This window comes from Neovison vison, chromosome 8 (assembly GCF_020171115.1).
Source record: "Neovison vison isolate M4711 chromosome 8, ASM_NN_V1, whole genome shotgun sequence".
Classification (NCBI taxonomy): Eukaryota; Metazoa; Chordata; class Mammalia; order Carnivora; family Mustelidae; genus Neogale; species Neogale vison.
Window position 1 is genome coordinate 113,076,438 of NC_058098.1, and position 144,179 is coordinate 113,220,616.

Genomic DNA, 144,179 nt, shown 5'->3' on the forward strand with positions numbered 1-144,179 from the left:
ATAAAATCTTAAAAAAAAATTTTCAGTCCAAAAGCGCTTCAACCAATTGTTGACAACTGGTCATTTGCATTTTTAAGCCTTCTATCTGTACTGCACAAAGACTTTGGAAGCTAACTTCAAATTTAACTCAAATTACCCCTTTTAAAGTAATGAGACTGGGGCAAATTCCTTCTCTTCTTCCCCCTCGCCCTTTAGTCTCCCAGATAAAGAATCATTTCCAGCATAGGCTGATGTGAATCACTGATTTACAACAGACTGAGCCCAGCCCACTCCCTAATGCAGGTTTACAGAAAGACCCTCTCCTATAGTCCACCCTCAACAAGTTCAGATGGTGCCATTTCCTTTCCCCTGGCAACCCCTACCCTTGTCCCCCTGGTGCCTCCCTCAGACCAGTTAATGTCCCTTCTTTTACATTTTCTAGTTTTCTTCCTCTCTTCCCCTTCCCTCTCCCTCCATCTCCTTCCTAATATCTGCACCCCCCCAACCGGAAACCGTCATACACACACACACACAAACACACAAAACCCTTTCCTCTGCCAAGTGTAAAACTGCTTATTCGAGGGCTCCTGGGTGGCTCAGTGGGTTAGGCCGCTGCCTTCAGCTCGGGTCATGATCTCAGGGTCCTGGGATTGGGCTCTCTGCTCAGCAGGGAGCCCGCTTCCCTCTCTCTCTCTCTCTCTCTCTCTGCCTGCCTCTCCATCTACTTGTGATCTCTCTCTGTCAAATACATAAATAAAATATTTTTTAAAAACTGCTTATTCTAGATTTTGGAGTACATTTTCATTTTAGCAAGACATATTGTTTTAAGTAATCTCTACACCCGATTTGGGATTTGAATTCATGACCCTGAGATCAAGAATTGAATGCTCTGAGGCACCTGGGTGACTCAGTCTGTTAACCTCTTCCTTTGGTTCAGGTCATGGTGTTGGAGTCCTGGGATCAAGCCCCAAATCAGCTCTCTGCTGGGCAGGGAGCCTACTTCCCACTTCCCCCTTCTCCCTCTGGCTACTGCTCTCCCTGTTTGTGACCTCTGTCTCTCTGTGTCAAATAAATGAAATCTTAAAAAAAAAAAATTTCATGCTCTGCTCTCCAACTGAGTCAGCCAGGTGTCCCAGCAAGAAGCATTTGTTTAAAGAAAATTTCTTAATTTCCCTGAAGAAAATCAGGAGTTAAAAAAGTTGTCAATAGTTTTACCACCTTATCATGATACAAAGATAAACCTGCCCTGCCCTGGACAGACTATCACAATTTTCAATTCACAGTTTTGCATCATAATAGTAAAAAAGAATATACTTAACATAAAAAAAAAGGTAGAAAATGAGTAGGGGTGGGGTAGTAATTTGCTGACTCTATTTCATGCAAGGTAAGGTCAGAAAAAAATTACTGGTCATTTTTTTTTAAAGATTTTATTTATTTGACAGGGATCACAAGTAGGGAGAGATGCAGGCAGAGAGAGAAGGGGAAGCAGGCTCCCCACTGAGCAGAGAGCCCAATGCGGGGCTTAATCCCAGGACTTCGAGATCATGACCTGAGCCCAAGGCAGTGGCTCAACCCACTGAGCCACCCAGGCATCCCATAACGGGTCATTTTGACCGAAGATTTTTTTTTTTTAATGTTGTTTTTTTTCATTCATTCAACAAGTAGAACCCACTAAAAGTGTCAGTTCTTTATTTCTGCATTTATTCATCAAGCATACATTGGGTACCTACCCATGCTACACTTTGTTAACAGCTAGGAATTCAAAAGCTAATTTTAAAAATGTCTTGCCTCTGGGAAATTGATAATGTCAACTTTTACCTTGCAATTGGTAAAACATGGTTCCCATGTCTCTCTGTACTTGTAAACAAGTAAGCTATCATTCTACCTAAGGTGGTAATACACGGGAAGGGTTGGGGAACGGGTTCTTAGAAAAGCTTCTTAAAGAGGTAGCCCTTGAACTTGATTATAAGTAATGAACCAACCACAAAAAATTCTGTGTTTATGGAACAGAAAACCTAATCAAAGGAGGTGTAGGTTGGAGTGAAAAGCAGTGGGCAGGAAGTTTTACCAGCCTTGGCTTCGTTTGGTTAAATCTGTAGCATTCTGGTAAATTGGTTTTCCTGGAAGAAGGAGTCTTGATTTGTACCATTTGCTGATTTCTACATAAATATTCCCACTGTGGTTGATTTCAGAGTACGAATGATTTAATGACAGGCTCAAGAAATCCCTGAATATTTAACAATGGGCTCTTTTACGACAGTTTAAACTGGTTCCCGCACACCACTGTGTTCCTACCGGCTTCCTGACTTTGGATGTCATTAGCCCTCTTAGATTTCACTTTCTGCATTTATAAATGAAAATGTAAGATTAGATGACATAACATGCTGTCAGCAACAAATGTTCATGACTAAGCCATACAGTCACTGAGAAGCACTGTAAACCCTCTAAGGGCAGGGGCTATGTCTGTTTTATTTACTACCATATATCCCACCTCTACCACAGTGCCTGGCATGTAGTAGGTGCTCAATTTGAACTGAATTTTCATTTCTTAGGCAGTTATATATCCCCTAATATGTGCCAGGCACTACTTTCAGATATTAACTCATTTTGAGTGAATAACTATACCAAAGAGATTGGAAAAAAATTGAGTAATGGAATAACGTGATTAAATCAGTATATTAGAAAGGATGCAGAGAACTAAGAGGTGGAGAAAACAGGGAAGTACAGAGTATATATATACAGCATGAAACTTTATGTAAAATGTAGCCTCTCTATCCAAACAAACCAGTGATATCAGGACAAAAAAAATTCCAGAAACACTTTCCAAATGGAAATAGGATTTAGGGAGGCAGTGTCTCTAAATTCATTAGTTATCTGCTCTGCCCAGTGCTGCCCAGGCCTGCCTAAAGGGGAGATTTTTACAACCTCAGAAAAGCTGATTTCCCTAGCAGTAAGGTGAAGCAGAGTTGTTTTCCCTGGATGAAAACACTTTGAACAGACTTTGTGAACTCTAAAGCACTAAACCCATGTCAGGCATGAAGGTTTAGCAAACTACTTCTATAATCATTGCTTTTCAGATATGCTCAACTAATATCTTTATACTGGCTAAAAATCAGTGCCATTGTTTTCATTGAGTTCCTCTTAGTCAATGACATAATCAGTCTAAGCGGTATGAATATACATGTTTCACATAGATTTTGTTTTGAAAAAAACTAAAGTGGGGTTAACTATTTTTATTTTTCCCTGGAATTTCCTTGGAAAAACAAAAGATGTTGACTACCGAGCTCCTAAAAATTGGTGCAGCAGCCCAGACAGGAAGGAGCTCAATAGTCAACATATATATTTATATAATATATATTAATAATAATGTATAATTATAAACACATATAATTTATATAAATTATAAATATGTTTATATATAAAATATATATTTATATGATATTTTACTTATAATAAATTATATAATATATAATTATATATTATATATCATAATTATATGTAATAAATATTTTATTTATTTATATAATTTTTTAAAAATTATTAAAATACAAAATTATATATAAAATATATTATATATATATATATATAATATATATATACACACATATATAATGTCCAGACAGGACATAATAAAGTCCTAGCCTAAGCTGATGGCAGTGGAAATGAAAAAGGAGGAGAAAAAAGGAGTGGAATTGACAAATATCTCAAAGGAAAAATCAACAGGATTTAGTGATTGACTGGACTGGAGCAAGGGCATGTTGAGATCCTTTAACAGAGCTTCTCTCTGTTCTTTTCTTCATTCATAACCCCCTCTTCCTCTTTGTTTTTTCAGGATCTCAAGCCTCCAAGTAGTTATTATATTTTCTAAATTAGATAAGAAATTTCTTTCTAGAATAAAAAAATGCTTCAATAACACTTTATTTGTGTTTATGGCACAGGAAGGTCACAGTGAGGTCTCTCCTCTGTGCTCTTACAAACTAACTCTACATGTTAAGTAAAATGGATGTGATTCAATCTGTGATTCATTTGTACAAAGAGAACATCTATAATCTGGATTACCAGAGAATGTGAGGATGACCAAAATTCCAAGCTAAGCGACTGGTTGTATTCTCTGGACGCAGGACTGGAATGGGATTTTCTAGTAGTAAATAGAAGCTTTAATGTATGATACCATATTAGGTACATTCAGCACCCCAGGGTTGGCAGCAGAAGACATGGAAGAAAAAAGGTCAGTTAGCCAAATATTGGGAGGTATTTCTCAGAGACCCTGGATCTGCAAGGCGGGGACTTTCCAGAGATAGATACATATTGTAGGGAACGGATGCTTCATCATGACCCACCCTGGCCCCGAATAGACATTCCTAAACCTATCTACCTCCTATTCCAATTCCATGCTCACCATGCTGCCTGTACTCCTCCATGCTGATTTTCTAGGTAGAGTGTTTATCAGGAGAGGTGATTCTTGACAGGAAAACTTGAGCACTTTCTAGTCAATAGAAAGGAATAGACCAGAAATCACAAACCATGGATCATATCAGGACATGCAGACGGTTTTATATCTGCACAGTTTAAATTTTTTTTAATATATATTTTTTTAATTTGAAAGCTTTTAGGTTTCCTCTCTCTTCTTCACAACTAGTTTCAACCACTTTTATTATTTTATGTTTGGCTGCTTAAATTGTTTACATCAGTTGCCTGATCCCACAGGAAATTGAGTTTGCAACTCTGAAATGGACCCTACTATAAATAAACAATTAGCAGGGTAAAGCGTACCTTAATCTCTTGTGAGTTTGCCTGGTAAGAATCAGCCCCGATGTGTCTAGTCAACCCTTGGGCCAGTGAAGTGTCGGAAAGCTGGGCTTTGGGTAGCAACTTCACCAAGGAAATGCCAATTGCAAGATTTCCTCCTGGATCCCCATAGTCTTCTGCAGACAATTCCTTGGTCTCATTGTCACCTTGCTGCTTTTTCCACAGTGCCCTTCCTATACCGTTTTGTAGCATCTTGTTATTTATTGAGGCAGTTGTATGTATTGAGGCAGTTACTGTAGGTTGAGTCATTTAACAGTCCTTTCCCACAACCTCCTAATGAGGCTGGAAAGCTACCACTCAATCTTCACCTTCCCTTACAGGTAGAAGTGGCCCCATGAATATTCCTGGCCAGTAAGATCTACAAGGAAATTCCTGGGAAGGCTGTCTCTTCCGAAACAAAAAGACAAAGGGTCCTAAGAAAGAGAAAGCCTTTTTTCTTCCTTAACCATTCCTCCTCCAGCCTGCCTAGCTTGGACATAAGGCCTGGAGATGAGGTAGTCTCTTTGCACTGAGTAAGGAGACCTGCACAACAAGGCCAGCATGGCATGCAGAAAAATAAAAGAGCCATACCAGACCTGGGCTACCTGCCTTCAGATTTCTTGTGTTTGAGACAGACTCCTACCTATTTAAGCAACCGTTTTAAGCTTAAACTCCAGATAGTATCTGTTTTAAGCTCCAGATAGTAGGCATTCCACATACATTTACTTAACCAGGTAATAAAATTGCTCTTCATTGGAAGAAGCTGGGACAAAGCACAAAACTAATTTAGCCAGGAGTTACTTCTCTCATAAGTGACCAAGATCAACAAAGAACAGAAAAAGCAAATTAAACAGGTCAAATTACAGATTGGCAAAGAAGTATGAGGAAGGCATCTTTGCTTTTTCTAAGAAAGTGATTTAAGTCCTCTGCACTGAGTAACAATGTATTCTTATTATTACTACTAGTAATAGTGGTAGTAGGAACAGCACATGTGTATTAACTCAAATATTAACTAACACAAAAAAACATGGAAGAGGAACTATTAACGCTGCTTTAGAGCCAGGGACACTGAGGCCCAGAGGCCCAGGAGCACGTGACTAGCTAGTACCCAAGCAAGGATACTCATCCAGGCAACCAGTCCAGAGCCCTCTTCGCCATCATACTAATTAAATAAAGTGGAGGAAACCTTAAGCACAGTTGTTCACCTGAAAGTCTATTTTTAGTTAACGAGGACCGTGCTTTTCCAAGCAAGCATTTTTAAATCTGAAATACTAGCTCCTCATTGTGCTCCAGTTTTGATCGCTTGGACACCCAAAGCTTTGAAAATAATGTTTCACTCATTTTAGCAAACCAGACTTCCCCAGCAAGGTCTGTTTCTGAGGGTGACTTCCCAAGGGAGGATGCATTAAGCCAGATTTAATGGCATGGAAATTAAATGGTCTAGGTACGGATTTTAACCACCCCCCCCAAGGCAGGTAAAGCAATACCCCATGCCTCCAGCTGCTGTTTACTCTTAGATTAGCCCACTAACAATGGCAACTGGATAGACCCGCAGCATTTAATTATGTTGTACCCTACCCTTTGGGAGGGTAACTAAGGGGGGGCCCAGTAAGTAACTCAAGTCTCCCTCCATAGGCCTAACCTGTTTTTTCCTACCCAGTGAATCTATCCTCCCTGCTTCCTCCGATTGTCTTCAAAGGGTTTGCCTATGTGTGTGTGTGTGAAGGGGGTGAGGCTTGTTCTTCTCTACCCTGTGGCAAACTATATATCCATAGTTGAGCTTCCTAGTAAAAAAGGTAAAATAAACTACAACAGGTAAAAGGCAAAACAGACATGGGGGGAAATATCTTCTCTGTTATAAAAAGCCAATAAAAATTGCTATGAAGGGCGCGCCTGGGTGGCTCAGTGGGTTAAGCCGCTGCCTTCGGCTCAGGTCATGATCTCAGGGTCCTGGGATCGAGTCCAGCATCGGGCTCTCTGCTCAGCAAGGAGCCTGCTTCCCTCTCTCTCTCTCTGCCTGCCTCTCCATCTACTTGTGATTTCTCTCTGTCAAATAAATAAATAAAATCTTTAAAATGCAAACTATTTAAAAAAAATTGCTATGAAGAGGGAAAAACATTCATAGACTGCTGTTCGGGGCACCATTGTTCTGAAATGTCAGTAAGACCTTAAATATTTTCTTTCTTTTAACAGTGAAAACATTTATAGGGCACTGAGATTCCTGGTGTAGCTACTTTTCCTATTTTATTTGCAAGTTGTATACATTATCAAGTGAGATGTTAAAACATATTTTTTGAGTTTTTGAAAATGTTATCTAACATAATTGAAAAATCCATAATGTATAAGAGAGAGTATATTTCATAATATACAGTTGACCCTTGAACAACATGGGTTTGAACTGAGAGGATTAACTTATACATGGATTTTTGTTTTGCTATGGTACAATACTATAAACATATTTTCTTTTATGATTTTCTTGACCTTTTTTCTCTAGCTTCCTTTATTATAAGAACGTAAGTATGTAATACATGCAACATACAAAAATATGTCAATCAACTGTTATTGATAAGGCTTCTGGTCAACAGTAGACTATTAGTGGTTAAGTTTTGGGGGAGTAAGGAGTTATATTCATATTTTTGACTGCGTGGGGGCCAGCACCCATAATCTCCGTGTTGTTCAAGGGTCAACTGTACATCATTTGCCTTTTCTTTTTCAAGAATGTGCATGACTCCAATTGCCAGTCTAAGACATTCCATTTTATAGATAAGGAGAAGGAAAGAGGGAAAAGTAATGGCCAATTCCTTCCTTAATTGTTACTGATCAGATTCTTAGCAGCTGCCTCTTCTTGGATTTCTTCCACAAAGAGATGATTTTTCTGTTAATTACCTTGCCGATTGCAGATACTCCACTTATAATAAACAAAACCACACTTTGTGTCAAAACCGTCACTTTTCTTTGGCTATTTGTTCAAGAGCTATGTGAGCCCTGAACTGTAATCGGGCTTCCATGGAATAGTCTTTGTAGTTTTTTATGTTGTCTAGGTTTTTTGTTGCACTGTCATAATCTCCTTTTAGATAGTGAAGAATTCCTAGTTCATAATAAGCATACGGCACTAAGTAGTGGTCATATTTTAACAATTTCTCCTTCTGAATGACACGATGAAAGTACTGTTCAGCTGTCGAATATCTGCCTAAGTGTTTCAGGCATAGACCTTTCAGTAAATTTAACAAACTGATGTCATCTGTGCCATACTCTTTATTTGGATTTTCTCGTAGAAGGTCTTGTCCTCTATTAATTATCGAGAGCCAGCTTGATATAAGGTCTAATTTTTTGCTCATGACATGGAAACCACTCCAGATGTAAATGAATTCCAGGATGGGCTGGACTGTGAACCAGCCCGTGGTAGTGCCGTAGCGCTGACCCTTGTCAGAAGCAAACTTTTCTATTGGCACAGAAGTTCCCAAGATTTTGATTCTCAGGCTATCCACTTTTAAGAAGAGAGAGTTTATGTCCTCACTCCCTGATCTGACAGACTCCGAAGGAAGCAGAGCATGTAGCATAGCTTTACTGTACATGTATATTGCCTTGGACCACTTGCTGTTATGATATAGTAGATCAGCATAGCGGTAAGCCTGCTTCCAATTCCGCAGAAAAATGTGGCACCACATGAGTTCCCAGTAACACAGGTGATGAACCTGCTTCCATTCGTTTTGAATCAAAATGCACTCCTCTAATACTAACTGTGCGTTTCCAAAGTTTCCTTTCAGCATACTAAAACGCGCATGAAAAAATTTAAGTATGACACAGTTTGGAAATTTCTGGAGGTAGATTAGGAAGAGGTCCTCCACAGCAGAATTCTGACCCTTTTCAACACCAACAGCTGTATAGATATAACTGTAGTAAAAGAAGAGAGTCAAAACACTTAAGATATTATTGATATGGGATCCGGATGCACTCTCATGAAGTAAAGTCAGTCCTACCTCCTTATCACCAGAATATCCAGCAATATTGAGCAGTTTAAGGGTCTTTGGTGGCACAAGCGATAAGATCAGGTTGAATGCTCCAAATCCGAATTTTACTCCTCCAACCAGGTGTTGGTAGGTTTTGCTGTGGTTGTAAGGTATCTGTGTTAATACTTGTTGACAGTCTTTGTATATTTGATAGCTTAACCCAATGTTGATTGCACTTTTAAGAAGACCAAACATACTGTCATCCTGTATAAATGTGATGGTGGCTCTCAGAATCAAACACTCAGCATAGCAGACTTCCGCATGCAATTCCTCCTCTTTGATAGCCTTTATTCCCTGTTTACTCATGAGATGAGAAAAACTTGTCATCCTAGATTTTCTTCGGAAACTGTTACAGGTTTTCAAAGCCTCCTTTGTGGCAGTCATTCCAGTCTGTAGATCCAGGGGATCAACAGTCAAGATGGCCTTGACAACCATAAGGATGTTATAAATCAGGGCATGGTAGATGCTGTTTTTCGACCACGGATGAATGAGATCTATGGCCTCTGAGAATCTGTTATTCAGGAATAAATACAATCCAGTTGTGCATTCTTCCAGGGAAGAGGTTAGAGTCATTGTTGTTGCCACGGGGATAACTTCATAGGCGTCTTCAAACTTGTCCTCCTCACTTTCTGCCTTACTTAGAGTGAATGATGTAAAGTTACTCCCCTTATCCTTTTCTCTTTTACTGAGAGTAAATGACATATTTGCTTCCCTGCTTTAGAGATGGGCAGTATCTGAAGGGGAGTGACGCAGCCACAGTGAGGCTCTCCGGACGGGGCTCCCTTCTACAGCCTGAGGCGTCGCTGTAACAGTGGAGGCAGACAGACTAACAGTGTGGGTGCAGCATTACGATATCCTCATCTATACCAGACAAAGGGGGAGGGCGAGAAAGATCATTTTATTTACCTAAGAGGTATTTCTGAGTTCAAATCATCTGTAATACATAGGAAACATGTGAAGTAAGTCCTTTATAAACAAAAAAGTCTTGTGTCGATCATATATGTTTTCAGAAATGTTGATGGGGGGAGGGCGCCTGGGTAGCTCAGTGGGTTAAGCCTCTGCCTTCAGCTCAGGTCATGATCCCAGCGTCCTGGGATCGAGCCCCGGATTAAGTCCCACATCGGTCTCTCTGCTCAAGCGGAGCCTGCTTCCCCCTCTCTCCCTGCCTGACTCTCTGCCTACTTATGATCTCTCTGTCAGATAAATAAATAAAATCTTTAAAAAAAAATGTTGATGGGGAAGGCTTATTCTGTCTTAAAAGTTTTATTGAGATAAAATTGACAAATTATAAGATATTTAAAATCTATAATGATGGTTTGGGGGGGATGAGAACATTTTTCTACTCTCAGCAGATTTCAGTTATATAATGTGGTATAATCAACTATAGTCACCATGTTATATAGTAGATCCTCAGACCTTATTCATCTTATAACTGAAAATGTGTATTCTTTTACCAACCTCTCCCAACCCCCTCCCCGACAAGTGTCCTTGTTCTTAATGTTCCCATAAGGGGACTTTTCTGCTGAGAGCTGATAAAAGAACCTGGAAGAATGTTGCTCTGTGCCTTCTGAATTCCTCCTTTTGGAGTTGGCTGTTCAAAGTTTGAAACCAAAAACCAGGTAGAGTTTTCTACTCTCTACCTGTGCCTGGGACCAGGTGGGTAAATGTTTAATTAGGGGATAAAGCATCAGTGAGCCCCCTTGACAGCACATCACACGTGAAATCACAGTAACTATCTACTTAATAAAAAAGGTCATGTTTTGGTGTCCTTCTGCCTCTTGCATCTATTGCCTGTGGGTTCTGAACTCAGGCAGGAAAAGGCATGTTATTTATTGACCCCTAAGGCCATCTCCTTCTCTTCCAACTCTTTATTCCCTCTTTAGATGATTGGTACCATCATCCACACTAGATCTCTCCTCCCATATCCATCAGTAACCAAACCCTGTCAGATCTACTTTGCTGAAGGCAGTACCTCTCTGTTGTCCTCCAAATCACCCTGGATATTCCTAACAAGGTTATAATATGGTAAAATGGTATAATATGATAAAATGCACAGACTGTGAAGTTAGACTGTTTAGGTTTGAACCTGATTCTCTACTTGCTTGATTTTACTGTGTCTCTGTTTCTCAACTGCAAATAGGGACTAATAGTACTGCTACCGAAGAGTGGTTGAGAGAATTAGGTAAATTAATATATGTAAAGCGGTCAAGATAGTACCTGGCATCCATAGTAAATACTCAATACATTATTCTATACACATCCTCCCATAGCCTGACATAGAGCAGGTGCACACTGAATTGTTCTAAATGAGGTTTGGGATGCAGGCTGCTGTGTGCAGGAGTCCCACAGCTTTTGGTGATGGCAGTGGAGTCATTCTATCATTCTCTTGCTTAAAATGTCTTCTTTACCTCTCTCTGCTTATCTACTTTTAAAAAGTTCAATCTAGCAAGGTGCCTGGCTGGTTCCATTGATAAGGCATGCCACTCTTGATCTCAGAGTTGTAAGTTCAAGCCCCACGTTGGGTGTAGAGGTTACTTAAAAATATAATCTTAAAAAAAAAAGGATCAGTCTAGTGAGAAGGGATTAGGGAACACTAATATCGAGCTGGGAAGATCAGTCAAGCAGGGGAGTAAAAGAGAGAGGGAGAGTTGAAGGTTCAGAAAGGAATATTCAATGAAGAAGAGGCAGAAAGGGAAGCACAGAGGCAGGGAGGAAAATCCTTGGATAAGAAGAAAAGTCTCTTGCTCTGACAGAGAAGAGCCTTCTTTTCTGTCCTTCATTTACTACAAATTGAATTGAGCTCCTTCAAGATACTGAGCACTGTTCTCGGTGCTGGGGATATAGCAGTGAACAAAACAAAAACCTGAATCCCATGTAACTGATTTTCTTAGGGGAAGGGCATTCTGGCAGGGAGAGGGATGCTTTGATGGGGAGGAAGACATTAAATAAATGAATAATATGTCAGCAGTTGATATATCACTATGAAGAGGAGAAGACAGCGTAAGACAGAGTTGGGAATTTTTTTTTAAGATTTTATTTATTTATTTGGCAGAGAGAGATCACAAGCAGGCAGAGAGGCAGGTAGAGAGAGAGAGAAGGAAGCAGGCTCCCAGCTGAGCAGAGAGCCCGATGCGGGGCTCGATCCCAGGACCCTGGGATCATGACCTGAGCCGAAGGCAGCGGCTCAACCCACTGAGCCACCCAGGCGCCCCAGAGTTGGGAATTTTAAGAGTGATGGGATGTGTGGTACTTGGTATTTTATGTAGGGTAGTCAGGGCAAGCCTCCCCAGTAAGGTGACATTTGAGCAGAGATGTAGAAGATGTGAGAATCTCTTGATCTCTTCTTTCAGTCTAAGATAAGCGATCATCTGTGTGTTCCCATGATGCCTTGTACTTACCTCTATCCCAGCACTTGCCATATCTATATATCCATATTTATAGATATATAGATATATATATCTATATATATCCATATTTATAGATATATAGATATACATAATATCTTCTTTCAGCATCTTTTATATCTATCTTCATCACCAAGTACCATGACTGGCACTTAGTCATTAAATTACCATTTATTGAATGACTAATAACAGTTTCCAATTTATATATACTAAGATAAATTCAAGATGAAGTAATCATTTAACTGTTAAAACTATGAGATTCAGAAAAATGTACCAGTGAATACTAAAAAGAGTTGATGTCCTTAATATAGTAAGATATCCTAAAAATCGCTAAGCTAGAAAAAACACCCCAACAGAAAAATTGACAAAGGACATAGACAAACTGCCAGTAAGCACAATGTTGAATCTCACTGTAAATTTAAAAATGCAAATTAAAAAAAATAACATATCCATCTTAAAAGTGAAATTTGGCAGATTAAAAAAAAATGATCCAGTGTTAACAAAGGTGCAGAAAACCAGGTACCTTTGTGGACTGGTTGATGGGTATATAAGTGGCTGCAACCATTTTGGAGAGGTATTTGGCAACAAGTTTTAAAAGTTGTTATATTTTTTATTATTTATTTATTAAAGATTTTATTTATTTTTTTGACAGAGAGAGATCACAAGTAGGCAGAGAGGCAGGCAGAGGGAGAGAAGGAAGCAGGCTCCCTATTGAGCAGAGAGCCCAATGCAGGGCTCGATCTCAGGACCCAGAGATCATGACCTGAGCCTAAGGCAAAGGCTTAACCCACTGAGCCACCCAGGTGCCCCAGCTTTTACCTTTTTTAAAAAAGATTTATTTATTTTAGGAGGGTTGGGGGGGGGTGGGGAAGGGCAGAAGGAGAGGGTGAGAATCCCAAAGCTGACTCCCCACTGAGCATGAAGTCTTACAGGGGCTTGCCCATGGGGCTTGTCATGGGGCTTGGTCCCACAACTCTGAAATCAAGAATCAGTCGCTTAACTGACTGAGCCACCTTGGTACCTGAGCTTTTACTTTTTTTTTTTTTTACACTCTTTGACCCAGTAATTGCACTTATGGAATTAGTCTAAGGACACAATCAGGGATATACATAAATATCTATAGAAGGTATATACACTTCAGCATTATAATACAAATAATGAAAAGCATGTAAATTTCTTACAGTAGTGGATACTAATGAAATGGAATACTATTGCAAACATTATAATGTTGTAGAATATTTAAGGACTTGGGAAATTGTTTTCAGTGTAATACACTGTATTAGTCCGCGTTCTCCAGAGAATCATAACCAATGCCAGATACATACAAAATAATATATAAAATAAGGAATTGGCTCATGTAATTCTGGAGGCTGAGAAGTCTCCAGATCTGTAATTGACTAGTTGAAAGACCCAAGAGCCAATGGTATAGATTCTATCTGAAAGGCAACAGGCTCAAAACCTGCAGAGCCAATATTTCAGTTATAGCCCTAAGGCAGGAAGAGACTGATGTCCAGGCTCAAGCCATCACAGAGGAGGAATTGACTCTGGCTCAGCCTTTTGTTCTATTCTATTCAGGTCTTCAATTGATTGGACGCGGCCCACCCATAACAGGGGAGGCAATCTGCTTTACTCAGTCTACTGATTCAAATGCTAATCTCATCCAAACACCCTTGCAGACACACTCAGAATAATATTTGGCCAAATGTCTGGTCCTGTGAAGCAATCATGTTGAGTCATAAAATTAACCATCACATATACTAAGTAAAAAACAGAAGATTTTTATGAAACTATGTGATACAATTTTTTCCAAAGTGATATATGCATAGATAAAAATTAGAGCTATACATTTCAGATTATCAATAATGGTTATATCTGAGTGGCGGGATTAAGAATAGCATTTATATCTTTATTTAACAACATTCAATAGCTATTAAGCACCTACTGTATGATACCAACTATGCTAGGAACTAGGTATACCATAGTTAATGAGATGGATTTGGACCCTGCCCTCACAAAATTCACAGCCTGGTATTTGTGCTATTATATAATTTCCACAATCAACCTGATTCTTGTAATCATGAAAAAAAGCCTATAATTTTTCAGTCTTATATCATATACTTCTCACAACTGGATGAAGTGGGTATTATTGTCATTTCTCTTACATATGGGGAAACTGAATCCCAGTGAAGTTAAGTGACTTGCCCAAAATTATAGTTGGTGTGTGTAGGGAGAATAGGATTCAAACCCAGGTGGTTGGACTGCAGAGCTCACAGTCCTAGTCAACAGTACAGCATGGGCTAACTTATTTGTTTGTTTAATTTTATTTAATTTTTTTTAAAGATTTTGTTTATTTATTTATTTGACAGACAGAGATCACAAGTAGGCAGAGAGGCAGGCAGAGAGAGAGGAGGAAGCGGGCTCTCTGCTGAGCAGAGAGCCCGATGTGGGGCTCAATCCCAGGACTCTGGGATCATGACCTGAGCCAAAGGCAGAGGCTTTAACCCACTGAGCCACCCAGGTGCCCCAATTTTATTTAATTTTTTTAAAAAATTATTTAATCCCTGCACCCCATGTGGGGCTCGAACTCACAACCCAAAGATGAGGAGTCACATGCTTTTCTGACTGAACCAGTCAAGCACCCCAAACTTCTTCTTTTTTAAGATTTTATTTATTTGAGAAAGAGAGATCATGAGCAGTGGGGAAGGGTAGAGGGAGAAGCAGACTCTCTGCTGAACAAGGAGCCCTGTGCAGGACTCAATCCCAGGACCTTGGCATCATGACCTGAACCAAAGGCAAATGCTTATCTGACTGAGCCACCTGGGCTGCCCCCCAAAAGTTAAGCATCTGCCTTTGGCTCTCGTAGGGCTCCCTGTTCAGTGAGAAGCCTGCTTCTTGCTCTGCCTCTCCCCCTGCTTATGTTCTCTCTCTCTCTCTGTCAGATAAGTAAATAAAATCTTAAAAAATAAACAAGTCATTTGGCAATTATTTCTTGAACATCTACTTTGTACCTGGCACTGTTCTAAGATGCTTGGTCTACAGCAGTGAACAAGACAAATATTTTACTGGGAAAGTTAAACCATGTAGGCTTATTGTTTTTTTTTTTTTTCATTTTGCTTTTCTATATTTTCCATTTTCTGTAGCAAAAGTAAATTATTTTTTATAATTTAAGAAAGTTTTTACATTCTCAATTTAATATTACATGGATAATTAATAATCTTTTTTAAAGGATTTTATTTATTTGAGAGAGAGAGCACACAGAGGGAAAGGTAGGAGACTCCCCACTGAGCAAAGAGGCCAACACAAGGCCCAATCCCAGGACCCCGAGATCATGACCTGAGCCAAATGAAGGCAGATGCTTAACTGACTGAGCCAACCAGGCACCCCTGGATAATGAATAATCTTATCCATATAACCCAATGGAATAATTGAGCTAAGTACAGAAGAGCATACAACACTGCTATCCAAAATAACTCAAAATTTTGAATTGTATTATGATTATTAGCTTTGAATCATTTTTCAAAGTATGCTTGAACGTATATTACATCAATGAATACAAATGAGACAGCAAATGTCTAAAACACTTGAGTGATTTTTCTAAAACCAAGTAGTAAATTGCAGAGACCGGATTCAATTGCAAGTCTTCTAAGTCCCAGGTCATTGCTCTTTTCATTAACTCAGACTATATTCATCAAAGAGGTAGCTGGATGGCCTTGGGCAAATAATTTAATTTCTCTGGTTCTAGGAAGTAATACACTTAAGCTAAGTTTTTAAGTATGAGTAGGACTATCATAGGTAGAACTAGACTGGCCATAGAAACAATGAAGAAATATTAATATTATAAGGATAATGGCATAAGGGAAGGGGCAGAGGTTTGTTCAGAAGTGAGCAGTTTGCTTTTATTTATAAAGTGAAAAAAAAGAATTAACATATGTAAAACACAAAGTATAATGTCTGGCACATAGTAAATACTCAGTGAATACCAACATTTAGTAAGATCATTGGGAGCTAGAGCCCTCTTTTGATATGAGAGAAAAATGAGGCCCAGAAAGTTTGTACACATCTAAGATAATATGATTAGTTGATAATAAAGATGAGAACAAGAACAACAAAAAAGATGAGAACATATGTTGCCTGTCTTCCCAACTCAATACTTTTTCCAATTCATATTCATGCTGGAATTTGGCTATAAACACAGGCTGAGACAGTGATCATGGACTGTGGGGAATCATACTCCACACCAATGAGGTGCAAATTGCTGGGGACCGTTTTGCCAAAGAAAGATCAGTCACACAGGCGACCATACTCTGTACTATATCAAAATTATATAGTAATTGGGATGCCTGACTGGCCCTTTGGTAGAGCATGTGATTCTTAATCTCAGGGTCATGAATTCAAGTTTCATGCTGGGCATGGAGCCTTGTTGAAATAAAAAAAAATTTTAAATTTTATGCTAATTATAAATGTTCTATCTGAATTAGTAAAAAGTTAAAGGATATTTTGGAAGAATTAAATTTTATATATTCTAAAGTGTGTGGGGGGGGTATATAGGCTACAAAAGTGCTTCGTAAAAGAAGGAAACAACATAGTGCAAAGTTGACCCTCAAATATATGGTATTATTTCACATTCCCATTACTGTGTATAAGTGCCAATTTCACTGTACTCCTGAAAAAAATAGCATGTTGTCTTAATTTGCATTTTTAGTAAGGATAGACATTTTTTTTTTTTTTTGTGGTTCTTCTTGTCTGTTTCTGTGAGGTTTTTTTCCTATTTTTTTACTGGGTGGAGTCATTCTTCTTTTTTTTAAAAGTAAGCTCTGTGCCCACGGTGGGGCTTGAAGTCAAGACCCTGAGATCAAGAGTTACATCCTCTACTGACTGAGCCAGCCCGGAACCCTGTCATACTTTGTTCTTAACTAGAGATTCCAGACTTGGATTTTGGCAACTAGGTAGATCTGAAAAACTTTTTTCTTTCTTTCTCTTTCTTCTTTCCTTCTTTCCTTACTGCCTTCCTTCTTTTTCTTCTTTCTTTCTTCCTCTGAAGATTTCATTTATTCATTTGGCAGAAAGCATGAGCAGGAGTAGCAGCAGGCAGAGAAAGAGAAGCACGCTTCCTGCTGAGCCGGGAGCCAGACGTGTGGCTCTATCTCAGGGTCCTGGGATCATGACCTGAGTCAAAGGCAGACACCAAACCAACTGAGCTACCCAGGCACCACCACAAACTTTTCTCCACGAAGAAACCATGAAGAGGAGTGCCAGGCTGGCTCAGTCAGAGGAGCATACTGACTCTTGATCTCAGGGTTGTAAGCTTGAGCCCCAAGTTGTCTGTAGAGATTACTAAAAATAAACAAACTTAAAGGAAGAAAAAGAAATATAAGATTTAGGAAAAAAAAAACAAAACCTCTTAGCATCCTTTCATTAAAAAGGGGGGGGGCGCCTGGGTGGCTCAGTGGGTTAAGCCACTGCCTTCGGCTCAGGTCATTATCTCAGGGTCCTGGGATCGAGTCCCACATCAGGCTCTCTGCTCAGCAGGGGGCCTGCTTCCCTTCCCCTCTATCTGCCTGCTTCTCTGCCTACTTGTGATCTCTGTCAAATAAATAAATAAAATCTTTAAAAAAAAGGGGGGGATGGGGTGCCTGGGTATCTTATATGGTTAAGCTTCTGTCTTGGGCTCAGGTCATGATCTCCAGGTCCTAGGATTGAGCCCCATACTGGGCTCCCAGCTGGGCAGAGTCTGCTTCTTCCTGTCTCTCCACCTTTCCCCCTGCTTGTGCTCTCTGTCACTCTCTCTCTCTCAAATGAATAAATAAATTTTAAAAGGGGGAGAAGAACACTTAAAAAATAAGACATATTCACAGAATAAAAGATGGTTCTTCCCAAGAGTTATTGGCAATCATTCCTAGTTTTCTGAAACTGGAGATATTTTTATCAAAGTTCTGATAGTCCTCGTGGCAAGATTTGAGAACCACTGTATTCACTGTGTTATAATTCTAGGTCTTAGTCTCATTTGAAAAATGAGGTGGTTAGATTAATGATTCAATAAAATTCTTCGTTTCCTGGGGCACCTGAGTGGCTCAGTGGGTTAAGCCTTTGCCTTCGGTTCAGGTCATGATCCCAAGGTCCTGTGGTCGAGCCCCGCATTGGGCTCTCTGCTCAGTGGGGAGCCTGCTTCCTCCCCTCTCTCTCTGCCTGCCTGCTTGTGATCTCTGTCAAATAAATAAATAAAATCTTTAAAAAAAATTCCTCGTTTCCCTATGTGTTTCAAACCACTTCTCTTTTTAAAAAAAGATTTTGTGTGTGAGAGAGAGAATACGAGCTGGGCAGGGGGAGAGGGAGAAGCAGACTCCCCATTGAGCAGGGAGCCTGACCAGGGGCTTGATCCCAGGACCCTGAGATCAGGGCCCCACCCAAAGGCAGATGTTCAACTGACTGCGCCATGTAGGTACCCCTCAAACTGCTTCTTTTTTTTTTTTTTTTTTTTTAAAGATTTTATTTATTTATTTGAGAGAGAGAGACAGTGAGAGAGAGCACGAGCGAGGAGAAGGTCAGAGAGCGAAGCAGACTCCCCATGGAGCTGGGAGCCTGATGTGGGACTCGATCCCGGGACTCCAGGATCACGCCCTGAGCCGAAGGCAGTCGTCCAACCAACTGAGCCACCCAGGCGTCCCACCTCAAACTGCTTCTTAGTTATCTCTTTGGGTCATGGTCAATTTGTCAATTTGTCATTGACTTGGGAATAACTTTTCTATTTTCTTTAAAGAAAAAAAAAGGTACGGGCGCCTGGGTGGCTCAGGGGTTAAGGCCTCTGCCTTCAGCTCAGGTCATGGTTCAGGGGCCCTGGGATCCAGCCCCGCATTGGGCTCTCTGCTCAGCAGGGAGCCTGCATCCCCCCCTCCCCCCGCCGCCCCCGCTGCCTATCTGCCTACTTGTGATCTCTGTCTGTCAAGTAAATAAATGAAAAAAAAAAAAAGGTATGCTTACTCTTATAGAAATTAGCTTCAAGGGGGTACCTGGATGGCTCAGTTGGTTAGGTGTGTGACCCAGTTTCCAGTCAGGTCATGATCTCAGGGTCATGTGATTGAGCCCTGAGTTGGGCTCCAAGTTGGGCATGGAGCCTGCTTAAGATTCTCTCCCTCACCTTCTGTCCCTCTCTCCCTCTTTCTCTCTCTCAAAAAAAAAAAAAAAATAGCTTCAAAGACTTTGTAATAAAAAGCAACAACTTCCCCATTGTTCGTGAACATGTGTCTCTACGTTCCATAGACAAATGCCTTTGTATAGAACCTTTAGGATTTGATTTTAGGATTCCTGTAGATTTACTTTTCATAAAGAAAACTTTTTCTGCCTTGTTGCTTTTTATAAGTATCAGATTGTTTTTGTCTGTGTGGATAGGGTCAAAGAAGAAGAGTGACAATTTCACTTTGAAGTCAATGAGTGAAGAGCCAAAGATGTCTGAGGAGTGGCCACTTAAGGCTGGTCACTGTGTTTCAGGGTCTAGACCCCAGCTTTGCAGAAACAAAACTTCATTTTTGTCAATGTACCCAGGTCATGTCAAATTTTTAGCAACTGACAAAGGTTAGTCAAACCACGCCTACTCCTGCTCCTCTTCATTCTCCTAACAGCTAACATTTATTGAGTACTCAGAATGTGCTAGACACTGGGCAATGTTAATTGCTTGATTTACCTCACCTAATCCTAACAACAACTCCATTTTGCAGATGAGGAAGCTGCAGTACCAGGAGATTAACAACTTGGTCAAGTGTAGGCAGCTATTAAATCGTGGAGCCAAGCTTAAACCCAAATGTCACACTCCATGAGCTTATGCTCTTAATCATTACACTACACCCATCTACCTAAATCATTATACTATGTTATACTATATTATATTATACCTACCTAAAAGTATATTACCCCTGGTTTTTTTTTTCTATAAAGATTTTATTTATTTATTTGACAGACACATAAGTAGGCAGAGAGGCAGAGAGAGAGAGAGGAGGAACCAGGCTCCCAGGGAGATCCCAGAACCCTGGGATCATGACCTGAGCCAAAGGCAGAGGCTTTAACCTACTGAGCCACCCAGGCGCCCCTATTACACCTGTTTTAAGGAAAGAATTCATGAGCAAAAATCATTCTTATTAACTTACAGTACATGATATTCATTTCCAGGGATTAAAAGATCAGCATCAAAACATCAAATAAGAGAAGTCAATGGTCTTGAGCAGTAATCTTTAAGTATAGCTGAGGGATGGCTAATAACATAGGTTCTCTCCTGAGATAGTGCTGAATGAACAGCTCAACTCCATCCAAGTCAGTCTAGCTCTCTCTAGTTAAGACAACAACAAGCTGACCAAGTCCCTTTCCTTAATACTTTCTTTAGATAAGGAACAACATAATTGAACAGGGTTTGATGGTTCTACAGTTTCATACTTTTTAATACAATCAGGCATTCTTCAGAAAGCCTCATTCTGCCTAGACTGTTTTATACACTTCAGACACCTATTTAGGAAATACTGGTATCAGTGGATCACTCTTGCTTCACATTTTCGTTCTTCGTGGTTTCACTCATTGAGGTTGGTTAAGGCACTGGCATTCTTTAGCTGTTGCTCCCCCACCCCCATCTCCATACTTCAGTACTGATCACAGTCCAGTACTTGGCTAACGAAAAGTTAATTTCTTTATACACTAAGAAAGAATTATAAACATGATTCTCAGAATTGTAAGAGCATTGTAGAGGGAACTGAAGATTATGAAAGGTTGAAAAAAGAAAAGCAAATTGTAGTTGAATATAGCTGTTGGGACTGACCCACAAGACATATATATATACAGCACATAATAAGTACCTATTAAAAGACTAGTGTTTAGATGTACAGACTATTTCTCTACATTAAAAATAGATACATGTGCAAAAGGCTCTAAATTTTTTTTGTTTTAAGGTATTCATATCCAAGCTTAAAATAGTGACAGTGATTTAAAAAGTGAAACTAAAATGGAGAAGAAAATAAGAGTGAACTTTTTCTTTAATGCTTCTCTAGAAAAACTAAATCTAGGAAATGCAGATAAATTTTGGAAGCTGCTGTAAAAGGATTAAGAATTAACTCACCCTCTCCTAAACTAATAATATAATAAATTTTTAACAACAGTAAGAATTACTTAGTATTTCATATTAGAAAAATCTTAGAATATTTGTTGAATTAAACAGCATTTATATTCTATTTGAATCTGGGAACATGATCTTAATTTAGCTCACAATGCTATGGGTAGAAGTTTATGTGGCTGAAACTGATTTCAAAAGAATCAGTGGGAATTAAAGTACTCTGTAAAATAATATCTTCCTGATTTGGATTCACATTTAGTGAAAAGAACTGGTTATGTTTTCTTAGAGAAAGAGTGCTCAGTAGAATAGTGTATGAAAATACTATGCAGAACTACTGTTTTTTCAAGGTACCTAGAATAGCAAAGCCCTGCCTAGAATCGGTCCTCTTCTAATAGAGATAAATAACCTATAATTAGAGTTACCAAAGCACCTGTTTCTAGAGAGAAAGGCAAGCCTGTCAAGGTTTACCCGTTTTCTTTTAATGTGCTTGAAAGCAGTTTGTTACAAGTTGTAAAACTGCTTCTTTTCATATTTTTTACAGTATTACATCTTCAAAATTCTCTTTAGTGGGGCGCCTGGGTGGCTCAGAGGGTTAAGCCTCTGCCTTCAGCTCAGGTCATGATCTCAGGGTCCTGGAATGGAGCCCCGCATTGGGCTCTCTGCTCAGCAGGGAACCTGTTTCCCCCTCTCTCGCTCTGCCTACTTGTGATCTCTGTCAAATAAATAAATAAATAAATAAATAAATAAATAAATAAAATCTTAGAAAAAAGAGTTCTCTTTAGTACAATAGACTTTGTATTCAGAAACAAAAAATATTTATTGTAGTCTAATAGTACTATCTTTCATTCATATTGTAGCCTAAGTACTATCTTTGAATAAGTTACCTATGCTTTCTTTGTGCAACAGCACTTTTCATAAGTTCCTTTTTTTTTTCCTTTGAGAGGGAGGTGGGAGGGATAGAGGGAGAGAGAGAATCTTAAGCAGGCTTCTCACCCAGCTTGGAGATTGAGGTGGGGTTGATCTCACAACTCTGAGATCATGACCTGAGGCGAAATCAAGAGTTAGTTGCTTAACAGACTGAGCCACCCAGGCATCCCCATAATTTCTTAATAGAAGAAAGTCAAATTAGTGAGCCTTTATAGAATTGATACTCTGTCTTCCAGGAAGTATATAAAAAGATCTTTATCATTTAATCCTTTGAGAAGAACCCAGTTAAGTGGTAAACAAAAATCAATAAAACTAAAGGAGAACTGGGGTGCCTGGGTGGCTCAGCCAGTTAAGTGTCTGTATTCAGCTCCAGCCATGATCCTAGAGTCCTGGGATCAAGTCCCGCATCCGGCTCAGCTCTCCCTCTGCCTGTGGCTCCCCCTGCTTGTGCTGACAAATATATAAATAAAATCTTAAAAAAAAAAAAAGAAAAAATGAGAATATAACATATTCTATATAACTTCAATTTTCTGACAGAATTTTTTTTGCAATGTATATATTCTTTCCATAATTTGATAAATCTGAAAAAAAGTGTATGAATTTGTAGCATGGTCAAGAGAGGATCCATACCTCATTCAACTACTAAATTTCCTTTCTCTTGTACTCTGTATCATATATGTATATACATCATGTGAAGTTACAGATGAGAAACATAGAGATACAAATATCTAAGGATTTCATCTTTCATGTGCAGCAATTCCAGCTCATATATTCCACGTATTTATGGTGTAATGTCTTTTTTGTGTGTGACTGGTGAAAAAGAAGTTAAATCTGTATTTGTAGACTTGGTATCTGGCAAATACATTGTAAAATCAAAACTGAAAAGTATAGCATAGGAAATATAGTCAATAATATTGCAGTAATGTTGTATGGGTGACAGATGGTGACTACACTTACCGCAAACATCAAGTAAAGAATTATTGAAACACTACGCTGTACTAGTGAAACTAATCTAACATTGTCAACTAAGCTTAATAAAAATTAAAAAATCAAAACTGAATTTTAATTGATTTTCTCTAAAGATTTATCTAAAGATATCTAAAGTTTACATTTATTTTATATAGAGAGTGGCTGAGCAGCAAGGCTGTTACTCAAAGACAGCTTCAAGTCCCACTCGTCAGGATATCAGTATTACTGGATGAGATGTGTTACCACAGTACAAAGCAGGAAGAACTAGAAAGGAAGCACAAGTTTAACTCTGTGCTTCAAATGCAAATAATTTCGTAATTGCCACTAGCTAGAATGCTTTAAGGATTTAGGGTTACATTATAACCAGCAAACGAAACAATTCTATTTCTTTGTCTCCCAGACTCCTAAGAATTCGTAGAGTGTTGGTGAAAATTGGTTCTGAAGGGGTTGGAGGGTCGGTGCAGTCCCTGGGGGGGGGGTCACTCCTTTTGAGGCCCAGGGTGCAGTGACCATTAGTCAGAATGGCGGGGTTCATGGAGTTCTCACCCTGGCCAAACTCCCGATTACCTCCGATGAGCCCCAAAGATGACTGTGTAACCGTCCAGGCCAGGTCCCCCAGCAGAAAGGCGGCGGTAGCTGCAACATCAGCGGTTAAATTTTACAGCCTTTCATAAAGCCGGTCTAAGTACCTGTAGTAAGATTACTAGAGTGGGGGGTCCCTAGACTGGGGGGAATGAAAGGAGGGAGGGAAAAGGGAAGGAAAATGGGGAAGGTAAGGAAAAAGGGGAGGGGAAGGGGCGGGACGCCGTGGTGAAGTCCACAGGTTTACAGGCGCGGTCTGACGTTCCCATGGAAACGTATCCCTCCGCCCGTTCCCAGCGTCTTAGCCTCCTTAGTTCCCTCCGCGCCGCTTCTCCACTGTTTCCGCCCAGCTCCTTTGTGCCGCGCAGAACGTCGAAATGACGCATGCGCAGAGAGACGCAGCCGCCGCATATATAAACGCGAACCCAGACTCTTCCTCGTAGTGCCGCCGGGACCGTTGGCCACTGTCGGGGTTTTGCAGCTTTTGTATTCCTTGCTCCCTGGGCACTGCGAGCTGAAAGAGCCGAGCTCGCGGGCCCGTTATCATGTCGCGTTACGGACGGTATGGAGGAGGTAAGAGGCCAGGGACCGGTAAGGGACGTTGCTGTGGACGTAGTGAGTATTGCGAGGCTGTGGGGTTGGCGCGGCGGTTGGGAGACGGTTATTCCGCGTGCGTAATGGCGGCTTCGGCGCACACCATACGAAGCCGGAGGCCGCGGGGGCGGGGTATGGAAGTCAGCCCGGGGATGGCGGGTGCAGGTCTGTGGTGCGTTCCGTATTAATTCTTGGGCGATTTCATCTCCCACCACAGCTCGAGGCAGGCCGACGATCCCGTTTCCCTGTTGCCCTTCTTCGAGCTGCCCGCCTGCTCCCCCACCCCCCCGCTCTCGGCTGCCATTTTGCGCACATTGACGACCGTGGTGGCGCATTTCCTTGGTGCTTTCCCGCCACTTTAGCAGACAGATCTGGTCGCAGCCGTAAAATCGGGTGAATTTGAGACTGAACAAAAAGTGTGGCAGCTTCGAGCTGCGTATCTCGTCAGACAATCGGTCGAATTGAGGCGTGGGAAGGGAGACCTAATCTTTTCGTCTGGCGGCTGGTTTCTTTTCTCTTTTAGCTTTTTCGAGCGCGGTTTATGGCCCTGGGGCGGGGAGCTGGAGTCTGGGCGAGCCTGCGCCTGGGGCGGTTGCCGCGGAGGACGAGAGCCGGCGCAGCCCCGCTCTCCCGGTCCGGCCCCTGCCGGGGCCCGCCCGCTGCCGACGCTGCCGGCCCGCGCGCTCCCCGCGCGCCCGGGGCTGCCGGGACTCGGGGGCGGGGCCGGGGCGGAGCCCGCCCCACGCCTCGGAATATCCTACCACGTGTCTGTGCTTCTGTTTTGGAGGTTATTTCCCTGTTAGAATGTAAAGATCTTTGTCATACGCCTAGCTTTTCAAAATATAGTGGGTTTTGCTGGTTTTAAGGCTAAATTAAATCTTTGATAAAGCGTTAAATGAGCTATGCACAGTCTTAAGGCTGGCCTCTTTGGGGCTCTGGATTCACTCAAGCTTAGACAAAATTTTGCATAACATGCATTGTTCTATTTGCGTTTTTAAACAGAAACCAAGGTGTATGTTGGTAATCTGGGAACCGGTGCCGGCAAAGGAGAGTTAGAAAGGGCTTTCAGTTATTATGGTCCCTTAAGAACTGTGTGGATTGCGAGAAATCCTCCAGGATTTGCCTTTGTGGAATTTGAAGATCCTAGAGATGCAGAAGATGCAGTGCGAGGCCTGGATGGGAAGTAAGTAAGATGGTTATGAAATTGATGTTTATTAGAATATTCCTCTGGTCTGGGTATTGAGCTAGGTGATAAGCTTGGATTCTTTTTTTTTTTTTTTTTAAGATTTTATTTATTTATTTGACAGAGAGAAAGATCACAGGTAGGCAGAGAGGCAGGCAGAGAGAGGGGGGGAAGCAGGCTCCCTGCTGAGCAGAGAGCCTGATGCAGGGCTCTATCCCAGGACCCTGAGATCATGACCTGAGCCGAAAGCAGAGGCTTAACCCACTGAGCCACCCAGGCGCCCCGATAAGCTTGGATTCTGTAGTCTGGAGGAGACTCCGTAGCTAATCATGATTCTGTATGTTTTTAAGATATATGAAGAGGGCACAGAGGTGGAGTTGGATGGGTTTATAAAGATAGCTGAAGTCTGTGAAGGATAAGAGTGGTTGGAAAGTTCTAAATCTAGAAGTGATGTGTATTCTTTTGCATTAGAATTTTGTTGATTTCTTTCATAGGGTGATTTGTGGTTCCCGAGTGAGAGTTGAATTATCAACAGGCATGCCTCGGAGATCTCGTTTTGATAGACCACCCGCCCGACGTCCCTTTGATCCTAATGATAGATGCTATGAGTGTGGCGAAAAGGGACATTATGCTTATGATTGTCATCGTTATAGCCGCCGGCGGCGAAGCAGGTATTTATTTTAATAGAGGAATGGTTGGTATATTAGTTAATCAAGTAATTTTTTTATTAGCAAGGCACAAATTAGTATTTTTCTATAAACTTGAATGTTAATTGTACAGGTGTATTTTACAGTTTTTGTTTAATTAAACAAATGTTAATATATTAATAATCAACCTGGTCAAAACCTTTCAGGTTTCTTCGTTTGAGTCAGTCGCCTTGATTCAGAATGTCACGAGCCTTATGATATCATGCTGAGGCGCCTTGCAAATCCGACAATTAAGATCCTCCTAGACCTTGAGGTGATCAGCATAAGAGGCCAGATCCCCTCGAGTCATCTACACCTAGCTTCACCTTATTCTTTAAAGGGCAGAAAATTTGAGACGGTGATCGCCGTAACAGTAAATTTGGCTTACATTGGGGCCCCCTCCGGTTTAGAAAGAGGAACACCAGATTGACCACATTCCCAACTAGAAAAATCTTCTTGCGTCAATCAAGCCTCACCTGGCTCATTTGGCTGTCAGTTTGATCGTCGTTAGATTGAAGAAAACATCTAGATGCAGCGATCGGCTATAGATACTTCTAGATCGTCTAGATCTACTAGACCATGGGCCAAAGAGGGTCGACCTGCAAACTTGCAAGGTTTATTTTAAATACAAATTACAGTGTTTTATATTATGTAATTCTAAAATGTAATTCAGCTTTTAACAAATCTTTTTTTAGGTAGTTTAAAAAAAAAAAAAAACTAATAGGCCCAGAGTTTATTTCCAAATGAGACCTAAATTTAAATAGTTTTGAGATTTGATTTCAGCAGAGGCACACAAACTCTAAAAACGAGTTACCATCTAACATTTTGTTATTTTCTAACTTAAAAATTAGGTCACGGTCTAGATCACATTCGAGATCCAGAGGTAGGCGATACTCTCGCTCGCGAAGCAGGAGCAGGGGAAGGAGGTGAGGAAAAATTACTTAATTTAAGTTTACCAGATGAAAAAATTTTAATTGGACATAAGACTTAATAAACTTTGATTTATTTTTTAGGTCAAGATCAGCATCTCCACGACGATCAAGATCTGTGTCTCTTCGTAGATCAAGATCAGCTTCACTCAGACGATCTAGGTCTGGTTCTATAAAAGGATCGAGGTATTTCCAGTATGTAACATTTTTTTTCCCTTATTTATATTCAGATTGTCACGTCTTAATGACTGAACTTTAAGACAGTGAGTGTCTTAAAGACCTAATGAAATGGATTGCTCCAGAAGATACTTTGAGACCTAAAAGTTGGATTTATACATGACCTGTAAATGGATGTTACCGTAATTGTACAGATAAAAGCCCAATCAGATTTTTAAAGGGTTGTTGGAGAGGTCTTGGTAGAGGATGGTCCAGAGCACAAATCCTCAAGTCCTTCAGTGAACACTCTGGGTAGATACGTTGCTGAACTTTAGAGTCAGATTATGTCTGTCTAGATAATGATGCTACCTCTCAAAGGTGATAGTTGCTTGATCTCTGATAAGGAGGCCCAATAGAATGGGGAGGAGACTTAGAAGCAGTTGAAACATAAATTTTCTTCTTTTTGGAGTGATGGGGGGTGAATTTGAGCCATGGGAAGTTGTTTAGTAGTATGCATGTGAGCAGATGTGGCCTGTTTTTGACCAGAGACTTAGACCGAAATGTAAGAAGATAAAAAGCAAACTAAGAACGTTAGTTTAGTTTTGTTTTTATTCCATTTGTGGAAGTCCTTTAAAGGTGATAGAAGTGGTTAAGATTCTAGAAAATGAGAAGTGGACCGTACTACAGTTGAGTCACTAGTAGGGAATGCCACTGGGAGTTAACTGTTAAATAATAGCACAAAATCTTTAAATGTAGGCGTTATAAACTTTTAGTTCACTTGAGAAAACTGGACTCATAAATGTGCTTAATTTGATTGCAGGACCCCAGTGTGTGTATTTTAGAGCCAGATTTAGTTTGTTTGACAAATTGGCGGTCCTGAGCTATGAAAGCTTGATGATCTAAGGATAAAGTCTTAAGAACCAGTTATGACTTTATACTGAGCTTATCATCAGAAGGATTGAAGTCTCTGTTTAGGGGTCTGTTTGATGTTGGTTTGATTCTTTCAAGATAGAATTAAACCAAACTCTTAAATGAAAACCCATTTTTAATTTCTCTTTGATATTGTATATTCTGTAAGAAATGTACCTTTGTATAGGAACTGTGATAATCAGCCCAGCTCACTGAGTATGGTAGAACCAAATATTTGAAGTGGTGATTCTTTATTTTGACATCAGAGCTTATTGAAAGTGTTACTCGTTTAGTTTTAGGATGATAGAAGGAAAGAGTGTGTCTTGCTTGGTTTTATTTTTTTTAATACCTTGTTTAAAAAAACACATAAGGTAACCTTTACACCCAGCTTGGGCTCTAACTCCCAACCCCTGAGATTGAGTCGCATACCCAACCCACTGTGTCAGCCAGATGCCCTGTGCCTTGCTTAATTTTAGTTTCTCTATTCTTAGTTTACCTCATAAAGTGCTCAGTAGTGTTTAAAGATTGTCCCTATGAACTAATGGGTATAATTTGTTATTCTTTTTATTAAGATCACGGTCGAGGTCAAGATCAAGATCCAGGTCTCTTTCACGACCAAGAAGCAGGTAGGGGAAAAATCTGATTAATGCTCTTCTAGTTATATGGCACCAATATCCAAAGAGTTCAAAGTGTTTTGTTGAAATTTCAGATGTTAACTTTAAGCCTAGGTGTTGGTGGGACACAGAACCTTATTAGCAAACTGAACTTGAGAACTGCACTTCTGGCCTATTGTGGCTGACTTCCTGGACAAGGAAATGTAAAGCTATAGTGAGGAAGTTTCTGGCTCTGGGGTTACATGAAGAGGCCTGCTTAGAACTGATGGACACATGGAGAAGCATTCTGAGATAATTGTGCTTAAAGCAGAATGTAAAGATTAATTGTGATACAGTGAAGCAGTTTGCTCATTGTATGAACAGTTATTGCAAGATTGGCTTCTGTTTGCAGAACTGGTAGGTTCTTTTTCAGTTTAACTATACAGCCTGACCTTTTAATTTTAAGCTCAGGGCAACTTGGGGGTTCATTTCATGATACTGTGATTTTAAGAAAGGGATTGGTTGGTATTTTTTCTTAATAGCATTTCTCATGTTTTGACAGCCGATCAAAGTCCAGATCTCCATCTCCAAAAAGAAGGTAAGCTAAATAATTTGTTGCCAAATCTTAACTGTCAAGTGTGGCCTCTGTGGAATTTGTTTTGCTTACTGCTTACTTTTGCAGGCTTTGAGCTCTTTGGAGAATTGGTGCTATATATATTACTAGATACTAAGTTTCTTAGGTGATTGCTTTCCCACTTCAACTTTAGCTTGTATTTTTGATGGATATTTAGTCATGAAATGTTAGGATAATTATTAAGATGTTTAGTGCTGTGAATCTTTAACTGTGTATAACTTCATGTTAAGAAACCTGCTTTTTCCTCCACATGGGATGATAGGTATATGAACACAGGAAGGAAAAATGTTTATGTTGAAATCTTACAGCTAAAATATTACCTTGCTAATTAGTTGCTACTTAATGATCAGAACCTCCCAGAGTTCAAATTGCAGTTGTAGCAAGGAGGCTGTTAAGCCTAATCTTAAACAGGGACAAAGGATTTGTATGTAAATCTTTTGGTTTTTCATTTTCTGCTATATAGTGCCCTTGGCCACCTTTGAGTTTATTGAAATTGAGTTTTGCCCTAACATGTACATGAGAAGAGTAAATTTCAGTAAATACTAATCAGTGCCGAACTTAATGTTTTTCTTTTTAGTCGTTCCCCATCAGGAAGTCCGCGAAGAAGTGCAAGTCCTGAAAGAGTGGACTGAAGTTCTCAAGTTCACCTTTTAGGGAAAAGTTATTTTGTTTACATTATTATAAGGGATTTGTGGTGTCAAAAGTGTAACCTAGGAAGGGTATTTCAACAATCTAATCAAAATGGATTTGGATTATTACTCTGTAAATTTCACAGCAGTAAGATAATATAAATTTTTGTTGAATGTATTAACATCCTATGGTCTGAAAATGTGGGTTTTTATTTGGCACATTTAAATAAAATGTTTCTAACTAGATTTTTGATTTGTGTTCAATATTAATACTCAGTTTGTTAAGCTTCAGGGGTAAACCCTGATATTAACCATATTCATACAGATCTCCATTTCAAAGTTTAATGGTGTTACTTGAGTCATGAACATCATTAGCTGTAGTATGCATACACTTTGAAAATCCCTTTTTATCCCTAGCGCTTTGGGTAAGATAAGAATTCAGACTCCCTTGATAGCATAAGTGTATTCTGACAAGTCCCTACATTAATCTCTTGGAGTTGGTGTTATTAGATAATCAAGCTCTAATGATCTCGGTGTGTCAATCTAGAGGGACCACTGATTCCGAAGGCCATTTAGTTTAGTAAGTGAGGTTTTCAGGCTGTTAGATGAGATGGTGTCAAATTAGAACTCCTGATTTTAGTAAGTTCTACTCATTGTTTTTTTGTTTTCAACACTAATTTTATACCACAACTTTTGCATGTTTGAGGAATTGTCTGAATTTGGGACAAAAGATCTTCATGTAAACCAGCTTTGCAAAATTCTCCAGTCCAAACAATCTATCTCTTGAAATGGATTGCCTTATTCTGAGCAGAGATCTGTTAATTCCCAATCTAGGTTTTTCAGTTCCTGACTACCAACATCTTATTTTGCCAGGCTGGTGTGAAAGTATTTAAAGATGTCAATCAGAAATGTTAATGAGACTAAAGCAGTTTTGTAAATCTCACCTACATTTAGCAATACCTTATGTAGTTATTTTCGTAGCATCTGGTAGATTTAGAATATAGCCAGTAGATTCTTTCATTGAGACTTTTTATCTTTAGTAGGGCAGTAGTAGTTCATTTTGAGTTTTTTGGTCAAGCTTTTACCGGGTATTCACTAGCATTGGTGCAAAAAGGGAATACTGGTCTGCATCAAATTTATTTGGTCTGATAATTAGTGCGTTGAAAGATTGGATGCTTTGTTTTCAGAATTTTGACAACTGGCTGAATTAAAATGGTATAAAGCTTTGTGTATAATTGGCAGGTTTATTTGTTGCACTTGGTCAGCTTTAATTGTTCTGTATCATATAAAGATAAGTTCACTTAATAAATCTGCAGAGAACAAACAATCCTGATATCAATTTTTGAAAATGGGAGTTTTGAGCCAAGAGTAGGGATCACCGGTAGCTTTGGGATGGATTACTAGCAGCATCCTAGAGATCAGTGCAAAAGGATGAAAAGAATATGGAGGAGGGGTAGGGGCAAAAATGGGTTTAAGAAACAAGCACAGAAAAGTTTTACCCTTAATGGGAAAGGGAATGCTGGGTGTCTAGGCTAGTACCTTTTACGTGCTTGACAGCAACCATTTCTAGAATTAGTATACATCTTAAATAACACTTGGATGCAGTGTACTTTTGTTTACAGTTCCAGGTGTTAGGAATGCTAAATTTATGTGACTGACTTGATAAGTGCTAGTCTAGGCTAGTTCCTTCTAAATTTTAAGCCTGGCAACTTGGTAGCTAATTGAATACACCAGACACAGTACGTTGGGCATAGAATCTTATTTTTCCTTTCAGCTACAGAGAAGTGTTGAGAGGTAGGTAATGCATACCTTTGACTTCACAGTGGTAGTTTTCCTTTGGACTTGGAGCTAGGCTAAGTATCAAGTGAAAGCTCCTACCACCTTGCCATGTCCCTCCTGAGGTGAAGGAAATCAATCAGGGAGTTGGGAAACACCATCACTTTTGAGACTTGGTTGAATAAATGATGGTGTAGGATTGTGATTCTCATCTTTGTGTAGCCTATCTTGAAGCCTAAAAGAGCACAGTGACTTCAAGGTAATAAAAGGAAGTAGAAGCTCTAAAACAGTTTGGCAAAGAGCAGTTAGAGTGAAGAGCAATAGTGAAGAATTCATTAGATCTGGCTCTTCTTGAGTGACCATTGTTTGGAGGCTTTTGGAAGGGAGGGCTATACAACCTAGAAGATGTAACTGCATAGCTGGAAAGACATGAAGTAAAGGTCAAAGTAACATACTAGGGCCCTGGCTGGTCTTGGAGTTTTTGGAGGGTGGTGAATACCGGTGACAAGCCAAAAAAATGGGGTGAAGGTGCCTAGGTTTAAAGTTCTATCTTAAGGGAGGGTGGCAGGGAAGCACCAGTAGGCAGCTTTAAAGCCTGACAGGTTATTTTTTCCACACCTTATAGGTTTCCTGTTACCATTTTAGTAAAAATACGAAAGGACATTCTGTCAATTCCCACAACAACAGTGCTGCTAACCTCATCTTGCAGAAGAGGAAATGGGTTCAGAAAGATTGCTAATACTTACATTATCCTATTAGGAGGTAGGAAACATTTGAATCCTACATACCATTTCAAAACCTTTACTTTTCTAGTCATTAAAGCATTTACTGCTCCTTTAAAACAAAACCATATGGAAAAATGAGGAAATACAACCTATGATTCTACCCATTGTAGATTATACCATTGCTAATAACTTGGCTAATTTCTTTCCAGACTCAATGAGGAAAAGATACTGGATAGAAGGATAACAAGCATGTGGAATGCAGTAGCCAATTAACTGTTAAACACCCTCAAGGCCAGTTCTCAGGCTCTAGTGCTTTTTCCTTCTTCCATAGGCCACTGGCCCAACTTCTCCATTTTATTTCATTTTTTGACTAGGTAATACATATTCAAGGTATATACAGTAAGAAGGCTCCCTACCCCTGACTCAGCACAGTTCTCTCCCCAAAGGTAACCACTGTTAGCAATTACATAGCCTGAGCAAATATACATAGTATTTTATTTTTCCTTTTAGCATAAAATAGATACACCTTGTTTTTCTCACTTAACATTTTGGAGTTTTTTCATGTAGGTAAAAATAGTGCTTCCTCATTTTTTATGTTGCATACTATTTACTTCCTGGACATTGCATTATTTATGCACTTAACTTCTGTGCCCCTTCAATGTGCCAGGTACTGCTAGCCTTGGAAAACAGGTGAACAAGGTCTGTCTTCATGGAGCTTAAGTTCTGGAGAGACAACAAACAGGTGGGTAATAATGTATATGTACAACCATGAAGCTGGGGGGAGAGAGGGTAATGTTCGGTGTTGGGTAAAGGTGGTCTAAGGGAGGCCTCTGATGGTGACATTTGTGCCAGGAAGCGGAATAAGGTACATCAGCTTTGGGCAGAGGGCACAGTAAGCATGAAGGCCCTGAAGTGTTTTGAGTTGGGTAAGGAGGCCACTATGAAGTCAACAGAGGGGAGAACGGGAAGAGTTGGCACAGGAAGGGAGAGGGCTATAGATCATACAGGATCTTGTACACTTTGGAGAGGACTTGCTTTTTTTCCACGGAGTGCTTTTGGGCAAAGAGTAACAGGAATTGAATCAGTTCTCTGTCACCTGATATGAGGGTTCTCTCTCTCTCTCTCTCTCCCTCTCTCTCTCTCTTTCTCTTATTTATTTATTTTATTTGACAGCACAAGTAGGCAGAGTAGCAGGCAGAGGGAGAGGCAGACTCCCCACCTAGCTGGGAGCCTTATGTCCCGGGACTCTGGGATTGTGACCTGAGCAGAAGGCAGCGGCTTAACTGAGTGAGCCAACCAGGTGCCCCGAGGGTGGGTTCTAATTACTATAACAATGCTGTAGTGAATCACCTTGTACAATACATTGCATGTGACCCTGCATATCTTGGATAATCCCTAGAAGTTCAGTTGCTGGGTCAAAGGAGATGTGCATTTATATTTTTGCTAGGTATTGTTTGCCCTGGTGACTAGGTATGTTAGTGTCTGATTCTCTGTAGGATTGCCTACATAGTATACTTTATGTAACCATATGGTGGGCTGTCATTTTGTTAATTTTACCAATCTTGTGTTGGGAAATGGTAATGGTGTCTCAGCATAGTTCTTGTTTTTTGTTTTAATTGTGCCAAAATGCATATTTTTCTCCTATTCTGGAAAGTTTGCACATATTCAGAAGTTTGGTTTACATTCCCTTGCTCTCAACACCATGAGCTTCTACAGTCGGATTCCTGTTCACACGGTAATTGCCTATTCTCTGCAGGTATGCTGCCAAAAGTCTAATTGCGGCAGCATGTACCAAGCCTTACTCCATTTCCTCATTGCCTGTACTTAAATATTTGATGAAGGAAAAGTTAGTTAATGGATGAATGAATGAATTCTAATCTGTTAAACCAAGCATATAAAATTGGAACCTCCTTTCTTGTCTGAGACCTTTATAATCACCATTTCAATTAAACGTTCACATTTCCTTTTAGCCACCTCTAAGACTAACTCTGTCTCCTGTCTGGATCTGCCTGCAGAGGATCTGGATCCATAGGCCTCTGTTTACAATGTCCAGCTCCACTCTGCAACTTTAGGGAAGGTTTTTTTCTCATTTGGGTTTAAGCTCCAACAAGAGTACGCTCAGAAAGGGTGTGGAAAATTTCTGTGCAGCAAGTTCTCTGCAGAGAGGGATGGAGACTTACCTGCCACTCCCAAGAGCTGGTGAGCCCAGGTGAATCGCCTATCCCATGCAAGAAATGTAATGTCACTGGACCAACAGCAGCCATTTTGTATGACTGTCAGCTGCCTAAGGTTACCTGTTGTAATCCTGACCAGTTCTGCAGATTCCCAGGGTGGTTCTCGGTAACCAAAGCTTGCAGGTGCCTGAATGTGATCCTATAGGAAGACCCTGTTCGTTTTTATTTTGGGTTGTAACATATCAGGAAATCTGGATTCATAAAATGAATCTGTTCAATGCTAAGAATAAAAAACCTGGCTGTAAAGAAAATATATATGGCAGAGGTAAAGGTAGATGGGCTAGTTTATTTTGGTTATTGTCAAAACGACCATCACCAGAGTTCCTGGGCTCCTATAAGAACAACGTACTGCTTTCTTAAACTAAGGAGGCTATACTATGCTTTAATGTTTATATTCTTTCAGAGTACAGGCTATTTATTTAGATCAGGATTTAGGAAATTACAGCCGACAGGCCAGATCTGGCCTGCTGCTGTTTTCATACAGCTAATGAGCTAAGATAGTTTCTACATTTTTATGTACCTGAAAAAAGTGTAATAATACTTAATGACATGAAAATTATGTAAAATTCAAATTGCAGCATTCATAAAGTTTTATTGGAATGCAGCCAAGGCTCATTTGTTTACCTGTCGTCTCTTGACTTTTTCTGTGTTACAATGGCAGCTTGAGTAATTGTGACAGATTATAAGTCACAAAACCATTTACAGAAAGTGCCATTCCTAGTTTAGACATTTATCTTCAACTGTTCACAGTCTTCCATATAATTACTTCTGAAGATCTTAGGTGCCATTATTGGTGGGGTTGCAGCAGCCTTACCAAGACATACTTTTGGTCTGGGAAGATTGTTTCTCTGTGACTCATTCTTGAGGAAATGCTTGATGAAGCCAGGGGGCAAATCCTAGCTAAACACTTACGCACTTAAATATGAGTGAAAGCTTTTACTCTAGGGCAGTGGTTCTCACCCCTGCTTACATATTAGGATTACCCAGAAGCCTTAGAAACATTCCAGTGAAGTAAAAAATTGCTGAGGATGGTGATAGCTGAGCATTAGTGTTCTAAAAACCTTCCTGGTGATTCTAATATATAACCAGAATAGGAAACTATTGCTATTGGGGCTAATGATGGCCCCCTTCTAGTTCACTAGTTACTGGACAGTTTGGCTTGACTTACTGCTGCTGCTATTATTATTATTATTTTTTATTTTTTTTTTTTTAAATAGAGAGGCAGAGAGGCAGGCAGCGGGGGGGTGTGAAGCAGGCTCCTCGCCAAGCAGAGAGCCCGATGCGGGGCTTGATCCCAGGACCCTGAGATCATGACCTGAGCTGAAGGCAGAGGCTTTAACCCACTGAGCCACCCAGGTGCCCTTCAGTTTGGTAATTTCTATTGATTATCTTCCAGTTCACTTTATTTTTTCTCCTGTCCTCTTGTATCTATTTCTTAGCTTCTCTAGTGAACTTCTCATTTGTTACTGTACATTTCAACCCTATAATTTTCACTTGGTCCTTTTTTATAACCTATCTCTATTAAACTTCTTGGTTATTTTTAAGAACATTCTTGAGTTTATTTTTAAGCTTAGCTTTCTAGGGGGTTGCCCTTTGTCTGCATAGCTTAGTGGTTGTCCAGTCGCTAGACAGAGGTTTTTCTCAGATACCCCAGTCAGTCCAATTTCTCCCCTTTGCTGATGGTTCTGTTTTAGATGGGGAGTGAATTCAGTGTTTGGGCAGTTTTCAAGTGTGTCCTGGCTTTTACTTTTTGCTTAACCCCATTTAATTTCCCGTGCACATGCATGTAGCCTCAGAGTTGGCCAGGAGTATATAGCTTGGACTCTTGTCTGGTCTCTGCTACGCATGTGTGCAGCCTCTGATTATCCAGAAGTCTGCGTTTTCCAACCAAATTGCATCGTCAGAGCCATCAGCTGTCCCTGTTTGCATAGCAATGAGTTTACTGATAAAACTGTTGGGTATTGGGGCACCTGGGTGGGTCAGTGGGTTAAGCCTCTGCCTTCAGCTCAGCTCATGGTCTCAGGGTCCTGATGGAGCCCCATGTCAGGCTCTGCTCAGCGGAAGGTCTGCTTCCCTCTCTCTCTCTGCCTGCCTCTCTGCCTACTTGTGATCTATCTCTCTGTTAAATGAATCTTAAAAAACAAAAAACAAAAAACTTGGGTATTGGTACTACCTGCTGCTCCAAACTGATTACACCCCCTTTAACCACAGCAACCTGCCAGGCCACATGTTCTGTTTTGCCCCAGCAGAACCTTCTCAGTCACTGAGTTGGGGGAGGAGGGGAGTGGGAGCAGCTCTAGGCTAGAATGCCATAGTCTCCCACTGTTCCTATACAAAGTCTGCAGTTTTCCAAACATAAACACATCTCAGATTGTTGTATGCTTTTGGCCAGTTTCTAGAGCAGCAAAGTTGTTTGGTCAATTTTTTTTTTCAGCGTTATAGTTGTTTTTTGAGCAGAGGATTTGCTCACCTCCTTGGCTATAGCTGGAAGTGCCACCCAAAGCATCTGAGACTTGAATTATGATTTGAGTAATTGGAGAAGTTGAAACTTGGAAAAGATAAATACCTCCATTGGAAAAGGATTGCATTCCTACCGAAACTGTCTAAATAGCCCACTGCAAACTGGTGATCCAGTTGTCTAAAATGGTTAGGACTGATAATGGGAACTGGCTAGGGAACAGATAGACGCCAAGTTTCCCTTCTGTCTTCTGCTGGTAGTCCTGTATTTTTTCCACGTGCTACTTTTCACAAATCATCCCTATATAACTGACACTAACTTCCTTTAGTCCTTCGAGATTGGTCGGTCACTGGTTACCTAACAGGCACAGCTGTTCAACTTCCGCAGTATGCCGTCTTGTTTTAGCCTTCACAGCGGCGTTTGTGCAGTTGTTCCGTATTCTATCTTACTGGTTAGGCAAAATGTTTGGGAATTGGAAGATGAAAATCCCACAGCTAATGATAAGAACTTACATTCTAAGAATTTGAAACAGGAATCCATAGATCATTGAACTAAAATCAGTGATAGGCTTAACTGTGAAGGGTCAGAACTCAGAATTTCTAATAGCAGCAGTCTGGTTGTGGGGAGGGGGCGGTAGAGAAGGCATGGACTCCTGGAGGCCTAGAGTCTTATTCTTGAGGGGTGGGGTAGGTTGTGTTGCATTTTAGTGGATATTTGCATTTTCAACAAGGCTTTAATAAATCTGTGGTTGTGTGGTGTTTTTCATACTGATACCATGTTTATTTTCACCGTCTCTTAAGAACTAAAAGTGTCCTGTTATTAGACTGTAAAGTTTTGTTTCTTCAGTGAGTTCGTCATAAAATGATAGAAGCTCACATGTTGTCATACACTACATGTAGTGTCCTGTATACAGAAGGTCTTTTCTCAGGCAAATCAAAGTTCTCTTTTATGTGTGTTTTTTATTAAAAGTGATAGATTGGTCACTACCACAAAAGATCAATTTTTCTAAAATTTTACTCATCAGATTTGTTGCTTAACGTAGCCTTTTTATTGTCTTTCATACACACAATTACCAGTATCTTCCTTCAGCTGTTCTAAAGATGCATATCCTAACTGGGGCTAAGTAACTCTTTATTTACTTATTTGTGTTTAAGATTTATTTATTTACTTATAGAGAGAGAGCGCACGCACACTGGGGGAGGAGCAGGAAAGGGATAAGCAGACTTCGTCCTAAGTGAGGAGCCTGATGTGGGGCTTGATCCCACGATCATGACCTGAGCTGAAATGGAGAGTCAGATGCATAACTGGCTGAGCCACCCGGGTGCCCTCTTTATTTTTAATTTATATATTGTTATTTATTAATGAGTGGAATATGTTACTTTATTTTTTCTTTGTAATTATTTTTAAAGATTTTCTTCATTTGACAGAGAGCACAAGCAGGGGGAGCAACAGAGGGAAAGGAAGAAACAGACTCCCCGCTGAGCAGGGAGCCCAATGTGGGGCTCGATCCCAGGACTCTGGGATGACGACCTGAACTGAAAGCAGGTGCTTAACAGACTGAGCCACCAAAACGCCCCTATTTTATTTATTTTTAGAGAGAATTCTTTAGAGCAGAGGAAAACAAAATAATTGACCTTTGAACACATTGGTTTGAACTGCACAGGTCCACGTATATGTGGGTTTTTTACAGTCCAGTACTGTGTATGTATTTTTCTCTTATGATTCTCTGAATAACATTTTTCTTTTCTCTAGGTTATTTTATTGTAAGAATACAATATGTAATACATGTCACATGCAAAATATGTGTTAATTAACTGTTTGTATGTTATTGGTAAGGCTTTTGGTCAGCAGTGGGCTATTTAGTCGTTAAGTTTTGGGGGAGTCACAAGTTATATGTGGATTTTTGACTGCATGGGGGTGATGCTCTGAACCCCTGCATTCCTTAGGGGTCAAATGTACGTGGATAATAAATGTAATCTCAAACTTGGAAGCCACTAAATTGGGAACTAATTTGTAGTTATGTTTCCTTGTGAATAAGAAAATACTCTTTTTCTTTCTTCTCTAGGGTTTCCTGAATGATTTCTGGCATCTAGAATGTTACAGCCCTGCATTGAACAATTAAACTAGTAGATAGGTTGCAGTCAGCTTAATATTTCATCTCTGAGGCCTCTTGGCGAAAGTATGTATTGGTAGCTTTAGAGTGAAGAAACCTGGCAACCTTACCCAGATGAACAAAGTTAACCTCATTGGTGAGGGGCCACACCTGGAACTTGGCATCACCTGAGAGGCTGCAGCGTGCAGAATGGCACTGTTTCAGGGATACTCCTCCGAAAGATCTATGACGCCAGTCAGACCGGGAAGAAACACCACAGACAGATCCCAGTGGAGGCACACTGTATAAAATAACTTTCCTGCAGTCCTCAAAAATACGAAGATTGTAAAGGTCAAGGCAAGGGAGGACCGAGGAATTGTGCTGGGTTCAAGGGAACAAGAAACTTAAATACAGTTTGTGCTCCTGGTTTGGACCCTTCTGCCAGGAAAGATGTTGAGACAGGTGGTGAAACTTGAATGGGATCTCTGAGTGAGGGGTGTACGGAAATTTTTTGTACTATTATTGCAACTTTTCTGTAAGTTGGAAATACTTTTTTTTTTTAGAATGTATCTTCCTGGGTTCCTGGGTGTCTCCATTGTTAAGCCTCTACCTCAGCTGAGGTCATGATCCCAGGGTCCTGGGATGGAGCCCTGCATCAGGCTCCCAACCTCTCCCACTCCCCCTGCTTCTGTTCCCTCTCTTGCTGTGTCTGTCTGTGTCAAAAAAATAAAATCTTTAAAATAAAATAAAAATTAAAATGTGTCCCCCCTCCACCATTTTGCAGACTTAAACTTTTAATTGCAAAAGGAAGATGCTTTGGCATTTCAAACAGTACCAGTAAAGTAAAAAAGTGAAAGTCCTTATCTCCTCTTAGAAATTCTATTGCCAGAGAACACAATTATTAACTTAATTAGCCCTCCTAGCCTTTACAAATATTTGTAAATTTTTGTTTTATTTTACAAAAGCAGGATAGTGTGTAATTTGATCTTACCTCTTTTAATGGTCTTTTAATAGTATTTCATTGCATGGATTATCATTTATCCATTCTTGTATTGATGGTGCTAGGTAGTTTTCAGTTTTTCATTATTGCCAGTTAGATTGCAATGAACACCCTTGTCTCAGTGTTTGTGTTTACAGATTTGTGCATACTAGTATTTCCATAGAAAAGTTTTTTATTTTTTTATTTTTTAATTTGACAGAGAGGGAACACAAACAGGGGGAGTGGGAGAGGGAAAGGGAGAAGCAGGCTTCCCGCTGAGCAGAGAGCCCAATGTGGGGCTTAATCCCAGGACTCTGGGATCATGACCTGAACCAAAGGCAGATGCTTAACAACTGAGCCACCCAGGTGCCCCATAGTAAAGATTTCTAAAAGAAGAATTGCTACATCAGGAGTTTTGCAAGTTTGCCAATATTGATAGATTCTGCCAATTCCCCTCCAAAAATGTTCTTAATTTATATTGCTACTAATGGTGATGGAGTAAAATTCTTCACTTACCAATATTGTATGTTATCGATGTTCGATTCTTCCCTCTAAAAGGAAAAACTGAGGACTTTTTTTGGAGTGTAGGGCCACTGGAACATATGTTGGGCTGTTTTTGTTCTTTATTAACGTTGGGTTTCTTATTGAAGAGCTTGTGTTCTAGATATGCCACTTCCTGGCACTATTAATTTCTCCAGCTATTGACCTCTTGTTTTTGTTTTGCTTTTTAAGATTTGGTTTATTTGAGAGAACAAGCAAGCAAGCAGGGGTAACAATAGAGGGAGAGGGAGAAGCAGGCTCCCCACCAAGCAGGGAACCCAAGGCAGGGCTCCATTCTAGAACCCTGGGATCATGACCTGAGCGGAAGGCAGAGGCTTTAACCCACTGAGCCACCCAGGCGCCCTGACCTCTTGTTTGTTTGGTTTGTTTTTTTTATTAACATATAATGTATTATTTGCCCCAGGGGCTGACCTCTTGTTTTTAATGAGGCTTTTGCTATCTCATTACAGGTTCTAAGGGTCAGATGAAATAATATCTTCAGTCATACTTCTGGGAATCAAAATGAAGACAAACCATTAAGGAGACTGCTGGCAAGAATGTGACTGTGTAAGAATTGTCCAGAGGGGGGCGCCTGGGTGGCTCAGTAGGTGAAGCGTCTGCCTTAGGCTTGGGTCTTGATCTCAAGGTTTTGGGATCAAGCTCTGCATTGGGCCCCTTGCTTGCCGGGGAGCTTGCTTCTCCCTCCCCCTCTGCTTCTGTGATCTCTCTCTCAAATAAATAAAATCTTAAAAAAAAAAAAAAAAGTTGTCCAGAGTCTCCTTCCACTGTCTGCTCAGACCCAACCGGGAAGAGAAACGGGACCACAGCTCCTGGCCCTCCGTGTCTTTTGCTCAGTGCTCTGGCTGGCTTAGGCATTTGTCGTCCACTTTGTCAGATCTTTCTGTCACAGGCACGGGGAGGGCCTGTGGAAAAAGAATTTGACTAGTGGCCAGTTTTCATTCTAGCCCTGCAGAGATAGATTTTACCTTCCAGATATTTCAAGCGTAATTCCTTTGCCTCACAGGTGAGAAAAATAGAGGCCGAGAGGCTGAGTGAAATTAGATTGCCCATGTAATAAATGCCATTAGCAAAGTTGGCGCTCAGGGTTGGGTCTGTCGTGGTGCAATTCTACATATCTTTCTGTCACTATTAGTCTTCCCCGGAGAGACACTGTATTTTAGACATTACTTCTGAATTCCTTAAAAGACTCAGCAGAGAACTGTGGACATAATAGGTATCCAGAAAATCCATAATGAAATGAATTAAAAAATGAACACTATTTTTGGTTTATCATTGCTAAGAAAGAGGGAGTATAGGAAGCTCAAGAGGCTGCCAGTTAGGTGGCTTTCTTCTAGGAAGATGCTGGCGCTTATACTGGAGAGCACAGTGGAATCCAGAACACACCATTTCCCAAAGGTCCATGTCCAACAGCTTTAAAAATGAGTGAGGAGATGGGGAGTCTTCTGAAGATGCAGCTTTTTGTTTTATTTCAACTGGTTGCTAGTGTACAAAAGTATAAGGTACATTTCTTTAAAAACCGTAAACCAACCACCAACCCAAACCCATAGCTGGTAATTCAATGGCTCAGGAAAGGGGGGAGCCCAGCCTCATCTACATAACACGACTTCTCGCTCCAGGTGCAATGTGCCGTCCTCGGGCACCGGCTCCACACTAATGCGGCTCTTGTCTCCAGTGGCTTGTTGGCTGCCCTCGCCTTGGCTGAGCTGGACTTTCTCAATCCCAAAGGCAGAGAATCAAAATTACAGACTCTCTCTGGGTATTTGGATCTGGCCCTTTAAGGGACATCTTTAAGAAACCTAAACTCAGACTCAGACTCATGCTTCTTAAAAAGGTGAATCTGGGAAGAAAGCCTGGCCCAAAGAGAGGAAGGTCAGACCCCCCCTTTGCCCCTCCGTGACCCCAAGAATGCCCTGGCAAGCTGAAATGGAGCAAAGAAGGGGACTTGAATGTGCATGATCTGATGTCAAGTTCTGACTAAAATCGTTCCCAGCCTTGTGAGGTTTTTTCGTTTTTGTTTTTGTTTTTTTTGTTTTTTAAATTTGACAAATCACAAGTAGGCAGAGAGGCAGGCAGAGAGAGAGCTGGGAAGGGAAGCAGGCTCCCTACTGAGCAGAGAGCCTGATGTGGGGCTTGATCCCAGGGTCCTGGGATCATGACCTGAGCTGAAGGCAGAGGCTTAACCCACTGAGCCACCCAGGCGCCCCCCAGCCTTGTGTTTTTTTCCGAGGGCCGTTTACCCTCCCGCAGCCCCAGCTCCCTCCCTCTCAGGCATCTCCAGCCTTCCCAGGGCAGACAGGCCCCTCTGCCAGCATGGTACAGGAGCTCAGAGACCGAAAAGGCCACAGTACTGCATGGGAGGGAGGTGGTTTGAGGAGGCAGAGGAGGAGGACAAGAGGAAAGGGTAGGATCAAAGAAAGGGTAAAAAGCAGAAGGTGGCAACAGGGTGGAGAGACAGAGCCAACCCAGTACAAGGGGTGCGGGTACCTCTTCTGGGCTAGGGCTGGGGCTCAAGAGATGACCTTAATGGGTGGGTCCTCTTAACCACACAGAGGAGAGAGCTGCTCCTTAGCCCCGACCTGGAGCCAGTCACCGGTAAAGGAAATCAATACTCAGACTCATTACTATGAAGCTACCCTTTACATGGTTTTAATTCGCAGGATCACTTTGAAAGCCTCTAAGTCTTCATCTCCTCTCTGGGCAGGAGACAGGCTGCTGAAGGGGCTCCCGGCCTGGCCCTGGAAGAGGTCATGTCTTTATGCTTAAGCCACAGAAAACTTGAACCAAGTGGTGTGGTCATACTCCTCCCCGGGCCTCAGCAGCACAGGAGGGAAGTGGGGCTGTGAAGGAAACAACAGGGCAGGTTAGCTTTCCAGCCAGCTGCACCCTTCACCGTTCAGGACAGCTCTGGACTGGTCTGTCGAACCAGCTGCCCACGTAACAACTGTTTACCATGGGTTTGCAGCGAGATAGAGAACCGGAGGCCCATCACTGAGCACGCTGTTAGAGCAGGACTCTCCCGATGAAGGAGGCCATGTGTCAGTTTAAGTTCTGGAGCGAGCTGTCGGACAGCTGCTTTGAGGGGCACCACTCCAGGTAGCAGCCAGAAAAAGAAGTCACCAGTAAGCAAATAGGGAGAAGATGGGACCATTTTAAAACTGTGGTTGCACAGAGTCTTGGGTGGCTCAGTCAGGCATCTGACTCCCGATTTAAGCTCAGGTCATGGTCCCAGGCTGTGACATCGAGCCCTGTGTCAGGCTCCGTGCTAGGTGTGGAGCCTGCTTAGGATTCTCTTTCTCCTCCCCCCACCCCCCCAACCGCCGCCCAAAAAAGTGTCATTGCAGAAGATGAGCAGGTGTGGACAAGGAGCAACATTAAACGGAATAAAGGCTTTGAAGGCACAAAACAGATTAAATACATAAAAATGCTATGTTGGTAACTTGGCTAAAGGTCTCCTTATCATGACTGGGAGAAGAGAAGCTCCGTGGACCTTTGAATCACACAGGCCTGAGTGCTGTGACCTCTGTCATACAGTGTGACGTTGGGGCACAACACTCCTGAGAAGCCGAGCGGGAGCTTTACCTGGTTGACAGCATCAGGCCAGTTCTGGGTCTCCAGGCAGAAACCAGAGTGCTTGGGATAGACGGCTCCCCTCTTGCCCTGCAGCGTGCCGTCCAGGAAGCTGCCCGTGTAGAACTGGACCCCAGGCTGGGTGGTGTACACCTCCAGCACCCGCCCGCTGCCGGCATGGCGGACCCTGGGGGTAAGGCAGACCACACAGGATGCAGAAGCTCGCAGGGACAGGGAGAAGCGGGGAAGCACCCTCGGAGCCGGCAGTCAGACCCGGCCGCAGAGCAGGGACACAGAGACAAAGGTGAGAAGAGCATGATGGGAAATTCCCGCAGCCTCTGGGGTGAGGCATGAGCAGGTGGTTCTGAGGATCCTTGGCGACTTCTCACTGTGATCTTGGCTTCTCTGAGGAAGGCTCACCCTGGCCAGATAGAGGATGTGTGTGTGTGTGTGTGTGTGTGTGTCTGTGTCGGGGGCAGCCAGGTTGAAGAGAAGCAGTTTTTAGGTTCAGGAGCGGCTGAGATTCTTTCTCATGAAGAGCTGGCGCTCTCTGCTTGGCCTGGCAAAGCAACCAGCCATGTCTTAAAAGAGAAGAGATGCTTTTCTAAATTAAAACATCCCCCTTTCCTGGGGCTCCAGCAGGCTGTGCTTTTTAGTCAGATCTCCCCTGAGAACAGATGTACTATCCGTTTTTGCTAGATTCACTGTTTTCTTTTTAAAAAACAACAACAACAACAAAAGACAAAACAAAACAAAAAAACAAAGAACAACAACAAAAACCAGGCCTCTACAGAGCTGAGAGTAACTACCCAGTCCCGTACTTGGTGTTGAAGGGATATGGACAAAGAAAAGCCTCAGTCTTACCCTCTTACTGAGAGGTAAAACATCCCAGCAAAGTATGGTCAATGAAGACGTTCAGGGACAGATGTCTGGGAAAGGGAGGGCCAGGATTTGAACAGTGGAGCAAAGGCAGAGAGTCTCCTTGAGGTGGGGGCAGTAGAGAGAGAAGTTTGAGCATTAGTTACCAGGAGAAGAGCAGACTCCAGCCGGAAGAACGCAGGGACGCGGGCTCTAAGGGAGAGAAGGCTTTTGACGTTTCCATGGAGTCTAAGTCGTTTCCTCTGCTTTATTTCAAATCCATTTGTTCTACCGACATGATTTGCTGATGCCAAGCATGGTGTCAGGCACTAGGGCAGAGGTGGGGGCTCACAGAGACGAGATGGTGTGAGCAGCTCAGAATTTAGTGAGGAGGAGGGAGAGTGCACACAGAGGCCCACCCTACGCCGCTGCTGGTGAGTGCCCCACGAGAAGTGCAGTCTCTGACTTTCCAAGGAAGTAGACCGGGCACGAATCCCGTGTGAACAACGTACAAAGCACTCCAGAAGTTCAAGGAAAGCAGAGGTGACCTCAGTCAGGAGGAATTGGGCTTTGTCCCAAAAATGTGCTTTAAAGAACAGGCACAGATGGGGAGAGAGGGAGCAAAGAGAGACAGGCTACCAGGTGGCTGCCCTGGGCTAATGGCCTAGTGGGGAAGGGGGGAGACCAGGAGCTTTGAAAAGACAGGGGACGTGGTATTTAGTCCCTGCAGCATAGAAAATGCTACTGATGCTCCTCATATAGGAGGTGGGATCTCTTCTTCCCCACAGAGGCAATAAGTGACAAGAACCTACCGTGCACAAAAGTGCTTTTCTTTAGAGCCCTTCAGACAGAAATTGTGGTCAAAGCCATTGATACGGAACTCCTGCAGGTGTTTTCCAAGCTCCACTGGCTTCCTCAGGTCAAAGGCAGTTCCTTGCACTGGAGCAACTTCTCCTGGTGGGAAGAGGCAGGGAAAAAGGCAGCAGGCTGGAGTACTCTGGCCAGGCTTTCTCGAAAGTGGAGAGGGACTCTATTTCCAGAGCCTGACACCGTGATCCGGTTTAGTTTCTGTCTTTATTTTTAAAAACTTTCTTAAAAAATTTAAGCATAGTTAACACACAATATTGCATTCGTTTCAGGTGTGCAACATAGTGACTCGGCTTCTCTCTACATTATGCTGTGCTCGCCATGAGGGTGGCCACCGACAGTCACCCCCCAACGCTATTACAATACCAGGGACTATGTTTCTTATGCTCTGCCTTTTATTCCTGTGACTTATTCATTCTATAACTGGAAGCCCAGTTTGGTTTCTTTAAAAGTCTTCCTTTGTTCTAGAATAGTATCACATATGTAAAGGTGAATACAAATGCTAGTTAGTTAACGTACTCTTTTAGGGTAAGAAACTACCTTCCTTTCATGTGGTCACGTGGAGATACTGTAGGAACTCAGCTTCTATGCTATTTTTAGAGAATAGAGAGGTAGCACGCAAAGTGGGTCTGAAATCTTAGGAGGCTAAGAACAATCAGGAACTTGTACCCTACCACTAAAAGATTTAAACAAGTAAAAGGAGAACCAGCTTTAGCTGTTCAAAACATTTGGCTCTGCTTTTGTGTGTTCCTAAATACTAACATGAAACACGAATCTCTTATCTTTGAGCAAAACAGAGCAACCTTTTCTTAAACTCGGAGCTGCTGTTCAGAAACAGGGTCCTTCTGGAATGTGAGGCCTGCAGTCTGTGAGCTCACAGAGAGCTTCCAGGACGCCTGGGATCCCAACGACTCAAGGGAGGCCCAGAGGCCTGGCTCACACCATCCTAGCATCTGATGTCCATTATTCGACCAAGAGAGTTTGGGAAGCACACAGAAGAATCCTTCTCCTAACCAGAGTCAGCTTTAGGCGAAACGAAGTAGCATTCTTTTTGAAAACACCCCCTTAAAACCATCTATTTCCTTCGCCTTGGTTCTGCTTGCATGAAAAAGAATTTTTGAATGGGTAGTATTTGCACATGTAATCAATTTATTTATTTATTTTAAAAAGATTTTATTTGAGAGGGAGAGAGAGAGTAAGAGAAAGAGAGCATGAGAGGGGCGAGGGTCAGAGGGAGAGGCAGACTCCCCCACTGAGTGGGGAGCCCAATGCAGGACTTGATCCTTGGATTCTGGGACCATGACCTGAGCCAAAGGCTCAACGGACTGAGCCACCCAGGCACGCACAAGTCATCAATTTAAAAGGTAACAAATGTAAAAGATACAAAATACTACATAATCAAAACAATCTCTCTCATCTTTGTTCCCCACAGATCCAGTTCCCTTCCACAGAAGTAACTGCTGTTGCTTGCTCGTGGCGCATGGATCCAGAGACCTTACAAGGATATCCAAGTATGTGAGTGCGGAGCCATGCACACACACACACACAAAGATAGAGCCTGTTTCCACCTTGACCTTTTCATTCTGTTTGTCTTCAGGTTGTTGTTAAATTTATTCCTATGTATTTCATTGGACAATTCTATATGTATTCATATTTCTATTTTTTTCTGTGATAATCTGTCCATTTAAAATTTCTTTTCTGGCGTTATAATTGCAAATTTATATTTTTCTCAAAACATATGCATTCCATCTATATTACTCTCATTTATTTGTAGAGTCGAGGAAGACAGTAACTTATGATCCTTTCAATTTCATCTGTCTGTGGTTATTGGCCTGTGCTCATTTCTAACTTTGTGCATTGAATAGGTTAGCTAATGCTTTATCTATTTTATTTTTTCCCCCTCCAATGAAGCAGCTCTTGGATTTATGTACTAGTACTACATTTTTCTTCCTCTTTTCAAAATCATAATTTCTGATTTTATTTGTATTAATTTTTCTTTTGTTCTCTTTGGGTTTATTTTGTTATTTTTCAAATATCTTGCATTAGATGCCTAATTAATTTATTTTCACTTTTTGGATTCATATAAGTATTTAGTGCCACAATGTTTTTCTGAGCAACAGACTTTATACCACATATAGGAATTTCCATTATATATAACATCATATCTCCATTTATTATATATTCCAATATGTGCCATGTATATTATTTCCATTATATATAATAATGATATATTATTTACTTATTTTCTGGGTAGTACTAGCTTAGGGGCTGGAATTCCCTTTTTACTCAAGAACTATTAAGAATTAAAACATTTCTGGGCATTTTTGCCTGTATTACTCCTATTTTGTGAAACTACCTGAGATTTTCTTTATGGTGTCAGATATGGTGGACTCTCATTGTAAACTGCATCCTTTATAATTACAAGGTGCCTTCCTTTATGTAATTTAATGCTTTCTGTCCTGAAATCAGCCTTTACTGATACCGAGATTAAGACTCTTGCCACTTTGGCTTTCATTTGCTTGGTTTGCTTTGAAATCTCCTATTTTTAATGTTTCTGTATGACTTGGTTACACACAGCATTCTGATGGGTTTTGCTTTGTGATTCAGTCTGAGAGACTTTGTTTAATAGAGACATTTTATGGCATTACTATGATATATATATGTTCTAATTATTCTTAGTTCTGTCATTACATTTTTTGTTGTGCTTTCTGTGTTTATGAATTTTTGTTGTTGCTTGCTTTTTATTTTTTTTTTAAGAGTTTATTTATTTGACAGACAGGGATCACAAGTAGGCAGAGAGGCAGGCAGGCAGAGAGAGAGGGAAGCAGGCTCCCTGCTGAGCAGAAAGCCCGATGCAGGGCTCGATCCCAGGACCCTGAGATCATGACCTGAGCCAAAGGCAGAGGCTTTAACCCACTGAACCACCCAGGTGCCCCTGTTGCTTGCTTTTTTAAATCTTCTACTATATGTTCTGTGTGTGTGTGTGTGTGTCTTGTATGTTCGTAAGTTTGTAATTTTGTTTTAGTGGTTATATCTATAAATAAGTAACTTCAAAATAATATACTTAATTTTCTGTTTCTTAGAATCCACTAAGCTTTTCTTTTCTCACCCTTTCTCTTTGCTACCTGACTTGGGTTTCTGATGCTTCAATGGTTAAGAATCCTAATAAAGTCACTTCTGTTTCCCAGTAGATGGTGCTAGAGACACAATATAAAGACCTTGCTTTTCAGAGTCAGCCTTTAAACTATGATCAGTTTTGGGAGAATAGTTGAACTTTTTGGTTCAAAAAGTTCAGGCCAAAGGCCAAATCCTGGGTGGTAATGACTCACTCACCTGGGTGCTACTGTCTTGTGAAGTCTGGGTGACCAACCACCTCCCACACTGATTTTTAAAAAGGTTAAATTTTCCTTATGAGACAATTAGTCTGCGAAAAAGCAGGAGCTGTTAGTCGTACCAACCCATAGTCTAAGTATTAACTTGTGTTATGCTTTCTTCCCTGACCTTATATGGTATTCACAGTATTTAGTTCTTTTAACTCGTGCCTGACTCAGAATCTAATCCTTATGACAGTCTCTGTGTAACACTGCACAAGTCGGTCAAGAGTACTTAATTCTCTTGACTTTAAGATGACAAGAAAGCCCAGCAGTTTTCCTGAAGGAGGGAGCGAGGGTGTATTTCAGGTCTGTTTACCTGATACTGAGCCATCCACAAATGAGTGCTTATGTTAACTTTTCTCTTTGTAAAATGAAGCTATTCTCTGCTGCGTTATACATTACAGGAAATATTTGATAAATGATCAATGGTTTCAGGGGGATGGCATAAATAAACGGGCCAAATTTCAGGACACCATATGTAACACAAAGGAGAGCCTAGAGGGGTTAAGACTTCAGAATGGCAGAGAAGCCCTGACTTAAAAATGAGAACCTTGGGATAATTCCAAAATGAGATTTTTGCTAAATGAGAAGAAAAAAAGAGAGAGGATTCCAATTTCCCTTTTGCCAGCCTCATCCCCTGACACATGTACCTAATCATTGGGCATATGGAAAACTTGGAATTTGTCCCCCAGAGTCGGGGGCCTTTGGGCCCTTTCTCGTAACTGGAATGTCCTCTCCGAGCCTACCTCCCCACACCCTGGCAAAGTTGCTTAAGAATGCTTACTCTCCCACACCACTTCCTCTGTGAAAGATTGCGGCCTCCACAGCTAGAACTAATGTCCTTTATTACTTGGTTCCTATCATACTTTGAACATACTTTCTTCAAAACACTGATCATGTTGGGCATAATCGTAGGATTTTATCAAGTTCCTAGAGGGCAGGGATTGTGTCCTTTTTATCTTTATACCTTCTGAGCACGAAGCGAGCCTTTACTTGATTGAAAAATTGATAAATGAATGAAGTAGAGGCAGAAAAAACAGGGACAATTGTGAATGTTGTATCATCCCACGGCCAAGTCAGAATGAAAGATCTACAGGAAGGGCCTTAGGAATTACCTCATCCAGTCCCCTTGCTTTGCAAATGATTAAGACTGGGACCCAGACAGCTAAAGGGACTTGCCCAAGGTGACACATCTCCATAGTGTCAAAGTCTCCAGGCTCCTCACCCCGGAGTGACTTGGTTACCCCTCCCACCCAACCCCCTAAGTGTTCTTGATTCTTCAAAGAATTTGGAAAAATCAATGTGCTATTCTTCTAATTTTGGTCTATCTGCATATGTGACTTTGTGCTTTGGTGCTAAGAATAGAAGATGTCAGAATAGCTCTCTCAGCAATGCTGAGTGTACAGAAAATGAGGCGGAAATGGAAAGGGTGCCCTCAGAGGGGATGTCACCTCACCAGCCTTCAGTTTTGAAGTTACCAGAAAGCCGGGGTGTCAGCAGAGAGAAGCTGTTTTCTGAAGGGGGTTTCTTAATGCTCCTGCAGGCTGGCTGGGTGTGCGCGGAGGTCTGAGCAGCGATGCTCAGTGCCTGGCAGATGGCGGGCTCTGACCCAAAGAGCTGGGGTCACAGCTCTGGGGGCAGGCGAGCAGCCCAAGGTGCCATTTCCACTTCCCCATTCCAAGGAAAGCCTGACTGCTGGTCCCACTGCAGACTCCCCGGAGGTTACTGTCGTGAATTTAGGGTGAGACCGGTCCCTGCGTGGTGGTAGCTGTGGAGGGTGTGGCGGGTGGGGTCTGTTAGAATATACGGGAGAGGGAGGGGGCTGAGGGAGTGGAGAGCATATGCGAAGGGGTGAGTCTAATGACGAAGTTCTGATTTAAATAGGCGGGAGGCAGCTCTTGTGCAGGCAAGGGGTAGGGAAAGGATGGTAGGAACAAGGGACTAGAGGTTCGTGTGGCATCAAAGCATTGCTGGGGCTGAAAGAGACATCTTAAATAGAGACTGTCGATGGCTACAATAAGAGGTGATGACAAAGTCAAGGATATGACCCAAAGACCATGGGACTGACTAACTAAGAAGGTTGGGGAACAAGATCATTGGAAGAGAGGATGTCAGGAAGAAGCTGAGAGTCAGCATCACCAATATGGACAATGACATAATTAGGGGCTATGACAAGACTCGTGTTGGGAGGACAGTGAGCCAGGAACGAGCTGATGTCCACAGGCGACCTCAACTGATGGAGTCGCTCTGGCAACTATAGCTGCCCCATCCTTGCGAGAAGATGATGTCGACCAATTAATTGGAAACAGGACTCTCTAACATTCCAGATCTCCCTCACAAGGTGTTAAGTCTTCCTTTTCCTACTTGCATTCCTGACAGAGTTACAATCACCTGCCTTCTGGCAGCAAAGAAAAAACTCACTGCCTTCATGCAACCCGTGTGCCTTCATTCCTATCTCTTTTCTCACATGAAGGGTTCTTTTTTTTTTTTTTTTTTAAGATTTTATTTATTTATTTGTCAGAGACAGAGGGAGAGAGCGCGAGCAAGCACAGGCAGACAGAGAGGCAGGCAGAGGCAGAGGGAGAAGCAGGCTCCCCGCCGAGCAAGGAGCCCGATGTGGGACTCGATCCCAGGACTCTGGGATCATGACCCGAGCTGAAGGCAGCTGCTTAACCAACTGAGCCACCCAGGCGTCCCAACATGAAGGGTTCTTATATGTATTCTATTATATGGACTTCGGCCTTTTCCCCCTGATAGCGTGGGGCAGATTTCACTTTTCAAAGACAGCCACACCAGTATGTATCCCATTCCACAGGCTCTACTTACAACCTGATGTTGCTATTCCTTCACTGAGGGGTTAAGTCTTTTCCCTACCTTAAACCAGGAAGGACCCTTTTATTTTTTTTTTTTTTTTTTTTTTTTTTTTTTTTTCCCCAATTTATTTATTTTCAGAAAAACAGTATTCATTATTTTTTCACCACACCCAGTGCTCCATGCAAGCTGTGCCCTCTATAATACCCACCACCTGGTACCCCAACCTCCCACCCCCCCGCCACTTCAAACCCCTCAGACTGTTTTTCAGAGTCCATAGTCTCTCATGGTTCACCTCCCAGGAAGGACCCTTTTAACTGCTTTAAGCAACGGACTACATACAGCACAGATGATGCTATGCGATTTCTGAGGTCAGGTTATAAATACAAAGTGGTTTGGCTTGGCCCTTGCTCTCCAGGTTATTTGCCCTTGGAAGCCAGCTGTCATATTGTAAGGAAGCTCAAGTCACACTGAAAGGTCATCTGTGGGATATTCTGGCTGAGAGCCTTAGCTAGGCCCCTAGCCTCTAGCCAGCATGCGAATGAATGAGCCCCAGACATCACATACAGACACAAGCTATGCCTTGTCTAAATCCCTGACCACAGAAACCACCACAAATCATACAGGAAGTGTGGAATAATTTATTATATAGCAATAGATAACTAGTATACTGCCTCAGGATGTTTTCACCCCTTGGCACCTGACTAGTCTTGATAAGAGGTTAATGCCCCCCTCTCCTCCTTTTATTACACGGTCAGAAGGGTTTTTCATTGGTTCTACCTTTTTTTTTTTTTTTTAAAGATTTTATTTATTTATTTGGCAGAGAGAAATCACAAACAGGCAGAGAGGCAGGCAGAGAGAGAGAAGGAAGCAGGCTCCCTGCTGAGCAGAGAGCCTGATGCGGGCCTCGATCCCAGGACCCTGAGATCATGACCTGAGCCGAAGGCAGCGGTTTAACCCACTGAGCCACCCAGGCGCCCCTCATTGGTTCTACCTTAACACTAATCCTCATAATTACTTTTGGGGGAGGGGGGACAAACCCAAAGTTGTTAGCTCACGTATTTTTGAGTAGCTTTCAGGTACCAGATGTGGAAACTGACCTCAGAGAGCGTACAATCTGGTGAAGGAGACAGATAAAAAAATTAACACTGACAGGAGAGTGTGACCAAGGGAGTGAGAATGGCAACCAGTGGGCTCTCGTGGAGCAGGGAGAAGCAGCCCCCAGTGCAGCTGTGGGGGTCAGGAAAGGCCTTCCAGAGGTGGTAACAGGAGCTTACCTTTTTTTTTTTTAAGATTTTATTTATTTATTTGATAGGCAGAGATCACAAGAAGGCAGAGAGGCAGGCAGAGAGAGAGAGGAGGAAGCAGACTCCTTGCTGAGCAGAGAGCCCGATGCAGGGCTCGATCCCAAGATCCTGAGGTCATGACCTGAGCTGAAGGCAGAGGCTTAACCCACTGAGCCACCCAGGCGCCCGGCCAGGAGCTTATCTTGAGGGATAAGTCAGGACTGGCTCAGTGGACAGGGTGCAGGACAGAACAAGCATAGGAATGGACTCCTGTCCCTGTGAAGTTGTATCTAGACTGTAGGCAAGATGCATTTATATTACACAAATCCTAGAGACTCCGAGCTCTGACTTAATTTGGAGGGTAAACGATTTAAGAAACGGAGTAGAAGGTGAATTTAGTCCTTTGAACTCCTGATCAAACACTGACTCAAGTGAAATGGTTTTTTGTAACATCTGGGCATGAACACTCTCTCGCTGTCTGACTGAGAAAATCCACCTGGGGTGAATTTTAATTTAATGCTTTTAATTTCTCATCATCAGAAACAGCTCTTTGCTCTGCCTGGTGCCCCTGCCTGACTCTCTGAGAAGATGAACAGATGGTCATTGCAAGAGTCACTGTGTCTCCACATTCATTCATTTTTAGCCCCTTCCTGGCTGGTCACCTTTCTCTCTCATCTTCACACAATCCAGTGACACAAGGGCAGCCATAAAACCATAGTCCCACCGGACATTCCTTCAGCAAAGTCTTATTTATAATAACAATTAAAAACTATTTTGGGAAGAGAGGAATAAAAACAGAGAGAAAAGAAAATCTGGCATAGAATTTTAAAAAAATCTGGGCGAGAGGAGAAAATTTTTTCCATTTTTTCCTCCATTAAAAAATCTTAAGGGGCGCCTGGGTGGCTCAGTGGGTTAAAGCCTCTGCCTTCGGCTCAGGTCATGATCCCAGGGTCCTGGGATCGAGCCCCGCATTGGGCTCTCTGCTCCGCAGGGAACCTGCTTCCCTTCCTCTCTCTCTGCCTGCCTCTCTGCCTACTTCTGATCTCTGTCTGTCAAATAAATGAAAAAAATCTTTAAAAAAAAAATCTTAAAAGAAATATTTTAAAAATTAAGTATACTATTTGAAAATTATCTTCTATGATTTGTCCTATGTTTTGATTTATAGATGTAAGACATCTTAGGATTTGGACAGACTGACTGACCTTGGGTGAGTTTCTATGCCTCTGTAAGATTCAATTTCTTTATTTATAAAATAGAACTATATTGGTGTCTGCCTAAAACAGACATTGTGCGTTGATTAAGAGAATGATATGAAGGAATCTATCTCTAGGTTAGGACCTGGCACAAAGTGCTGTCTCTCTCTTATACACACACACACACACACACACACACACACACACGCGTGCGCGCTCGCTCTCTCCCTCTCCCCCAACCCCTCCAGAAATAGAGAACAGAGAGAACAAAGAGAACACTTATTCACTGTAGCATAAATCATTGATGCAAAAGGAAGGTGCATTTCTGCCTCTAGGGAGCATTGCCATTTTCCTTTAAAAAAGGATTCTGAGTTTTCTTGGTTTAGATTTTTTTTTTTTTGAAACTTCCTTCCTTAGTGATTTTTAAATCCAGAACTATAGTTTTTAAACTGGTTTTAGAGTCATGCACTCCTTTGAGAATACTGTAAAAGTTATGGGCTCACTCTCTAGGAAAAAGTATTGAAATGTAAAGCGTTCTCAGAACCTCTGAAGATCAGCCATGCACGATTCTGGTTAAGAATCCCTAATTTCCGGGACGCTTGGGTGGCTCAGTTGGTTGGGCAGCTGCCTTCGGCTCAGGTCATGATTCCGGCGTCCTGGGATCGAGTCCCACATCGGGCTCGTTGCTCAGCGGGGAGCCTGCTTCTCCCTCTGCCTCTGCCTGCCTCTCTGCCTGCCTCTCTGTCTGCCTGTGCTCGCTCTCTCTCCCTCTCTCTCTGACAAATAAATAAATAAAATCTTAAAAAAAAAAAAAAAAAAAAAGAATCACTAATTTCCAGGCCGGTGAGTCTGTTCTGCCTGGACCACTACTCCTCACCAAGCAAGTTGCCCTCTCATGACCTGATACTGAAATGCACATCTAGAATGTTCTAGTCACATAACCTCAGGTTACATCAAGAAATGCAGTCTGGGGGTCCCCTGGCAGACTCCTCCTCTAGCAATGCGACAAAGCCTTTGCACAACACATCAGGGCCTCCTTCCGGACTATCTACGATGCCTCCATGTTCTTGCAGGATATATAGTAAACAAATCCATGAAATACTCAGGAGCTTGTCTTCATCTGAGCAAATCAACAGCTTGCGGAAATTGCAGGAAAGTGAAGCATCAGAGAAAGTGGAAATTGCCTCTAATGACAGCTGAGAAAATGGGCACTGATCGTGCAAACTGCGTCCCCCTGGGTCACAGTGGCTAGCAGGAGTCAAGGTCACCAAGGGCTGTTCTCAACCCCCAAGGAGCAGCACCTTTGCTCACTTGCTTGGCAGTCATACTCCAGACATCAGAATGGATTTTAAGAGTCAGGCAGCCTGGATTTAAATTCTTCATCGTAAAAATGTGTGGAGGTTGCTTAGCTTCTCTGAACCTTGCTTTCCCCATCTGTAAACCTGGGATAAGAAGAATATCTCCTTCACGGGACATGTAAGGCACGTAAAATGCTCTGCATTCCTACGCACTGGACAGGAAGTACTCTGGAACAGAGCTGTTTCCATGGGACATGGCCAGAGGTGAGAACAGCAGCGACTCGGGTGTTAGGGAGACTTGGCTCCAAATCCTGACTTCCCAGTGACTTACCTGCTTAGCTCGGCGCAGCCTAATTAACCTCTCCAGATGTCCGTTTCCTCGACTGAGGCATAACTGAGGCATGAGCCCTCTTTCAAAGGGTAGTGAAATGAGCTAACGCGTGTATGTGGCTGGTACACACAGCCAACATTCAGAAACGGCGGCGATGGTGATGAAGATGGGAATAATAGCAGTTAATCCTTACAAAGCTTTTATGAAATGCCAGGAGCTGTGCTATGCACCTCATCTGTAATATGTCATTTAATCTTGGTGACCAATGAAGTAGGTCCAGTGATTACCTTTATCTTACGCATGAGGTTTGCAGAGGTTAAATAAATGATCCAATGTCACAGAGCTAGATTTAAACCTAACCAGTGAGGGTTCAGGTCCATGCTTTAACCACTTTGTTTTCCTGATAATGTATCAATATCAGTATTTAGGCATTCAACATCATACCAAGGATTCACTAAGGTCAGAGGCATTTTCCATTCCCAGAGGAAGCTCCCTCACCTGTCCCCATCACTTTCATCCTCGTGGGGCACACGCTGCCCAAGACTGCGTGCATTGCTAGGGCAGACTCGATCTGTGAGAACCAAGACTGCCTTCCCCAAATCCTCCTGGATCCACTGGGCTCAGTTTGCCCATGGTCCCTCATGGCTCCAGCAGGAGGGGGACAGCCCTTCTGCCTGACCACACAGGAAGACAGTGTTCGGCGTTTGCTTGAGGATTTCAAAAGGGGAACATGTTGGGGCAGAAACGTTTTCCTTGTTCTGCAGTTCACAGTAGCTTGGGTGGGCTCTAACGACAGTGGCAATATTAGGGAGCTCAGGTTCATGGCAGATCCATGGCTTCCTGCTGTCCTCCAAGAGCCAAGCCAAGAGGCTCCCCGGTCATGGGTCACAGGAAGCCAAGAAGGGTGGTAATTAAAGAGAGTCAAACTGCCCTGATGGCCCAGGATCAGAGACCAGAACCAGTAGAGGGGAGAGGGAAGAAATCAGTCCAGCCTTTCCAGTCGGCACCAAGAAATGGCTTTATGTGGGGGATCTAGCCCCTCTGATGTCCATCAGTTCTCCCCTTTCTTGCAAATCGCCCTAAATAAAGTACGATTTAAGTTTCAAGGTACGCACCAGCCTCCCTTCCAATGAGACTCCCCCTACACGGAAATATTGACTGCCACGGCTTTTCACTCTCCTATGGTTTAGTCGGGACATAGAAGGCCTGTAGAGTCAGAAGGAAGGGAGCCTTGACATGCAGAGCCAACCTCCTAGGTCTCATTATCTGCAGGACCTGATCAGTCACCCCTGGTCTGTGTGTTCTGCTGACCTGCATTCGACTCAGTCTTCGCAACTGGCCCTGCCTGGAGGGTCAGCTTCACAAACTATACACTTAGGAGCTGCCCTCTGTCCTGGGAAGAACCCTGGAATGGAATGGAATCTTGGAAGGCAAGATGCAGCATGTTCACTAGGAGCCAGATACAGATATATTCAAATACGAATCATCCCCGGGCTACACCCTGGGGTTCCCTGACCAGGTTACAGAGCTGCTGGCGTGGGGGAGCTTTGGGAGATGGAGCCCAGGGGCTTCAGGGAGCAGAATCCCCAGGGAGTTGTCACGTGGCCTCTCATCTGTGGATGATCGAGATGAAGACAGAGAAGGTATTCTTCTCAAACTGGGACAGACATGGTGAAGCTGGGAGGCAGATGCGCTTGGGGTAACAGAACCAAGAATCTGAAACAAAGCGCCAAGGGGAGGTAGAGCACTAGTTAGAAGACGAAATCAGTAAATAAAGGCAGAGGAGATGGTCCTCCATTTGTGTCCAAAAAAAGCCAGAAACCAAAAAGCAAAGGTCATTGCCTGGCTTTACATTGTTAACTCCAACCCTGGGCACGAAAAAGAATCTTCGGAGGTTCCCTCTCCTTCCTTGTAAAATTGGGACAATCTAGTCCCTGTCCCCCGAAGTTGTTATGGGGATTAAAACGGTTACTGTGGGCAAAGTGCTTAGCACAGGGGACGATGATAATCACGAAGGTGTTAACTAACAATGAATCGGTTCTCCATGAAGTGCTTCGCTCCTCGGCAGTCTGGTTCCAGAGCCTGGGATCTTAGCTGTTGCATTACACTGATTCTCACAAACGTGAAGTCTAAAGACTACAATTCTTACAGACTAGGGAGAGGCAGCCCAGCCACAGCATGTGTGAAAACGACTTCAGGGATGTGGCTGGCAGTGAGCTCGACGGGAGTCCCAGAAAGAATCATGAGATGGTGACAGTTCTTGATAACTTTGTGCCATGCGGGCATCCCAGACGGCGAGCCCTGGACATAGAGAAGCAGAATCAGAGGACCATGACCAGAATGGCCAACTCATGGCAGAAGAAGAACAGCTCTTCTGGAAGAAGCAATGACTTGGGGGCAACAGGACAACTACCTTCTAAGGCCTTCACCCAAGAAGTAGGCAAGATGGAGCTGGCTGTACGTAAACAAGATTCCAGCTCAATTTCTGGAAGGCCTTTCGGACATGCTGACCCAGGAAGGACAGGGACCCTCCTGACCTGGAGGCACCCGAGTGCCTGCGGAACCACAGTCTGGGACTCAGCTTTTCCAACTGAGACCTTCCAAGGCTGTCGATCTGTTGGTCCACCTGATAAACATAATGAAGCAGGTTGTTCCCCTTAGGGACACCCTGTGATATCTAGTTACTTCCCTCCTCTCACTTCGTAAAATCAAATTGTTAGCTTGTCTTACCTAGGGAGTCCGTTGGCAGAAAGCGCTCTTTGTAGAATGACCTATAGAGAGGCCCAGACATGGGAAAATGAAGAGCTGAAGTGGGGAGGGGAGCTCAGGGCGCAGCAGGAGGACAACACGGCTGTTGGGGAGGGGAGCAAAGGAGAGGGGCAGGTGCCCCAAAAGGAAAAAAGGATCAAACTTGAGGCCAGACAGAGCTTTCTTGAACTTTTTAGGTGGCTAGAAAAAGGGGGGACCCAGGACCATCCCTGAGGCTTTTTAGAAACCAAACCTCAGACTCAGAGGCTCTCCCTCAGACCGAGGAAGTCCGAACCTGCATATTAACAAGCTCCCCAGGGGATCTCTGTGAGCACTACAGCACTGAGACCATCTGAGGGAGACCCAGGCTCAGAGGTGTTGCGCATTTACCTCAGTAAAGAAAAAAAGGGGGTGTAGGCTGGGGAGGAAAGCGGGGGGACTGGAAAGAGTGCCTTGCCAGGGGAGCCTGGTCTCCATGGGGACAGCCCAGCTGTGCTGCCAGCCCAGCTGCTCCAAATTCTGTCTGCTGCTTTATCTAGTCAGGTTCAGAAGTCAGTCAGATTTGCATAAGGGAGCCAGCGGTAAGGGGGCTCGTGGGCACAGGTACTCATCTGACGCCTAATTAAGCCATCTTGGTATATCATCTCTAGAATGCCTGTTAGTATTTTAAGAAACAACATAAAGAGAATGATAATTAAAAGCAACACCCTGGGTGGGAATTTGTCTTCATTCCAGTGGCTGGCAAATAAAGCACCCGGGGATTTTTTTTTTTTTTTTTTGAGGTAACATTTCTATAAATTTTCATAGATCACACAACCTCAAAGCTTGTCTCTGCTGCAGTTTTTCCCTCTTCCCTCTGCCGAAGCTTTGGGTTTGTGGCTTTATCTACTGCTGTTTTCTTTCTTTTTCTTTTTCTTTTTTCCTTTTCACTGAGCATTTTCTGATTTTACTTTGACTAGCACTGGGGGGAAGGTGTTGCTTCTGGATATTACATGTCATCTGAAGCATAAAATGCTAAACCCAGTTACATGTGGTATTCAGGTGAGAAAGCAATTTTATACTTCACAGTTGGGCCCACACAAGGCATTTTCATGCAGAGAATTTTTCCATCCTAGACTCACATCAAGATGGCTCCCGGGGATTTGCTGCCAGTGGAAAGTGCGCCCACTGTCTGTCTGCAGCCTTCCCCCAGGGGCATTCCTGATAGACCTGAACCCTCCCATGGTCTTCAGGTTCCCCTGTCAGAGCGCTGGTCAGGTCCCTTATGTCAGGCCCCTTGCGTCCTTCGCTATGTCGCTGCGCCCCAGGTCTGTGACCTGAACGGCTTTGGGTAGTACTGCTCTTAGCAACTCCTCCTTCCTACCCGACAAAACTCCAGCTTTGGATCATCCCACAGTCCACCTTCTCTGCTCCCTACTGGAGGCTCCTGAGAGAACCTGGAGCAAACTCCCAGCAGCACCAACTAAGGCCACCAGATTCCCAGCCACCGTCCTTATACCCAGAACCCTTTGACGAACATTTCACTTACCCTCCACCAGCTCCTCTCCTGGAAAAAACCTTCTCCTGGAGCCTGCATCCCCACCTCACGGAGGCACCCTGTCTTCCTCTCTTCTCAGGTTCCTGAAAGCACCAGTGGTTCCCTCTAGCTCAGTGGCCACCACACTAAAGCAAATGAACCAGAATCTCTGAGGAGGGGCCCCCACCTCAGAGATTCTGGTTCATTTGCTTTAGTGATTTTGTGTTCAAGGAAGCTGCCTTGGTTGGGAACTCCGCACTGGCCTAGGCTCCCTGCCTCTCCTTTTTCACTTTCAGTGGCTCCTCCAGCTGCCAGAGCCTGGCTTCTACCCCCACTACTCTGTGAAATGGGGTCGGCAGGAGCAGCCACCGGGGCCCGTGCACTCTCAGCAGGCCTCCGCAGGGAGAGCACTCTCCGGAGTACAGACACTGTTGGTCACTCCAAGACTTCCGGTCACCTCTTCTCTCATTCCCTTCTACCTCTGACCAGCTCCCTTGGTGCCTTTCATCTAAGCTTTCCTTGCACCTTCAATACCGGTGGTGCTTTCACAAATGTATCTCACTCTCCTTGCTCCTAGGTCCTCACAGACACTAAGAAACTTCTTGCAGCTCAGGGTGATCTTGAGAAAGCCTCCTCCCACCCTTGTCTCTGGGCCCCCTTAGCTCCATGGGCATTACCTCTTCTACTGTCCCGACTACATTAGATTCTTCACTCCCTGGGAGCTTCTCAAGGGCAGAGACAGTGTTTGATCACCCTTCCATGGCCAGCGCCTCAGGAAGCAGGTAGCAATCAGCAGACGCTCCATAAATGCTCGTTGAACTGAATCTAAGTCTGCTCTGAGTACTTGCGTGAATGGGCCTCAGGCCCATAGTGCAAAGCCCACAGTTGCCTCTCAGCTCCTTCAGAATGGGGTGACCTTGAAGGAATGTGCTAGAGCCAGCCCCTGGCCAGACCCGGGGTGGGGAAGGTGGGTGTTAAACACCAGCTCTCCAAGGGTGGTAGTCAGAGCTTGGCAAATAACATCTCTTCTGGCAAATGTACTTGCTGTTAGTCTGAAATTTTCATGGGAGTTACATAACGCCTGGCCAAGTGCTAATTTCTGAGCCTTCTTCCTGCCAGATTTCCACCATACTGGCTCATGTTTGCCAGTCTTGTGGCAGGGATGTGTTCTCCGGCAGGGAACACAAGTACTGCTTCGGGAGTTATTCTGGAACCTCGTAAAACTGTTCTGGGGGCCCTTTTATAGAGAAGGATTGAGTAACGCACCCGGTTGGCGAGTATCATTGCTACCAGGAGAGGTCCTTAAAGTTTCTGCCGTGAATTTCCTTGAACTGTCTAGGAGGGACCTGTCATAGCAGAAACAGCTCCATGTAACTAACATCCCATAAGTACCAATATTCACTTTTTTAGTGTTATTCGAATCCTCTCCTTAGTAACACTAGCCTTACTTCTGTAAGCACAGGCCGTGCGCTCTCCATGCAGATAGGGTGGATCCTGTTTTTTCATTTGTTTTTTTAAAGATTTTATTTATTTGACACAGAGAGAGAGAGAGAGAGAACACCAGCAGGAGGAGTAGGAGTGGGAGAAGCAGGCCCCCTGCTAAGCAGGGATTCGATCCCAGGGTCCTGGGATCATGACCTGAGCAGACGCTTACTGACCGAGCCACCCAGGCACCTGAGGGCAGATCCGTTTTGTTCAACATGGCTTCCCTGGGGCTGGCGGAGTACTGGCACAGAGCAGGTGACCACTATCGGCCAGTGAGGGAGAACAGAAAAAGAAGAACTTGGAGAGAACGCCCACACCTGGACACCATGCTCTGGCTTCCCGCCTACGGTGAGGCCCCTGCTGCTTGCCTGCCCCTGTACTCCACGGACCGATGGCCAGGTCTGGAGTCCTGACTGCACCATGGGCTGGTGGATACGGAAAGGCAACTGCATTCATCTGATGAAGCAGAAACAGAGAAGCTGGCCCTCCAGCCCTCACCCCTGGTAGCTGCTGCTCCTCTAGAGGGAAACTTGGAGAAGTCACTTTCCTTCTGGGAGTGCCGTCTTCCGCCTCTAGCTAGTCTTCTAGCCGCCTTCAGAAAATCAGTTGGTGATGAATTAGCAAAAAAAACCCCCGTAAAGCCACCCTGAAGATTATCAGAGAGAGAATACACTATTGCTCATCTCCAAAACAATGGCTAGCTTATATGATAATACAGAGAAGGATAACCATAAACTATCATTACCTAGAGAGAGGAAGAAAGACCAAACAACCCCTCCCCACCCACACACAAGACAAACCCTCTGCGGACCACAATGAGGTGATCAGCTCATACAGAGCTTTACACAAAATTTGGGGGCCCAGGAAGCCCCCAAAGATCTCTCACCATCTTCCCAGACACCCATGTATGGGTCCTGCTTATGGATATCTGGGTTAGAGGTTCCACGGAGTCTCTGAATCAGGGTAAGAAACTGACAGGATTTCGGAGTTCAGCGGCTATAACCCGCATCTGATGAGAGTTAGCAGATTAGGCTACGAGGCCCCGCAGGTGTTCCTGGCTGCCTCAGGCACGACGTAGCTGGTGGGCAGTAGAAGGGAGACCTGTGCCCAGGCTTTCTGAATCCCGGCTATCCTGCACTGTTGTGTTCATATGCTCCGTCGAAAACAATGTCAAGAAGCGAGAAGAGCGGAGAGAGACTAAGTGTAGGGAAAGGAAGGAGTATCTGTTCCTAGAACATACAGCCTGGCTCTTTCATTTTTGTGTTTAGCATAGTTTTCTAGCTTTAAGCCAAAGAGAGCAAGCCTGGCTCACTTCCAGCTCCCTACTTTAGCCCCGTAACTAAATCCTGATAGATCATCTCAAGCAGACTCGTGGAGGAGAAGATAAGAAAGGGGAGCTCCGGGTACAGGGCGAGCTCTGAGCAGTTTCTGTCATTACACAAACCCTTGAACAACAAAGAATCTATTGTTTCCAGGAAGTGGGGAAAAGATTTCTAAGGAGAAAGTATAGCCTTGAAGAGCAGGGGTTTATGCAACAGAGAAGGGGGAGTTGGGTTGTCCCCGTGGGTGGCAGGTGTGTGGGGTATAAGTGAGGCCTGCTGGGAGTTGGTGGGTCTGGGAGGCAGCTGGTGTGTGGCCTGGGAGCCGCCTAAAAGGTTTTTAAGCTGTAGGGTTTGCAAGCAAGATCTGCATTTTAGATCGACTTTAGTAACCAGACGCAAGCTAGAGCTAAAGAGATTTTTTCCCCCCAGTTAGCTATTTTCCAGATTGATTTGTTCATTCACTGATCCCAACTTGAAAAATCATAATAGAAGCCAGGCAGTGATCTAGGAAGACAAGACAGCCTAACCAGGATAGTGACGACGGAACTAGAACCACATAATCAATAATACACACTGAGGAAACAGATTCAAGAAATACTTAACGAGTTAGAAATCAGCATGCCTTGATGATTACCAATACTGGGGGGGAGGGGAGACTCAAAGGGAAAGAGGAAGTGGACTGACGGATGGTTGAAGCTAATATGTCCGGAGGATTTTGGGGGCAGTGAGTACTCTGCGTGCTATCACAATGATGGACCCATGACATCACCCATTTGTCCAAGAGTGAGCCCTAATGTGAACTTTGAACTTCAGGTGACGATGGTATGTCGATACAGTTTCATCAAGTCATAACAAGTACTCCACTCCTGTGGGGATGTTGAAAAGGGAGGGGGGATGCTGTGCCTATGTGGGGGCATGGGTATATGGGACAACTCGGCACCTTTGGCTCTATTTTGCTGTGAATCTAAAACTTCTCTAAAAAAAAAACAACACAGTCTTAGTTTTAAAAAATCGGCAGCACCTGATGACTAATACTAGCGGGTGGTGGGAAGTGGGAAGCCAAGAAAGAGGACACATGCTGATGTAGGTTTGAAGCAAGTATGATGCCCAACATTTCAGAATCATAGAAAGTCTAAAGGAATTTTCTGTAAGAAGCTCCAGAATGACTGAAACATGTAGATCAAAACAGTCTTTATTTGCACCGTCTTTGAACCGGGAGACGACTTCGGAATTTGTTATTTCTCCCGGGCAGAGAATTGGACTTGCCCTAGGGAAGTAATTATAAAATTGAAGGAATTGTAGGCTGAACTCAGAGAGGGTGAAATAAAATACAAAGGTTTTTGCTGGGCCTTTCTCCACAGCCTCATGGTAAGCCTTTCGTACCAGAATTCTAATTTTGTCAAAACAGCGTTGCTTTCATGTAATTTTAGAAGGCGCTTTCAAAAATCAAGAGCAGCAAGAACAGCGAGCGAACACAGATGGGCCGGGGGACAGAGTGGGTTGTGTAGATTTCTATAAAAATGAAAGGTATCTTTTCTCAAGGAAAAGAATAAGATAGAATTTTACTAATGTTACTTTAAGAGGCAAAAACCTAGTCAAAGCATTCATGTTTTGCTTTCTTCATTCCTCATCTACGACTGCAAGTAAAGAACAGCAAAATTCAAAGGAAAAAAAAATGCCTATAAAGACACGTGCTTGGTTCTGCACAATGTTGTGTACATGATAATATCTCACTGGGCAGGTCGCCCGCACTGCCTCCAAGTCTCACAGTTCTATAAAGCGCAAGGGGGACGTGTAATGTTTACAACCCTGGGAATGAATTAATCCCCAGGGAGACAGAAGGCCTGGATTTTCTCACCTGCTCACATTTAGTGGGCTTTGTACCTCAGCAGGGCTGCAGGGACCGGTTTCCTCTTGCTGCCCCAGGACAGAACAACTGAACTCAGGTCCTGAAGCTCCATGGCCAGCATGGCTGCACAGAGATCCGGCACTGGAATGTTCTCTCTCTGTGGACACTGATTATACACTGATAAACGGCTTCGGGGAGTTGCACTTTGGGGAAGCTACAGGGACAGCCCTGACAACAATGAACAGAAACAGACATCAAGAGGATCTGAGGATGCCCCAGTTAACAGAGCAGGAGCCCATCCTAAGTAGTGGGAAATGCAATTTCCCATGATGGGCTGCTTTTTTTTTTTTTTTTTTTTTTTTAAGTAGGGAAGAGCAACTGCTTAGAAGAAGCAAAGCTCTGCTGACTGCTGACATGCAAACCCAGCCTGCCGGCTTCGCTGCACACGCTGCTCCTGGTCTCAGGGTGAACCAAGCTCGCATCCTTCCAGAGAGGCCCTTCCGGTGGTGGCGCCAGAGACACCTGTGAGCAAGGACCACGTGACCCAACACCACTGCCAACTCCAAAGTGCCCAGAATTACATCCAGAGCAGCAGCTTCAGAAGGGAGGTGATGGATTCTCTTCTTTTATTCAACCGATTTTCTTCCTTTTTATTTTCTACCCCCAGAGAAAAGCAAAAATGTTGGAGTCTTGCAGCCTAACACACAAAGGACATTGTTTGCCTGCGTTTGCCTGGAAGCCTCCAGGAACGACAGAAGGGCAGAAATTTCTAGGGGGAAAGCAGGGGGGCGGTGTATGTGACTAAATTATTTGAACGGACCCCTCTGAAGACTTGCTGAGGCTTTTCCCCTAAACTTTGGGAAAAGAATAGCTTTTTAATAGGAACACAGAAAAAGGGAGAAATGAGGAAGCCACGTAATACAGACTGTTGTCTTCTGTGTCTTACTGGATGAAAGGGCTGAAGATATTTTATATGCTCCCCAAATTGCCAGCAGAATTTGGGGAAAGGCAGAAGTGAAGCAGGAGCCCGAGCCTCCCCGCGGTCTGAGGGCACTGCCTGGGGGAGAGGTCTAAGCAGGGGCTAGGAGCTTAAGGCAAAGGGATTTCATGATATGTACTTGCTTTGGCTCCCTCCAACTGTATGCCAAGGCAACCCTTTCCTGTCTGTGCGATCATGCCCCGTCGGTAAGCCCTACAACAGGCAAAGTGGAGGCCAAGGTTCTGCCCCTTCCCCACACACACGGGGGAAGGGGGAGGCCCCTTTTTACCGAATACCTTAGCCACAGATTTACAGCTACCATACACTAAGAGGTGCTACTTTCTCGTGACAATGGGTTTTCCCTTCACCTGAAAAATTATTTACCGAATATCTATGACCAAGGTGAAAAACACCCGCGAAGTTTAGATTTACAACAGCATTTCCCTCAGAAACAATTTTTATGAGGGGAAAACAAAAAGAAGAAGTTGAAACACAAGCGTAGGGGCACCCGGGTGACTCAGTGGGTTAAAGACTCTGCCTTCGGCTCAGGTCATGATCTCAGGGTCCTGGGATCGAGCCGGGCATCCGGCTCTCTGCTCAGCAGGGAGCCTGCTTCCCCATCTCTCTCTGCCTGCCTCTCTGCCTACTTGTGTTCTCTGTCTGTCAAATAAATAAATAAAATCTTTAAGAAAAAAAAGAAAAGAAAAGAAACACAAGCATAAGTATAAATTAATAGTCACAAAAGGCAGGGCCCGGGACTATTAAACATCTTTGTATCACAGAAAGACACGAGCTTCGAAGCAAGCCCAGGGGCCGCTGGCAGAAAGTCAAGAGAAGGCTGGCCAAATGAAGCTACAGAAATTGCAGTTTGTCAGAAGCAGCATTTGGGACAAACCCACACAGAATTCAAAGAATGATCTGATAAAAGCCCTCATGGTTATACAATGTTGCCCCGAGCTTCCTCCAAATTCACCCCAAATTCTCCTGCGGAGCTACCCTTCCAGACAGGTTTGGTGGCTGTCTCTTCTCGGGATATCGGGAGCAGGTAAGGAGTTCTCGGTTTCTTCTTTCATACAACGATGATGAGAAAGACTTTTCTCTCTGAGTGCTCCGAGTCAAAACAAGGAGGATTTTTATGACCCTAAAATGAGAAATCTAAAAAAGAACCCAAAGAGGGGCGCCTGGGTGGCTCAGGGGGTTAAGTAAGCCTCTTGCCTTCAGCTCAGGTCATGATCTCAGGGTTCTGGGATCGAGCCCCACATCCGGCTCTTTGCTCATCAAGGGGCCTGCTTCCCCCTCTCCCTCTGTCTATCTCTCTACCTACTTGTGATCTCTCTGTCAAATAAATAAATAAATAAAATCTTTAGAAAAAAAACAAAAACCCAAAGACTCAAACCAGGATTTGGGGTGGAAAGCAGAGAGTGGGGATGGTGCCCAAAATAACTGATGGTAGAGTAAAAGCCATTCACACACAAGGAGACCAGCAGGGCTGGTCTCTGCAGGGCTTCCCTGAGACCAGGCAGCAGCTCCAGGGAGAGCCCAAAGGGTCTAGTATGAACTCCCTGCCCAGCACCGGGCTGCTTCAATGAGGCATTTCACTGTAAGTGAATCTTCCGGATCACCAAGAGCTATCCAGGCACACAGTGAAGCTTTTCTTCTGCTGTGTTGGTGGACCTCCTACCACCTTCCGCAGAGATGCCCAGCATGCACAGCGGAAGATGGGAGATCGACAAGAGCCTGTTCCTGACGAGCTGGTGGACGAGAAGACCAAGAACAAGCAGGACAAGGGCTGTATCACCAAAGAACTAGTTGCAACAGCACAGGGACCTCTGAGGTTACTGAGGGGCGCGGAGAATAACTCTGAGCTTTACTACAGGTGTAGTGAAGAGCCTGAGTTTGAATCCCAGCTTCCCACCACTTGTTAACTGGGTGATTCCCCAGTAAGTTACTGACACTTCTCGGGCTCCAGGGGCCCTGTCTGTTAAATAAGAGAAATGAACAGAACCAACCTTATTGGATTCTGCTGTGGATTATCATGTATAAAGTCCTCTCTGAAATATTAGCTGTTATTATCATAAGCCTTCACGTCACCTCACAAATAAGCAGTATCTTCCTTTTTCTCAATTCAGCACAACCAGAATCTCTAGATACTGCATGTCCATCCCCAGAACTGTTAACGGAGTGTGGCTGATCTAACAGGTTTCTTGTACCACGTCTCAAGGAAGTGGCCTTGTGGTTGAGTCCACTTCTGGACTCAAAGTCCGGAAGTTTAAGACTGGACTCGAGAGCACCTGTGAGTCTGCCCTGTGTAGATCAGCCTTGAACTCCAGGCCAGCCTAGCACCTTTCTCCTCCTTGCCTAGCAAATCTCCACCTGCCCTTTCAGGTTTTCCTTAACTCTCATCTCCTCTATCCAGGAGCCCCCAGGCAGCGCTTTTCCTCTGAACCAAGTCAAGTCTCCGAGTTCTATTTCTCCTGACGTTTTCCAGGTTAATGGGTAATATTCTGGCTGACTCCTCCACTAGACTGTCGACTTCTGGCGAGCCCAGCAGCAGAGGGGAGGCATTTCCAAGGGACCAAATGACTTTGGACTGGTCTCAGAATTAAGCCACATGCTCATGGGCTTTGGGTAAGTGTTAAGAATCTGATGAAATCCAGGCTCCCAGAGATTTGCTCTTGGCTGAAAGAGGCTCAGACAAGTGAATTCTTCCATCAGGGCAGGGCAGACTGGAAGTGACTGCCCATTTTTGGAGGTAGTTCCAAAGTTAATATATAATTCACTTGTTTCTCATGCACTTCTGACAAAAGGGAAGAGGAAACAACCCTATAATTTCAGTTAAGTGTCACTGGGCAAACAGATACAACATCTATAGGACTGAGCTAATGTATGGATAGGTAAAGACTTAACGGATTTTCACATGTGCTCTGAAGTTGTTGCAACTTATTACTTTCATGACAGAGTTCTAATGGACTTGAAAGACAGCACAAAAATAGCAGTAAGATGTTATATTAAGAGCCTCATAGGATCACAGAATTTAAGAGCTACGAGTGATCTTTCAGACTGGTTCACAATCATAAGTCCGTGGTAACATTTTTACTGGTCTACAGAAAACAGATATATTTGGATAATCTATCACATTTCTTTAAAAAGCAAGATGAATCCAATTGAAGGGGGCGTTCTTTATTCTGAGATTAAAATTTCCCCACTTTTGTGGTGTTAAAATATTTTCTCTTATAAGAAGGTGGTGGTTATAAATGGCAGCTTGGGTTTTAAAAAAATAAATGTAGTCTATTTCTTCCTTTTTTTTTTCACTAGGCTCCACACCCAACATGGGATTTGAACTCATGATCTCAAGATTGAGAGTCCCATGCTCTACTGAACCAGCCAGACACCACTTGTCTATTTATTTCTGTTCCTCATTTTTACCCAGGTTAGTTTAAATTATTTTTTTAATTGAAATATAGTATACACACTTCCCATTAGTTTTAACAGCCCTATATTTATGATGGCTTTCTAACTTGGCAAAATGAAAAAAAGTTGGGCAACCCTATGTACGTCTCTCAAATTATTTTTTAAAGAAAATTTACTGATCCATAAAATCAGATTGAGTTCAACATCCCTCCCGTTTGCAGAAAAGGAAATGAGGGCGTAAGGAAGTTAAATGTTAAAGCGTTACGCATACACTGAAGGCTGCCTAGCAAGTTAACAGCAACGCTGAGACCAAATCCAGAGCTCTTGCCACCCAGGGTCCACAGCCCTTACAGCCCTACTCAGCTTCACAGGTGTTCAAAATGAGAACAAAGTACAGAATTTGATCCTAAAACCATTCACAGTACACACCTGTGCTAAACGAGTTTTCGACATTCCATTGGATGACATGTTAAGCTCTGCAGTGCTTTGCCACAATTTTCTCTCACCATCGTGACAAATAATCTTTACATGGCATGAATTATGCATTTTTGTGATTTTTCGTCTGATCAAAATGCAACAGGACAGCATAAGATTTTATAAGTATACACAAATAAATATACACTAATTCCATCACCTCCACCTAGAAGCTACTGAATTCATTTTCTCCCTTATCAGTCACAAAACAGGAGCCACCACCACTTCCCCCTTGGAGTTTGCAAGACAGAGTTCCAATGCAATCCTGCAGCATCTAGGACAGGATGGGCAAGCTTACTCATCCTCACGCTGAGTCACATAAATATCAGAAGATGACACATGTTACCAAGACAAATGTAAAAGCCTTTAAACCCAGCCTTGGAGGAGGAAAACTGCGATGCAAAAATTCTTAATCCATTTATCTTGATTTCTCATTATTATTCTAATTAGCTCTGTAGTTCCTACAGTTATGGGTTTCTAACTCCTGCTGTTCCTGGAAGTTGCGGCTTCGTATGCTCACATTCTTACCATTTTCCTCATAAAAATTTTGAATTAGTGGCCATAAACGCAACCCCATTATTTTTAAAAGGCCAAAATTAAAAAGCCCTTGCCTATAATGTAAGGCAGGTGTCCAGGAAAATTAAAACAATATCCTACTTGGAGATCTAGGCTTTTTAAAAAAATGTTTTGTTTTGTTTTGTTTTTTTAAAAAGGTTTTATTTCTTTATTTGACAGACTGAGATCACAAGTGGGCAGAGAGGCAGGCAGAAAGAGAGAGCGGGGGAAGCAGGCTCCCTGCTGAGCAGAGCCCCATGAGGGCCTTGATCATAGGACCCTGAGATCTTGACCTGAGTCGAAGGCAGAGGCTTAACCCACTAAGCCACCCAGGCACCCCTAAAAAAATGTTTTTAGTTTGAAATAATTTTAGACTTCAGAGAGGTTATAAAAATAGTACATCTCTGGGGGTGCCTCTCTGGCTCAGTCAGTAGAGTGTGTGACTCTTGACCTCAGGGTTGTGAGTCTGAGCCCCATGGTGAGGTTAGAGATTTCTTAAAAATAAAATCTTTAAAAAGGAGGTGGGGGACGCCTGGGTGGCTCAGTCGGTTAAGCCTCTGCCTTCGGCTCAGGTCATAATCTCAGGGTCCTGGGATTGAGCCCCTTGTAGGGCTCTCTGGTTAGTGGGGAGCTTGCTTCCCCCTCTCTCTCTCTGCCTGCCTCTCTGCCTACTTGTGTTCTCTGTCAAATGAATAAATAAAACCTTAAAAAAAAAAAAGCACATCTCTGTATACCTGTCCTTTACCCAATGTTAACATCATAGATAACCATGGTAAAATGATCACAACAAAGAAATTAACATTGGTTCAATACTATTAACTACATGCATCAGTAGAATTTCACCAGCGTTCCCACTATCGCCCCCTTTCTGGCTCAGGATCCAGTCCAGGATTTCCTACTGCTTTTAGTTGTCCTTATCTCCGTCTCTTCTGTGACCATTCTTGAGTCTTGCTTTGTCTTTCATGACCTTGACACTCCTGAAGAGTACTGGTTAATTATTTTGTAGACTGTCCCTCAGTTGGGTTCACACGATGCCTTCCCCTGAATGGAATGAGGTTAGGCATTTCTGACAGAATATGACATAGATGATGTGCTTTTCTAGTACATCATATAAGGAAGATACAAGACATCTTATTAGTGGTGATGTAAAATTTGATTATTTCCCTCTGATGGTGGCCTTGGCTTCAAAGTGTTCATTCTGTCATCTAAGCTCTTCATCAACAGAGGAGACAAGTAAATTAGTAGCACCCTTCCAGGGAGTGGGAACAAGGGGAAAGGGCTTCCTGACCTTCCACAAGTAGCTACCAGCAGACAGGCTGATGGAATGCTGGAGCTCGGAATGGATCTCTAGAGAGTGGACCACAGGATATTAGTGCCCTTTTGTGGAGCTCGGAAAGGATCTCTAGAGAGTGGACCACAGGGTATTAGTGCCCTGACAAAAGGGCTCTGACGTAACACCTCTAGGTCTCTGTCGGACACAGGCAGGAGATCTTGGCCAGCCAAGGGGCAGCGGGCGGCGGCCCTTCTTCCCAGGGGAAGAGGAACTGATGCAAAAAATGTCTGCGTGGTTCTGGATTTCTGCTCTTCTTTCCCTTCATCCTCTACTTTTGTTTACTTTGGTTTTCTTTGACTAAGCCTTCTACACTTACCTCAGCCCTGATTTTAATTAAATCCTAATAAGAATATTTAACTACTGCTTTGGGTTCATCACCTCAAGTGAATTTCTACAAGCTGCCCCAAGTAATGGCACCCCCGCCCGCCATCTTGCAGTCATCCATCCCTGGAGGCAGATGGCGGCGCACTTGTGATCTAATACAAATCTACACCACTTAATCCTGGAGACAAGGTAGGAGCCATGTTTGTATGTTCCTTCCTCCCCTCCTCCCTCCCTCCCTCCCTCTCTCCCTCTCTCTCTCTCTACTTCCTTCCTAACTTCTAATTGAGATATAATCCACATACCACAAAATTCACCTTTTTAAAGTGCACAGTTCAGTAGTGTTTAGTGTATTTACAGGTGTTCAGTGTATTTACAGGATATTACCATCACCACTATCTAATTCCAGAATCTTTTCATCACCCTACCCCCTAAAATCTTGTACCAATTGTCAATCTCCATTCGCCTTTGTCCTCAGCCCCTGGCAACCTCCTAATCTACTTTCTATCTCTATGGTGCTATAGATTTGCTTCTTTGAACTAAGATAGTTTTGATCACAAATAATAATAACCAAGATGATCTCAATCCAGTTAAGCTAGGAGGTGCATCATACACACACACACCTGTAAGGTTGAGTTTGGTGACACCTCACCTTTCCTTTTGATACTCCTGACTCCCCATGCTACCCCATCCCTACAACTCTGTCTCAGAGGTGACAGACGCTTTGATCTTGCCCAGGGTACGACCTTTCCTCCTTGATAAAAAAACCACATTGTGTTTTGTCGGAGTCCTGCACTGGTGAGGTAATGCTCAGGTAAATTAAGCTCTGCTGAAGTGCTAAGAAGTAGCTGATTTACATATTAACAGAAACTCTTGCCATCTAAGGCTCAGCTAGGATGGCCGTCTGACCCAGTTTGCTTAGAACTGCCCTACTGCCCCAGCTTAATTATTAACAGCATCCCTTTTCCCTCTCAAAAGTGTCCTGGCTTGGGTGTTTAATTATGTGGTCACCCAACCTTAACCAACATAAACTATTCATCATGGTAATTATAGGCAATCTGGCAGGCCAACAGAGAAAATAAATTGAGGGAAATGAGGTTTCAGTTCTCTCCCAATCACAGGGCAGCTCTGCATTCCCATAAAAAAAGCTGGAGTTCACCAACCTGTAGGAATCAGGGTTTCATCCACGGGCAAAAAGGCATCAGCTTCTATAGTGATTTCGTGGTCATATATGTTTGGAGAACCCTGGGTAGGAGGTAGAGAAAGAAGAGATCTAATGTTTAGTCTTATTTTGTCTTTTTGCTCTTTTTATTTTTTTTTAAATTTTTTTTTAAAATTTATTTATTTGACAGAGATCACAAGTAGGCAGAGAGGCAGGCAGAGAGAGAGAGGGGGAAGCAGGCTCCCTGCTGAGCAGAGAGCCCGATGTGGGGCTCAATCCCAGGACCCTGGGATCTTGACCTGAGCCAAAGGCAGAGGCTTTAACCCACTGAGCCACACAGGCACCCCTCTTTTTGCTCTTTTAAAAAAAGGTTTATTTACTTATTTGAGAGAGAAAGAGCATATGAGCCAGGGGGAAAGAGGAGTCAGGAGGGGGGAAGGGCAGAGGAAGAGGGAGAGAGAAGGCCAAGCAGGTTCCACGCTCAGTGCTCAGTGAGGCGCCCCACGCAGGGCTTGATCCCACGACCCTGAGATCACGACCTGAATGGAAATCCAGAGTCGGTCACTTAACCGCCTGAGCCACCCAAGTGCCCCAGGTATGTTTGCCTTTTTTTTTATTATTATTATTTTAAAAAAGATTTTATTTATTTATTTATTTGAGAGAGAATGAGTGAGAGAGAGCATGAGAGAGAAGGTCGGAGGGAGAAGCAGACTCCCCAAGGAGCTGGGAGCCCGATGTGGGACTTGATCCTGGAAGTCCGGGATCATGACCATGACCTGAGCCAAAGGCAGTCGCTCAACCAACTGAGCCACCCAGGCGCCCGGTATTTTTGCTTTTTAACTTCCTTGCAGAAATGTTTTCAGGCACTGACAAACACTTTAGAATTCCCATCTGACTTATGGCGATGATTACTATGTTCATTTACGTGTAGGTACATAGGTCCTCAACATAGCAACTGATGCATTTGGAAGATGTTTTCATGGGTGAGCCCAGCACACATCTTCTTTCCTACATGGAATTACGAGTGTGCAGGGTCAGAGAGACATCGGTGGTTTGAAAGACTTTTCAACTTTGACTTATTAGCAGAGGAGTTGCTCCCACTCTCCCCCCATGCAAACAGAAGAGCCAGAGTTGTTGACCTGGAACACCCAAGTGCTGGATGGCCAACGCTTCGCCTCGAGGTTTGGGAGGTGGGGTATTTTCCCCCTTCTGTGGCCCGGCTCCCACCCAGAGGACCTACACTGTACCACATGACAGAAGCGTGGGAGTGAGAACTGGACTTCCCGCTTTTGAGAGCTCGCCCATCTCTTCCATTAAAGATGCAGCCTCGGCGTGTGGGTGGCTCAGACCGTTAAGCGTCTGCCTTCCGGTCAGGGCATGAACTCAGGGTCCTGGGACTGAGTCCTGCATCGGGCTCCCTGCTCGGTGAGGAGCCTGCTTCTCCCTCTCCCTCTGCCTCCCCCTGCTTGTGCTCTCTCTCTCTGTCAAATAAATAAATAAAATCTTTAAAAATAAATAAATAAATAAATAATAAGGATGCAGCCTGCCTCCCCGGGGAGTCAAAGACGGGTCAGTAGGGGCACCTGGGGGGCTCAGTGGGTTAAAGCCTCTGCCTTTGGCTCAAGTCATGATCTCAAGGTCCTAGGATTGAGCCCCGCATTGGGCTCTCTGCTCAGTGGGGAGCCTGCTCCCCCACTGCCCGCCCACCTGCCTCTCTGCCTACTTGTGATCTCTGTCAAATAAATAAATAAAATCTTTAAAAAAAAAAAAAAAGATGGGTCAGTAGCCAGAAGGCCCAGGATCTAGCTCCAGCTCTCAACAAGTGGCCCCAGGGAAGTCCCTTAACCTAGAATCTCTTGTCTTTCAGCGTAAAACTGGGCCAACGATGCTCTTTTTCCACCTTTTCCAGGGTTCTTGCGAAGAACAGTTTAGTAGAGCTATGTTGAGCTGCTTGCAAATTGGAAAAGACACGCACAGGTTTCTGATAAAAAGGATTATAGTTTAATAGTCTATTTTCAAGCTTCAAGCAGAAGACATGGACGGGGAACCGGGAGAGGCCTTCTGCTTGGCGAATGTTCAAAAATAAGCGAGACTAGGGCTTCTCTACGGGAGATGGTTTCGTCATAGGGCAAAACTGGACAGTGTTCTTGGAGACATTTTTGATGGTCATGACTGGGGTCGGTAATGCTACTGGCATCTAGTGGGAAGAGGCCAGGAATTCTGCCCAACGCCCTAATAACGCACAGTCCTGAGACCAAGAGATTGTCTGACCCAACATGTCAGTGTGCTTGGACTGAGAAACTCTGAGCTAACCTAAACGGAAAGCTGGGCTGGGTTCTTGAGAAGCCAACAGCGGAGGCTGAGCCCTCTTTAATGGAAACAGACCCTCTAGTCAGAAAGACTTAGGCCCACACAATCAAATGGAGTCGTCCTGAGGAGAAACGCCAGGATTTTAGAGACCATGACAATCTATGTCTAAACAGGCCAGAAGGGCGCCTGGGTGGCTCAGTGGGTTAAGCCTCTGCCTTCGACTCAGGTCATGATCCCAGGGTCCTGGGATCGAGCCCCGCATCGGGCTCTCTGCTCAGCGGGGAGCCTGCTTTCCTTCTTTCTCTGCCTGCCTCTCTGCCCACTTGTGATCTCTCTCTCTCACTTTCTGTCAAATAAATAAATAAATATCTTTAAAAGAAAAATAAATTAACAGGCCAGAAATTGCTTTAATTACACTCTGAGAAGGCTCGGTTTCTCAAGAACTGCCCTGGTCTTGTGTCCCCTGGTGGGTACACCTGGGCAACGAGGGAGTGGACAGGAGCCAAGGTCAGGGCAGAGGCCTCTCCTCTGCACCCACAGTCTCTACCTTAGTCATTCATTTGGTCTGTGTTCTGACCTGAGAAAGCAGGTCCAAAATGGGAGGGGTCTGCCCCCCACCTAGAGCAGCCCTAGACTAGAAGGGGTCCCTCCTGGCGGGGTCCCCCTATTCCCATCCCCTCGTGTCTCGGGGCTCCTGCCAGCACTGAAGGGGCCTCTGGGCCTGAGGGGAGCAGAGATGAGAGAAGAGAACTAGGGACTCTTTTCTTGGCTCCGTCTGCTCAATGCTCAGTCCAAGGTTGAGTAGTATTCCACTGTAGGAATATTTCGTGGACTTCTGCTTGTTTCCAGTTTTTTATTATTATGAATAAAGCTGCTTAGGAATTTCCCTTTTCTGTTTGTTTTGTAGCGCTAGGGCAGGAAGAAAATGATTCAATCACGCACCAAATAAACGGATGCGTCTGAGAACTTAGGAAGAAACCTGGTAGGGGGAGAAAGAAAGGAACATTTATGAGAGAGCCACTCCCTTAATGGGCTTCGGGTCACCAAGCAGCACCTACGTTCCTTTATGAAAGGGAAGCAGGCTTCATTTTATCATTCTTCTGACCTGGAATAATGCAATGGTCCACTCTGGTGGAATATTCCAGCTGGATTCATTTCCTTTCTAGGTCGACGGAAACCTGGCGAGGAAGGCTGACCCACCAACAGCTCTTGAAGTCATCTCTAGGTTCACTGTTGGTTTTGGTTAGCTTTGGTCAGCAGTTACTACTTCAGAGCATTAATCATTTATAGAGCTTTTTGTGGCCTGCCCGGGGCTTTACAGACCTCTTCATGCCTTGCACCACGACCTCCTTCATTCAGCTCTGCTCACCTCTAGCAGGAGAGCACTGACACTCGCGTACTGCCCCAAAGCCACAGCAACCCCCTTACGGCCACCCTCCTTTACCCCTGGCAGAGCGCTGACATGTAGATTTGTCCTGTGCTAGGCCATATGCTCAGGGAAAGGACGCCCTCCCTAATCCCACCAGGTGAATTTTGACTGGCTTAAGCCCATCATGGTGGTCCAGTTCCCTTGCTGGTACTGGATTAGGCAGGGCATGGGACACACTTCTGGGTTCATGAAATGGAAGGCAAAGTCAACTGGGGAGCTTCAGGGAAAGTGTTGTTTACTCTTAAAAATGGAATATTAGAGATATGAACAAAGGGAATAGGTCCTTTTTTGCCTTGGGGTGTGACTGTATGAAGATGTGATTCCCGGAGCTGCCACAACCATGTTGTGACCAGGAGATGATGAACCTGAAGACAAGACCCAAAACACTGAAGAGGCTGAATGGAAAGATGGAAGAACCCGGGTCCTTGCTGACGTATCTCCCCAGTCACACTGGAACCCCACTATTGCCTTTCATCTCAAATTCCCCCAGGCTGCTTCCCTATTTCTGACATGATGGCTCAGTTTGGGGTTAGATAAAGAAGGAACAACAACAAAGCCCAAACAACCTACAACTTATATACCTTTTCCATTCTTTGAAAAACACAGTTCTCTGGGGCGCCTGGGTGGCTCAGTGGGTTAAAGCCTCTGCCTTCAGCTCAGGTCATGATCCCGGGGTCCTGGGATCGAGCCCCGCCTCGGGCTCTCTGTTCGGTGGGGGCCTACTTCCTCCTCTCTCTCTGCCTGCCGCTCTGCCTACCTGTGATCTCTGTCTGTCAAATAACTGAATAAAAAATCTTTTTTTTTTTTAAAGATTTTATTTATTTATTTGACAGAGAGAAATCACAAGTAGACAGAGAGGCAGGCAGAGAGAGAGAGAGGGAAGCAGGCTCCCTGCTGAGCAGAGAGCCCGATGCGGGACTCGATCCCAGGACCCTGAGATCATGACCTGAGCCGAAGGCAGCGGCTTAACCCACTGAGCCACCCAGGTGCCCCCTGAATAAAAAATCTTTAAAAAAAAGGAAAAAAACCCACACAGTTCTGTCCTCCCCCCAGGCCACCAACACTCAGAAGTGATGCGTCAGAATTTGGCCCCAGGTAACGCAAACACACTGCTTATTGAATTAAGAAACAAATAAACGAGCAACAAGAAAATGCACAAGATGAGCTGACCACTTTAAATAATCACGTTTTGAGTTATTTCTCTGGGGAGGGCTGAAGACACATAATAATGGTTTTCTGAGTAGGGTAAGAGATGTTCCGAAGCTGCAAAGGCCCCTGGGCCCCAGGCCCAGTGAGTGGCCACCCACTCTCTGGCCCCCTCCCATCCTCAACCCTGAAGCTAGTGGCTGTGGATTCCAGCTGCACTCATTAAGACAGTATACAGAAGGGGGTTAACACTGTGGAGGGTGGTCTGTGATCTGGGAGGGTCCTCCTGCCTGGTAGATGGACAGAGCCTCAGTGAACCCACATCCCCATTCTGTCTCCTTAACTGGAACACATCGGCAGATACTTACATATTCAATGCATAATTTCCATCTCTGAATCTATTTCTTTAGAGTATAAAATAGGATGTCCTAAGTATATAAAAATGTGGAAAACAGTGAAAACTCAGGACGATCTACTACCTATGAAAAAAACCACTAATATTTTGTTCTATTTCTGTCATGTTTCTTTCCAAACTTATAAAAAGTAGGGTCTTTATGCACATTATTGCAGAGTCTCTTAGGGCTGGGCATGTTTGTTTGGGTTTCGGGTTTTGGTTTGTTTTTGTTTTTTTTTAAGGTTTTATTTATTTATTTGAGAGGGAGAGAGGGAGAGAGAGACCGCTCATGCGTGTGCGCACTACCAGGGGGACTGGCCGACAGAGAAGGAGAAGCAGGGAGCCCCATGGGGGGCTCGATCCCAGGACTCTGGGATCATGACCTGAGCTGAAGGCAGATGCTTAACGACTGAGCCACCCAGGCACCCCAGAGTTTAAGATCTTAAGGAGGACGGTGGAAGTTTCTGAGGATAAGAGATAGACAAGTTTAGAATCCTCTTTCTTATTTTTAAAGGGAGAACTTTGGATATTACATAAGAACCAATTAATTCGTGCTATTTGGAAAGATCCTAGGAAAAAAAAAGCAGCACATCGTCAGCAGACTCCTAAAAGAGTGTAAAAATGCAAGATATTACTAGTTGGCTGTGAACATCATCTTGTGGTAGGAAATCACGCCAAAGTGATTCAAGTATGGTAGACAATGATGGCTTTTCAGATGAAGAGGAAGTAATAGAGTCCACAGAGCTTAGCGACACTTTCTACTCTGCCTCATATAACAGCCTCCTGGACGAGCTCAAGCAGTACCATTAGGAGGGAATCAGGTAGCGTAGAGGGGATTACCTGAGGGGTGGAGAGTGTCTCTCCAGCACTCTTCGGGTGGGCTGCACCCTGGAGAACACAAATGTTGGCAGCATGTCTGAAGGGGCCGAGCCAAGCACATTTTTAAAGTTCCAAGGATGGAAAAGTGCCTTAACTGGAAATTTCGAGGGTAGGAGTGGAATGAGGAAGCAAATGGAAGCTCCTGTTACAGAGAGATGAGAGGGAGTTCTTGAAATAGCTAGTTGCTTGTCTGGACACGTGGGAAAGGGTTAATTCTCCGGGTAATACAATGTACTCATTCTAACTTTCTCTATAACTTCCATTTGTTGAGCACCTACTGTGAGTCAGCGGCTCTGCCAGCCATTTTTCCTCATCCCCAGGGTTGACACACACACCCCCCTGCCGCCATTGCAAGAGTAATTCCGTCCTGGGTTGGTGTCTCTGGCCACAGCTCCTGCCACAAAGCACATGGCAGGAGGGCAGAGGCAGAGGCGAGTCCACTTACCTGGCCTGCCAGGTTGAAATAAGAATGGTTGGTCAGATTGACCGGTGTGGTCCGACTGGCCTGGGCTCGGTAGTTGATCATAAGCTCCCCACCATCCAGCGTGTACGTCACCCAGACTTTCAACTCCCCAGGGTAGCCTTCCTCACCATCTGGACTGACCCTCGAGAACTGGACGCCATTTGACAGCACCTGAGGGGTCCAGAGGACCTAGAAAAAAGGGTTTTCAAAGCTGTTAAGTCATTGCAATCTCGACCTGAAGGCCACGTTCCAGTATTTAAAGCTAGCAAATTCTAGGAAGAGAAATGGTTATATGATCTTCAAGATGTTTGATTAACAGCTTGGATTTTAATTATTCTAAAATTTTGTTGTATACAAGAAAAGTAGATTTTGAGAGAAACATTTTTCCCTTCTCTTTACCTACTCATATTTCCCATACTCTTTCTCCCAAAACTTATATGTATGTGTCGACACTATTTTCCTCTTTTCCTTTTTTAAAAGCTTTTTTCCTATCTCGGTGTCCCATTCTGAGAAATGTCATATGGCATTATCTGCTGGTGGTATTAAAAAAATGACCTTAATAAATACGGCCCTCTTTCCTAGGGAAGTACTATTTACAGATATTTATAAAAAACGCTCCAAGATTCTCTATATTCTCTGGGCAGAGTTCCAAACAAATAAGAAGGCACTTGTTCTGTTAGGAAGAGTTCTGCCCACGCACCAGGAGTCCTGATTTGGGGGCCAGGTTTGTTCCTAGCTCACTGTGTGATGTCGGGCATCAGTCCCTGCCATAAAGGGGTTGAAAAAACGATCTTGATGTCTTCTTCTCATTCTAGAAAATATGGTTCTAGGGGTGGCAAGAAAAATAGGAAGAAAAGTTTTCTAGAATTTTTTGCTCTTGGAACTAGGAATCTTTGATTCACATAGTGCTTTCTCTCACCTTTGGCCTAGAGGCCTTCAGAGTCCCCTAACGGGGAGGGACAGCCAGGAATTATTAAGCGCCCGTGACAACAGCCAAGACACTTTGCTAGGGACTTCACAGACACTCTCTTATCTGTCTCAGAGCTGGCTCAATGTGGGCACCATTATCTTCATTTAATGATGAGAGAGAGCTGGGCTCAGAAAGAACACACGGTTTTTCCCAGCTTCTTCCAGCTGGGAAGACAGCGGTCTGATCCTGAGCTTTTTTCCCTTATTCTATGCAATCAGAGGCCATCCCGTCCAGAGAGCCCCAGTCTCTTTGGGGAGCCCTGGAGGTCACTAGTCAAGAGGTCTTTGCTGACAGGAGACGTCCATTTGTTTGGTTCTCAACAGCCACTGACCTGGTGCTTTACGAAATAAACAACTTTGTAGGTCAAAACAGTTGAACACTGGCCATTTCAAATGGCTCCAACTAATACCATGACCCCATTTTACAGATGAGCAAATTGAGTTCTGTGGTGTTACCTTGCCCACTTCTACATCCCATATTCCAGGGGGTTTGACTAGAACCTTTTCATGCTTTATCATACTTCATGCTCATTGTTTAAAACTCTTCTTTTTTTTCTTTTTTTTAAGATTTATTATACTCATGGAGAGAGAGACCGCACATGCACGAGCAGAGAAAGAGGGAGAGGGACAGAGTCTCAGGCAGACTCCAGACTGAGCATGGAGCCCAGTGCAGAGCTCAATCCCAGGACCCTGAGATCACGTCCTGAGCGGAAACCAAGAGTCAGATGCTTAACCAACAGAGCCACCCAGGTACCCCATGTCCATTGTTTAAAGGGGTAAAAAAAAATCTTGTTTAAAGCCATACACGTCATTAGTGACAGAACTAGGATTCAAACTCTGGCCTGGTAGTCTACACCATCCACATCTACATTTCAGTGAATGTTTTGTTTGAATCTCCTTTTTTCAACAGGAGAGTTGAGGCAAAACACTGTCATTCCGAAAAGACTTGAAAGATAATAATTTCTGTGGGCCACGGGAATAGCCTTTGAGCCCAGGCTCTGCCCACCTGCTCCTAGCATGGCCTGGATCCTTCTCACTGATGTTGAGAGATCCCACGTTTACAGGAAGGGGAGCCCAGCAGGAGCAAAGGTCTCTGCCTTTACCTATGGTGAACGCAGCTGGTGTCTGAAACAACTCACTGACCTTAGTAAAAAATTAATTTTACACCCTAGTTATCTCCTAGAAATGTTGAACTTCCAAGACACTTAAAATATAAAGCCGGTTATATGCATGATTAAAAAAGGAGAAAAGAATCCCCTAAATGGAAAATTTTAGGAATAAAATATCTGAAATAAAACATTCTTCACTTGCTACCTAGTTTTTGTCCTTTAGAGAAAGAACACGTGGAAAATTTTTTGCATAAAGAAGTGTTATCAGATCAGTATAATTTCATGGAAAACACAATTCCTATTCACAGGAGAATATCCCTGACCCTGCACTTCACAAATTTCCTGAAAAACTTCCACGTTTGCATCTCTAGGCCTCCTTATATACCATTTCCAATTCTGTCAGATGATTCAAAGTTCATCTTTTTAAAAAGTGCGTTGATATAAACAGAAAAAGGCGTATCTACAAACGAGCTATTTATTCAGTAATTGTTGAGACGATATACAGCTGGAAATAGTTCATCTGATATGGCTCCTGTTACTGCAGGGAAAGCTTAGAGTTCAGAAGCTTTCAGTATCTCCAGGATAACATTCCAAGTCCTTCTCCCACCCTCCCTGGGATTCTGCACAGCCATTTTTTCCAGGACCTACTTACTAAATGAAATGCTATTCTTTCTTCGAGGGTGATTCAAATCCTACCTCCGCAGTTCCTCTCAATCTGTCCACCAGGGTTCCTACAGCACACCACGGGCATCCACAGTCGGGGCCTGGTTCCCTAGAATGGCTGTTTATCCAAGGGTCTGGCTCCCTCACTATAGTAGAGGGACTCTACTGGTTCATAGAAGGGACTCAGCAGGCACAGAGCCCTGAAGGAGGTATATATACTCACTATCTCGCTGTGTTTTTACAGGGCACGCATGTGAAGCCACATCACAGAAAACGCTACAGTGGGAGAGAGGGAAGAGGAACAGAGCAGGGCCTAACTCCCTCTTCTTGGGCTTTGCCCACGGGCCTGCCATATTCCAGAGACCCTCTGCCCTGCTGCTGCCAGGACGGAGGATACCCCTTGCCTTCATGCCTTCCGGGGGTGAGGAATCCATTCACGGAGGAACAGGGAAGAGATGGGACAGTGTGGTTCTGGACCACAGATGGGAAGTTGGGCAAGAGAGTGACCAACTTCCTTCAATGGGACAGGGGGCGGTGAGAGGCAGAAAGGAAGAAACAGTGCTCTTTAACCGCCATACACATTCTAGTATTTTCTGGTTCTTCTTTAGAGAATAAACTGGGGGATATAATTTAAAGGAAAGTTAGCGACCAAAATTCTCTCCTTGAAATTAGACTAGTAAGAGAGTCGCTGGGGGTTAACCCTCAGACCCCCACACAGCTAGGAAGCAGGCCAGTACGCGTTTCTACTTCAGGGAGAAGCTGTTTGATCAGTTTACTGTCCTAACCTTGTTTTCCCAGGGATTCACTTGGGGAATGGGAGTTTTAATGTGGAAAGAGGCAACTGGCAGAGAATCTGAGATGATTCTGAGGCATGAGGCACTTCAGTAGAAGCTACGCCTGGATGTGGCACCACCACACTGTGGGGGAAGGGGGCTTAGCGGCACTTTCAGGGGTGCCTATTGGACCGGGGGCGCCTACATCAGCGGTTACAGTGTAGAAATGAGGGCTGGCAGGCTGGGCCGCACAACCTAGGAGTTATGTGGTCTTTTACACCCTCAGATTTCTCGTTTGGTGATAACGCAGGGCTCTTGCAAGCATGAGACAGAAGATGTACAAAACCTGTGCAGTAAGTGGCAGGTATTATTTTATTTATTTATTTATTTATTTGGGAGGTGTATATATATATATATATATATATATATTTTAAGATTTTTTATGTATTTATTTGACAGAGAGAAATCACAAGTAGATGGAGAGGCAGGCAGAGAGAGAGAGGGAAGCAGGCTCCCTGTTGAGCAGAGAGCCCAACGCGGGACTCGATCCCAGGATCCTGAGATCATGACCCAAGCCGAAGGCAGCGGCTTAACCCACTGAGCCACCCAGGCGCCCCTGGGAGGTATATTTTTAAAAAGATTTTATTTATATATTTGACAGAGAGATCACAAGTAGGCAGAGAGGCAGGCAGAGAGACGGGGGAAGCAGGTTCCCTGCTGAGCAGAGAGCCCGTTATGGGATTGGATCCCAGGACCCTGAGATCGTGACTTGAGCCGAAGGCAGAGGCCTAACCCACTGAGCCACCCAGGCGCCCCTTGGCAGGTATTATTTTTAAGCCACTTTTCTGTTGTGCCCAAGGCCCACTGGACTTCCTGATCCCAACACCAGGAGAAAATCATGCCCTGTTTTTCCCAAGTCATCAGCCTATCTCTAAGGGCTCCCCTGCCTCTTACAGTCTGATGAGCTACAGAAGGATGGGTCCTGGAATAGGGCCAGCACCCCTGCTCCCCCGAGTCCCTAGATCGGCCTCGTTCCTGTATCACCTCCCCACACATTTGCTATAGGGCCTAGGATGAGCCTGGTGAACATATGGTATGTGTGAAGGTGGAGACCCTGTCCAGTGCCCCTGACTTACCTTATCAAACCCTCTGACTCCTCCATGCAGACTGTTGGGTCCGTTGTTAATGGGCAGCTTATACTCCTTCCCATCCAATGTGAATGTTCCTTTGGCAATTCGGTTGGCCACCCGGCCAACCACGGCTCCAAAGTAGGGCTGCTTTTGGAGGTAACCTGCAGGGCATGAGAATGAAAGTGTTGTTTAAAGCTGGAAGCCAAAGGTGAGGCTCACCGTGCTGCCCACCACCTTCTTCTGAGAGCAGCTGAAAGTAGGAACAGCGTGGACCTACGCAGCTCCTCAGAGGAGCACAGAGAGATATTCTTTACACATGACACTTTCCCTTTCCAAAAGTAATGCATGTTCTTTATAAACATTGCAAAAGAACTTTATAAAGCACAAAGAAAGAAATCTTTTTTTTTTTTTTTTTTTACGATTTATTTACTTGGGGTGGGGGCGGAGAAGGAGAGAGAGTCTTACGTAGACTCCTCAATGAGCACAGAACCCCACTCGGGCTTGATCTCAAGACCCATAAGATCACAACCAAGCCAAAACCAAGAGTCAGATGCACAACCGACTGAGACATCCAGGTGCCCCAAGAAATTTAAATCATCCTAATCTCATCACTAGAGAGACCTCTAATGTATTATTCTAATGTAGAGGGTGCCTGGGTGGCTCAGTTGGTTAGGCGCCTACTTTCTATCAGTCATGATCCCAGAGTCCCGGGACTGAGTCCCGCATTGGGCTCCAGCTCCATGTGGAGTCTGCTTCTCCCTCTGACCTTCTCTCCTCTCTCACTCTCTCTCTCAAATAAATAAAGAAAATCTTTGAAAAAAAATTAAAAAAAAATTGTTATGTATATACTCCTGCCTTTTAGTACATGTGGACCTGTGCTTTTCTTCTTTTTATAAAAATGGAGTCTTGAGGGGCACCTGGGTAGCTCAGTGGGTTAAAGCCTCTGCTCAGGTCATGATCTCAGGGTCCTGGGATCAAGCCCTGCATCAGGCTCTCTGCTCAGCAGGGAGCCTGCTTCCCCCTCTCTCTCTGTCTGCCTCTCTGCCTACATGTGATTGCTGTTAAATAAATGAATAAAATCTTTAAAAAAAAATGGAGTCTTGATTTAAGTGCTGCTTTGTAATTTGCTATTTTCTAGGCCAATCAATTTCCTTAACTAAAAAATCATATTTTTGTGTTGTCTCGAGAAGTATTGTTTTCTCTTTTTACTTTTTTAGAATAATAAAATTATGTCATGAAACTATCCTTTAAAGAGCATTAAACAAATATAGAGAGGCAGCGTGTCAGATGAAATATAGGACACCCAGCTGAGTCTCAATTTCAGATAAATAATAAATAATTTTTAATATAAGTACATACATATTATTATTATACATGACACATACTTAACACTTAAAAACCATTTGTTAGGTTCTGGCTCAGTCAGAAGAGCATGCAACTCTTGACCTTGGGGTCAAAACCAAGAGTCACATGAGCAACTGACTGAGACATCCAGGTGCCCCAAGAAATTTAAATCATCCTAATCTCACCACTAGAGAGAACTACTGTTAATATGCTTATGTTATAAGCCCATGTTGGGTGTAGAGATTACTTAAATAGATGAATAAATTAAAACTTTTCAAAAAGTTTTAAAAACCGGGGCACCTGGGTGGCTCAGTGGGTTAAAGCCTCTGCCTTTGGCTCGGGTCATGATCCCAGGGTCCTGGGACCCAGCCCCGCATCAGGCTCTCTGCTCCACGAGGAGTCTGCCTCCTCCTCTCTCTGTGCCTGCTTCTCTGCCTACTTGTGATCTCTGTCTGTCAAATAAATAAATAAAATCTTAAAAAAAAAAAGTTTTAAAAACCTATCTGTTATTTATCTGAATTTCAAATTTAATCAGGTGTCCCGTATTTTTATTCACCAAATCTGGCAACCTTAACAAAGAGTAAAGCATGAAAGGGGCACCTGGGTGGCTCAGCCGGTTAAGAGTCTGACTCCTGATTTCGGTTCAGGTCATGATCTCAGGGTTGTGAGATGGAGCCCCATGTCAACCTCCATGCTCAGTAAGGAGTCTGCTTGAGGTTCTCTCTCTCCCTTTGTCCCCCTTGACCCCCCTGCCCTCCTTCTCTCTCAAATAATTAAATAAATCTTCAAAAAAAAAAAAAAGAGTAAAACGTGAAACTCCCTCTTTCATGCCTTAACTCTTCCTCCCAGTGACAACCACTGAGAACAGTCTGGCATATACACTTCTAGTTTTTTTGTTTTGTTTTGTTTTGTTTAAATTAACTATAGAGAAACACATACAAATACACAAATGCAGTATTGATATAAAGAGAATTGTACAGTGCATATGACTTTGCAGGATCTCATTTATCAAATGCCTTAAGATCTGTCCATGCGGGACGCCTGGGTGGCTCAGTTGGTTAAGCGGCTGCCTTCGGACTCAGGTCATGATCCCAGCGTCCTGGGATCAAGTCCCACATTGGTCTCCTTGCTTGGCAGGGAGCCTGCTTCTCCCTCAGCCTCTGCCTGCCACTCTGTCTGCCTGTGCTCACTCTCGCTTCTATCTGACAAATAAATAAATAAAATCTTAAAAAAAAAAAAAAAAGATCTGTCCTTGTGACTACATATCCATCTGCCATATTCCTTTTCATGGCTATGTGGCATACTGAGGACCAAAATTGTGGGGCTTTCTAGGGATTATAAAAAGCAATGTGCTTGTGCTCTTTTACTTACAAGTCTGTGTACAGGCATGTTACATAGATCTTTCTCTTCAAGTTCCTCTACCGTATGATTACAATGGTAGAGACTAAAGTTTGGGGGTAGTTTGTTTTTTGCATGATCACCAGCATTGCTATCTACTCTGTTTTTCACTCAGGTGCCCACAGAATTCCATCCCCTTTTCCTGTGGCACTCTGTATCCATCCCGTCTATGTGGATCAGAAGAGTATGCAATTCTCAGGGAAATACAAATCAAAACCACAATGAGATACCACCTCACACCAGTGAGAATGACTATATTTCACCAGTCAGGAAATGAGAGATGTTGGTGAGGTTGTGGAGAAAGGGGGACCCCCCCACCACTGTTGGTGGGAACACAAGCTGGTGCAGCCACTCTGGGAAACAGTACAGAGCTTCCTCAAAAAGCTGAAAATAGAGCTACCCTTTGACCCAGCAATTGTACAATTGGATATTTACCCCAAAGATGCAAATGTAGTGATCTGAAGGGGCACGTGCTCACCAATGTTTATAGCAGCATTGTTCACAATAGCCAAACTATGGAAGGAGCCCAGATGTCCATTGACAGATGAATGGATAAAAAGATGTGGTATAGATATACAATGTAATACTATGCAGTCATCAAAAGGTGTAATCTTGCCATTTACAATGACAAGGATGGAATTAGAGGGTATTATTCCAAGCGAAATAACTCAATCAGAGAAAGACAATTATCACATGATCTCGCTGATGTGTGAAATTTAAGAAACAAAACAGAAGATCATAGGAAAGAGAGGAAAAAATAAAACAAGACAAAATCAGAGAGGGAGACAAAGCTTAAGAGACTTTTTTAAAAAGATTTTATTTATTTATTTGATAGAGAGAGAGAGCACAAGCAGGGGGAGCAGCAGGCAGAGGGAGAGAGAGAAGCAGGCTCACCGAGCAGGGAGCCCAATGCAGGGCTCAATCCCAGGACACTGGAACCACGAACTGAGCTAAAGGCAGACACTTAATGACTGAGCCACCCAGGTGCCCCAGAGACTCTTAATCATAGAAAACAAACCGAGGGTTGCTGGAGAGGAGGTGCGGTGGGGAATGGATGGGGTAACTGGGTGATGGACATTAAGGAGGGCATGTGATATAATGAGCACTGGGTGTTATAAGACTGATGAATCACTGACCTCTACCTCTGAAAATAATAATACATTATATGTTAATTAATTGAATTTAAATCTTAAAAAAGGAGTATGCAATTTAAGCATATGAATTATTTTTACCATGGCTGGAGGGGCTCTCAGGACACAGACCCTGAACCATTAGGCCAGTTATAGATCATAGGTTCCCATTCCTCAACAGGTCAGGCATAAGTGAGACATTAACCATTCTCTTCCAGGTCTCTCGTGATTCACTCCCCTGCTAATCTGCAGATCCTCAGAGTCCTGCCCACGGACCAGCCCTAAGGGCTAACACCGAGTTCTTCCTAAGGCTTGGCCACTTTCTAAGTGCTTTACATTTAACTCGTTTCATCTTCAGGATGGTTCTATGAACTAGGCAGTATTACAACCCTGCTTTTACAGATGTGGAAACTGAGGACAGAAAGGTTAAGTAACTTGCCCCCGAACACAGCTAGTTATTAGAGAAACCTGGATATGAACACCGTCTGGCTCCTGTGTACTTGTTCTGAAGCATCCCATTATTTGAAAAGTACAAGGCCTTCCGGTGAATTGATCTTCCTATCAACCCTTCGCACAGGCCAGACTGACCTCTCCACCAGCTACCACCTCCCTCCCTAACCTCCTCTCTTTCCAAAGCTGCAGCTTTAAAACTCCTTATAGTGGGTAACCAAAAGGAGTTCCCATGGCCCAGCAAACCTCCTCTTGGTTTTGCTTCATCTGTTTTTGTGGGTTATTTTTTTGTTTTTTTTTTTAGTAGGCTTTATTTTTTAAAGGTTTTATTTGTTTATTTGTCAGAGAGAGAAAGAGAGAGCATAAGCAGGGGGGAGCAGCAGAGGGAGAAGCAGACTCCCCACTGAGCAAGGAGCCCAATTCGGGACTCGATCCCAGGACCCTGGAATCATGAACCGAGCTGAAGGCAAACACTTAAACGACTTTATTTTTTAGAGCAGTTTTATGTCTACTGCAAAATTGAGCTGATTCCCCATATATCCCCTGTACAGATTCCCCATATATCCCCTGTCCCCACACAGAGATGGACAGCCTCTCCCATTACCAACACCCCCCATCAGAGAGACACATTTCTAACCACTGATGAACCCACACCAAAGTATCATTATCACCCAAAGCCCCTAGTTCAACAGGAGGGCTCTTGGTGTTGTACATTCTGTGGGTTTGGACAAATGAATAATGATACCTTGTCCATCATTATAATATGATACAGAGTATTTTCACTGTCCTAAATATCTTCTGTGCTCAGCCTATTCATCCCTCCCATCCCTGTAGCCCCTGGGAACCACAGATCTTTTGACTGTCTCCATAAATTTGCCTTTTTCAGAATGTCATAGTTGGAATTGGATAGTATGTAGCCCTCTCAGGTAGGCTTCTTTCATTTAGTAATATGCGTTTTAGTCGCTTTTCATGGCTTGATAGCTCATTTCTTTTTAGCACTGAATAATATCCCATTGTCTGGATGGACCACAGTTTATTTGTTCATTCACCTACTAAAGGACATCTTGGTCCCTTGTTTTGGCAATTATGAATAAAGTTGCTATAAATACCTTTGTGCAGGGTTTTGTGTGGACATAAGTTTTTAACTCCTTTGAGTAACTACCAAGAAGTGTGACTGCTTGATCCTATGGTTAGAGTACATTTAATTTTGTAAGAAACAATCAAACTATCTCCCGAAGTGGCGGTGCCGTTTTGCATTCCCACTCGCACTGACTGAGATTTCCTGTCGCCCCACATCCTCACCAGCATTTGGTGGTGTCAGTGTTCTGGATTTTGGCCATTCTGGTAGCCCTCATTATTATTTTAATCTGCATTTCCCTGATGAGGCATAATGTGGACCATTCATCTGCTTTTCAGGAGCTCGAAAAGATGAAGAAAAACAGAATTTTTGTTCAAAATTGTTCAGCTGTATCTACTTTTATATATATTTATATATATATATTTATAAATATTATATATAATATATAATATACATATATATATGTGTGTATATATATATTATCTACTTTGATCCATTCAACATATGTACACAGGGCCCCAACTCTCTGCCAGTCACACACTTGGCTCTGGAGACAATGACAAATCCAACAGCAATGCTGCTCCTTCATGGGCTTGAAGAATTCCCTCAGATGGCCCCACTCTCTGGCCACAGTAAACAGCCCATGGAGATAAGAAGCACTAGTCAGTCCTTAGTTTAGCAGAAGAGCTTTCAAAGACTAAACCATAAGGGCAGCAGAAACCACTGTTCCCAACTGTCTCCAAACAACTCTTTAGAACAAATGGATTTTATACTATCTTCATATGTTACTAAGTTTTTTATCAAATCAGAATTATAGAAAGTGACAGTCCTCAAATTCTAAATAGGACGTGATTAAAATGCTTGTTTTGAAATGCAGAAAATACTGATTTTTCCATGCAAAAAGGGCCAAGTTTCTAGGTCAAGCCCCGAATGATGATTTATTCAAGCCCATTGCTGATGTGGGATAAAGGGTAGAGGAAAAGTCTGTCCCTTTTCCTGGGCAAAGGACTGGCCAGAATATATTAATGGATCTTTCCATTCCTCTAACATCCCAAGGACCCCAGCTGTGCTACCCACCTCCTACAGCCCAAACTTCAGCCAGAGTGCCCTACAGTCCGAAATAAAAGTGCCTACTAATCCCAGTTCGAAGCTTCCACAACCTGAATGACTTCCCTTTAGCTTTCGGAGGAAAACAGACATGACTTTAATGGACAAGCACTTTAACTGCCCCCAATATTTAATGTAGTTTCAAATGGCTGCTGGTTGGCTACATGGATCTTCATGCCCTTTTTTTCAGTGTTAACTCAGTGAAGTTCAAAGTTCAAGTGATATGAGGGAAGATATGTGGAGGCAAGGGAAGGAAAAGAGATAAAAACTACTGATCATTCACTATAGACACTATCACAGCTGGTAGCACATTTAATCATCATTATCCACTAATTCAGGCGAGGAAGTAAGCCTGGGGAGGTTAAATAACTTGCTTAGGTTCCACAGCTTTAAGGGACAAAGCAGGGATTTAAATGGGGAATCCTCAGGGCTCCTCTAAGGGCATCTGCAACACTAGACCGCAGCCTCTGAACCCATCCCTTTCCCTCCACGCCCCTATGAACTGTGGTTTTCTAAAAGCACAAAGTCCATTTTTTTTTTTTTTTAGTATATGTGCTGCCGAAGCGAGCACACAAAGTCCATTTTTTCTATGTTTTTCCATAATGGCTCTCATGGCAGTAATAGCGGGGTATTTGGTGGTAACTGGGGGGAAGATAAAGGGGCAGAACGGGCAGTGATTGAGCGCGTAGGCTGTTTATTACATGGGGCTCATAGACAAATACTCTCATCACAGGTTTTGAAAGAAGTCATAATGACTGTAGGTGGGACATGATGATGAAAAGCATTTTTAAGTATTTTAAGTACAAAAAATGGCAGAAAAATTCATTGGAGGCGTTACTAATTTTTCTAGGCTGTAACCAAAAGATCATATGATCTACCTCTTTAGAATTCTATAGAAGAAAGATCTAATTTTCCCAGGGAGAAATGGAACCATTCTGACCTCCGGTCATGGCCATGATCCAAGCAGTTTATATAAGATATCTGGGAAACTGGAGAGAGCTCACATCTAACCCGGCAGTTAGGAAAGGACCATGTCTCATGGAATTATCCATGCTTAGCTCCTCCCTGTGGCTCAAAACATTTTGGGGACACGGTAATGTCCAGATAACCCCATATTCTGTCACATTCTGTCATGTCTTGTGGCTTTAAATGACTTAGTTTTGCTCGTACAATACATATTCAGACACTCGAAAAGAATATGCAGTGAAAATAAAGTCTCCTTCTTAACCCTGGACCCAGCTACCCAGTCTTTCTCTTAAAGACAATCACTGTTAGCAATCTCTTTTTTAAGTTTTTTGTTTTTTTTTTTTAAAGTAATTTCTACACCCAAAGAGGGGCTCAAACTCATAGCCCCAAGATCAAGGGCCAAACTCTCCACCAACTGAGCCGGCCAGGTGCCCCCTTTTGGCAGTTTCTTAACATGGGTTTCAATACACAAGAACTGATCAAAATAGCAGCAAAGCACCATTTCACACTATTCTAACCAAGACGAGTATGCTTCCTGTTATGACATATATGAAGTCTTCTTTTATCTCTAGCAATACTGAAAGAATCTACAAAAAATCCTGAAAGACAGGGCTATAAAAAGGGAACAAAGGGCCATCTGCAACAACCACGAAGATGACTGCACATATTAGAAAGCACTAATTGATATTCGGAGGGCTTTTTTCCAGCTTCTCCTCTTCTGAAAATAGCGTGCTTTCCTTTTAAAATCAATAATTCGATTATCTAAATCATAGCATAGGAATGAGGATGTCTATCTCAATCCAGCACCCAGAATATTTTAGATGCTCTGATTCAACCTTTTTGGGAAGGCTGTGACGTATCCTAGTAAGAAAAATGCTATTTAAGGATCTCAAGACAGGTTACTAATGTGGCGGGCAATACAGCACAAGCTAGATCACTATAATCCGAGGGGATCTGGGTTTTTTCTCCCTTTTCAGAACATGTATGGAGGGATAATACTTTCTCTAGCCTGGTTGCTACAAGAGTCCTAGACTCAGAGATGACTCCACCATATGCCCTCAAAAACACTTCCATGCCCATGAAAACACTGCTGCTTCCCAGGCATCATGTCAAGACACAAGGTTCATAAGAATTCCACGGATGCTTTGTCTTTTAAGATCCACGTGACTCTTGTATCAGAACTAAAACAGGTAAGGAGTGAGGGTAGGTGAACGTGTGTGTGTGTGTGTGTGTGTGTGTGTATAGAGGTACAAAGGGAGGGCCGCTATCTCCTGAACGGTGATAAGGCAGAGATGGAAGAAATGATAAAAGCAGGTAACTGACCACTTAGCATCTCCCAAGTTTTGCCAGCTCTGAAATTCTAGGCCCTCCGTCAAATTTTCGACTCCACTGGGCAATTTTGCATCAGCCAAGCAATGTCTTTGTGATTCTGCGTCAGCCTAGAAAATAGCTATGCTACTAACAGAGAGGTGACTCAGCAAAATGATTCTAAAGACTCCTCTTTTGTCACTTGTCAACCCTCCTGCCTTCTGACTCTGAAAGCAGAAGATCGGAACCCCCATCAGAGAAAAACCAAGACCCAGAGTTTTCTGTTAACTTCTAACCATGAGCCATGTTACGTATCTAAAGAACCAAGCGGACAGAAAGACACACCTAAAGGAAAACCTCAAACCTCCTCTCTAGTTTTTGTGCTCGCCCCTTCCACTGAGCAAAGGGCATTTATTGTCAAGCAGTTTCTCTTTGCCAGCTTTATTTCAGAACGTATCTCCTGTCTAGCTATACGGTAGTGACAAGAGATAGTACTGCGTCCATTTTCTTTTGCTGAGATCAAACTGTAGCTGTTAACATTCATGAATCCGATTTGACTAATGTCTATCTCTCCAGCTAAAGGGCAAGCTCGGTGATGGTGAGGACTTGTCGGTCTCACTGAGTGAGATAACTGAATGAACCTTTTTGAAATGCATGGATTCGTACATGTTCCTAACTGCCCACGGGTTCCACTGAAAGTTCATCCCAGTCGGGAGACCTCACTGCTAGACAATGAGTCCATCGTCCACTTTCCACTCAGTACCTGGTTAGTGAGCAGCCCCAGAACGCTGGGCCCGAGTTACCCCAGGCCAAGTCTGTTAAACTGTGGGCCCCCACAGAGCCATGTGGGTGCACTTCTGAGATGACCAGGCCTCAGAGAGGATCTGATGAAGGAGAAAGGAAGTGGAAGAGGGCGGTCTTGGATTGTCCTTCTACGTCAGAACACAAGGGAAGAACTGGGAGCCACACCGCCTCTTCGCCAACTTTTCCCTTTCTTGCCCTCAACAGACCCAACACTTCAAAGACGGCTCCTGGGTTGCTGGGGGTTTCATCTTACCCTCAACTATTCTAAATCAATTAGAACAAAGCCTAAATGGATAACCAAAGGCCAAGTCCCGTAGCGGTTCCCATTCATTAGTCTTTTTTCGGGCACGGGATGGAAGCACAGAGTTGGCTGACTGCTAGCACTCCGGACGGCGACAAGCTCGGGGACTTCCTCCGGGTCCCGGCCGCCTGCAGCCCGATCGATCGCGGATTGGGGGAGGTGGGGGGAGGAGCTTGTACGGGAGGGCTCGGGGTCTGGGGCCGCCCGGGCAGCCCCGGTCAGAGTTCAACCCACCTTCCAACTCTGCAAAGCCGAGCACCACATCTGACGCCCTGCCCTGCCTGTCTTTGACCTCCAGGGCCGTAATGGTGCAGCCCCAGGAGATGATGTCCACTTTCAGCAGATCTGATTGCAGCTGGAACTTCTCCACTGTCCCTGCCCCTGAGGGCAGGTCTCCAAACACGGCTCTAGTCACCGAAGCCATGGGGGAAAGCCGGGGGCGTGCAGCGGCTCCCAGTCCTCGGAACTCCAGCCTCCTGAGCCGGAGCGGGACTTTACTGGAGAAGAGGCGGGACCCGGCTCAGACTCCTCCCCTTCCTTGCCTAGATTTAGAGAGTGACCACTCCTGCAAAAAATATCCTCTGGCGACTTTCTAAATCTTTCCTTTGCCTGAGGGTGACAGGAAGGCAAAACTTCCAGACTGGCTTTTCCTTTGCTAACTCTGGCTACAGTGCATGTCGGGAGTGGTAGTCTTTGGGAGGTGAACTTGCATTTTGGGGCGTGTAGTCTCTCTCAACCCAAATCCTGAAATCTGTAGGATTCTACCCCTCCCCGCCTCTCTGGTGGTGTGTGTGTGTGGTGGGGGAGGGTCTCAAACAGGCAGTGAGCTAACTCTCATTAATGTTGGTGGCAGAATTTCAGAGAAAATTCTGGAAAATGCAGAGAGTAGAATTAGAGACAGACGAATGTTGTGGGGGGAAGGGGGCAATTCTGGTTTTAAATTAACTCTGATCCAGAGAAGAAAGGGCACAGGTAATTCAGAGAAGGGGCAAATCAGCACAGGTAGCTCTGAACACTAACTGCAGATTTCTTCTGTTTGTCCATGCAGTGAAGCTCTCCACATGTTTATGCTGCAACCTCTGCCCATAGGCTTTCCTGGCGGTAGGCTTGGAGTACCAGTCTGGACAAGGTCAAGTGTAGATGAACTAGGGCTTAGTTACACGGAGGTGGTCAGAGACAGCCTCTTACTTTCTTTTCCTCAGGGGTCTGGGGAGGGCCTTGAGGATCTACCCCTTCTGGTTCCTGAAGTCCAAAATTCCTTTAAGAAGGGATTAAGGGAGGGGTGCCTGGGTGGCCCAGTGGGTTAAGGTCATGATTTGGGTCATGGGATCAAGCCCTAGGCTCCTCACTCAACAGGGTAGTCTGCTTGCTTGAAGATTCTCTCCCTTTGCCCCTCCTCCAACTCATGTGCTCCTTGGATCTCTCACTCTCAAATAAATAAATCTTTAAAAAAGGGGGGCGATTAAGGGAATATTTAGTAAGGTCTCCCTAAATGTTAGCTACTATAATTTTATCATCTTTTTCATACAAGCAGAAAAAGGCTTTAAGTATGTACTGATGGGAGAGGAGAAGACAAGCAGATCATTAAATAATTGTCATACTTTAGAGTGCCTCAGAATTATAGGAGACACTCTTTTTCAAGAATGAGTATTTCCAGGCTCATCCCTGGAATTTCTGATTCAATGAGTCAAGGGCAAGACTCAGGAATCTGTCCTTTTCACAGGGTTTCCTACGCTATTCTAATGCAGATTACCTGGGACCAGACTTTGAGAAAGGCCGCTCATCAGTTTGAGGACTAATCTCAGGTTCCCCGCAAACCCCTCCCCACAATAGGCTCTGATCCTATAAAACTAAGATAGGCTTCTAAAGGCCTTTAATGAGACTGTCAAATACAATACAGAAGCTTGTGTATTTCTTTACTGAATGTGTCAACTCCAGACAGTACTGGGCCTAGGAAGGGGAAGGAGGCTGGAAGCCAGAAGACAGGTTTTATTTGACTGCCTTCATACCTATCTTTGCGTGACGCTGCTTTCGGTTTGGTTCCTAGGTACTGTGGAGGGGATTCAACTAGACTGTGGTAAGCGCCCAAATGCATCTATGATCGGGAAATGAGAATTGGAATCGTGTTCCTGGAATCAGAGGCTGATACACATAACCGTCTCTCAGCCCTTTCTGTCTGTAGTTTGAAGGATTATTTCACATTCTTGCCACAAGCAAGAATGAAGCAGGGGGGTTGTGATAGCAAAGGAAAAAGAGAACTTGCAACTGGGCCTTGGTGAAGTGTAACACATAATAACAAAAAGACCCAAACAAGTGAAATTACAGTCTGCACCGCACTCACACAATCACCGACAGCACTCCAGCGTGCCGCTTCCTCAGAAATTCTATCAACTCTGCAGTCCTTGTCAGCCCACTTAACATTTGTGGCTGATTCATACACAAGCCCTTTCGGCAATGCTGTGTTAGCACGGATGTCTCACAATCTCTTCTGTGGGCAGGAAGACTGCTTTTTCTTTTCTCAGCCTCCAGATCTCAATGTTCTGCCAAGCTCATGTTGTCACAGAAAGAGAGAAAGGCACTGGAATGGCCAAAGCCAAGTGTCACTAGGGGAGGTATTGTAGCGAGGCTTGGTGGAAAATGAAACATACTGATGTCTGTCTATGAAGGAAAGAGTACATGTCTTCAGTTCATTTTCCTTTCACTTTTACTGGTCTTAACATAGTGTCCTAAATAGGACTGCCTTGTGCTAGGTCAGCTGTTAGGCACGAATCTTGACTTTTCTTACGAAAACATCCTCTTTTCCTAGTTCCACAGTGATAGTCTAAAGGAATACTTGTGCACTTGGGGCACCTGGCTCATTCACTTGCTAGAGCGTGTGGCTCTTGATTTCATCATGGTCATGAGTTCAAGCCCTGTGTTGGGTGTGGTGTCTACTTAAAAAATATATATGTATATATATGTGTGTGTGTGTGTGTAAAACATCTTATCATATATATATAATAAAATAAATTTTGTATACATAAAATAAAATAAAGGAATATTTGTGCACTTTAAAAAAAAAGAAAGAAGAAGAGGCACCCTAAACCTAAGGACATATTTTCCAACTCCAAGATTGGATTAGGTCAGAAGTAAGGCAATGGTAACTTTGAAAATGAAACATTGTCAAATTCAAGGAAGTATTTATTTTTATTTTTGGGATGAGGGGGAGGTTTTGAGGTGAAAAGAGAAGGAATTGTGACATTTATGCTTAGAGGAGTTACTTAAAATGGATACCTTTTTTTCAACCAGAGAGTGAGGTATCAGGTTGGACAGGTAAAGAATAAGGTCAGTTTCTCTTCTCTGCTGGAGGTTAATCCTCAAAGCTGAGTGCTTGGGGAATGAGAAATGAGGAATGAGGAGATCTGAGGGCTTGGACCCTGGGCCCCACTTCCTCATTCTACACAGACACTGCAGGTGTCCTGTTCCTGGGACACCCATCAGGGATGGCTCCAAAGATCTAAGCTATTGACAAGCTGTTAGGCAGAGAAAACTCCAAGTTATAATAATAAAACCAACTCACAACCCCTCACAGTTTGTGTATAGAGAGACTCAAAATAGATCCTCTGCAGTTGATAAGTCACCATCTTCTTGTTCTCTTCCTCATTGCTCTGAAGTCCAGTAGTGTTTGTTGTCAGTTCTCTTCATTGGGCACTCAACTCTGCGGTGTCTTGGATCATTCTTTATCTTTCCATGAATACATTTTGTTGTCACTGTTTTCTCAGCTAGTGGCTCCCTGATTCGATATTTTGACTCACAAATTTTTGGTGACCTCAACAACACTATCCTTGGTTTCAGAAGTAACCTACTTATATCTGGAAGCCAGGAATATGGGGGAGAACTTCATCGAGTTCACAAGACGTGGAATTCTTCACAGTTCAATTCACCTCTGTTGCATCGATAATTTTGGAGCAGCTGCTGGGGAAGGCATGATGGGGGCAGGTGAGAAGTTGTTGAGGAAAATGGATTAAATGCTGTTGTAGGACATGTTAATTCCTCAAATATTCACTAGGTATGTGCCAAGCACTGTGCTAAGCACTGGCGGTACATTGATAAGTAAACCAGGATCCTTGCCTTCAAGGAACTTACAGTCTAATATGATGCAAGGCTCATCTCTGTCTTCCATAAAGCCTTGAGTAAAATCTTCAGAATTCATTATCAGTCAATGTTGGATGAAAGAAAGCACTGGGACTGGCCTTAACAGAGGTTTAATTTCAGGGTTGCCCAGAGAATTCAGCTATATTAGGATTATTTTTGAATTTCCTGACACCAAGCACAGAGACTAGCAATCTTCAATGCTCAGTAACTAACCATTGAATGAATACACGGTTCTTTTGTATTTACAATGTCGTAGTGGAGAACTGACTCCGATATCAGAAGATCTGGGTTTGAAGGCATCAGAACTTACTGGCCAGGCAATTTGTTCAACCACTTTGAACTTCAGTTTCCTCAACTATAAAATGGAAATAATATCCTATGATTGGTTCATCCAATTATTATTTAGTGATTGCTAGTAAATATAAAGTGCTACATGTGTCCTGGGTACCGTGATAAGCGCCCTTCTGAGTCAGGCACTATTATCAGATACAGAAACTGAGACTTATTGAGGTTAAGTAACTTGTTCAAGGTCACATGGTTTGTAAGTCAGGAAATCAAGATTTGATCCTGGGCACTTTGACTGCAGAGATCAGAGCATGTAACCACTTCCGTGTACGCTGCCTGGTACTGTGGTCAGCTGAGACCTGGATGCCAGAGCCCTCTACAAATTCCAATACATTACAGCAATGTAAATGTTCATCTCCTAATTTTTATGGCAAGTTTAAAAAATTAATATCTGGAATTAAGTTACATTGGGCTCAAGAGGGTATTGCAGGCACTTACTATAGATAAAGTAGGGCCCAAGGAGTAGAGCTAGTCCTTTGCACCCACGGATTCTAGAAAAGAGACACTCATCACGTCCAGACCTATTATATTGTCATTTGTTTATTTGTTATTGTGTCTTCTGCCAAGAAAATCGAAGCTCCAAGAGAGTGAGAACCTCCACTGCCGTTTCCTAATAACTAGAACAGATCAGTAAATCGCTAAAAAATATTTGTTGAATGAATGTTTGAATGCTGGGAAGGAAGTGAAGCATCTCTCATACAGTGGTAGTAGAAGTTGCAATTGATAAAACCACTTTGGAGGACTTTTGGAGGACAACTTGTCAATATCTAATAAAGTCAAATTGCATAAAACCTAGCAATAGCCCACAACCCAGCAGTTCCATGTCTTGGAATATGCCCTAGATGATCTTTTGCATACCTTAATCAATTTCACATAAAGCAGCTTCAAAACTCAAAAGAGTCATAACACTTTTAAGTGTTCTGTCATAAACCAGTCATAAACCAACTCAAATTTGGGGGCATAAGAATATTTATAGCAGTATGATGTGTAAGAATAAACATTCAGAATCAACCTAAACTCCATCAATTTAAAAAGGATAAAAAAAGCTTGGGTGTATATCCATGTAATGCAAAATGACATAATAGGAAAATAAATGCACTAGGGACTCCACAGGTGCTCAGGCATAAATTTTGTAATTATAATGCCAAAGAAGAAAAAAAAAACAGTGCAGAAGGATGCAGAAATATCATTTATATCATATACTCAACCTTGCAAAATAAGTAAGATCTCCTTGAATTTAAGCTATTATTCCAGGGTCATTTAGCTCGGGGCCTTTGCAGAGCTCAGATTTCAATCTAGATCACTTTCCAGTACTTCCTTCAGCCTCAGGTAAGCGCTGATAGTCAGATACATATTAGACCCTCATAGGACTCTGGAAACCTCATCGATTGATCTTTCCTTAGTCTGAGTGAATGGTGTTCCCAAGGGAGTGGCTTGAGGGGGATGTCTTTTCTTCCCCCTCATTTTTTGATATGATTAATAGATGATTAACCAATTTGCAGCTTCAAAACAAGTCCCTCATCCATTCCCTTTTACTTGATTGTGGCACCTACTTATAGAAATTCTAAAGCCACAACTGGCCTGAGCACATTCTTTGGTTTTATATAGACTGAATTCTGGTTGTCCCTTGTGACAGCAATACTTTCAAGAGTCAGAACTTTTTTAATTCCACAAGCCATAAACCAACTCAAATTTGGCATAGGCAAAACAGGGAAATTATTAGATAATAGAGTGAATGAAAAGTCTATGGATGAATCTCTGGCGTGGCTGGATCTGGGCTAAAACTATGTCAGTAGAACTTGAATTCTCTCCTCCTCTTGTTCTGTTCTCCACTGTGTTGGCCTTATTTTCAGACTGTTTTTTTCTGCCCATGATTCCCAGCATCTCCAGGCTCATATTATCCCTACAGCAGCAATCTCAGGACACAGCAAGCCTGACATTCCCAAATAGTATGGACTAAAGTCCCAGTGTTGAATCTCATCAGGTGCCATGCCTTCTGAACCACTTGCCTGGTGCTTGGTAAGTTTGAGTCTGCCTTACCCAGAAGTGCGGGCAGGAGAGCAGGGAGGGGTGGTTCTCCAAGGGAAAAATCTAGATGCTAGTCCTAAAGTGAGAGTGGATGCTGAACAGGCAAAAGCAGCATTCGCCCACCGAGAAGAGAAGGGGGTTAATTTCATTAGAGAGTGCTGAGTGGGGTCATAGGGAATTCTTGCAGAGAGAGTTCATGCACTTAGAATATTTGACACATAAGAATACCTGTGCCTCACGAGGAGCTGTCAACATTCTGTCCGTGGTTACGCAGCAGGTACCACCACATCCTCACTTCTATTCTTGCTTTATCTTTGTTGGCCCCGGTCTCCTGACTAATGTGGTAGTGACGCAAGCTTGCTTGAACTTTCTCAACATCCTGAATTACCCTGCTGTTTTTCAAAGGGCAAGAGCTGCCAACATTCTAGAAAGAACGTTAGCTTGGATTCAGCCTTACCTGAAGCACATTCACCGCCGCCTTGTCTGAGATCAAGGCCACTCAGGGAATTGCTCTCTGAGTTCGTCTGGATTCCCTTCCTCAGAGTATGGAATCCTATATCAAAAAGCGTGGCTGAGGTTAAGTTTTGACAGAAAGGAACATTCAAGCGTTTAAAACATTTAGGTGATCTGACTCACATCAATGTGGGGGAATTTGCTCTTGTGATTTTGCCAGCCTGATTGAGGTTCCTTTAATTCAGTGCCCATGATGGGTACTCAGCAGCAATCATAGTGTGACCTTCATTTCTCTAGGACACTGGCTCAAGAGGTCCCAGATGGCACACACTTCTTACTTTTATAATTTCTTACTCTTGAATGGACTGCATTTGGCTCAGTTTGAAAGACAAATTTCTGACAAGATGTAGCAAGCATGTTTTCTTCTTCTTCTTCTTCTTTTTTTTTTTTTTGCCAAATTAGAGCTTTGAAAACTTACTCTTTGATCAGTTAGAATTAGGTTTGGCTGCCTAGAACAGAGATCCAAAATAACAGTGGCTCAAGAGAAATACAAGTTGTTTTCTTTTTCCCTAAAAGCAGCCCAGACGTGGGTATGTCAGGATCTGGGATTTTACCCTATGTGCAAGTTCGTACATCAATGTTTCACAGATACTGACCAAGACACAGATTCCTGGGTCTAAGACAAAGGATTGCATCACTCGCTGCATAGCAAGAAGCATGTGCATCCTGCTGGTGCTGTTTCTCTATGCCTCCCAAGACCTGTGGAGGCAGCACAGAGGAACCAAGGTAGACACACTACGTACGGTGGGTTTGCATTACAACGGGAATCTACCACTTTTACAGTGAGCGGTAAGCAAGCCTGCCCTTTGTCTGGCAGAAGATGAATCAACTCACTGCCAGCTCAACCCAGAAATAGTTTTCTAAAGAGGAGTCAGGGCTTTGCATTCTTAGCAGAGCCAAAAAGGATGTTCAGGGATCCTCAGGGCCTTGGTGGATTGCTTCTTTCAGCCAGTGGTCCCGGTGAGGATGGCAGTTCCACTCCATATGGGCCATCTGGTACGTAAGTTCCCTCTAACTTGTTGCTTCACTATCTGAAATGTATGACCTGAAGTCCACTTAGCCAAGGACATAGGCAGCTGTGTCCATATTTAGAGCAGCAGGACAGAGGGGAAGAGGTGTGGAGCGGTAATGTTGGAGAAGTGGCAGGCCCCCTCCCTTTGAGGATACTTCCTGAAAGTTCTGTAACTTATTCACATGATCATATCAAATTTTAGGGTAGGTTGGGAAATATGTAATCTTTTCTCTGGGTTCTGTTCACGTAGTGTGAAGAAGATGATATTGGAGCAGGCTGCCACGTTCTTCGCTAAAAGTTGATAGTTCAATAGGTACTTTCCAGACACCTTGGAAAGCTGCTAACAGTCACCTTGTTCCTCCCATCCTTTGCACATCATGAAAATATGAGCCTGGTTTGGGTGTACGTTAGCCAGGTGGCTATGAGCACACATTGGGAATGGGACTACAGGTATCAGGTGTGCTTCAGGCACTGCCCAAGGTGAGAACACGAAGGAGTCAGAGGCTTTCCAGGGATCTAAAAGAAGACAGAGATTTTAGTCCAGAAGATGGTGCCGAAACTGCAAGGATCAAAGTGACATGGTCTGAAACAGCTCTAGTGGGAGAGGTTCATCATGTCCAGAGGGTGGGTGGTACAGGGTGGGATCCAGTTTGATTGTGACGCATTTTTCAATGGAGGAAGAGCTCAAGCCACCCCCACCCCAGCCCTCCCAGAACTGGCTTCCCTGAAGAATATCTAGAACCTCAAATCAATTGTCTACCATGTAAGCACTGTTTGTATCTTGGAGGAGGACACTGAGCCAAAGTTGGAGGGAGGGTTTTAAGGAGTCAGTGTTGACTCAGTGTAGTCACAGGAAGAATGTCCTGGTGCCAAGTGACTGGGAGCTGCCTGGGGCACTAACCCAAGGAGGGCCTCCCTGAGATACCTGGGGTTGACCTTGAAGCAGACAGGTACCCTCCCCTCATTAATGGTGGCTCTGCAGTATGGCCCTCTAGTTCCTGGGGATTTTCTGTTTCATGGGAGACTTGAGCCTCTACTCCAAGTAGAAGCACTAAGCCCATTCACTCCACTTGGACTTCAGCACACAGGGCTTCCATCATGTCCCTTGATTTTTGTGCCACCTTTTACAAATTGACCATGTTTCCCTCCTTGCAAGACAATCATTGACCAGGTTAGGTTTGTCCTACCAGGGTCTTAGTAGATGAAGCCTATATCAAAAATGACTACATATTTTTAAGAAGATGAAGAATGGGGGTACCTGAGTGACTCAGTGGGTTAAGCCTCTGCCTTTGGCTCAGGTCATGGTCTCAGGATCCTGGGATCAAGTCCCGCATCCAGCTCTCTGCTCAGCAGGGAGCCTGCTTTTCTCTCTCCCACTACCCAGCTTGTATTCCATCTCTTGCAGTCTCTCTGTCAAATAAATAAATAAAATCTTAAAAAAAAAAAAAAAAAGATGAAGAATGAGGGCCCTGGGACGCCTGGGTGGCTCAGTTGGTTAAGCAGCTGCCTTCGGCTCAGGTCATGATCCCAGCGTCCTGGGATCGAGTCCCACATCAGGCTCCTTGCTCGGCAGGGAGCCTGCTTCTCCCTCTGCCTCTGCCTGCCTCTCTGTCTGCCTGTGCTTGCTCTCTCTCCCTCTCTGACAAATAAATAAATAAAATCTTTAAAAAAAAAAAAAAAAAAGAATGAGGGCCCTTTGCATGGTTTCAGGTATGTCGGATGGCATACCAAGATGGGTGGCATTGACTCATAAAACTGTGTGGCTTCTCCAAGGGGAAAGAGAGGAGAAGGCAAGGAAGGGAAGGTGTAGCATCTTAATAAAGGCTGGCACAGAAGTGCAGCTGAGACCTCAGGAATGAGGCCAGGATAGAAGAGCTTAGCAAAACCTTTGCCCGGACTCTTGGGGCACATTCTGGTGGAAATGGCTGAGTGAGTCTACTGTAGCAATTTTGGGACATGAGGAAAGGCTTGGTTACTGATAAATAGCCAAGAGGAGCTCGGGCAAAGAATCTAGCTAGATGGAAGGGGTCTGGTAGATCAAAAGGTCACGAGGCAGGTCAAGTCTTGTCCAGCTAGAGTCAAGGTGGTTAGTGAGCCCATAAAATGATTCCATAAAATGCTCTTGTATCCTATTCTAGAGCGGGACCTTGCCTCCCTGGCCTGTTGGAGTTTGTCCACTGGCTATGGTATGGATGACAATCAGCCGGTGAGAGGCCCATAGGCAAATTCTGACCTCCTTTGGGTAGGTTTGAACAGGGAAAATGTAAGTCCCACTTCTGCTCCTCTTCAAAAGGCTAGCACTGAATTTAGGTCAGAGAATTGCAGCAGAATTGGCCATTTCTTTTGGGCTTAACCACATTCTGTAAAGAAGTGCAGTTGTGCAAGGGCCTTGTGAAGTCAGACAAGATGAAATACGACAGGGTCCTTGTGTGGTTTTTTTCCTGACACTAAATGTATCAAATTTTTACAGACACCAACCAATTCTATGATACTAATTAGGTGCCCAACAATTCATTTCAATTCTAACACTCTTCATGCAGAGTCTGGGTCACATCTCATGAGTTTGAGGGCTCAGTCCCATTGGACCGGCTCCACATCACACACCTGTTGTCAATGGGGGGGTGCGGGCTACCCAGACTTCTTCCAGGCTGACTACAAATCTGGGAGTTCCTGTGGGTGCCCTTCGGATTTGTCAATATGCTAGAATGACTCACAGAACTCAGGAAAACACTTTACTTGGGTTTACCAGTTCATTCCGAAGGTTGTACTTCAGGAACAGCAAAGTGCAGGAGATGCATAGGACCAGTTATGGTGGGGGTAGGGAGAGGTGGGGCCTGGGGATTGGTGCCGAGCTTCCGTGTTCTGTCCTGGTGTGCCATCATCCAAGCACATGAATGTGTTCACCAACTTGTCCTTTAGGATTTTTTTTTTTTTTTTAAGATTTTATTTATTTATTTGACAGACGGAGATCACAAGCAGGCAGAGAGGCAGGCAGAGAGAGAGGAGGAAGCAGGCTCCCTGCTGAGCAGGAAGCCCCATGCGGGGCTCGATCCCAGGACTCTGAGATCATGACCTGAGCCGAAGGCAGCGGCTTAACCCACTGAGCCACCCAGGCGCCCCTAGGATTTTTTTTTAAATAAGTTTTTTTTTTTTTTTTTTTTTTTTAAGATTTTATTTGAGAGAGAGTTAGTGAGAGGCTGCACAAGCAGGGGAAGCAGCAGGCAGAAGCAAGGAACCCGATGTGGGACTCGATCCCAGGACTCTGGGATCATGACCTGAGCCAAAGGCAGATGCTTAACTGACTAAGCCACCCAGGCACCCCTTCTTTTAGGATTTTTATCAAGGTTTCATTAGGTTAATTAATCTAAGTGGTTGGTTAAATCCAGTGGTTGATGTGGTTGATTAAACCTCCGGACATTGGTGATTGAACTCAATTTCCACCATTCTCCCCTCCCTGGAGGTCAAGAGGTGGGGATGAAAATTCTAACCCTCTAATTACTTGGTTGGCTTTCCTCCCAGCTAGTTAGTTCTCAACCCGAAGCTATCTAGGCCCCCACCATACCCAAGGGTTGTCTCATTAGCATAAGACAGTCATCACTTAAGACACTCTTACCACTCCAGAGAGTTTTATGACAAGAAGTGGAGACAAAGACCAAATATTTTTTATTATCCTACAGCCCCCAACTGGGCCCTACCATGCACTCTGTTTTCAGGGAGTAACCAGGTCAAAGAGGAAGAAACTTTAGTGCACCTTAGAATATTCTGGGAACCCTATTAAACATATAGATTCCTGGGTCTGACCCTCAGTTGCTCAGTGACTCAGTCACAGGGTGGGACCTGGGTAGCTATATTTTTAATAAACTCCCTAAATGATTCCCATGCTCACTAAAGTTTGAGAATCACGGAACAAGCGTTTCCTTGAGTCATTCCCCGACTCCCCCAGCACCATTCCTTCCAGAAACGTGTCCAGTCATGCCCTGAAGGAAGAGCCCTAGCTCTGACTGCAGATCACAATCTTCCCCTGACTAAGGATGAGGAAGAATTACACCTGAATACAGAGGACCTCTAGGTGAGGCCAATCTTGAGGATCCTGGAGCTTCTGCCTCACGTTGGAATAAAAAGTTTGCAGAATTAACTCATGTCAGTGTCTGTTGCATGTCAGGCGATGTGCCTGGTGGACGTTTTACGCAGTGTCTCTGCCTGGGAGGTAAGAACCACTGTTACTCTCTTGGCTGAGAAGATTGAGACTCAGGAAGACTGGCCGGGGAGGCTCCGTGGAGTTCCAACTCGGGTCTGCCGCGCTCGGCTCCCTATGTCAAAGTGGTGAGTACTAAAATGGGAACATGTGGAGCTGGTGCGACCTGCGTGGGAGCTGGAATCAGGCAGCTACAGGCCAGGGTGTCCGTCACTCCGTAATGACTGCTCAGGGAAGGAAAGCACTGCTGAGGCAGCTGGGCACCACCAGATCTGAAAAGCTTCAGCCCCCAGCTGGTCTTTAGCGAAGCAGCTACTTCCTCAGAGACTTCCTGGCAATCACCCGTCCTGCTGACTCTTTCCTGTCTTTCTGCTGAACTCAAAACCCTAAGGTAGAACCCAGCCAACAGTTCTAGAAATTGCTGGGCTCTACGCATCTCATGCTGATTATAACACGGTTGATCCCGACTGGTGCCTCTTCTGATGTGATGCGTGTGCCTTGCACAGAGCTAGGGTCTAGGTCCTGTCTGTATAATAATAAAAGCGCATTCTGTTTCTTTCTAAGGGGGAAAGGGTATCCTTTTCCCATACCAGGCTCTGGTATTATAGAACCGGTATCAGGGAAGTAATAATCACGGGCCATTTGACGAGCATAGATTGCGGCAAAGAGCTGGAGAGTCTGGGGCCAGGGCCAGGACCCCCCAAATGTACCTGCTTCCTAAGGGGGAGTTCCCTCTGGTGACCAGATTGCTGATGTCCCCTAGACTCAGGGTCACCCATGGACATGCAGGATAAGATCAGCCGATGTTAGTATGTTGGACTCTGCTTTCTTGGGGGCTCTGTATCAGAGGTGCCTGATCGAGCTTGGGCTCTACAGCTGTGTTTTGCAGAGAAGATGGCTTTTGCTATTGTTTTGTCCATAACTGATCAGGGTTTCTCTAGAACTCCCACCTCCGTGGTGAGTTGCTGGTGGTTGTGGTGGTGATTAGCCGGACGTCTGATGTCGTTTAAAACATGGTGGTGCTGATAATTGAAATGACCTCTCTGGGCGTGTTAAAAGATAAACTGAGGCAGATTAAAAAATTTCAAGAGCTTATTTGAGTAAAACTTGACTCGAATGGGCAGCACCAAACTGGAAGTGGTTAGGAGTAAGACCTTTCTAGAGAAAAGGTGGAAGTAAGGAAATTATTGATGGGTTATGGTTTGGGCTAGTCAGCTGTTTGTGATTGGCTGTCTTTGGGTTTCAGTTTCATAACCTTGAGGCATTTACAGGCTTAGATTTTGGTTTGGTTAAGGAGGTTGCCACGACATTAGGGCCGCCTCGGTCTAATGGCCTCCTTATTTAATTAATCTAATAGGTGTATGCTCAGTTTCTCTTGGATAAAAATACTGTAACTCTCAGATAACCTCCCCCACTGCCTGCTTCTTTCCCTAACATGGTGAGCAGGTATACGGAGAAGAGGCAGAGGTGTGGCTGAGGAGGCTACCGCAGCAGGAAGAGCCGGGGTCCACAGGCTGGGGGTCCTTTTCCTCCTCGGCTGCCTTGTCCACCTGTTGGCAGCGGGACTGGGAGAGGGAGAAGTAGGCTTCCCGCTGGGCAGGGAGCCTGATGCAGGGCTCGATCCCAGGACTCTGGGATCATGACCTGAGCTGAAATCAAGAGTCAGATGCTCAACCAACTGAGCCACCCAGCTGTCCCACCTTCTAAAACATCCATATGATCATGTCACTCCCTTCCTTCAAAACCTCTAAGAGCTTCTATTTTCTGTAGGATAAAGTTTAAGCAACTTAGTCTGGTACACAAGACTTGAAAGCATTTGGCCTCAACTTGCTTTCTAACCTCATCTCCCCTTCTCCAGCCTTAAATCCCCATCTAGCATATCATGCTCTTTCCTGCCTCTGAGTTTATGTATTCTTTTAGTCTGGAACTCTCTTTTTCTCCATTTTTAAGGGCCTAGCTCAAATGCTTCTCTGGGAAACATTCTTTTTCTTCATCTGTGCCCAGATCTCTAGGGTGGCACGTACCTTATTAGATCTATAAGGAAGATAAAATACTTTGATTTAAACTTTAAGGTTTAAGCAAAACATGATTCTTCACTAAATTATAAAATAACTCAAACCCCAATTAACTGTAAATAGTCTCTTCTGTGCACAAGAAGCAGCTCCTAGCCATTAAAATAAAATCAGTTTGACACTGACATATTTAAATTATTTTTAAATAAGCAAGTCTCTGGGGCACCTGGGTGGCTCAGTTGGTTAAGCTTCTGCCTCTGGCTCAGGTCATGATCCCAGGGTCCTGGGATCGAGCCCCGAATTGGGCTCCCTGCTCAGTGGGGAGCCTGCTTGTCCCTCTGCCTCTCCCCCTGCTCATGCTTACGCTGGCTTGCTCTCTGTCTCTCAAATAAATAAAATCTTTAAAAATGAATGAATGAGGGGCGCTTGGGTGGCTCAGCGGTTTAAGCCTCTGCCTTCGGCTCAGGTCTTGATCTCAGGGTCCTGGGATCAAGTCCCACATCAGGCTCTCTGCTCAGCAGGAGCCTGCTTTCCTCTCTCTCTCTCTCTGCCTTCCTCTCTGCCTACTTGTGATCTCTCTCTGTAACAAATAAATAAATAAACTTAAAAAAAAATGAATGAATGAATGAGTGAATGAATGAATAGGCAAGTCTCATAATTGGCTGGTTGGGAGTGCTTTTGGTTGCAGATAACAGGATATCTATTTGCAACAGCAAGCAGCAGTAGGTTAACAATAAAGACTTTGCTTTGTCTTATAAAATGAGAAGTCCAGAACTGAGCAGTCCAGCGCGGGTACAGCTGCTAAGAAATGCTGATGAGAACGTTCATTCTTTCTGCTCCGTCTTTCTTAGCGGATGGGCTTTTATCCTCAGGCTTGTCCCTTCATGTCCTCCCCCCGCCCCCCGACTATTGCACATCATGTTTGCTTTCTGGGCAGGAAGAAGGGGGAAAGGCCACAGGGACAAAAGGAGCTCTGCCAGTTTTATCTATCCCTTTGGCTGCTCCTCACAGCAACGATCGAAAATCAGGCATTTGTTTTCCAGTCTCTAGAGTAGAAAAAGGCAGGAGAAGAGGACCTTGTGAATGGCTTTGGGGTTGCTAATCCCCAGTGTCTATCACGGGGCTCTATTGGGTTAGATTATTCATGAGATCAGTTATAAGGATTATTCATGAGATCAGCTAATGGGAAGAGGGGAGAGCACAGCAGGACCATCTCTGGTCTGTAGAGTTTATCTTCATACTTCTGCACCCACCACCCAAATCTAAGTGTGGACCACTTTCGTTATCCCAAAAGATAACCCCCCACCCCACAGCAAGTCACTCTGATCCTCACCCCCAGGCCCCCAGGACTAGGCAATCATTCTTTTACTCTCAGAGAAAAATGTTTAAAAGGGTGATTTTTCTATTAGAAAGTCAGTAGAAAGCATTATACAAATGAGCTTCAGGGTAGGGACTTAGATTTAAATATATCACGAAAGGCAGTTCCTCTGCTGTCGGACAGTTTTTTGGTATGTGTGAAGGAAATGATTCATTATCTCCCCCAGCGAAAGAATTTCTAAGCCCCTCATCCCTTTCCTCATTTAGTCCAAAAGAATCATGCTGTTTGCTAAATCTTGTCCGTTTTCTACTCCAAATTTTTGAGTGAGACTTAGAAAGACATAAAGCAGATATAAAGTTACAAAGTCAAATTTCGAATTCAAAAACTCACTAAAGGAAAGGCTTAAAAAAAAAACCAAATCCCCACCCACCCCGCCCTGCACCCCCCCACCCTGCAAGGCCTGAGGAAGCCAAGCAAGCTGCTAATTGACAGTGATAACAGGAGGCAGGTGCCTTTTCTTCTCTCCTTGAGCGGGTGTAGCTTGTCCCACTTTACGTGCTAGAGATAATATCACTTATCTGCTGAAATGAAAGCGAGCAAATGCACCAAAGACTCAGAGTAATGGCTTTCATTCTTGTTTGCAGCATTCCCTCTAACTGTCATATCCTGCCTTGCTGGGTACCTGTTGTATCTAGATGAGAGAGAAAGCAGGAAATGAGGCAGGTAATTAGCGCGGGCAGACAGCCACCACCGAGGAGTATCCCGGGCCACAGCTTTCGGATCAGAGGTTTGGGATCAGTGGAGAAAACCAGAACATATGCACCAGGTAATAATTGAAAATAGAAAAACTGGGCCCAAACAGAAGTGAGGGGAACGTTTCCATGAGCCAGCTTCTGAGACGGGGCTTCGTACCACTTAAAGTCGAGATTTTACTCCTGAAGTCTGCAGGTTTGAATGTTGTTCGGTTGGTTTCAAACCCAATCATACTACCGAGTTTCTTTTCCTCTGAGCTTTTTTTCTTTTCTTTTTCCTTTACTTACTATCACTATAGCAGAAAGATGTTTTGTACCAGTTTGCCATTAAAAATGGTATATATGGCTATGTTAACGTTATGCTTATTTTTATCTTATTTTCTGAGATTTAAATACACCAACTGCTGAGTGGGTGCTTTAAAAAGAAATATATCACCTCTGAAGAAAAGACAAATCCCTATTTCAGAATTTTTTTCCAATTTAAAATTTGTAAATGAAAAATATTTCCAGTTTCTGGAACTGCATGGGCATTCTTAATAAGCACAATTTTTTATTTGCTGCTATTTTTTCTTATTTCTTTGTTATTAAATTTTGAGGCATGTGAAAAAAGTTAAAGAGTAATATAATAACTACTGAAGTTTCAAATCTTTGCTTAATAAATGAAATGTTAAAAATACAACTGGCCCTTCTGTGTATGTTTTCCCAAGTGCATTTCCCATCTTTCCACACAGAAAAACCAAGTTTGTGCCTGACTTTGGTTTTCAACTCTCGGATATGCCTTTGTCATTGTGGTACATATTCATGTCATCTTTGTTTAAGACAAGACAAAAGGACCCAAATAGAGCTGTTGATGCTACGCCCCACCTTACCAAACTGAGACCATTCCAGTACTGGATCTCCCAGGAATGGAATCTTAAACCCATCAGGCATTATCTGAGTGGCCCGTTAGGTAATCCACCGGCTAGATTCCTACCATCCCCTAAAGGTAAGTAACCTTGCAACCACCAGTCCACGCACTGGCCTCGTACAACCTCCTTGTTCCCTCTCCCTTCTGCCTATAAAATCCTTTATTTTGTACAGCTGCTCAGAGCTGTCTCCTTTCTGCTAAAGTGGATGTTGCCCAATTCATCAAACATTAAATAAAGTCAATAAGATCTTTAAAGTCTACCTTAAACAAAATCAGGTTTGTCTGCATATTTTTTTTTAAGAGTTTATTTATTTATTTGCTAGAGAGAGAGAGAGAGAAGGAGCAGTCGGAGGGGCAGAGGGAGAGGGAAAAGCAGACTCCCCACTGAGCAGGAAGCCCAACTCAGGGCTCAATCCTGGGGCTCTGGGATCACGACCGGCGCCCAAGGCAGACTGAGCAACCCAGGCGTCCTCGCATAGTTTAAGCTTTTCAAGACAGGAGGTGCTACAATTCCAGTGTCAGTTTTGGCTTTGGGAAGTCCAAAGAGCTGAGTACCTACTGAAGGATCGTCATTGGCTCTCAGTTCAGGGCTCAAGGTGTGATCACACACAGGTCATGTGATCTCATGGGCACCATTACGGCTAATCTGTGCCGTATCAGTTACTCAAACAAGATGTTATATGGATTTATTATTAATATCTAAAAATGCATTTTCAAATATAGCTTAACATTTAGATGTAACTTGAAGTGAAAAATCTCTATTTTTTGTATGTTGAAATTCTATCAGTTGTTGAAGTAAATGTATTTATTATTGCAAGAGGAATATGTTGCAATAATTGATGATTGTGAAAGCTGCTAATTGTATGTAAAAAAAATGAGAACTTGTCAATGTAAAGTTTTTTCCGGCGAGATAAACACAACACCAGGCAAAGTGGGTGCAAGATTTATTAAAAACGCTCTCCAGCGAAGTTTCAGGGCTCAGGAGAAGGGGAGCCGAGAAAGTTGCACCGGGAGGAGGTGGGCACCCTTGGGCGAGGTTCCGCGACTCTGGAAAGCAGAGTGGCGGAAGTCGCGCCCAAGGCAGGGAGGAGGGGGCTTTTAAGGGGTCTTGAAGGAAGCTCAGGGGTCTTTTGGAAGTTTCCCTTATTTGGATATCTCGCCTGCTCGTCGGGATCCCATTGGTCCACAGGAGCCCGGGCGGGGGTCTCAGATTCCTGCTTGGGCCTTTGTTCTCCTGTCTGAGCTCAGGTCCTGTGGCGGGAACTTTTGCCACCTTGGACCTTTGTTCTTCAGTCCGAGTTCAGGTCCTGTGGCCGGAACTTTTGGCCATCTTTAGTAGCCCTTCCTGCCAGCCCAACAGTCAACAGCTAAATAGGGAAAGAGACAGTTAATGCAAATATTCAGTATATTTGCTAGACAATTTTAGGAAGAATAACAGATTTTTACCATGTCAATAAAGGGAAGTCCTTATAAAAATAAAAATATAAGTCAGAATAATAGAGATTAGGTTATATCTTAATTTTAATAATTGTCCAACTATTTGTATACTAGAATCCAAAACATTAAATAATCTTGGGGAGCTTGGGTGGCTCACTCAGTTGGGTGACCAACTCTGTCCTTCTCCCCGCCCCGTCCCTATCCCTTCCTGCTCACTCCCTCTCTTTAAAAAAATAATAGTCTTTAAGAACTCTATTTAATTTTTAGGGTTTTTTTTAGAGGGTGGGAAGGGAGGAGGAAGAGGAAGAGAGAGAATCCCAAGCAGGCTCCATGCCCAGTGTGGGGCTCGATGTTGGGTTCAATCCCATGACCCTGACTGAGATCATGATCTGATCCAAAATCAAGAGTTGTATGCTTGGGGTGCCTGGGTGGCTCAGTGGGTTAAAACCTCTGCCTTTGGCTCAGGTCATGATCCCAGGCTCTTGGGATCAAGCCCCACATTGGGCTCTCTGCTCAGTGGAGAGCCTGCTTTCACCTCTTTCTCTGCTTGCCTCTCTGCCTACTTGCGGTCTCTGTCATATAAAAAAGAAAAATCTTTAAAAAAAAAAAAGAGTTGTATGCTAAACTGACTGAATCACCCAGATGTCCCTAATTTCTAGTTTTATTTTATTTATTTGTTTTTTTTTTAAAGATTTTTATTTATTTATTTGACAGAGCCACCGAGAAAGGGAATACAAGCAGGGGGAGTAGTAGAGGGAGAAGCAGGTTTCCTGCTGAGTATGATCCTAGGGTCCTGGGATCATGACCTGAGTTGAAGGCAGCCACATAACTGACTGAGCCACCCAAGCACCCCTTAAAATTCAGATCATGAATTGGTTAAGAAAAAGTCTTACTGGGAATATCTTTTTTTTTTAATGAGGATACATTTAGGATGTCAATTGTGCCATCTCAAAATTTCACCGAGGGAAAACTCCAAAATCACACACAATCACACATGACATATATATGTATATATATATATATATATATATATATATTTTAAGATTTTATTTATTTATTTGACAGACGGAGATCACAAGTAGGCAGAGAAGCAGGCAGAGAGAGAGGAGGAAGCAGGCTCCCTGCTGAGCAGAGAGCCTGACTCGGGGCTCGATCCCAGGACCCTGAGATCATGACCTGAGCTGAAGGCAGAGGCTTTAACCTACTGAGTCACACATGCGCCACACGCACGATATTTATAATAAATCATTTTTGATTCAGGCATCATAAAAAATATAAAGTCTATGAAGAAAAAAGTATTAGAGGAAAATTAGATGATCTTAGAACAGCTTTGCTGCTTTGAGCTCAGGTGAAAAATATATCCATTTAACATCACTTGTAGGGAGAACAGTGTCTGCAGAAGCAAAACAGCACCTCACCCTACTAAAGAGATGATTGTTTATGTACTAGGATGTAATTGCTACTAAAATTAATACTAAATAACAATATCTTTTATTAAAAAATATTTTATTTATTTATTTGACAGACATCACAAGTAGGAGAGAGGCAGGCAGAGAGAGAGAGAGAGAGCTCGGGGAAGCAGGCTCCCTGCTGAGCAGAGAGCCCGATGTGGGGCTTGATCCATGGGGCTCCATCCCAGGACCCTGGGATCATGATCCAAGCCGAAGGCAGAGGCTTTAACCCACTGAGCCACCCAGGCGCCCCTAAAATAACAATATCTTAAGGGTAATTTCAGATTCATTCTTGTGCCCCAGAAGCTATTCTTAGATGTTGACATTTATCTTTGCCTTCAATTAAAGATTGATTTTAACCTACTGGACCTCTGCCAAAGTGTACATTTCGTGCCCCTCGATATTTGAAATAGTCGTCTTCAACCTGATTTTTAACTCAACTTTATAGTCATGAGATTAGTTCGTGTTGTTACATGTAATTCAAATTATTTGGTTTCTCTAGTGTTGGGCAGTTGAGCATGAATTGTATGTGCAATTCATTTTTCCCTGTTCCATTGATGGAAAGTGAGCTCGTTTTCAAATTTTCACAGCCACGGCAAACAATCTTGGTGTGTGCATTTCTGTACACACATACCATCTTGTGAGGGCTTCGCTAGTATTTGTACCTAGAAGCTGAGAGTGACATGCAGAGTCCTATTTTTTTCATAGGCTTTCTAAATTTTTATGAACTCAAAAGAGCACGTGATGACTGATGCCTCCCAAATCAACACCTCCAGTCTTGTCCTGTCTTCTAAGCATCAGACTTCTGTCTCCATCTGCCTGATAAATATCCCAACTAGAAGCTTGGGTAGACCATTGCACCCAACGGTTATTCTATTCAAGACAGAGCTCACAGTTTCCTCTCCAACTCTCTCCTTATAAAACACAAAGGAGTGTCATATTTACAAAAGCATTGGGCATGCACACTGTTCTTTACAAAATAGGAACATCATCTACTTAATCATTGAATTCTCTCTAATTCAGGTGTATTCTCTTTTAAACATAAATAGATAAGACAGGTGGGCCTTTCCAGCATTGCTCTAGAGCAGGGGTCAGGAAATGTTTTCTGTAATGGGCTGCGTAGTAAATATTTTAGGCTTTGATGGCCCTTTGGGTGTTCTTCACAACTACTCATCTCTGCCGTTGTGGTTCGAAAACAGCCACAGAGAATGGATGAATACATAGGTGTGGCTGTGTTCCGATAAAACTTTATTTGCAAAAACAGGCAGTGAGCCAGATTCGGTCTGTGAGTCATAGTTTGCTGATCCTCCTCTAGAAAGTAAACAGTTGTCACATAATAAATGATTCTTCGCTTCCTGGACCATCCCCTGAAGAGCTGTGCATCTGAGAAGCAGCTAGATTGAGGTTCTGCACAGTAACGGGGCAATGCCGTGCCCGGCCCTTTGATTATTGATTTGGGTATGGTATCTGAGATCATGCCATGTTTTCTCAGCCTGTAATATCTTTGTTAATATCTTGTGTCTCTCCCAGTAAGCACTCCCAATGGTCTTGCATTATACTTCACTATCAGATAGTCTGGCCAGTCACTACTCTCCAGTCCTCTAGCAAAGTGAATTTTTTTGTAAACCATGTAGCCTATATTTTAAGTCAGATTATTTCTTCACAACCATTCCACCTTAAATTTGGCAAAAACCAGTCCAGAGTCCTAAATTATTTCTTTTTTTTTTTTTTTTAAAGAATTTATTTATTTATTTGACAGACAGAGATCACAAGTAGGCAGAGAGGCAGGCAGAGAGAGGAGGGAAGCAGGCTCCCCACTGAGCAGAGAGCCCGATGTGGGGCTCGATCCCAGGACCCTGAGATCATGACCTGAGCCGAAGGCAGAGGCTTTAACCCACTGAGCCACCCAGGCGTCCTCTAAATTATTTCTATAATTAGTTATGTATTACATACTTCTTGGGTGATTTTGGCAGATTATGTCATTTTCCTGACTTTCTATTTGTAAAATAAGACTAATAATACTTACCACGTAAGTTTCCTGCAGTGGTGAAATGAGCCCATGTGTATAAAGGGTCTTGTGGCCAGGCACATAGTAGGTGCTTACTAGTAATGGTGATGACAATACTAGCAAACACCCACATTGCACATGCTATGCATTATGCCTGTATTGACTTCAATCAGCCTTGTAATAATCATATACATAGGGATTATGATTATCCCAACTTTACAGATGAGATACTGAGAGAAAAAGAGGCCACATGGGGCACCTGAGTGGCTCAGTCGGTTGCATGTCTGCCTTCGGCTCTGGTCATGATCTCAGGGTCCTGGGATGGAGCTCCATGTGTGGGTCCCTGCTCCCCAGGGAGTCTGCTTCTCCCTCTCCCTCTGCCCTTCCCCTCCTTGGTGCTCTCTATCTCTCTTTCAAATAAATAAATAAAATCCTTAACAAAAATTAAAAAAGGTCACATAGCTTGGATTTAAAACAAGGCAATCTGGCTCCAGAGGTACTCTAATAATGTTGGCCTAATAAGAATGAAAGACTAGGGCACCTGAGTGGCTCAGTCAAGAGTCTGCCTTTGGCTCAGGTCGTGATCCCAGGGTCCTGCAATCGAGTCCCTCATCAAGCTCTCTGCTCAGTGGGGAGTCTGCTTCTCCCTCTCCCTCTGCAGCTCCCCCTGCTTGTGTTCCCTTTCTCTCTGTGTGTGTCTCTCTCTGTCAAATAAATAAATAAAATCTTAAAAAAAAGAATAAAAGACTAATCCCCTGAAACAAATAATACATTATATGTTAAAAAAATTAGAAATTATTTAAAAAGGAATCAAGGAGTAAGAACATGCTCTAATTTCTTGATTATTATAGTGCTGCACTGTATATCTTTGTGCTTATGTCTTTGTCTACATATGGGATTATTTCCTTTAAACCCATGTATTTTCATTTATAATATGAAATCCAAGTATGGAAGGAGCCGTGTGATATGGAAGGTACCTCAAGAATTTAACACTATTTCAGTAATTCCATGAGAGAAGGGACCTTCCACGTTGGTTGCGAAAGACCTCTTATTTCACATATAAATAGTCTGGGAGTCCTTTCTGAAACGTCCAGAAGGAGAGCAAGATCATTAAAGTGATTCTGATTCTGCATCAGGAACACATCCATGAGCTATGGGAGGTGTTGTGTAACAAAGAAAGCGTGGTGCTTGTGTATTATGTTTGTATTATCTATCATGTGACTGCAGGCTACCTCCTTGCTATAAATTGAGCAATATGGGTCTAGGAGAAAATTTTTCTTTTGCTTCCTTTTTTTTTTTTTTTTTGGCGTATGGCTCCTATTTAAGAGCAATTTGATGCTGTGGTTGCCATGGTAAATATTTTTCATAAGAACTAAGTAATTGTTGGAAGCTGTTATAATTTATCATTATTTCAGAGTGATTTGAATGTTCTCACTTTCTCCCTTCATTTAAACATTTTATCTGCATCAGACTTTCTTTTTAAATTTTCTCTGGAAAAGACATACATCATTAAGGACTAAGATACAGTAATTAGAGTGAAAATATATGCATTTTTTTTTCCCTCAAAGAAAATTGTCAATATGGCGTTTTGCTTTTTGATCTGCAGGACTTGAAGTAGATCTGACTCTGACCTCACATTATAGTTGCCTTAAACCAGGCAACAGATCCTGGTCTTCAACACTTTGGAGTGGCGGGGGAAGGGCAATTGAAGCATTTTACCCCAGAGAGAGGGCTTCCGAATGCTCCCATTATAAATGTGCTCAATAGCATCATAATGGAATCATACTTCATTCAAACACTAAAAGACAAAATTGAAATGCAGATTTACAGCATAGATGAGTTCTGCAGCTGTGCTAACAGCATCTATTGCCAGGTGTCCCATGGCTTATCCTGTTAATTAATACATGGTATCTGAAGATACCAAGATAATGAACTATCCTTAGAAAGAAAAGGACCTGGGGCACCTGGGTGGCTCAGTCAGTTAAGCGTTTGCTTCAGCTCAGGTCATGATCCTAGGGTCCTGGGATTGAGCCCTGCATCCCACATCGGGCTCTATGGTCAGCAGGGAGTCTGTTTCCCCTTTTCCCTCTGCCCACCCCCCATTTGTGCTCTCTCTCTCTCTTTCTCATTTTCACTCTATCTCAAATAAAATCTTTAAATTTTTTTAGAAAAAGAAAAGGACTCTAACACACAAATGACATCAAGAACCGGAGGTGATAGAAACAGGATTTGTTGTAACCACATGCTCATAAAAATAGCCAACCCAACAGAGCCCAAAATGTTCAGGTGTATTTTAATCTCAGGGTGAGAGACTTGCCGTGTATCCTTCTAGGGCAACCTTTGCTTTTGTCCCTCAAAATCTAAGATTTCTTACTTTCTAAGATGATATCGTGGAACATCTATTGTGAACTTACTTGGTTTTTCTTTCTTTTCCTGGATGCATGATAATCTTGCCCATTAATGAGTTATCTACATGTATACTGAACTCACTTCTCTCTCCTCTCCCTGTGTCCCCTTAGTTTTGCTGTCCATTCCACTTTACCTCCCCTTTTTCTCCTTCCTTCCTTCTTTTCTTCCTTCCATCCTCTTATTTCTTTTTTTTTTTTTTAAAGATTTTATTTATTTATTTGTCAGAGACAGAGGGAGAGAGAGCGAGTGAGCACAGGCAGACAGAGAGGCAGGCAGAGGCAGAGGGAGAAGCAGGCTCCCTGCCGAGCAAGGAGCCCGATGTGGGACTCGATCCCAGAACCCTGGGATCATGACCTGAGCCGAAGGCAGCTGCTTAACCAATTGAGCCACCCAGGCGTCCCCATCCTCTTATTTCTAGAGCATTCCAAAGAAATCAAAGACATGGCAATAGTATAGGGATGAGTGGGGTTGAGTGAGGAAGAAATAGAGGTGTATTTGAGGTTGAGTCATGAGAAAAACTCTGAATTATTCATTCTGAAATAGTTTCTTTTTGCTTTCTCTGTTATTAGTGACCAGTGATGTAACTTTCAGTTCTGTGTGACTGTATTGGCATCTAGGTGTTTCACTTGGTAATTTTTACATCCCTAATTAGCTTCTAAAAAACAGGGTCTATTTCAAAACAGAAAACTCCTCCATCTTTCACTCTGGCAACTCTCCTCCGAGGCCATCAAAAGTCCATTTTTTATATTTGCCTCAAAACCCATCTTCTCCAGGAATCTATTGCCAATGTACCCCCTTCTACTATCATCTCTTCTATTTTTATTTTTAAAATTTTTTAAATAATTAAGAAATACAGATAAGTATAAAACACAAAGTTTTCTCACCTCCCAGAACTGAGAGCTGTTAGTATGTTGGCATATTTTGCTTTTAGCCTTTAGGTATATTTCTGTGTATTCAATAAAATATTCCCCAATGTATCCGGGTACCTTTGATCCCGACTGTCATCACACATTCTTCCTGACTAATCCTCTCCAGAGATCAACCATACATTTGCTGACTTCATTTTTCACTTTCTTACTGCTCTTCATTTTGTGTCATGAATGCTTTTCCTTCTTTCTCTCTCTCTCTCTCTTTCTTTCCTTTTTGGTATGGAATTCTTGGTGGTTACTTTAGGACTCTTTTTTGCGGTGCGGCGGGGAGAGCATGCAAGCCCAAGCAAGGGCGGGGGATTAGGGGAGTGGGATGGGCAGAGGGAGAGAGAGAATCTTTTTTTTTTTTTTTTTTAAGATTTTATTTATTTATTTGACAGAGAGAAATCACAAGTAGGCAGAGAGGCAGGCAGAGAGAGAGAGAGAGGGAAGCAGGCTCCCCGCTGAGCAGACAGCCCGATGCGGGACTCGATCCTCGGACCCTGAGATCATGACCCGAGCCGAAGGCAGCGGCTTAACCCACTGAGCCACCCAGGCGCCTGGAGAGCGAGAATCTTAAGCAAGTTCCATGCCCAGTGTGGGGCATCCTGATGTGGGGCTCCATCTCACGACCCTAAGATCAGGACCCGAGCTGAAATCAAGAGTCAGATGATCCACCAACTGAGCCACCCTGGGGCCCCTAGGACATTTTTTTCCCCCCCAGCTGGATGGGGATGAGCCAAGTGGCAGCTCTAACCTGCAGAGGCTGGCCCTTCCTGCAGTTGGTCTTTGAATCCCCTGGAGCCATCAGATTTGGTGAGGAGTTTGCTCTTTCCTAAATATAGCTTGTCTTTTCCCTGCTACAATTCTGCATCTCGGTCCTTGGTACCAGATTCATGGAGGAGCTCAGATAAATGCATGCTGCTGCATTCAACAACATCAGAGTCCTGTTGACTTGGGCTCCACGAATAGCACCCCAACTTGACTTCTGATTTAATAACTGATCTAGATTTTTCTCTTGCTTGACTGCTGGAAGCTCAAAACCAAAAACACAGTCCATCTGTATTAACAGGAAGGATCCTCATGGCATGGCTTTTGGGTATTGACCGCATCATGCCTTTATTGTCTTACCTTCATTTCCATTTGCCTCGCTGCTCTTCATTTACATATTTTTATCCTGTGTGACTTATGAATCTCTCTAAGATGCCCAACATCTTTTTAAGTCAGGAGAATGAAAAATCTAACAATCTGGGTAAGAGTGGGTAGGAGTTTTCATTGCTCCTGATCCAGGAAAGCTCAGTAAGCTGACAAGTTAACAGAAAAGAAAATTTATATTTGAAAATATTATTTCTCATAGTGAGGTATGCATTAAGTGTGGTAGATAGCTTCATTTGTTATTTTTCTATGAATATTTCATGAACTCCTCTGTCTAATAATTAAATATATTTTGAATGCATTAAATGAAATGGACTAAATATGATTTGGGGCCACGGCTTGATTTTTTGCTTCAAAAAATAAAAATAAAATGTGCCATCAGTTTAAATCTTAAAAATCTTAAAAAATAAAATCTGCCATCAGTATAAATCTTTTCTTTCTTACTTTGTTTGAGCATAGAAATGATTGAAATTGTGTTTCTCTGGCATTATGGTGGACTGGCACTAACCTTCAGCAGGTGGCATGTGTGACCAGTCTGGGTATTTGAATCAGAAATGCTGCTACGGGCCCCTCCTATGTTCCCCAGCAACCTCTTCTAAGCTCTGAAGCACCAGTGTCAGAGTTCGGTGCCTTTTGGTTTTTAGAAATCTTTTTTTTTTTTTTTTTAAAGTTGTTTGTTTGTTTGTTTTAGATTTTTATTTATTTATTTGACAGAGAGACATCACAAGTAGACAGACAGGCAGAGAGAGAGAGAGAGAGGAAAGCAGGCTCCCCGCTGAGCAGAGAGCCCGATGCGGGACTCGATCCCAGGACCCTGAGATCATGACCTGAGCCAAAGGCAGTGGCTTAACCCACTGAGCCACCCAGGCGCCCTGGTTTTTAGAAATCTTTTTTTTGAAATGTGAGTATTCCTTGGAAAGGCAAATCATCTTTTAAAAAATATATATTTTATTTATTTGACAGAGAGAGCACGACCTGGGGGAGCTCCAGGCAAAGGGAGAGGGAGAAGCAGGTTCCCCAGGGAGCAGAGAGCTCGTCATGGGACTCGATTCCAGGATCCTAGGATCACGACCTGAGCCTAAGACAGACGCCTGACCCACCAAGCCACCCAGGCACCCCTGGAAAGGTAAACCATCTTAATGAGGATTTGTTTATAAGATGGTAACTGGCCAAGAAACAAGAGTGTGAAGCAATACGAGAAAGAATACTGGGAGCATGAGACTGGGAGGTGTGATATCGGGGGAGGAGACTTGCTTGTAATTTTGTCCAGGATGAGCCCCTAAGGTAACGGAGTACCCCTTTATTTTCCCCAGAATTTTAAGGCCTTTCTTCCTTCCTTTCCTTCCCCAAATATGCAATTCAAAGGGCTTTGTTTAAAAAAAAAATTATTATAAGAATTGACCAAAGAGGGGGAAAATGTTTTATACCACATAGCAAATATCCCCTAAAGGAAATCTGCAGTAAATTTTTCCTTCAATGAGTCTCTATATTAGAATTTTTCCCTTCAGAAATTCTGATTTAAATTGTCCCATAGAAAATCAAATTATACATCTCTAAACTGTGGTTTCCCAAGGCTGTCAAGTTTCCTAAGATGAGATTCTACACCAGCAACAATGGCATCAGTTTAAACAAATTCTTCTTTGGGACTGTCAGCATGCTGATAGGTTTAGGGCAGAATTTCTGCCAAATTTTGTAACATAACAATCAAGTACAGCATGACCTTAATAGATTCTTTTCTTATTTTAGCAAAACCACATTCTTCTCTGAGAAAGGTCAAAGTCAGAACAAGGACATAGCTGCTTCTTGATTGGTCTTTCATGAACTTACCCCTTGATACAAGATGTTGTAAGAACAAAAAGAGAATTTGCTTCATCTAGGCACTTTACAATTTCATCTCAAAGCAACTCACTCTCAGGACCAATTTTTCAAGGATTTATCTCGCTTTTTCCCCCCTGATGAATAATGCTAAATCTTATTACTTTGAAAAGTAATTGGCCAATCTGAAATCTCAAATAAAATATTTTTTTTTCTTCCATGTTAGGTGCAGAGTTTACTTAAAAGAAAAAACAAAAAAAAATTAGTGGCACCTGGCTGGCTTAGTCAGTGGAACATACATAGGACTCTTGATCTTGGGGTGGTGAGTTTCAGCCCCACGCTGGTGTAGAACTTACTTGATATAAAAAAATAAAAAAATAAATTTAAAAAAAATAAAAGGAAAATTCTTCTTTGTATAACTGCAGACTTACGCGTCCTTTTCAGGCTTCTAGAAAATCCATATATGCCCAGTTCTACCGGCTTCTTACCCTCTACCACGTGTCACCTTTTCTATCAAATGATGTCTTTCCTGGAACGTACAATTTCCAATGTGTTTATTGCCTTGGGGTTATTGGTCATAAAATTGGGCCAGGTTTTGCCAAGCAAAAGCCTCATAATTTTTTTTTCTATAGTGCAGGTAGACCTCACTTGTGAAGAGCCAGGTGGACATTTGGGAAGTGAAGATGTGGTGTTTGAGCGAGAGTTGGCCAGACCAAACTGCATTGAGCTTAGTCTTCCGGAAAGGGATGAGGGCACCTGGGTTTCTCAGGAGATACTTATCACAGGGGTAGGGTGACCTCATTTTCAGAATGCAGCCCAGGGGCACCTGGGTGGCTCAGTCTGTTAAGCAGCTGACTTGGCTGAGGTCATGGTCTCAGGGTTGTGAGGTGTGGGGTTCTGTGCTCAGCAGGGATTGTTTGAGATTCTTTATCTCCCTCTTCCTCTGTCCTCCCTACCCTCTGCTCTCTTGTTCTTTCTCTCTCTCAAAAATAAATAAATCTTAAAACAAAAACACGGCCCAGAGTTGTATCAAAACTCACCGCTAGGCATGCCTGGGTGGCTTAGTCAGTTAAGGGTCTGCCTTCAGCTGAGATCATGATCCCCGGATCCTGGGATGGAGTCCCGCACCAGGCTTCTTGCTCAGAGGGGAACCTGCTGCTCCCTCTGCCTGCTTCTCCCTCTGTCTGCCTCTCCCTGTTCGTGCTCTGCTCACTCTTTTTCTGATAAACAAACAAACCTACAAACAAACATCCTTTAAAAACAAACAAACGAAAAACTCAGCATTAAATCAAGATTAAAAACACCACATCAAAACAGAATGAAATTTATGGAGTCCTACTTTCCCAAAACTTACAAAGTAACCAAAACCTCCATTGTTGCCAAATAATGCAGAGAAGTATGAGAAATGGGGAACAAAAAAAATCCTATGCTGGGAGGCAGGAACCTTGAACTGTCCTCCAACCAAGCTGACTAGTTTAATGTGACCCCAGGCCTGTCACTTAAGCTTTTTGCGTTAGTTGTCTCATCTTGGCAGACTGAAGGCAAAAGACTGGGCCAGATGACATTTAATTAAAAAACGCTTATTTAAAAACTAATCATGTCATTGTATCAAAATGAAATAAAGCAAGAAATTGAAAAATGCAGAAAAAGATTTAAAAAAAAAAAGAGAGAGGTAACACATGTAACTCATCATCCCACCTGCCCTGATGGATTCGTGGTAATATAATGAACTATTTCCTTTTATCCCTCCCCCTTTTTTTGCATAACCAAAATCATTCATATACGGTTTTATGTATATGCATTGCTTTTTAAAAAATAGCAGGTTCTGGGGTGCCTGGGTGGCTCAGTCAGTTGAGCCTCTGCCTTGAGCTCAGGTCATGATCCCAGCATCCTGGGATCAAGCCCCAAATTGGGCTTTCTGCTCAGTGGGGAGTCTGCTTCTTCCTGTTCCTTTCCATCTGTGCTCTCTCTTCCTCTCTTGCTCTCTCAAATAAACGAATAAAATCTTTAAAAAAAAAAGTAGTGTGTTCAAAATGTGTTGTCCTTCATAAAAGAAGGCTGGGACAAATGGAAAAGCAGACCATGTTCTTGGGTAGGAAGACCTAATGGTATAAAGTTTTAGAGCATTACGGATTGGTAGAATCCATCAAAACTATAAATGGATATACATTTGGACCCAGTACTCCACTTTTTTTTTTTTTTTTTAAGATTTCATTTATTTCTTTGACAGAGAGAGAAAAAGAGAGAGAGTGAGCGAGCACAAGCAGGGGGAGTGGCAGGCAGAGGGAGAAGGAAAAGCAGGCTCCCTGCAGAGGAGGGGAAGTTGGACGTGGGACTTGATCCCAGGACTCTGGGACCATGACCTGAGCCAAAGTCAGTTGCCTAACCAACTGAGCCACCAAGGAGCCCCAGCACTCCACTTGCAACAGTGATTTCTAGAGATAGTATCTAAGAACTATTATTCATTGCAACATTGTTTTGTAAAGGCAAAAAACTGGCAGCAACACGAATACCAATTAATATAGGCTTTGTTAAATAACTTATGGTACAGCTACTTTGGAATACTATACAGCTATTAAAAAGAATGAGTAAGTGCTTTTTGTATTGATTTAGAAAGATCTTCGAGATAGACAGAATGAAAACAAGTCAAGTTGCTGGAAAAATTGCATCTAGTATTTTATTGTGTAAAAAAAAAAAGATGATGAAAGTTGTCCTCCTTGACAGGAACAATCCCTTGGAAGGCGAAACCGAACACAAGTATTGATGGGCTGTGTTGGGGTTATATCAGATGTGGGGGCAAATGGATTTGGACAGAGCAGGACTGAGACTTTCTACTGTGTGTATTTTTATTCTCGTTTGATATTTGGACAATGTGAACATATCTACTCACACTAAATTAAAATAGAAAGGCAAAAGTGCTTTCCTTTTGCCTACAAGATGATGCAGTTGATTTACCATAAGTAAGACTTTCATTTTTAGTTTAATCTTAACAGTAATACATTTGCACTGAACCATCATGCCACGTTCCTTTAATTCTAAGGTGCCTCTTCTCCTATGTACTACCATTTCTCTGAAATGAGTAATCTCCCCTCTCTTATCGCACATAAATATAGTACCATATTTTATTGTGTTATTCGCCTGTTGTTGGACATTAAGTTGTTGCTAGGTTTTTTTCCTTTCATTTCCCCTCAGTGAATTGTCTCCCACTGTTTATTGAGTAGTGAAGAAGTATTCTGTTTTATTTTTGACAATTAGAAACAATGCCGCAATGCTCCAGCTTGGTGGGGCACTTAACAATATGGGTTCTAGAATCACACTGCCTGGGTTTGGATTGGGCCGTAGTACCTGCCAGCTGAGTAACTGGGGTAGTAACTTAGCTCAAGTCTCCTTATTTGTGAGATTAGGACTGTGACACCACCTGTTTCATATGGTGTAGAACCATTCTTGGCTCATGGCATAAGCATTCAGTAAATATTATCTTCTTCATAACAAAAAACATGTGTTGATGTGTAAGAATAATTTCTACACAACAGATTCCTGGAAATGGGATTATTTAACTAAGGGGTATCAACACTGTAGGACTCATGATAGGTATTGATAAATTGCTTCTCACAAATTTGTATTAATTTATCTGTTTATCAGTGGTACAGTGCCAAAAATGGATGTATTTTTAATCTTTCTTAAAATTTGAGACCTGGGCACTTGGCTGGCTCAGTTGGTTAAGCAACGGAGCCTTCGGCTCAGGTCATGATACCAGAGTCCTGGGATCAAGTCCCACATTGGGCTGCCAGCTCCACAGGGAGTCTGCTTCTCCCTCTGACCTTCTCCCCTCTCATGCTCTCTCTCACTGTCTCTCTCTCAAATAAATAAATAAAATCTTTCAAAAAAAATTGAGACGTGATAGTATTTAAGTATTAAGTTTTAATTTCCTTTTACTACTAGGTTGGTGAAACTTTTTTTTTTTTTTTTTTTTTTTTACTCTGTATGTTTATCTGCTGCTTCTATTTCCTCTTGTTTGAAATTGTCTATTCTTGACTTCTCTTTCATTTTCTAACCTGGTCTTAGTACTTATGATCATTTTATAGAAGCTCTATACAACATTGATACTTTAATTCTGTATTATTTATGCATTTTCAACTTGTTTTTTTAAATGTAGTGATTTTTAAAATAAACTCATCACCTTTTAAGTTAAAAACATGAAGATATTAAAACAAAAGTGCCTATATAATGTATTTGTACATTTTAAATATCAGTCATAAATTGAACATGCCTGTACTCTCCACTCAGTTTAAGAAGGAGAATGTTACCAATATTTTGATGGCTGCAAGCAACTCTCCATGCCCATTCTCCCCAGGTCCTGTGGGTACAAAAGTTCGCATTTTATTTCTTGCTTTTAAAAATAATTTTTTTTTGCTTTTAAAAATAATTTTACCAGGGACTTATGTATCCCTAAATAATACATTGCTTGATTTTCCCCATTTCCAACTTTCATCTACAAGCAATCATACTGTGTGCATGCTTCTATAACCTGTCAAAGATTATATATATCACATATAAACCTATTTCTGGATTATCTAGTCTGTTCTGTTGGTCTATTTGTCTCTGAGTTAATACCACAAAGTTTTTAACACTGCTGCTTTACCAAAGGTCTTACTATTCAGTAGGACAAACCTCCACATCTGTTTTTCAAGAGTGTCTTGGCTATATTTGGCAGGCTGCTCTTCCAACTAAACGCCAAAAGAAACTTGTAAGTTTCAATGGAAAAAACCCCAAGGGGGTTATGATTCAAAATGGCACTGAATCTGTACGTCACCTTGAGAGAACGGACGTCTTTATGATGTCTTATTTATGAAAAAGCTGAATTTCCATTTGTATCTGTGGTAGGCAGATTTTGCTGTTCGTTGTTTCTGGTGACTTTCACTTAGGGTGGTGAGGTCATGCTCCTTGGAAGTTTGTGGGAATTCTCTGAAGCCTGGATTTAAAGTGTGTCCCAGCAAAGAAAAATTTTTTTTCTTTTTTGTACCTCCTAAAGGCTTGGGAGCCCTGGCAGTCTAAGACCGCTTTATCTAAGTTTTCAGAGTATGGGGTTGCTGGCAGGATAGGCAGCGTGAATGCCCAGGATTTATGTGATAGTACACACTTTGTGGCTGGGAGAGCACAGCGCTAAAACAGATGCCCACTTCCCCATTCCACTTCACTAGGTGAGTTTTTTCTTCTATCATTCATTTAGCGGGTTATCTTAGAGCATTCTAGCATTGAGGGTTTCTGTTCTGATCTCCCATCTTGTGAAAGATTCCAGCTTTTCTCTTGCAGCCCTTACACTCAGTCTTAAAAAACAAAACAAAACAAAAAACTCAAGTATTAGGTCACCAGGGATCAGCAGATTCCTCAGGGCGAAAACTCACCACTTAACTTCTCTGGTTGTCTCTGGCTCCCATGGATTTCTTTTATATTCCAGCCAGCTCAACTATGCATTTAAAAAACTATAGTTATTTATTTATTTGTAAAACTTTTATTTACTTATTTGACAGAGACAGAGACACAGCGAGAGAGGGAACACAAGCGGAGAAGGAAAGGGAGAAGCAGGCTTCCCATGGAGCAGGGAGCCCGATGTGGGGCTCGATCCCAGCACCCTGAGATCATGACCTAAGCCAAAGGCAGAGGCTTTAACCCACTGAACCACGTGGGTGCCCCTACTCCTCTGTTCTTAAATCTCTTTTTTGTGTAGGAGGATGGAGCTGAATTTAGCTCAAGTAGGTTTCTATTGCTTACGAGGTAAGGAAACCTGATTCTAACCATTATTTACTAGCTGTGTAACTTTATGTGAGTTCTTTAACCTCTTAGCCTCACTTTTCTTATTGATAAAATGAGATAGTAAGAGTCTTTATTTGCCAGGATTGCTGTAAGGATTACGTGAGTTAATAAACGTAAAGTATTTAACAGAGTGCTTGGCATGAGGTACGTGCTGCATACATTAGATGCTATTTTTATTACTGATTTTTTTCCCAGTCAGGCTGCAACTTATACTGAGTACAGGACACTTTGTGAAGCCATGAAGGATTATACGACACCACTATAACATGACTTGCCACCAAGATTCAAATATGCTCCGGGGCTTGTCACCCACTAACGCAGAGACCTCTACCTTTTGAGTAAGCACTTCCCTGAAAGCCTCAGGTCACAGAGAGCCCCGAGTGGGGGCTGAGAACTGTTGGGGAGGATGTCGAAGGGAGGAGGTGGTGTAAGTGTTTCTTGAGAGAGGCCCTCAGGCTACAGCAGAGAAAAGGCTACTGTCAGCCCTTTGCCTTTTAGGGGGCTGGGGATCTGTGAAGGTTGTAAGGGAAGTTGTTAAAGGGGTGGCTTGATGGCAGCCAAAGGCTCGGATGCATGTTTCCTAGGCTTAGCAGAGCGTCAATTCCCATTTGAGGACCCTTGGTTTGGACTACTAATTATTAAACACAGGTAATCAAGATAATGATCATTGGTGAGTTAGCAGATGATGTTGCGGCTGATACTGTTTCCCTAAGGAAACTTTCTGTCTGGTTAACTGACTGTTCGTGTGTCCATGTGGGGCTGTTAATGAGCAGCATCAAAAAAATGTAAAATGGGTTTTGAGAAAGGAGTTCCGCAAGCACATCCTGTTTCTCCCCCACCCCCCAGTTTTATTGAGATGTTACTGATATACAACATTGTATAAGTTTAGAGCTTGCAGAGTGATGATGTGATACATGTATATATTAGAAAATCATTACTACAATAAAGTTAGTCAACAGATCCGTAATCACCTCACAAAGTTACCTTTCGTGTGTGTGTGTGTGTGTGTGTGTAAAACATTTAAGATCTCCTCTTTCAGCAACTTTTTTTTTTACTTTATTATTATTTTTTAAAGATTTTATTTACTTACTTGACACACAGAAAGAGAGAGAGATCACAAGTAGGCAGAGCAGCAGGCAGAGAGAGAGGAGGGAAGCAGGCTCCCCGCTGAGCAGAGAGCCCGATGCGGAGCCTGATCCCAGGATCCTGACATTACGACCTGAGCTGAAGGCAGAGGCTCAACTCACTGAGCCACCCAGGTGCCCCTTTCAGCAACTTTCAAGTATATAATACTGTGCCATTAACTATAGTCATCATGCTGTTCATTAGGTCCTCAGAATTTATTCACCTTATCACTGGACGTGTGTACCCTGTGAGCCACATCTCCCTATGTCCCCTAGCAATCACCACTCTTTCTAGGAGTCAGGCTTCTTTAGATTCTGTGTATCAGAGAAATCATATAGGATCTATCTTTCTCTGTCTGATTTACTTCACTTAGCAAAATTCCCTCAAGGTCCTTCCATGTTGTGGCAAATGGCAGGATTTCCTTTCTCATGGCTGAATAATGTGTGTGTGTGTGTGTGTTTTCTTTATCCATTCATCTGTGCACAGATACTTAGGTTGTTTCCATGTCTTGGATATTATTAATAATACTTCAGGGGCACTTGGGTGGCTCAGTGGGGTAAACCTCTGCCTTCAGCTCAGGTCATGATATAAGGGTCCTGGGATCGAGCCCGCATCAGGCTCTCTGCTCACCGAGGAGCCTGCTTCCCCCTCTCTCTCTGCCTGCTGCTCTGCCTACTTGTGATCTCTCTCTCTGAAATAAATAAATAAATAAAATCTTAAAAAAATAATACTTCAGTGAACATGGAAGTACAGATGACTCTTTTTCTTTTTTTATTTTATTTTATTTATTTTTTATTTTTTTATAAACATATAATGTATTTTATCCCCAGGGGTGCAGGTCTGTGAATTGCCAGGTTTACACACTTCACAGCACTCACCATAGCACATACCCTCCCCAATGTCCATAACCCCACCCCCTTTTTCCGACCCCCCAGCCCAGTATAGATGACTCTTAAGACAGTGATTTTATTTCCTTCAGATGCATACCCAGAAGTGAGTTGCTGGATCATATGGTTAGATCTAATTTTTTGAGGAGCCTCCAACTGCTTTCCCATATCGGCTGTACCGATTTGCATTCTGGCCAACAGTGTATAAGGGTTCCCTCCTTTTCTCCAAACTCTCCCTAGCTCTTGACTCTTGTCTTTTTGAAAATAGCCTTTCTAACAGATGTGAAGTGAGAACTCATTGTGGTTTTGATTTGATTTCCTTGATTAGTGATGTTGAGCATCTTTTCATGTACCTGTTGGTCATTTGTATGTGTTCTTTGGAACATGTCTATTCAGGTCCAGTACCCATTTTGCAAATGATTATTACTATTTTTGCTATTGCATTATAGGAGTTCTTTATACATTTTAGATTTTAATCCCTTATTAGATAGATGGTTTGGAAATATTTGCTCCCATTTCCATAGATTGCTTATTCATTTTGTCGATTGTTTCTTTTGCTGTGCAGAAGCTTTTTCGTTTGTTGTAGTCCCACTTAGTTTTACTTTTGTGGCTTGTACTCTTGGTATCTTATCCAAAAAGTAATTGCCAAGACCAATGTCCAGGAACTTCCCCCCTATGTTTTATTCTAAGAGTTTTATAGTCCCAGGCCATTTCAAGTTAATTTTTGTGAGTGGTGTAACGGATCTAATTTCATTCTTTTTCATGATTGGTTATCCAGTTTTCCCAGCACCATTTATTGAAGAGAATGTCTTTTCCCCCATAAGTATTCTTGGCTTCCTTGTCAAATATTAGTAGGCCATAGATACATGTTTTGTTTTGTTTTGTTTTCCTGGGCTCTTGATTCTATTCCATTGGTTTATGTGTTTATTTTTATGTCTGTACTATATTGTTGTGATTACTAGAGTGTTGTAATATAATTTGAAATAAGGCAGCATGATACCTAAAGCTTTGTTCTTCTTTCCCAGGATTGCTTTGGCTATTTGATGTCTTTTCTGGTTCCATACAAATATTGGGATTTTAAAAAAAAATTTCTGTGACAAATGTCAAATGCCGTTAGAATTTTGATAGGGACTGTACTGAATCTATAGGAGGGTTGGGATAGTATGGACATTTTTTTTTTCATTTTTAATTTTTTTAAAGATTTTATTTATTTATTTGACAGACAGAGATCACAAGGAAGCAAAGAGGCGGGTGGGGGTAGGGGGAGGGAAACAGGCTCCCTGCTGAGCAGAGAGGCCCGCTATGGGGCTCAATCCAGGACCCTGGGATCATGACCTGAGCCAAAGGCAGAGGCTTTAACACACTGAGCCACCCAGGTGCCCCAGTATGACCATTTTAATAATATTAATCCTTCCTATCCATTAACCCAGGACGTCTTTCTACTTATTTGTGTTTTCTCAGTTTCTTTCATCAAAGTCTTACAGTTTTCAGTGTACAGATCTTTCACCTCCTTGGTTACATTTATTTCTAAGTATTTTATTATTTTTGATGCTGTTGTAAATGGGACTGTTTTCTGTATTTCTTTTTCAGATATTTCATTGTCGGTGAATAGACACACAACTGAGTTCTGATGATTTTGTTTCTGAGCACATCACTTTTTAAAGGTCTAAAACTTGTCATTTTAAAACTGTAGTTCATGTTATGATACATAAGACATCCTCAAATGGTTTAAAAATATGTTGCTATGACCATGTAAAGCTGGCAATGTTCTGTCCTATAGAGTTCTCAGATCCTCAGGAGATTAATTCAGAGATGAACTAGGCTAACTTGGGAATCAGTCTCTGGAGCGAGGTTGTGGGTGACAACAAGTTTTAACCTTTTTTCTTAAAGCATAAAAAATTCATAAACATCATTAGGTAAGAGTGATATAAATCAAAACTATTGAGGGAAAATCCCCCATAATTCCATCATTGTCACAAATTAACCATTTTTACTTTTCCGTGTTTAGTCTATATATCTTTTTTAAAAAAATATTTATTTATGATAGAGAGAGAGATCACAAGTAGGCAGAGAGGCAGGCAGAAGCAGGGGTCGGGGGGAAGCAGGCTCCCTGCTGAGCAAAGAGCCCAACGCAGAGCTCAATCCTAGGACCCTGGAATCATGACCTGGGCCGAAGGCAGTGGTTTAACCCACTGAGCCACCCAGGCGCCCCATCTATATATCTTTTCATGCTGACTGACATATCTCTTTGAATTATAAATTATTAATCCAAATGCAAGCTGCATGAGCTATGGAAGTTGCTTACAAAGCACTTGAAGGGGGCGCCTGGGTGGCTCAGTGGGTTAAGCCGCTGCCTTCGGCTCAGGTCATGATCTCGGGGTCCTGGGATCGGGTCCCGCATCGGGCTCTCTGCTCAGCAGGGAGCCTGCTTCCCTCTCTCTCTCTCTGCCTGCCTCTCCATCTACTTGTGATTTCTCTCTGTCAAATAAATAAATAAAATCTTAAAAAAAAAAAAAAAAGCACTTGAAGGATAGGACCACACAAGAAGTTTGAGTCATCTGTTTTTAAAAACTCTTGGGGCTCCTGGGTGGCTCAGTGGGTTAAGCCGCTGCCTTCAGCTCAGGTCATGATCTCAGGGTCCTGGGATCGAGTCCCACATCAGGCTCTCTGCTCAGCGGGGAGCCTGCTTCCCTTCCTCTCTCTCTCTGCCTGCCTCTCTGTCTACTTGTGATCTCTCTCTGTCAAATAAATAAAAAAAAATCTTAAAAAAAAAATAAAAACTCTTCTGATGGGGTGCCTGGGTGGTACAGTTGGCTAAGCATCTGACTCTTGGTTTTGGCTCAGGTCATGACCTCAGGGCCTGAGATGGAGCTCTGCATTGAGCTCTGCTCTCAGTGTGGAGTCTGCTTGGGATTCTCGCTCCCTCTTCCTCTGCTCATCCCACTCGTGCTCTCTCTCAAATATATAATAAAATAACTCTTTTTTTTTTTTAAAGATTTTATTTATTTATTTTACAGAGAGAGCGAGCACAGGCAGATAGAGTGGCAGGCAGAGGCAGAGGGAGAAGCAGGCTCCCTGCTGAGCAAGGAGCCCAATGTGGGACTCGATCCCAGGAGGCTGGGATCATGACCTGAGCCGAAGGCAGCGGCTTAACCCACTGAGCCACCCAGGCGTCCCATAAAATAACTCTTTAAAAAATACTTCTGACACTTACAAGGTAGCAATAGTAAAAATTCTTAATTTGTATACATATCTCATTTCCTATTCTAGATCATAATCTCAGAGAACAAATGAGGATCATAGTTTGTTCACTCTTGTGGTCCCTGAAATACATAGTGTGCATTTTGTACATAAAGGACAATAGTAAACATTTGTTGAAAAGTGAATGGGGCCTATCAGGATAGATGTGCAGCTACTGGAGACTGAGACCAAGACAGGAAGGCAAAGTTTCCTGTTCTCTCAGCTTCTCTCTTCCTTGGCAATGACAATCTGTGTAAGAAGAGGGCCCAAGGGGTGGGGGTGGAACATCACCAGGAATCTACTCAGTGTAACTCTCCGAGTCCCTGTCCACCCATGACTACTCATCTTCATTTAGTTAGAGACCAGAGAAAAACACTGTGAGATCTTTGAGAAGCTCTCCTCTTCTGTAGTAGCCAGAGACTCAAGAGGATTCATGAGGGCATCACCAGAGGAACATGGCGTCCCGGAAGGGGCTCCCTAGGGAGTGTCCCGTGCAGTTAGGGGCCTGAGGGCATGTTGTGAGCTGGAAATAGAAGTTGTTCAACATGTAGCAGCACACCACTGAATAGATGCCTGTGCTGGGACAAAAAGCCACGTGCGCAGAGATTTGATGACTCAAAAGAAATGGACAAACCCAGCCACTCCATCAGTGATGGCAGCACAACACCCCAGTGGCTAGAGAGGAAGGAACATTTGCACTCAGGATCCATCATGCAGGGAGAAGAGTTATCTCAGAGATGGCTCAAAGGCTGAGGCTAAGAGACTTTTGATTGGCTAGCTAAACAAATTTCATATTGTAACTAAAGAAAGTCAAGTTGTTTTTTTTGTTTTTGTTTTTTTAAATTTTATTTATTTATTTGACAGAGAGAGATCACAAGTAGGCAGAGAGGCAGGCAGAGAGAGAGAGGAGGAAGCAGGCTCCCCGCTGAGCAGAGAGCCCGATGCGGGGCTCGATCCCAGGACCCTGAGATCATGACCTGAGCCGAAGGCAGTGGCTTAACCCACTGAGCCACCCAGGCACCCCTCCAAGAAAGTCAAGTTTTGACAAAGTCTCCATGGGCGACAGGAAATGAATTTCCGTAGGAGCTAAGATTCTTGTATTTACTGAAAGAGGAGAAGGATTTTTTTTTTTTAATGGTGTGAAATACTGTTCTAGAATAGAGGATAGATACTTCTACTTCCTGTAGATCTTGTGATTATGTTATCTTTGATCTTTATCTGGTATACATTAGGCTGGTTATCCGTCTATCTATATTTATCTATCTCAAACAGGACCCAATTATTGCCAGTTCCCCAAATCATCAACTTTGAAAATAACACCTTAATAATAGTGTTATGGTCAAGAATGTCTGCTCCATCCATTACTCAGTGCATTTTTAAAATAGTAATTTTACATTTATACAGACAATTTGGACCTGGCTACATCAAAACAGCTGTTTAAAAATGTCCTGCTTGGACCTGTGTCCTATGTGGTCTTGTAACCACAGTCTGTCGTAACCACGCTACTTCCTTCTCCTTGAAACTTCAGCCCAAAGAACACAGGAGCATTTGCCAGAGGGAGAGGTGATTAGGGATCTATTTCTACACAATGAGCAACAGTGGCAGAAGTAAAGGCTGTGCACACTCTCTTCATCACATTTTTGGGCATAATTCTTAAAAGTCTGGTCATTCAGATAGTTGTGTAGGATTAATAAAACCTTTTGCTGGCTGGACAATGTATAGCATAGACTGGGAACGGGGACGATTCTACCTTTTGCAAAAACGTCGCTCACATGCCTGAAATGTGGTGGTTTTCTTCTGCAAGAGGTGAGAGGTGGAGTAGGGGAGCAAGGAGAAAAGAGGAAGAGACTCATTCATTCAATTAACAAATATTTTTTGAGTTCACTCTATTCTCGGTGCTGGTCTAGGCACTCTTGATAGAAACAAAGATCCCTGAACTTGGAGCTTGAGTTCTAGCAGGATATTGCTGAACATCTTCAGTTTCCTGTTATGTGAGAATACAACTGCTGTTTAATCAATTGTGGTCTGGTTTTCTGTTACTTGCAACTGAATATAATCCTAGCGATATGGGACTTTGTGGGCCTAGTAGTGTTAACTCTGCTGGTCAAACATCCTCAGAAAGCAGTGATTGTAACTAGACTTTAACTTTACTCCTTCCAGGGTCAAGGACTCTCTGGCTTCCATTTTTCTGTTTGCTTTGGGATACATCTTTCATGCTTTTTTCTCAAATGTTTGGCTTCCTTGGCTGGCCACTAATTTTTAAGACTGACTCATGAAAAACCTCTTTGGGGGCTCTGGGTGCATGGACAAGGTCTATGGCTTGAAGGGCCTTGCTGTAGGATCACTGGGTTCTGAACCAGCCTTATTATTTAGGGGCTGTCTAATGTCGGTGTCTGTAGGTCTTTCCTGGGGGGATTGTCTAGTTTCTTCAGAGGAGAAGCTCTAATTGATTGGGTGTGAGCAGGGAATAGGGACATGCCTGAGGCTCCCCACTGGTCAGTATTAGCTTCTCACATGACACTCCCATTTTCAACTTGATGACTTGTCCTTACCCTGCATGCGGCTTAGTTTTCAAGTCCAGAGCCTCTTGGGTTAATTTCTCCAGAATATGAACTTCCATTCTCCTGTGGAGTGGTAGTTTTCTGGCTCCTTAGAATTGAGAAGGGGATTGGGGACTAGAGGCACAACCATTTTCCACATACAGTCCACCAGTCATATTACTTTTGGAGTCACACCTTCACTTCTACCATGTGTGGTCCAAGCACTTAGACTCTCAGTTTCTAGCTCATTATTCATTGGAAATCCCCCTCTGAGATGCTTGTATTTCAACTTCCTCTGTTCTGTTAGGTTGGTTATGACTTCTCCATTTACTTTTCAATCTTCCATAAATTTGTGGAATAGTCTTTTGTTTCTGTTTCCTCTCCAATTTTTTTTTTTGGGGGGGGAGCTAATACCTTTTTATTGTATTCTTTCACTGTTATATTACTAGTGTTTGGGAGGAGGCATAAGTGTGTGCTCATGCTACCATGCCTTCCTTCATCTCCAGAATTATAATAGCGAACATGATGATAACTGGCTATAGCAATGAAAACCCTTGAGAAGGGTTTAATGGTTCAGCACATTGTGGCAGGAGGTACAATCCCTTTTTCGTGAAAGAAACCCTCCCTTAAATGGGCTTATGGAAAAGAAGACTTTATTGGCTCGTGGAAGCTGGGAAGTTCACGGGGTTGAATGGACAATTTTGGTCTAAAAGAGAACTTCAGATGGAATGTATTATGCAGGAGGAAGAAAAGCTAGCCATATTAGTTAGTAAAGATAAAATAAGTTAAATAGCAAATTCAGGGCAAAATGAATGTGTCAGCCAAAAGTTTTGGAAGAGACAAAACAAGGAAGAGAGATGGGCAGGGACTGCAGAAAGTCTGTTTTTGTGACTATAAAGGCAAGAGGAGCCAAGAATCCTGGGTTCAACTCCGGGATTAAACATGGGGTAGTTCAAGCTTCATTCAAATTGTGATGTGGTCTTTCCCCACGGGTGTTCTTTTTGTTGTTTTTTGTTTTTTAGATTTTTTGAGTAATCTCTACACCAAATGTAGGGCTCAAACTCACAACCCCGGGGCACCTGGGTGGCTCAGTGGGTTAAGCCGCTGCCTTCGGCTCAGGTCATGATCTCAGGGTCCTGGGATTGAGTCCCGCATCGGGCTCTCTGCTCAGCAGGGAGCCTGCTTCCCTCTCTCTCTCTCTGCCTGCCTCTCCATCTACTTGTGATTTCTCTCTGTCAAACAAATAAATAAAATCTTTTAAAAAAAAAAAACAACTCACAACCCCAAAATCAAAAGTTGTATGCTCTGCCCACCGATATAGTCAGGTGCCCCTTCCCACAGGTGTTCTGATGACGGAACACCTTCTTTCTTCAGAAAGGAATTCTCTAATATCTTCCATGCTTTTTTCAAGCCCATGTAGCACCTGGAAAATCGTCATTCAGAACTCTAGTTCTTAGATATTACTAATGTCCATATTGATTAGGTCTCTAGCCATTGGTACTGCCTCTTGTTCTTTTTTTTTTTTTGGTGGTGAGTTTTTCCGCCTTGTCATTTTATCCAGATAAGAATAGATGAGAGAACAAAATACTAAAAGGGTAGCAACGACCCCAGAAAAATACACACTAACCAAATTAGAAGAGACCTGAAACCAGGGGGAGAAGAAAGGGAGGAAAAAAGAAAAAGAAAAAAATATATATATATATTAGACTGGTGAATAAAACAGAGTCACACCCTTGATTTGGGGTGTATTTTGGTCTCTTAGAAGAAACTACCTCCCAAAATTTTAAAGAAAGAAAAACTTATATATATATACAAAAATAAGACTAAACACGATGAAGGGAGGGAATATAACTGTAAAGATGAAAATTTTTAAAAATTCTAAAAAAGGAATTGATAAGATTTGAAGTTGGTTGAAAAAAGAAAAAAAAAAGAGGAAAGAATGTGATCAGGCTGGAGACTAAAAGCACTAGATTTAGGGTATATTTTGATCTGTTAGAATAAATTGTATCCAAAATTTTAAAGAACAAAAAACCCTAAATGTATCAAAAAAAATAAGGTTAAATACAATGAAGGTATAAAAAAAACTATAATGGGGTACCTGGGTGGCTCATGGCTTAAAGCCTCTACCTTCAGCTCAGCTCATGATCCCAGGGTTCTGGAATGGAGCCCTGCATCAGGCTCTCTGCTCAGCAGGGAGCCTGCTTCCTCCTCTCTCTCTCTCTGCCTGCCTCTCCGCCTGCTTGTGATCTCTGTCTGTCAAATAGATAAGTACAATCTTTAAAAAAGAATGTGACTATAAAAATGAAAATTTTAAAAAGATTTTTAAAAAGTTATTGATAAGATAAAATATTTAAAAATTATAAAATAGGAAAGAGGAAAAATTTTAAAAATAGAATAAGAAAAAAATAAAATTAAAAAAATTTAACTTCGAAAGACTAAATGATCATGGGGAAAAAGCCATGAATTCTATGTGCTTTCCCCTAGCTGTGGAGGAACACCTTCTTTATGATAATGGCAAAAACCAAATGCAAAAAAGTGAAAGAACTAAACCTTGGAGGATGATCTGGAGAGGCATTTTGGAAGTGAACTGACCACAGGTTAAGACTTGTGTCATAAGGAAAACGATTTCTGTTTATAAAAAGGATTATCTAGATCCTGTGGGCTTGAAAGAACTTCTAGGTGCTTCTAAACTGTTGTCTTACTCCCTGACTTTGACCTAAGTTAATGAAGATGAAGAATCATGTGCTTGCGTGTTCTTATTGTCTTGCCATTTTCATTTGACACCACTGCCTGGAAGCAAACCCCAGGAACCCAGGACTGGGAAATGGTGGGAGTTTTACTCCTGGTGAGCCAAGTATATTGATTTGGGATTGGAATAGTTGAGCCTACTGCTCTGGAGTGGATGGTAGGAGATGAAAGGGCAATCAACATGAAGTTGGCTTCAGGCGTAACTGAATCAAGGGGTTCAAATGAGGTCATTAGGCCTGTTTCCCTATCTCCTGACTCTCCTTATCTCTTGTAGCTTCATTTGGGCTTCTCCAGTCCCAGATGTCTAAGCTCCCAGTTTAGCAAATCCAACACTAAGGACAATCTATCCCAATTGTTCTGACCAAAAACTCTTGGAAGCAATTCTGATGTGTTCTGCTGGGTCACACATACAAGAAGCAAGGACACTGAGGCAACAGGGAACTCTGGTTGGCCTTCCCTGTTCACTTGCATACTTGTCATGTTGGCCGTGTGAGAGCTCAGTCCCAACAGAGACACCGGGACTGGGTTCCTTACAGGAAAGAAGAATTCTAATAAAAAGGGGAGAAGCTAGAGTGTTAAAAACAAGAGAGGTCCATTACAGGTTAATTTCCCACTGATGGATTCGAATCTTGTCCTTGCGTGCTAAACAACATGGTCCCTAAGAGGGATTCCAACGTGCGATATAAAAAATTCTGAACTTTTGGAATGAACATGGAACTGATTTATTCTGAATAATTTTTTAAAAGATCCTTTTAAGTAATCTCTACACCCAGTGTGGGGCTTGAACTCACAACTCCCGAGATAAGAGCTGCGTGCTCCAATAACTGAGCCAGCCAGGTGCTCCCGTTCTACATAATTTTAAGCAAAATTTACTTTGGTGTGATAGTACCAGAAGAAATGTTGCTAATACAGTCTCATTCTTTAGGCCCCACAAATACGAGCTTAAAAATCTGGTCTTTGTGAACATGACGACCATGGCAGAGGCTAATAGCGGAGGAATAATTTCAGAGTAGGGCATGTGGCTCCATTGGCTTTTCAGTGCCTAGCCTGCTCCAACCTAGCATTCATCTCAACTTCCCCATTATCAAAAGTTCTAAACCCAATTTATTGGAATTTTTCCTCCACTAGAAAATAATTTAATTTTATTTGTAGTCAACTTTTCTGAAATACTCATTTTATAAAATGAGGAACACCTACGGAATATAAAATTGTGAACGAATGGGGTATTTTTTGGATAAAACCAGATGTAGTTGGAATACATGCCTACCTAAAAGACTTTGGTAACTTTCCCTCATAAAATCTTCACGAGGCAGGGGGGCAAGGTGTGTGCTCCTGCGTGGCTCAGTGGGCTAAAGCCTCTGCCTTCAGCTAGGGTCATGATCCCAGGGTCTCGGGATTGAGCCCCACATTGGGCTCTTTTACTCCCCGGAGAGCCTGTTTCCCCCTTGCTCTCTGCCTACTTGTGATCTCTGTCAAATGGATAGATAAAATCTTAAAAAAAAAAAAAAAAATCTTCGCCAGGGCACCTGGGTGGCTTAGTTGTTAAGTGTCTGCCTTTGGCCCAGGTCATGATCCCAGGGTCCTGGGATCAAGTCCTGCATCGGGCTCCCTGCTCAGTGGGAAGCCTGCTTCTCCCTCTCCTACTCCTCCTGCTTGTGTTCCCTCTCTCTGTGTCAAATAAAATCTTAAAAAAAAAAAAACACCTAAAAAAAGAATAAACACCTTCACCAATTCATTTGGGAGTTGTGAATGAAATTTCTTACATTGAGCTGAGTGAGGCTCAAATGTGCTCATGTTCCTGGGATGCTGGGAGTCCCTTATTCAAAATCTGTTTGAAGGAGGCGCCCATCTTGTTGCTAGGGCCTGCTGCTACATCCCACGAGGCACACATGGAGGCATGACTAGCTCCACCCACCCAGCAATTAAGACAATGACCGATCTCACTCTGTCCTCTTTTTAAGATTTTATTTATTCATTTGACAGAGATCACAAGTAGGTGGAGAGGCAGGCAGAGAGAGAGAGAGAGAAGAGAGAGGAGGAAGCAGGCTCCCTGCTGAGCAGAGAGCCCAATGCGGGGCTGGATCCCAGGATCCTGGGATCATGACCTGAGCTGAAGGCAGAGGCTTTAACCCACTGAGCCATCCAGGTGCCCCTTTTTTAAAGATTTTATTTATTTGACAGAGGCCTATCTCACTCTGTTCTTTCTTTTTAAAATATTTTTTTTTTTAAAGATTTTTATTATTTATTTGACAGACAGAGATCACAAGTAGGCAGAGAGGCAGGCAGAGAGAGAGAGGAGGAGGCAGGCTCCCCGCTGAGCAGAGAGCCCGATGCAGGGCTCGATCCCAGGACCCCGAGACCATGACCTGAGCCGAAGGCAGCGGCCCAACCCACTGAACCACCCAGGCGCCCCTAAAAGATTTTATTTATTTGACAGACAGAGATCACAAGTAGGCAGAGAGAGAGGGGGAAGCAGGCTCCCTGCTAAGCAGAGAGCCTGATGTGGGGCTCGATCCCAGGACCCCGGATTATGACCTGAGCTGAAGGCAGAGGCTTTAACCCACTGAGCCACCCAGGTGCCCCACTCTGTTCTTTCTTACCTGGGTCTCAAGACAGCACCATATGTGTGCCTAGTCCAACAAAGTATCATGTGAAAGTTTCAGCTTCTGATTCTAACACTTCTTTTTGCAAGGACCTAACGAGTTCACAGCCCGGTATGTCGGGGTGGAGGAGAAGTGGAGTGGGGAGAAGCCATGCCTTCCATTCTGCTCTCCCAGATTCTTGCTCCCAATCTTCTCTTCCTTTCTTTCTCAGCCTCCAAATTCATCAAGACTCTGAATATAGCTCACTAAGTCAAGAGTCAAACACCCCTGTATTTGTTTACAGATTCAAATATATGCCCCAGAACAGGAGAAGGTGTGTGTCAATCATTCACATTCCCCTTCTCTGCCAAGGCTTAGGCCCACTGATCATCTGACTCTCAGATGATTGCTTTTCAGAACAATTTCATTGAGATGTTAAAAAACCATTTTTAATCATTCGTACTAATGGAGCAAGGAACAGAATGGCTATGTAAATGTTGACAATGATTTTATTCTTTTCCTACACTTTGTCCTATATTATATACTTGCCATATTACTCAGCACATGTTCATAAGTGAGGTTCTATTTCTTGTGCTCACATCCATTATGTAAGAGGAGGAGGGCTGTAAAGTATTCCGCAAATGTTAGATGCTGTAATCCGTAATATATATTTTTTTATAACATTAGGCATTGCCAAAATATTTTCAGTAACTTTCCCATTGAAGCCAAACATAACATTAAGTTCTAACTCAAATCACAGGGATCACTGATGAAATAATTCATTTTTTTTCTTGTATGAAGTTTCCTGTGAAATCAGTGACAATTCTGAATGTGGGCTAGCTCCAGGAAGCATTCTGCAGAATGAGAGTCACGTCCACTGTTAATGGGGTCATTGTGTCCTTCTTCCCCATCTGAATCATATATCAATTTGGCTTCCTTAGAAATGATTTTGCAATCATCTAAATAAAGTTTCCTTTGATGATATGATGATAGTGGGAAGGTAAAAATTATCTCTTGCTGTTTGTAATGGCGTAGATGGAGCTCGGGAGTATAATGCTAAGTGAAATCAGTCAGAGCAAGACAAATACTGTTATGACTTCACTGATATGTGGTAATTAAGAAGCAAATGAGCAGAGGGGGAATAAAAGGAGAAGACAGCACAGAAAGTATTGTGTCTCATTAACACTCATGGGCATTTGGTTCTTAGTTATCATATTTGGTGATGTAGACTGCTGCTCCTGCTATCACATTCTTCTAGGAATATCTGCTAAAGTTGGTGGTAGAAGCCAAGATATTAAAGATCTAGGGACAAAAAACATGCCTCTTTCTGCCAGGACAAAAAAACACTCTCTAGTAAGAGAAATTAGTTTTTGTTTAATTTAACCCGGATACAAAGGCACTAACAAATTAACAAATTGATTGACTAATTTTTAATAACTAGGGAATATGTGTATATAGCACAAAATCGAAAAGTATAAGAGAATATGTATTCTTTCAAGCTCTGGTTTCCGGCAATCTTGTTTCCCTCCCTGGAGGGTCTGATGTAAATATGCTAGGTATAGGCTAGAAACTACCATACCAAGAGATCCCAAAATAAGGCATACAAGCAAAGTGGAAGTTTGCCTTTCTCATGGAACAGTCTGGAAGTCTGTGGTTCAGGCTGTGGAGTTGTTCTGCTCCATAAAAATTACCCAGGGACCTAGTGCCTTCGACCTCGGTTCTCTGCTGCCATCTTTTACAGTGTTCTGCACGGTGGAAGCTGATTCAGTTCCACATGTGTACTCCAGCAAGTGGGAAGGGAAAAAGAAAACACTGAGGGCAAACGATTTCTTTTTAAGTAATGATGTAGCAATTCCACCATCCTTTCTGCTCCTATTCCATTGACAAGAACTTTGTCACATGGCCACACCTAGCAGCAAGGGGTGGGGGGCTGGGAATGTAGTTTTTAGTCAGGGGACTGTTAGACCAACTGAAAATGCAGAAGAGAGTTGATGTTCTAGCTGGGGGTGTCTAGAAGTAAGAATTGAGCACCAGGGTAGCTCAGTCAGTTAAGTGTCCAGCTCTTGGT

At 43.0% G+C, this 144,179-nt stretch overlaps 3 protein-coding genes across 7 annotated transcripts; 1 reads left to right on the top strand and 2 right to left on the bottom strand.

Moving 5' to 3' along the window:
- Positions 1-7,425: 7,425 nt before the first annotated feature.
- LOC122915773 (tetratricopeptide repeat protein 39B-like) lies at positions 7,426-9,479 on the bottom strand. Its single transcript, XM_044262520.1, has one exon. It carries the CDS (start codon positions 9,477-9,479, stop codon positions 7,713-7,715), a length of 1,767 nt encoding a protein of 588 aa, XP_044118455.1. The 3' UTR covers positions 7,426-7,712.
- A 14,679-nt stretch (positions 9,480-24,158) lies between these two features.
- On the top strand, positions 24,159-30,306 carry SRSF7 (serine and arginine rich splicing factor 7). Of its 4 annotated transcripts, none has more exons than XM_044261715.1 (8): positions 24,162-24,320; positions 25,344-25,524; positions 26,019-26,195; positions 27,062-27,136; positions 27,224-27,325; positions 28,777-28,830; positions 29,360-29,395; positions 30,009-30,306. In XM_044261715.1, the coding sequence occupies exons 1-8, from the start codon at positions 24,293-24,295 to the stop codon at positions 30,061-30,063; spliced, it is 708 nt and encodes a 235-aa protein (XP_044117650.1). In that variant the 5' UTR covers positions 24,162-24,292; the 3' UTR covers positions 30,064-30,306. The 4 variants fall into 4 exon arrangements, with proteins under 4 accessions (XP_044117652.1, XP_044117651.1, XP_044117650.1 ...); XM_044261714.1 differs by having other exon boundaries at positions 24,163-24,320; positions 27,224-27,334; XM_044261717.1 differs by lacking the exon at positions 29,360-29,395 and having other exon boundaries at positions 24,159-24,320.
- A 13,197-nt stretch (positions 30,307-43,503) lies between these two features.
- On the bottom strand, positions 43,504-95,278 carry GALM (galactose mutarotase). Of its 2 annotated transcripts, XM_044261720.1 has the most exons (8): positions 95,011-95,278; positions 84,897-85,051; positions 80,229-80,435; positions 73,627-73,708; positions 46,123-46,264; positions 45,478-45,523; positions 44,465-44,639; positions 43,638-43,722 (listed from the first exon to the last, which is right to left on the bottom strand). In XM_044261720.1, the coding sequence occupies exons 1-7, from the start codon at positions 95,198-95,200 to the stop codon at positions 44,478-44,480; spliced, it is 984 nt and encodes a 327-aa protein (XP_044117655.1). In that variant the 5' UTR covers positions 95,201-95,278; the 3' UTR covers positions 43,638-43,722; positions 44,465-44,477. The 2 variants fall into 2 exon arrangements, with proteins under 2 accessions (XP_044117653.1, XP_044117655.1); XM_044261718.1 differs by lacking the exon at positions 45,478-45,523 and having other exon boundaries at positions 43,504-43,722.
- Between the last annotated feature and the right edge of the window lie 48,901 nt (positions 95,279-144,179).

Coding starts and splice junctions, on each gene's coding strand:
- SRSF7 (XM_044261714.1), top strand. CDS start 24,293: ATGTCGCGTTACGGACGGTATGGAGGAG. Junction 27,137..27,223: donor AGCAGGAGCAGGGGAAGGAG/GTGAGGAAAAAT, acceptor TTTATTTTTTAG/GTCAAGATCAGCATCTCCAC. Junction 27,335..28,776: donor AAAGGATCGAGGTATTTCCA/GTATGTAACATT, acceptor CTTTTTATTAAG/ATCACGGTCGAGGTCAAGAT.
- GALM (XM_044261718.1), bottom strand. CDS start 95,200: ATGGCTTCGGTGACTAGAGCCGTGTTTGGAGACCTGCCCTCAGGGGCA. Junction 73,709..80,228: donor ATTTCAACCTGGCAGGCCAG/GTAAGTGGACTC, acceptor CCTCCTACCCAG/GGTTCTCCAAACATATATGA. Junction 46,265..73,626: donor TGAAACCCTGATTCCTACAG/GTTGGTGAACTC, acceptor TCTTCCCACCAG/GAGAAGTTGCTCCAGTGCAA.
- LOC122915773 (XM_044262520.1), bottom strand. CDS start 9,479: ATGTCATTTACTCTCAGTAAAAGAGAAAAGGATAAGGGGAGTAACTTT.